We start from the raw sequence: 144,179 nt of genomic DNA, 5'->3' as shown, positions 1-144,179 counted from the left end.
TATTTATCCACTCATCAGTTGTTGAACATTTGGGTTGTTTTCACTTTCTGGCTATTATGAATAAAATTACTATGAATATTTGTGTACAAGTTTTTGTGTAGACATTTGTTTTCATTTCTCTTCAGTGTATACCTAGAAGTAGATTTACTGAGTCATACGGTAACTATGTTTAATCTTTTGAGGAACTACTGGACTATTTTCTTAAGTGGCTACACCATTTCACATTCCCATTAGCAGTGTATGAGGGTTCCAATTCCTCTATATCATCAACATTCTTGTGATTATCTGTCTTTTTTTATTATAGCCATTCCATGAGTGTGAAGTGGTATCTCATTGTTTTTTATTTATAGTTTCCTGATTATTATTGATTTGTTTTTAATTCTTGAAAGCTATCTTTTGTTATAAAGGAAAGACAGAAATAGTTATTTTCTGTGATGCAGATCTTGCTTTACTGCTTTTTTAATTACAAAAAACCCCCCAAATCGTGAGCTCCTTTGAGAATGCTTACAAAATAAGACTCATGCACCAAGATCAAATAAAATGGAATTTGACATTTTTAAAAGTTATACATCTTTAATGCAATTTGACTTACTGCTGACACTCATAACAAGAGAATTTACAATTCAAAATATATGCTAATTATTATGCTAAACTTTCATTTATACATATTAGATCCACATTATTATAGATAAATATATTAGATTTATATTATGCATATTAAGTGCTTATTCTTCTCTGTTGTTTTTATGAGTATACCACTTTCAATCCTGCCATCCAGTTTGTGTTCAGCAGTATATTTGAGGAATGTGAGAAATTAGAAGTTTGTGAAACATAGCCTAGTATTTAGTTTAAGTAACGTATTTGGAATTTAGCAGCTGTGCTGTTGCCTTTATAGGGAAATTATATTAAAATCTGAATACCTGTTTAAGCATTAATAGCATCTTTATTAATGCCATGCGATTTGATACTAATGATGCATATTCACGTGAGTGAATACTGGCAGAAAGCAGTAAAAGGATACTGAAAGACATACAAAGAGCCAGACATAATATATTAGAGAGCAGCCAAGAAAACTCTTCAGTTGGTAATATTGATTTACTTTTTTCCTTTTGTACGATAAGTCATGGACAAATAAAGTAAATGTCCTATCTTTTTGTGTTAAATAGATAGATGGAAACCTTAGTCATTGCTTTTTTAGATTAGTGTTTCATTCTTCCTGCCCATACCTCCTTTCACCATTTTTAATCTTGAAAGAGACTCTTCACTGAACACCAAGGCACTCAAGAAATCATGTTTTCAGAGGGAAAACAGTAAATAACCACTCCCTTACCCCATCCTTCCCTGCACACACCCCCCCCGCCCCCCCGCAACTGGCCCGGTTCCGTTGAGTTTCATGTTAGAGATGTGCTTTTGTAAATTTTTTTGGGTGGGCCTGAATAGATTAGAGTGAGGGTCATCAGCTTGTCAGTTTGAATAATTAATCACTTTACTTCAGGAAACTCTGAACAGTGAAGTTTTAAATGATTTTATTCTTCTAGAAAGAAAATGATTACTCTTTGAAACCAGAAATAAACTCCATCTTTGTCTCTTACTAATATTCCTACAACTTTTCCTTCATTGAATTAAAGGCTAGTTTAAGACTGCTTCTCTTTAAAGTTTCCTCCTATTTATTATTCTTTATAAAAACAGCTAAGTTGGAGGGAATCTTAAAAAAATCTATTTGTCCTATGTTGTATGTTCAATAAAATGCTGCATCATTTATATTGTATACAATTTTGTGTAAATTTGTCTTAGGAGAATGATCTGCTATGTTATGTATGCTTTTTGAGAACCCAGATCATTTTTACTCATTAAAAAAAAAACTCACAGCATTCAGATATATGAGAAATTAGAAACAGCAATTTTTTTAACCCATATGACTCATTAACATTTATTGAAAACAATCAGTTTTCTGCTGTATATACTATAGTACTGCAGTTATATTTTATGTCAAGTAATATATAATATATAATGTGTATGTATGTATAATCAATATACATAAAAATACTAAGAACAGAATCAGCAATTTTTTTTTAAAGTTGAAGGACCTTAGAGATCTTATTTAATTCCCTATTATGTAATTTTCTATGAATTTTTGCAGGTAATAAATGGTGGGTTTTCAGTAAATGTGGCTTGAAGTGAATTTAGTGAAGCCAAATACTATTACCCAATTTTTAATATTAACCCAAATTGTAACGCTTAGTTCCTAAAATTCTTGAAGTTCTCCTAGGACTGCCAGAGGTGCTGCAATTGCTTTCATGGTCCAGGTAACATTATTTAATGATCTCATTTGAGTGTTCTGTACAAGTGCTAATGAGTAACTTAGTTTGGCAGGAAAAAGAAATCAGGAAAGGGAGTTCATAGTTGTTAATAAATAACTTCTTTTCACTGGAAATCAGTAAGAAACCTTAGAGACCTAGAAATGAACTGTTAACTTAGTTGTTTGTTATCAAATTGTCAGGTGTTTCACTAAACAACAGAAACCTGAAAAAGTTACTCTTATTGCTAAAGGAGGAGGTAAGAGAACAGAGAAAAAAACAGCACTTCAACCATCTTAGAAGGATCTGGTAGAACCAGAGAATACATTTGACTTCCCACACTGCTAAGGTGTAGGGAGGAGGGCAATCATTGTACTCTAATGATAGCATGCTATCCATTCAAAGAATATAGACACTGTTGTCCATGTTGCTTAGTTACAGAAGCACTTGCTCAGAAGAACTACTAAAGTTTTCTTTGTGATGAAAGCGAGAATTAAGGCTTTAAGACAAATTTATGCAAATATAATAGTGTATATTCTGACCTAAGTCCCTAAATCTATTCAAGCTTGTGTAATAAGTATTTCCAGCCGTTGTTAATTATGTAGTTTTACAAATGTATTTTAGTAAGATTTGATGTGATTTTTATAGAGCTAAGCTCTGAACGTTTGAAAAGTAACCCTATAAGTTCAGGAACAAGAGTTATTTTAAAAATGTAAACGTCCTTGATGTGAGTCAAATGATAATATAGGGAAGGCCACAACTTATGAAATAAACCTAAATTATTTATTTACCAGTATTTGAGTGCCTGTTAATAGATACGTTTTAATAGGGCCTTTTTGTATGTTGCTAGATTTGATTTACTAAAATTTAAAGATTTTTTGCATTTATATTCATCATGGATATTGATCTGTAATTTCTTCTTTTTCTTCTCTCTTTTTTTGTAATGGTTTGCTATCAGGGCAATGCTGGCTTCATATTGTGGAATGAGTTGGAAAGTGTTCCTCTTTTATGTTCTGGAAGAGTTTGTGAAGAATTAATATTATGTCTTCAAATGTTTAGAAGAATTTATCAGTCTTGTAATCTGGGACTGGGGTTTTCTTGGTAGGAAGGTTTTAAATGACTAATTTAATTAATAGGAAGTTATTTGGGTTTTCTGTTTCTTCTCGGTTGAAGTTTGATTCTTTGAATCTGTCAAAGCATTTGTCTATTTTATTTGATCTGTTGAATTTTTTGGCATGAAGTTCATAATGGTTCTTTATTCTTCTTCTAAAGTTTGTAATATATATATTATCACATCCCTCTTTCATTCATTCCTGATATTGGTTTTATTGGTCTTTTCAAAAAAACTGCTTTTGGTTTTATTATTTTTTAAATTATCTTCCTTTTTTTTTTTGTTTTCTGCTCTTAATTATCTGGTTCCTTATTACTTTAGGTTTAATATGTCCTTTGTCTTCTGTCTTAAGTTGTTAGATTGATTTTGTATCTTTCTTCTTTGCATTATGTAAGGACATTGATAGCTATAAACCTCCCTCCAAGTACTATTTTAGCAGCACATAAATTTTGATATGTTGTATTTTCATTATTATTTAGTTCAAAGTATTTTCCAAATATCTCTTGTTATTCTCTAATCCATGGATTATTTAACAGTACATTGTTCAATTTCCAAGTATTTCAGAGATGCATTCATATTTGTTTTTTCCTTTTTTTACTTTTTGGCTACACCATGCGGCTTGTGGGATCCTAGTTCCCTGACCAGGGATTGAACGTGCACCCTCAGCAATGAAAGTGTGGAGTCCTAACCACTGGGACTGCCAGGGAATTCCCTATTTTTTGTTACTGATTTATAAAATATAGTCTGTCTTGGTAAATGTTCTATATGCAGTTGAAAAGAAGGTGCATTTTGCTGTTATTTTTGGAGCAAGGTCAAATTGGTTGATGATGTTATTAATTTCTTGTATACCCTTATCGATTTTCTGTCTACTTTTTTCTTCAATTAGGAAGAAATGAGTGTTGAAATACCCAACTATAGTAGTAGATTTGTCTTTCTCCCATTAGTGCTATTATTTTTTGCTTCTTATATTTTGAAAGTTTGTTATTAGTTGTATATATACTTAGGATTTTTTTTTTCTGATGAGGCAGTTTATATCATGAAGCATCTGTCTTTATGGTAATATTTCTGGTAGTATCTCTTTTTCTAAATTCTGATTTTATTTGATATTGATATAGCCGTATCTTTTTCCATCTTTTTACTTTTTGTGTCTTTATATGTATTTAAAATTGTTTCTTGTAGACATCATATGGTTAGGTCTTTTGTTTTATCCTGACGGTTTTTGCCTCCATTGAAGGGTTTAGACCATTTACATTTAATATAGTTATCAATATGATTGGTTTAAATCTATCAGCTGGCTGGCTATTTTCTATTTGTGCCATTTGTTTCCTTTGACCCCTCATTTCATGCCTTCTTTTGGATTATTTTTTTATAGATTCCACTCATCTCAATTGCTGCATATTAGTTATACATCTCTGATACCTTTTTTAAGTGTCTGCTGTAATATTTACAGTACATATCATAACTTAATACAGTCTACGTTTATATAATGTTATACCACTTTACATATATCCTAAGAACCTTACAATAGAACACTTCTGTTTCTCCTGTTCTTTGTGCCATTATTGTCATACAATATATGACAGTATACATTAGTCATATATATTATGTTATCCATATATTATAAATCCCGTAATAATATATTGCCATTGTTTTTACTTTAAACTTTATCTTTTTTAAGCTTTCCATTTTGAACAAATTTTAGAGTTAAAGAAAAGTTGCAAAACAAATACTGAGGGTTCCTTGGTGAATCTTCCCCAAAACAATTATTACTATATTCTAATGATGATTTTTAAAAATTTCCCTTGTTCCTTTTGCATTTATTAATTAATTGAAATTCTTCTATAAGGAGGAGCTGTCCTTTCTCTCCCATTTATTTATTTACTCAGTTACGTCAGTCTGGACTAATTTATTCTGTGGGTTCCAATCCAGTATTATTTTTATCAAATTTAAAAAACAGAGCATTAAGACCACCCAGGAAACTCTTCTTTCAATCACTGTTCCCATCAAGGGTAACCTAGTATCTTGACTTCCACCAACATACACTAGTTTTTCTTGTTTTTTATAAGTGAAATTATTGTATATGTATGTTTTGTGTTTGACTCCTTCCACTTCACATTATTCATCATATTGGTGTATGTAGTTAGAGAATGTTCCTTCTCATTACTGCATAATATTTCATAGTGTGAATATACCATGATTTTATTTATTCATTCTATTGTTTTTGGTTGGACAATACCAAATGCTGGTGCAAACTCTCATTCATTACTGTGGGAATGCAAAGTGGTACAGACACTTTGGAAGACAGTGGCAGTTTCTTACAAAGCTAAACATAGTCTCACCGTACAATCTATCAGTCATGCTCCTATTTACTCAAATAAGTTGAAAACTTATGTCTATGCAAAAAACTGTGCACAAAATGTTTTTAGCTGTTCTATTCATAATTGTTAAAAATTGGAAGTAACCAAGATGTCCTTCAGTAAATGAGTGAATAGTAAACTAGTACACCCATACAATGGAATATTTGTTCAGTGGTAAAAAAGAAATGAACTATCAAGCTACAAAAAGACATGCAGGGACCTTAAATGCATATTGCTAAATGAAAGAAGTCAATCTGGAAAAGCTACATATTATATGATTCCAACTATACAACATTCTGGAAAAGGCAAAAGTAAAAGCTCGATAGTTGCCAAGGGCCCTAGGAGAGAGATGGATCAATGAGTAGTGAAGCACAGGGGATTTTTAGAGCAGTGAAACTTCTGTATGATACTGTGATGATGGATACATGATATTATGCACTTATCAAAACCTATAGAACTGGACAACACAAAGAGTGGGTGACGATGTAAAACATGGACTTCTAGTTAATAATGTATAAATGTTGGTTCATCAACTGTAACAAATGCACCACCTAATGCAGGATGTTAATAATAGTGGAAACTGGGGGGAGGTGGGGTATGTGGGAACTCTGTACTTTATGTGCAGTTTTTCTGTAGACCTGAAACTGCTCTAAAAACAAACAAAAAAAACTACTCTTACTACCCTCACCACTACCTCCTTAGTCAAAGCTGAAGTCCTTACCTTAGCCCACAAGACCCTGACTCCGGGCTACTTCATCTCCTATCACTTTCTTCCTTACTCATTATTCCAGCCACATTGGCTTTCTGTTGTGTTTTGAACTACTCTCTTGCCTCAGAGTCTTTGTGTTTGCTGTTCACTCAGCTTCCCCCATATATTTCCATTGTTCCTTTCTTCTCCCATTATTCAGGTGTATACTCTAATGCTGCTCCATTGGGGTTACTTTCCCCTTCTACTTACTATCAATACCTCTAATCTCCCCTTCCCCCCATCACACTCTTTTATCCTGCTTTATTTTCCTTTATAGCTTTTATACGTCCTCACCTTGGTTATATATTATTTGTTTATTTTTTCCATATTAAAATATAAGTTCCATGAAGGCAGGAATTTTATCTCTTTTTTTCCCTGTTGTATCTTCAGTCCCTAGAATAGTGCCTAGTACATGGTAGGTGCTTAATAAGTATTTGTAGTATGGATCAATGAATGAAGTCTGTGTTCTCTCTGTAGGCAAATCTATGTAGGAAGTCAGACTTAAAAGATTGCTTACCAAGTATGGAATATGAGTCATAAGATGCATCGTATTAATGGCTCGTGTCATCAATATGATAACATGATGTGTTCATTTTCACTAAAAGATACATCTGCTCCACAGACAGGAAACTTCTATTTATGGGTCAAAAAATGCTCTTCCATGTACAGTGTAGGAGAGACTGCTAGTATTTACCTCTTGAATCTCCCTTTTTTTTTCTCTTTGTACAAAAACAAAGAAAAATCACAAAATACAAATATATAAAGTAGAAAATAAAAACCACTCTTAAACCCAGCCAGAGACAAGTCACTGTTAAGACCTTGATTATTGTCCTTTAGAACCATCTGAGATGAACTTATATTTTGTTAATAATATTTGGATCATATAGTAAAATAAATGTTTGAAGTACTAACTGGACAGAGTATAGAAATAGTAAATAGTGTGAAAGTAGTTTATGAACTCCTTAAATATTTAATATTCTGTCTTTTGTGATTTGTAACACAAGCTCTTATCCTGGCACAGTATTGTCTAGTGCAGAATTTATAATATATTCAGAATTTTCAAATGTTTCTGATTATTTGAATATGAACAAGAAAAGCTTGGGCAGTTACGAGTGTTGTTCTAAATAAGAGAGATCTTAAGCTCCTTTTTTTTCTCCCCACTCTAAAAATGTTTTGTCAGTTGCATTTAATAGGACATTTTGGATTAGTTTCGAAAATATTTTAGATTTTCCTGGAAACTATCTTTTATTAATTATAAACTTCTCTGAAGTTTTTTAGATCTTTTTCATTGGACTGAAGAAAATTCAAAGTTCCTGAGAGAAAATGTTTTGCATGAGTCCTTTAAAATGTATACGTGGATTTTGGGGAAAATCTAAAATAAGTTTCAAATTTAACTCAATAATATGTATAATTTACTTGTGAGTTTATTGTATTTCATGGACTAAAATAAAATTTAAAAATCATGTTACTTTTGTGTGCTGATGCTGTTAAAAAATTAAATCACATTTCCTGAGTTTTAAGCATTTTCAAAACTTTTCGTAGTTACTAGATTGTGAGAAAGAAGTATTAGTGTTATTAGATGACACTCTTCTTAATGTATCAGTGTTAACATGATTTCCTGACTTTGCAGAGTGTTGTATTGCTGGAGGATAATTTTCTGGAGAGAATATATACTCAAAATAATTCAGTTATTATATGGTGACTGATATAAGTCAAAAAGGATTTAGGATTTAACTTAATTTGAGTCTAGATAATTATATTCTCTGCTTTTTAAAAACACTTATTTTTTAGTTTAATATTAGATAGTCATATGTAAGTTCCTGTCCTAAGATATTGGTAATTCATCTGCTTCTGTGTTCAGAGGTGCCAAACTGGCATCCTGAACACTGAAAAAAGCCCACAGATATGTTCGATAACACAGTGTTTTGTTCTGTTTCAACCTAAAAATTAGTTGTTAGTATTTGAACATTAGAAGGTTTTATATGAAAATATGAATTTCCAGCTTCTTTTGACAGGCATGAGAATTGGACAATATTGAGCTTTCTTGTCCCAACATGGCAGTGATTCTCAACCAGGGGCAGTTTTGGCAGTGTTACAAAAAAGGACATTTGTCAATGTCTAGAGATAGTTTTGATTGTCATGACTTGGTGGGGAGGTGCTATTAGCATCTTATGGGTAAAGGCCAGGGATGCTGCTTATGCACAGGACAGCCTCCTACAGCAAAGAATTATCTGGTCCAAAATATTTCAGTATTGAGGTTGAGAAGTCCTGTAGTGTAGCAATAATTGACCTGAGTTGAATCATATCTGTTCTGAATAGGCTGAAGTTAGCCACAGTCTCCTCCCAACTTGCTTTATTTACTTGCTGGGACTCTATACACTTTTGAATTTGTGCATATTCCTTTAAAGTAGTGGGAGTTACTTTCATGGGAACTGAAACATCTTCAAGTATTATTAGAAATGTTGCGGTGAATACAAAAAACATTTATTCTGGCCTGAAGAGTATTAGAATCCAAGTTTTATTTTCCCCAGTTATCATCATTTATTCTTTCAGTTGAACATGGTTCTATGTACTAAGCACTATACTAGATATGGAGGAGATGAGCAGCTGCTTACACTTTAAGGATTATTATGTCTTGGAGAATTGTTCTGTTTATCATTATGTGATGCTTTCTATATCTCTGATAATTTTCCTTGCTTTGAAGTTGACTTTGTCTGAAATCTATGTAGCTACTTCAGCTTTCTTTTGATTAACATTAGCATTGTATTTCTTTCTCCATCCCTTTATTTTTAATCCACCTGTGTCTGTAAAGTAGGTTTTTCGAAGACAATACTATTCAGTTGGGTCTTGTTTTTTAATCCACTTTGTTAGTCTCTTGTCTTTTATTTTGTGCATTCACATTCACATTTAAAGTATTTATTGATTTAGTTGGATTTTTTAAATTAATTTTTATTGGAGTATAGTTGCTTTGTAATATCAACTGTATTTGGAACTGTTTTCTATTAGTTGAACTTGTTCTTTTTTTTTGTCTTTCACCATTTTTCTGCATTATCTCAGTTTAATTGAGCATTTTGTATTATTTCATTTTCTCTCTCCTTAACATATCATTTATACTTGTTTTAATTTTTTTTGTTTGTTTGTATGTATGTATGTATGTGTGTGATTGCCCTGGAGTTTGCAGTACGGATTTACAGCTAACATAAGTCCACCTTCAAATAACACTGTACCATTCAGGGGTAGTGTGGGTACCTTATAACAGAATATTCCCAATTCCTCCCTCCTGTCCCTTGTAACACTGCTGTCATTCATTTCATTTATCCTTAATCTATAATCACCTGCTATATTGTTGCTGTTAATACTTTGAACAAACTGGTATCTGTTATATCAATTAAGAATAAGAAAATAAAAGATTTTATTTTGTCTTTATTTATTACTTCTCTAAAGTTCTTCCTTTCTTTATGTAGATCTAAGTTTCTGACCTATATCATTTTCCTTCTTTCTGAAGAACTTATTTTAATATTTCTTGCAAGACAGGTCTACTGGCAGCAAATTCCCTCAATATCTGTTTGTCTGAGAAAGTCTTTATTTCTCCTTTGCTTTGAAGGATAATTTCATTGGATATAGACTTATAGGTTGGTGATTTTTTTTTTTCTCTCAACACTTGAAATATTTCATTCCGTTCTCTTCTTGCTTGCATGGTTACTGAAGAGAAGCCCAATGTGTTCTTATCCTTATTCCTATATAGGTAAGGTTTTTTTTTTTTTCCCCCTCTATCTTCTTTCAGAAATTTCTCTTTGTCTTTGATTATCTGTATATTATTTTGAATATGATATGCCTAGGTGAAAATAAGAGGGGACTTTTATCTTCACCCTGAGAACCTGGGGTGGGCCTCCTGGAGGTAAAGCACAAGGATTCCAATTTCTCCACATCCTTGCCAACATTTGTTTTGTTTGTTTGTTTGTTTTGTTTTTTTTGTTTGTTTTTGATTATAGCCATCTTCATGGGTATGAAGTGGTATCTCATCGTATTGATTTGCATTTTTTAATGATTAGTGATGTTGAGCATCTTTTCATGTGTTTATTGGCCATTTGCATATCTTTGGAGAAATGTCTGTTCCATTTCTTTGTCCACTTTTAAATTGGGTGGTTTGTTTTTTTGTTGTTGAATTATGGGAGTTCTTTATACATTCTGGATATTAATCCCTTAGCAGATATGTGATTTGTAAATATTTCCTCCTATTCTGTGGGTTGTCTTTTCATTCTCTTGATAGTGTCCTTTGATACACATAAGTTTTAAATTTTGATGAAATCCAATTTACTTTCTCTTTTGTTGCTTATGTTTGTAATATGTGGCTTAATAATATGCCCTACACCCATTTTTCAGTTTTATGCACTTCATTTGCTTATCTTACTTTTTCAGTATTTCCAACCTCTGCCAAAAAAAAAAGGGAAATCATGAGAGAGCCAATATAACTTTTATAAATAAGTTTATGAAGACAGAAAAACACTAAGAATAATCTGAATTGCCAAATACAGTCCTTTCAACCAGAATGAGGAGAAAAATACCTTATTTTCTATCCTTTTGGAGTACTATTAAATTGAGAAGCAATTTTGATTTATAAATCTCAATTTACGTATTTATATAACATCAGAACATATGCTTATTTGAAAGCATACATATTTTGAGGTAAAGGTGACCCTCAAATTAAACTCAAAATGTATCTGATATTATTGTGTTGAATTTGGTTTAAAAAATTAGTAAACTCTTTTTGAAGTATGGAATATACAAATGTAAATGTGGTTAAATTGGTTACTTAAGTTAAAAAAATATATAATATTGGTTGGTAATGATTTACAACCACATTTTAACATTATCAGATGTCATTTTCCTTTTTTCTTTAGGTATAATTGACATATAACCTTATATTAGCTTCATAATTCAATATTTGTAAAATGTCATGTTCAAATAACAGCTTCAGATTTTGTGTTTGACTTTTACTTTTTCAGAAAAAGTATAGTTATGATATAGAAAATGTTTTTTCTTTCATTATTTAATATATTCTTTAAAAATTCTTATTAAATTTTTATGTTGGTCAATTTACAGGTGAATTATGTAACCTCATTACGCTGGATGTAGCTCACAATCAACTTGAACACCTTCCAAAGGAGATTGGAAACTGCACACAGATAACCAACCTTGACTTGCAGCACAATGAATTGCTAGACCTCCCAGATACTATAGGTATGAGAGGAGAAAGAAGATACTGTTCATCATTTATAGCTACTTGGACATTAAAATCCATTTTGATAATAAAAAATTAAAATTCAACATTGTCAAAGTGGTAAAACTTCTAAAAGACAGTATTTTAAAATCATTTTTTATTTCCATTTCCAAGCAAAGAAAATAACTAAATTTTAGGAAATGATCTCAATTAAATTGTAAAGAAGATAGAATATTGAGTAATATGTATATGTTCTATAACTCTGCTTAAATTGCAGAATGGGTGCATTTTCTGTTTTTGCTTATTTCAGAATGTTGCATGCTCTTGTATAGGGTGTGGTCCCTTCTTTGCTAAAATAGACCACACTGAAAAATAAAATCATTGCTGTTTAGTTTTTAAAACATGGCCAATGTATTTTAAAGTTTGTTCATCTTATTATTGAGGGACTAAAAGATGTCTCAGAGTGCAGAATGTGTTTTGAAAGTGCATAGCCAAAGAACAGAAAGTTGAATTGCACTTACCCTGATGTGTTCCATATTTATATATTCTTGTTTCTTTTTCTAAATGACCCCAAATTTATACAAACAGTAGAGGGAATTTTTACATTAAAGAAAAATTACTCTGTACTAAGTTTATATAATTTTGGTAATGAATATTTACAAGGTTCTCTTACTAAATCATTTGAGGCCTATGATAATGTTATCTTTCTCCAGAAGGATTTTTGTTTGCTTCTCTCAGGTACCTAGGGTGACCACTTTATTCCATCTGTGTTCTAAGGTTTGTGATTTTTCTGGTCCCCCCCAAATGATTCAGAGGCAAGCTGCAGACTAATTGGAGGGTTGTTTTAATTCCGGTTTACCCCTTGTACTAGGGTGCAGCCCTGTAGGGTCCCAGTTGATATTGATTACTAGACTCCCCACCCTTGGCAGGCTCTAGATTTTGACTCTTGGCGGAAACATGCCTTAGCCTTTCAGCTGCATCTTCTAGTTAGGAAAGCACTCTCAGGACAAAATCTTCTCCAGTGTTTTGCTTGTTTCTGGGTTCCCAGCTGGTTTCCAGCCTGGTTACTAGTCATTATCTTGTTAGCTTTCTGATTTTTGTTTTAGAAGTGTTTTTAGTTTTCTTCAATGGGAGGGTTGCTTGAATTATCTAGTCTACCACTACTTGAAACAGAAGCAGTTGTTATGGAATTTTTTAATAAGTTACAATAGACTGTCTTTGGTTACATGACACCTGTTCACAGAAGAGTAATCTGAGACTTCTTCAGGATATAATAGCTAGCCATTAGAACCTATATCTTTCTGATTCTTGTCCCCTAGAGTCTAGAACAGACAGAAAAATACCAAATAAATACAAAATAAATGAAAAAAAAAGTCATGGGAGACAGGACTAGAAGTTCTAGAAAGAGAATAGAGTAAGACAATGAAGAAGCTATAAAATATAATTTAATAATATTTCCCTGAACTTGACAAAAACCCAGATAATAAGATTGAAATTGCTTACCAAGAAGAAATAATGAAAAAACATACATTCTGGTAGAAGTTTTAAAAATTAGATTTACTTAATTATTTTTAATAAACAATATATTCATACATAATGTTGTAAAACCTGTCTTTGTCTAGTTTCAGTTTCAGGGTAATCCTGGCCGTATATAATAAGTTGGGAAGTACTCCCTTCTCTTCAATTTTTGCAACAGTTTGTATAAAATTGACATATTTCTTCCTTTAGTATTTGATAAAATTAATTGGTAAAGCCACCTGGGTCAGGATTTTTCTTTGTTGGAATGTTTTTGAAAACAATTTCAATTTCTTTGATAGACATAGGGCTATTTAGGTTATCACTTTCTTCTTGAGAAAACTTGGTCATTTGTGTCTTTCAAAGAATGTGTCCATTTCGTTTAAGTTGTCACATTTAATGGGCATAAAATTGTTCATAATATTCCCTTATTATTTCAATATCTATAGAATCTGTGGTAATACCATTTCTCTCATTCCTGATATTGGTAATTTATATCTTCTCTCTTTTTTTTTTTCCCTAATCAGTCTGGTTAGAGGTTTATCAATTTTATCAGTTTTATTGATTGTCTCAAAGTATTGATTTTTCTCTATTCTTTCCTTGGTTTTTGTTTAATTGATTTCCACTTTGACCTTTCTACTTCCCTTTCATCTGCTTACTTTGAGTTTTATTTGTTCTTTTTCTAGTTTCTTATGGCGGAAGATTGAGATTATTGATTTGAGACCTTTCTTCTCATATAGGCATTTAGTGCTATAAATTTTGCCTTACATACTGCTTTAACAACATCCCACAAATTCTGATATCTTGTGTTTTCTTTTTTGTTTTGTTCAAAATACTTTCTAATTTACCCTTTTGTTTTCTGTGATCTGTGTGTTATTTATTTATTTTTTTTTTTAAAGCTTTTATTATTTATTTATTTTTTGGCTGTGTTGGGTCTTCGTTTCTGTGCGAGGGCTTTCTCTAGTTGTGGCAAGCGGGGGCCACTCTTAATTGCGGTGCGCGGGCCTCTCACTATCGCGGCCGCTCTTGTTGCGGAGCACAGGCTCCAGTCACGCAGGCTCAGTAGTTGTGGCTCACGGGCTTAGTTGCTCCGCGGCATGTGGGATCTTCCCAGACCAGGGCTCGAACCCGTGTCCCCTGCATTGGCAGGTAGATTCTCAACCACTGCGCCACCAGGGAAGCCCCCACTGTGTGTTATTTAAAAGTATGTTATTTAGTTCCCAACATCTGACAGTTTTCCAAGGGTTTTTCTGTTATTGATTTCTAATTTAATTCCATTGTGGTCAAGAACATAGTTTGTGTGACTTGAATCATTTAAATGTATTGAGACTTATTTTATGGCTCAGTGTATGGTCTATCTTGATAAGTATTCCATGTACAATTGAATGTGTATTCTATTTTTGTTGAGTAGAGTAATGTAGATGAGGCAATCAGTGAATTTATTCTACTACTTGCCCTTTTTGGTCTCTTTTCCTCCCAATTTTTATTAGCTTTATTGTTAGGACATGCAACATTTATGGTATGTCTTGTTATGCCATAATTGCCCAAGTCATTTCTTGGTTGGCTGAAGTCAATCTTGTAGTAGTTTTCTCAGAAATGGTTCATGAACAGTAGTTCCCTAGTTCTTGTATGTTTGTAACCTTTATACTTAAAGAACAGTTTGATGGATATAAAAATCACTGGGTTCAACTACTTTTCCTTGAGCATTTTAGGAGAACTAGGAGGTAGCTCTGTTGTCTTCTGGAATTGAATATAAAAAAGTATGAGGCCAGTCTAATTTTTTTTCCATTATAAGTGACTTAATCTTTGTGCCTGGCCACCCAAAGTGTTCTTTATTTCTAAAGTTCAAGAACTGTATTATATCCAGGGCCCATTTCCCTGGGATACTCTGAGCCAGTTCAACATATAGGTTTAATCTTTATTTCAGTATAGTTTTCTTAAATTACATATTGACATATTTACTTTGTGTTGTATGTTCTTACATTGAAATATGTCTGAATTTGCTTATTTTGAACAACCAACTAATTTTAATAGTAAAGGAGAAAAGAAAGAATAATGCATTTTAACATGATCACTTTTCGGTGGAATGAAACATGAAAGCACTTTAGAAAAGAAACTTCTTTTATAAAATTAAAGGCTTGCTCAGTCTTAGAAAAGTAAAGGTTGTTTACTCTAGCAAATCAGACAGGGGAACTGAAATTAAAGATGCTTGAAATGTTATACAGTTATGTCCTTATCACTCTCATTGAGGGATAATTATTGTATATTTCTTAGGATATTATAGATGCATATACTTTATTGTTCCTTGAGCATATCAGCCAAGTTCTAGCCTCAGAGTCTTTGTACTTCTCAGTTTCTCTGCTTAGAACTCTTTTCTCCTGAATATACACATAATTTCCTCTACTCTTTCAACTGATCATATGGATATATAGAGTTCTATAAAGGGCATGGTCATCAATCAGCCCTGTTCTTACTCTCAAATAATCTAACAATATTTTGTTATTTAATATTTTATGCATGTCTCTGTTTCCCTGTCTTGTTAAATAACAATCAAAGAGGGATGCAATTAAAGTACTAAAATGAATAGTCTTGGCAAACAGAGATAGCATAGGTAGTGGAGGATGATAAAATTATCCAGTTAGTAAGACTAGGGTCCTTTGGATTCACTTCGTCTGACAAAGGGTAACTTCTCCATGTATCCTTCTTTCTCCTGGCTTTCTTAATTTTACATTTCTTTTCTCTCTTCTATCAGAAGTAATTCTTCTGTATTTCAAGTGTGTTTATTAATATGAAAACATTTGACTTCATTATTAATCTCTACTAGTTGACATGTTATCTCAGAATAACACAAGTGCCTCACTTCTAGCACATTCTACATGGTCAGATTACAAATATGTATTGGAAATCAATGAGAACTGAAACATTAACAGTAATAAAAATTTAAATATCTCATTTATTTTCATATGCTTTGATAGTTGTCAGCAAACTAATACAGCTGTCATTCCAAGTAATAGAAAAGTGAATAAGTATTGTTTATTGAAAGTTTTTATAATATTGTAGTCATTTATCATATACCATGTTTATTAAAATAATTCTTTTGCCTTTCTCCATCCCTCTCATCCCCCATATTTTGATTGTATAGCAGAAGGTTGAGATTTGGTGAGAAATCGGAACATTTGGGTCTTGGTCTGTTACAAATCTCAGCAGTCATAATTGACCTTTGAGATTCTCCCTCTCATTTATTGGAGAAGAGCAGTTCACCCCAAACCGTCAGTGGCAAACTTTTAGAATATAGTTCTCCTGATACTTTTCTTCTTTTTTCTGGTCTACTTCTTGAAAAGTATTACTTAAAATGAAAAACAACAACAAAAAATAACACCTATCCTGGAGAGTTGATGCTAGTCCCACAGAAGTTGCCCTGCTCTTTTCCCTGGTCTAAAGAAACTAGCCCAAAACTCACAATTGAAAAATCAAATCTTCTATCGCCTTACAATCACTTTTCCAGAAATCACTTTAATTCTTTGCCTTTTCTTTTTCTTGTAAGTAGACCCAGATATTTTAAACCCTCTCTTTATTTAACACGAATACTCCTAGAGTAGTTATCACTCTTTGGCAGCACGCACTGCCATTTACTTCCAGGCTGAGCAGTGCCAGGATCACTGACAACTCAGGATGTGAAGAAGAGGCAGAAGGAAATGGGGAGAGGGGCAGCTGGTTGCCGTTAAGTGAAAGAGTGCATAAAAACATATTTAGAGTTTCTCTGATTTAACCATTAATCTGCCCTGTTGAAGAGTATAAAGTATATTCTCTTCATGTAAATATTTTCTAATTCAAGAATCAGCTATAAACTAAAGAAAATGTTAAAATTCATTATAGAAGTCGTTTTGTTTCAAGCTATGAACCTGATAGCTTGAAGCCTTCTGAGGTCTCAGGTGGTTTTATGAAATCAGGGAGAGGAGGGTCTGAAGTAGGAAAAAATATTTTATTTTCTATTTCTTTTCAGAATGAGAGAAATAAGCAACAAGTCCTTGCCTTCAAGGCTGGAGCACAGAACAATTCACAGAGGTCTGTTTGTTGCAGTGGTCTCTAAAGAAATGTTACAGTAATTATGGTTATATCAACAAGCAGAGTTTTAGTGATTCAATTTTAGGTAATTACAGTGCTGCTTACATATAACAACTTTACTAGTTTTTTTTTTTTTTAATGGTGGCATTCTTTTGAGTTTTTGACTTTTAAGAATTTTTGTATAACTTTTCAGTTTATTTTCAGTTTCTCAGTTTAATGTTTCTGGAAAAAATTGTACCTTTGACATTATTTCATCATTAGAACTTGTGTGCCTTTTCTACTGATTTTTTGCTACTTTGTTAAAATAAGATAAAGACTATTTGAGGTAGAGTCTTACTCAAAAGTTACACTAAATTAACCTAAAAATGCTGATTATATTTGCTGAAATTGAAAGCACCTAATTTTAACTCATAGCCATTTGATGTTTCCATATTTTAAAAATCTGACAGCATAAGAAAGCAAGCTGTCAGAGCAGAACACAGAGCAACTTACAGTCAAAATTAAGCACTTAGAAAACTGAGTGCCAGTGATTGGCAGTGATCAGCCTACATTTATACACAGAAGCTCGGCAATGTTGATTTTATTTCTTAGTCACAATGGCTCAATATTAAAGCAAGCTATGGCTTGATTTCTAGGTTGTAGTTTAGTTTGTGGTTAAAACCACTTATTGAAAGAGGTTAGAGTTGAAACCACTGCAGGGGGTGAATCACAGTAAATGCCAGACTTCTGATGTCAAGTTTTCTTCTGGCATAAGAAAGCATTGATATTTTATCCTTACTTTTTTTCACCTCTTTTGTTTTGCTGAGAGTAACGGACTTTGACAAAATGTGGATGACTCTTTGAACATGCCATGCTCTCAAGAAAGTGACAAGTGCTTTGCAAATGTTAGTTTCTTCATCAGAATAGCATATTCTCATAGGTTACAATTTTTAAAGTTCATTCTCTTCTACCCCACCTTCCCCCCCCCAAAAAAAAGGAGAAAAGAAAAAAAAAAGTTTAGGAAAGTTGGAGGTATCATTTTTGTTTAAATAACCGCTAGCTTTGGTACTAGATAATTTCATGTGGCATTTTCACTACTTCGTTTTCATTTTGTAATTTTTATTTATTTTTAAATTAAAAATTTTTTTATTTTTTAGTTTTTTTGGCTGTGCCACACGGCATGAGGGATCTTAGTTCCCTGACCAGGGATCAAACCTGTGCCCGCTGCAGTGGAAGCACCGAGTCCTAACCACTGGACCACCAGGGAATTCCCCATTTTGTAATTTTTAACTTCTAGAAACCTGTTCTGACTTTAAAACTGAGAAGCTTATTTTGCTTTTGGAAGAGAAATTTCAGGAATGTGGTTCTATTTACTGGGTTTGTGAGCTGATAAGCATCTAGAATTTGGTTACCATACTAATCTTTGTAACCAGAGAAAGTTTTTGGGTTTCATTGAGAATAAAAATTGGTCAGAATATTGTATTCACCTACTTTTCTACTGTAAACAATTATTGAGGCATGTCGGTGGAGCAAAATTATGGGGACTTTCTGCTATTAATAAGCCCTTTCCTCTTGCAGATTTCATAGACCCCTTGGTAAATGCTTCTGCCATTTTATTACAATGGAACAACTTTCTTTCATAGGGAAAGCAGTGGTATGAAGGAGAGAAAGAGATGAGCTTCTTTACTTCCAGTTCTTTTTTAAGATTGAGCATCTTTTATCTTCAACTTTGTGTAGCAAATTAAAATTTTATCATAAGATTTTGACATTCTTTGTAGTCAGACATTATCACTGCTTGCAGGAAAATTTCCACCTTTACCAGCCTTGTAGCTATAGTGGCCGTGGGCACGGGATAGACAAGGGATAAAATATTGATACCTTCCCTCCCTCCCCATTTTGAAAGGATATGAGTAAATGGCCGCTGTCCTTCAATTTTGGTGGGAATGAAATCGATATAGCCTAGTGGCACTGTCTATCAAGATTTAAAATATCTATATCTTTTGATACATCAGAAATATTTTCACATGTACGCACAGATATGTATTAGAATGTTCATTATAGAATTCCTTTTTAAAAATTAGAAACAAATGCTGTCAATTGGGGAATGATTAGATAATGGTACACATCGTAGAATACAATGGTTAAATAAAATGAAGTATATCTGAATTTACTCACCAGAAAATATTTCTGTGACCTGTTACGTAGGGTGAAAAGTACGTAAAATGATCCCATTTATGTAAAACTAAACACGGAAACATTTAAAAAAAATCCTGTATTTATATATGTGTAAGTAAATGCTTACAGAAAGATCTCAATAGGTACATACTAGACTACAAACCATGGTTCTCTGGGGAAGAGAGTAAGTTGCATTTATATATTTTGTAATTAAAAAATTATTTGGTGGGATGGGAGGAGTGCAAAGAGTTGGAAATGATTAGTTCGTTCTCTGATATCTAAAAATGGGCTGCTTAGACGTTGGGTGTCTCAGAAAAAATTATTGCAAATATTTGCAGAAGAACTAATTTGTACTCAGACCAGACAAATCTGATATGTATTTTAAAACCATGTCCAGTTAACATCTGTGTTTCATAGGCTATTTTATAAGATGAGAATGGGTCAAAGAAAAAATCTTTTTATGAACCTTTCATATAATTTTAAGTTTTTGCATCTTGTTCCTAATGGAAAGGAGGACAAATAGTGAAATATTTTAGCTTCTATAATTATTAAGAAAGTATGAATGAATGCCTGCTGTTTGCTTAGCACTGAAACAAATTCTGTGTGGAGATAGAAGTACATAGCAACCTCCCTTAAAGGATTTTCAGTCTTTTGGGGGAGGTAACTAATCCATGAAACAACTAACAACATAAGACCAAATGTAAGTAAATGCCAATGTATGATGAAAACAATGTGTGGCCATGAGTCCAGTTTATAGGGAGATCAATAAGGTCTTCATAGAATGGCCAGAGGAAGCTTCATGAACAAATATGCTAGACTCAGTATGGAATAAAAATGCATTCCATGAGCACAACAAGGACAGTCAAACAGCGTGGAAGCAAGAATGAACATATCATGCTTCTGTGTCAGGAGGAAACAAGCTCACTGGAGCAGAGTCGATGAAATTCACGAAAAATGATTACTTGATAAGGAGCCAACTGAGTTTGATTCTAGCTCTGCTGTTAAGTCACTTTGCATATCTTATGCTAAAGTCCGTGCTGAGTACTCTCAGATGGCTCTTATTGCTGCTTCTTGGGTATCTTTCTTATCTCTTGTCTTTTTTTATCAGAATGGCTATCTAAAACTTCAAACTACCGTGCTCTGTTTTTCCACAGCTTAGCTCATATCCTCACCGTATGGAGAAAACGAGCCTCACAATGTAAAGTGTCCAAACATCTTGGTCTACATTAGTATAAAACTTCTCCAAAATGTAAAATATTCATTCAATAAAAGGCTGGTATAAAGATATCACAATTTTTAAAAGTAAAATGACTTTAGAATTATAGACTTTTTCTTTATCAAAAGGGTGTTTTAAAATTACAAAATTATAGAAAATTAGGGAAATTATAGACAAGTTGACAGAAAAAAATTTAATCTTCCATAATTCTATCATGCAGAGATAACTGTTAGTTTTGATGTGTTTTTCCCCACTCTTTTTGCATGCATGTGTTTTTTACAATGTTGAGATAATACAAAACACATGATTTTGTTATCTGGCTTTTTTCATTTAATATCATAACTTAGTCTTTCACATCTTAAAGATTTTTGTAACATAATTTTAATAGGTACAGAATGTAACAGAATATAGAAATACCATAGAATAAAATCATGTTTTGAAGATCTGTTAGGTATCAGTCATTGTGCTAAGTATCTTACACACATTGTATTTAATCCTTAGAGTAACCCTGTCGGATAGGTGGCATTTTCCCCACTTTATGAGTGAGGAGATAGACTCTGTTAAATAACTTGCCCAGGATCACATAGATAATATAATATCCTTTGTTTTTTCTATTACACTGTGGTGCCTTCAATTTAAATAATTATTCATCTATTCTTGAACACATAGGTTGTCCCCATTTTTTGCTGTTAGAAACATGACTATAATTAACATACTTCATCATAAAGCAGATTATTTTTTGCCAACCTAACTTCTAAGTAACATTTGTATCATATTCAATGTCACAGTGCAGTGACAACAATAGTAAATATTATTCTTGCCCTTATTTCTGATCTCTAAATTCTCTGGAGCTTTGGAAAGTGACCCAGCCCTCTGCTTGTTTGTTTTTTCTCCCCTTCCAAAATTGACACATCTCACTGGAGTGTCATCAGAAAGATACTAGTGAAGCATCCTTAGTTAATTTAGGAAACACTTTAAAGGCAAAATTAACTTGTCTTTGCTAAGTCATAGTTTTTATTGTTGCTTTTTAATTCAGTTTTCTGCCTGTTGGAATCTTAATAATCATAACTAGCAAACTCTCGGCCCACTTTCCAAGCACTGTTATAAGAAAGTAATATAAATTGAGCATAGCATACCTCTGTAATAGTTCTAATTGCAGGAATTGAAATGGTTGCTAAGGTTTTTTTCGCATTATAGTTGGCTAGACTTATGGTATAGAATTATCATAGTATTTTTTAAAATATTTACTTATTTGGCTGCACCGGGTCTTCGTTGCGGCATGTGGGATCTTTAGTTGCGGCATGTGGGACCTTTAGTTGTGGCATGCAGGATCTAGTTCCCTGACCAGGGATCGAACATGGACCCCCTGCACTGGGAGCACAGAGTCTTAACCACTGGAGCACCACGGAAGTCCCCAGAATATTTTTGATAGCAATACTAACTCTTGAAAATGTAAAGGGTAAAAATTAGCTCCATTTAGTCATTTCTTAGAACCTTGATCACTGTTTTCTTCAGCAAAAGGGAAGGATGAAAATGAGTATAACAGGATAAGGAATATGAGGCATGGTGACTGCCCTCCTAGGTTTTAAGACTTAACTTATTCTATAAGCTAATATATATTTTCTGTAAATATTGGAGTAATGTTAGACATATCTAAGAAAGAAAATTATTCATACAACAACTTTTTGAAAAATGGTCAAAGCAAAAAGAAAGAAATGGACAAACATCAGAAAGTTGCTGAAAATTGAAAGGCATCAAAATATTTATCTCCAAAAAGTTAAGTGTGACACAAGCATCCACTTCTATACAGGCATATATTGGAGACATTACAGATTCCATCCCAGACCAGCACAACAAAGCGAATATCACAATAAAGCATCACACAAATTTTTTGTTTCCCAGTGCATATAAAAGTTATGTTCATACAGTACTGTAGTCTATTAAGTGTGCAATAGCATTATGTCTAAAAAATGTACAAACCTTAATTAAAAATAGTTTATTGATAAAAAGTACTAACCATCATCTGAGCCTTAAGGGTCTTGCCTTGGTCCTCATGGCTGCTGACTGATCAGGGTGGTGGCTGCTGAAGGTTAGGTGGATGTGGCAGTTTCTTAAATCAAACCACATAAAGTTTGCTGCATTGACTGACTTTTCCTTTCCTGCAGCATGTAATGGTATGTAATAACGTTTTACCCACAATAGAGCTTCTTTCAAAATTGGAGTCTGTTCTCTCAAACCCCTGCCGCTGCTTTATCAAAGAAAGCTTATGTAATATTCTAAATCCTTTGTTGTCATTTCAACAATCTTCACAGCATCTTTACCAAGAGTAGGTTCCACCTCCAGAAACCACTTTCTTTGTTCATCTGTAAGAAGCAGTGCCTCATCTGTTAAAAGTTTTATCATAAGATTGCAGCAATTCAGTCACATCTTCAGGCTCCACTTCTAATTCTAGAAGTCTAGAGAGTCAGCCTGTCTGAAGCTTTGAAGCCAAGCATTGAAGCCAAGCATAGACTTCTCTATAGCTGTGAAAGTTCTAAATGGCATCTTCAGTATAAGGCTGTTTTGTCTACATTGAAAACCTTGTTTAGTGTAGCCGCCTTCATTAATTATCTTAGCTGCGTCTTCTGGATGACTTGCTACAGCTTCTACATAAGCACTTGCTGCTTCACCTTGTACTTTTATGTACGGAGAGCCATCTCTTTTCGTAAACCTCATGAACCAACCTCAGTTAGTTTCTAACTTTTCTTCTGCAGCTTTCTCACCTCTCTCAGCCTTCATAGAATTCAACAGAGTTAGGGCCTTGCTCTGAATTAGGCTTTGGCTTAAGGGAATGTAGTGGCTGGTTTGATCTTCTATCTGGACCACTAAAACGTTCTTTACTTCAGCAATAAGGCTGTTTTCCTTTTCTATCATTCACGTGTTCACTACAGTAGCTCTTTTAATTTCCTTCACGAACTTTTCCTTTGCATTCACAACTTGACTGACTGGGGCAAGAGGCCTAGCTTTCAACCTAGCTGTCCACATGCCTTTCTCACTAAGCTTAATCATTTCTAGCTTTTTATTTAAAGTGCAAGACATGCGACTGTAACGTTCACTTGGTTAGAGGTCACTGTAGGGTTATTATTGGCCTAATTTCAATATTGTTGTATCTCAGGGGAGAGGGAGAGAGACAGGGAAGCAGCTGGTCAGTGGAGCAGACAGAATACACACAGCATTTATCAATTAAGTTCACCGTCTTAAATGGGTGCAATTCGTGGCACCCCAAAACAATTACACTAGTAACATCAAAGATCACTGGTCATAGATCACCATAACAAGTATAATAATAATGGAAAAGTTTGAAATATAGCAAAAATTACTAAAATGTGACACAGAGACATTAAGTGAGCAAATGATGTTGGAAAAATGGCACCAGTAGACTTGTTCAATGCACAGTTGCCACAAACCTTCAATACGTAAAGTTGCAGTATCTGTGAAGCACAATAAAGCAAAGTACAGTAAAATGAAGTATGCCTATAATTTCTAATACTGGTAATACTGTTTAATTTAAAACTAGAGGCTACATTTAACATTTTAACCTAGCCCAACTAAAAATGCTATAGCAACAATTGCAATGTGGAATTAGGAAAGAAATTAACCAGTCATGGCAAAGAAATACATTGAACTAAATTCTCATTACTCTTATCTTTTTTGCTATCAAAATGAACTTATTTTCTGATGTATATTGTTTGGGAAATTAAATTTGATTTAAACCTTCTATGATAGCAGATATCATATTCATCCATGTAGCTTACATGTAGCTTGCCGTGGGTCTTGGCAATAAAAGTAGAAAATGTCTATTTTTCTGCTTTGCTTATTTTAGGTATTCAATAGTGGCTAATACGCTCAAGCTGGATATGTTTAGATAATAAGACTATAACTTTCACTTTTGTTTGTAAAAAATTATTTTGAGAAATTTTTTTACCATCAGGTCAACTTTTTAGAGAAATTTTGGAATGTTTATATTTAAATTCATGGAAAATATTGAACCTTTCTGATCTCACAAAATAATTGTGCATCTTATATTTTAAATAATACTGTTTTAGAAATTTGGAAGTTTTTTTTCAAAATTACATGTACATTTTTATATATAGCCACTTGTTCTATATTGGATCACCATCACACAGATACAAATGGGATTAACTATTATAAATTTAAAGTATTTACTGCTTTGATGTTATTCAATTAGGCCTTATCTAAAGGTTAATTTTTTATTAAAGTGTGACAATACTTTCCAATAATTGATTTTAAAGATTGACTTATAGCTGTGCATTTCATTATTTCTCTAAGAGGGCACAAAAGTGGTTTCAATTTCATCCTAATTGACAGAGTGTAGTGTGCAGTTTCTTGGTACAAAAAGTTAAGGATCTTGCTGAAATAGTGCTTCAGAGTAATTCATAAATACTGGTTGATAGCCTGGGACAGTGACAGGCTCATCGGATTAAAAAAAATTCCATTTTTTTGTGTGTTCACAGGAAACCTGTCCAGTTTAAGTCGTCTTGGTCTGAGATACAACAGACTGTCAGCAATACCCAGATCATTGGCAAAATGCAGTGCACTTGAAGAATTAAATTTAGAGAACAATAACATTTCTACTTTACCAGAGGTAAGAGGTGGATTACGGTAAACTCTTGAAACAAGTCTGCAAGATAATGAAGGGAAAACTAGTCAATCTTTACAGCTGGGTAAATAATATGATGATTGAAATTGCTTAAATAATGGGTATGCTATGGACATATAGCCCACCACTAAGATAAAAATTCCAAAAAAGAAAGAATAGATATGATTATAGGAACAGAAAGGAAGGTGGAAAATCAGTGTGCTACTTTCCGCTTTAGCACCATGTAAATCTTTCTCATGTCATTTGGGACTTGACAGTAAAAGCCATTAAGGAGAAGTTGTATGGCTGGTTTTAAAACTCAGCTTCCCCACCCAGTTCAGTTATAAAAGAAAAAAGATATTGTAGAAAGATGATAAAAGAATGACTACATAGAATACACTACTTACTATCCAGATTAATATGAGCTGCAACATGCCTGTGACCCAAATTATTACCCTGCTTATACAATAACATTAAAGCCTGTTTAGCATATACCAGTCACCAGAATCTGCTATTTTTTTAACACATTATTTTTAATTTGGGTTTTGTTGGTTCTGTTAGAAAAATATTTTCACTTCTTTTGCGTAGAGATTAATTGGGCAAGATGCAATATTCTTTTTAAAATTGTCTTTCTCAACTTTATTATTTTTTACTCCTGCCATTTCTTCTTTTGCTACCTGCTGTTGTAGCATACCCAACAATTAGTAAGTTTGCTTGTAGTTATTCAAGCATAATATCTTACTGTAGTATTCTAACAAGCAAAAGAATGGAATTGTGGAGTTATGGATTGATTGAACTTTGCAAAGTCTTTTTTTTCTAATAATTAAAACTATATAAGTAACCCTATTATGTTTAGATTATTACTAATTTTCCCAACTCTGTGTGTGTGTGTGTGTGTGTGTGTGTGTGTATGTGTATTTGAATTAAGAACAAAGGTGCTTTGGATGAATGTTTTTCAGATATATGCTTTGATTTATAATGAACAATTTGAGTAGGTGAGGCTCTAGGTTTGTAGCAATTAGTTTATCAAATAAATTTATTTAATTGATCTGTTTCTTAGGCATACAAAGATAAAGTAGCACCTATTAATTTGGTTCCTACTAATCTAGATGCTTGCGTTTTCAGAAAAAACTTGGTCAGAGTACAAAAATGAGTTTCCCAGGATTGTAGTTTCTAGTCTGGACCAGTTCACTAAAACTACTATGACAGTATATCACCTGTGGCAAAAGAGTACTATTGTTAGTAGTAGTTTAAGTGGGGATAAGGATTAGAATCCACAGATTGTAGATATCGCCCTGACAGCTAGACTGTTTGGATTTTTTAATTTCTGTGATGGTAATTTACAGGGATCAGAATGGGTGAGGTTCTACTGTTTAATGTCATCCTCTTTCTAACAGTGATTCATATCCATAATAAGGGAATAATTAGCATATTAATTAGACCTTGTTGGGATTATTTTAGGATGTGATTTGTGAGCTTAAGTAAGACTGACTGCTTTTACAATGTCAATATGCCTAAATAAAAAGACTGGGTGTATATCAAGTTTCACCAAGTGAGAAATTTTAACATTTATTTACATATCCAGTCTTATTGTCACTGAAGGGAAACATAATTATTGGAAACCTCTTAGGATAAAGACATGTGCTAAGTACTTTCATATATAATATTTTGTTACTGAAATAAGTCAGGATTTATTTTTGATAAGAGAATTATAAAGAAGACAGCTCTGTTCAGTCTGGCTGTGGAAGAAAGGGTGTATGTGTATTTAAACAGGCCCGTTTTCAGATAGAGAAGCTATGGGGGAAATCCTTTCTTGGCCTTGTTCGAATATTGGAAAATATTAAGTTTTATTTAAATAGTCTATGTGCTTTGGAAGTAGTGTATTCTTAATACAAATGTGTAATTATCTGCGTTTATAATCACAATAAGAAAAATAATAAAATCCATTAAACAGCACTTAGACGTTCAAGCTGGCAAGAAAAATCAGGAAAGTGGTTTTCACTGGGGGCTCATTATATTGCTGAAATCAGAGCTGGCAGAATGACTATATACTTTTCCATTTGAAGACTGTCTGAAAATGGACTAGTTTTAATGTAGACATAAACACAAAAGGAGAAAGAACTTAATGAATTTAAGCACATATACTCAAGGCATAAGGCTAGGAGCTCTACATGTATTATTCCATTTAAATCTTCACTATAATCCTACTAGTTATTGGGGTAGTCTCATCAAATAGGGAAATAAGACTTAAGAGAAGTCACTCTTTTGGCCAAATTTGTCACGCTTAAATACTTTTTCTGGAAATATGGTGAGAGATATATTATCTAATTAATTCACCAAAGATCACAAAGCTAGTAAGTAGAAGATGTGAGATGGGACCCCAGATGTGTCTGACTCTAAAGCAATGATTAGCAACCCCAAAGCTTCATAGTATGACCTAAGAATGGAAAGGTTGGAGAGCTGCATTCTTGTTGCCCCTTTTCAAATATCCTCAGGTGTTAACATTTTTTCATAAAAGAATGTCAATTCAATAAAGTAAGTCAGCTCTAAGAATAATAAAAATAACATTTTTGCCATGAGACTCAATAGAACTCCTTTATTTACAGTGAAGTAGGATGTAGACATTTTCCCCGAATTGACTGCCATGAAAGTTTTCTCTTTCTGTATTCTTTCTTTTTTCTGTGTATAGCAATTGACAAATGTTGAGTAGCTTATTCATGTTCATCATAAAGGACAAGTTTCAGTTCACTTCACTAATTATAACTTCAATTATATAGTTATTTTTTTCCTTTAGTGGGCCTTGCAAATCACAGCTGACACTTCAGGTACTAAGTCTTCAGTTTCCTCATGGTAGATAGCCAAAATTTGAACATTATTTAAAACACACACCTCACAATGTTTGTATTCTCCTTGCTTGGGCCTTTACATCAATCCAGAATATTTTCTTCTGCTTCTCTGAGTATTTAAAAATTTTTTTCATCCTTTAAGATCTGGCACACTCTCAGCCTTCTTCCTGCTTTTCTGGTTATTCCAGTATTTCTTCTTTTCTTTGAATTTAAATAAAGAAGTGACTTAAAATTTGAGCACTTATTATAATGCAAGGTATTTTAAAGCTATTTATTTATTTTTATTTCTTTAAAAAAACTCTATGATAGCCTATAAAATAAGGCATCATCAATTTACAAATGAATAAAACTAGTGTTCAGAGAAATAACTTGCCCAGAGTCACAAGCTACTAAAAGATAGGGCCAGGATATAAAACTATTTTATAGCCTATACCAGTGTTTCTCAAACATTAATGAGCATACAAATCACCTGGGAGTCTTAAGACTCATATTATGATTCTCTAGCAGTGGGGCCTAAGAGTCCTCATTTCTAGCACGCTCTCAGGGGATTCTGATGCTGCTCTTCCTTGAGCCAGACTTTGAATAGCAAGAGCCTATTCTGTATACTTTGTTACTGATTATATACAGTTATATATTATTTTCTTTTTCCTATCTGTGTGCTTTATTTCTCTTAGTGGGATTTAGTCTTCTTAATGGCAGAGATTCTTTTATAATACCTAACACTGTGGTTACATGGTGGGAGACTGAAGTAAGAGGGAATATGGGATTATATGCTAAGTAAATACTTGTTTGGTAGATGTATATTCCCTCCGAAATTTACTGTATGGAAAAGCAATATATTATATAATATGAGGAAGTATATTATCTTCTGAATTTAATATTCCTAAAAGGAACATTTAAATTACTGAATGACACCTTACTCTGTGCCAAGCATTATATTAACCTTAATAATAATTTAGAGATAGGTACTTAACTAAGACCTGGATAGGATTGATCACATAGCAGATGGCAGAGTCAGGACTCAGACCCAGGACTGTCTGATACCAACGTTTCCGCTTTTATAGAGGTCTAAAACTAGCCACTCATGAAACACCTCTTACCCACAGACATATTTTCTTTACCCTGTAGAGTGTTTTAAATAAATTAAAGCCAAAGAATAAAAATCGGAGATTTAATATAAGTAAATGAATTTCGTGTTTCTTTGTAAAGTCTGGAAATATGACTACATTGGCTCCACATTCCTGCAAGGCAACAGTTAGCTAGAGCTGAGTAGTGAGTGACTTTCCTCTAGATGAGGCATCACAGAACCGGTCCAACCAGTCTCTGTCACTTGTTACCTGCAAGGCCCTTTGAGGCATTTGTTTGGGACTGCTGCTCTGTACTCTACAGAATAAGTCTTGTTACAGTTCTAATTCTTATGTTTATTTCATTTTTTTTTTTACAGAGTCTTTTATCAAGTCTTGTGAAACTGAATAGTTTGACCTTAGCTAGAAACTGCTTCCAGTTATATCCAGTAGGTGGTCCATCTCAGTTTTCCACCATCTATTCCCTCAACATGGAACACAATCGAATCAACAAAATCCCATTTGGAATTTTCTCCAGAGCAAAAGTATTAAGTAAGCTGAATATGAAGGTAAGCCTCTATTTGTATGAGGGGAAAATAACTACTATGACTAGTACTTCTAATATTTATGGTTTATCTATCAGAATGGGTACTTGTTTCTTGCTGATGGGAATCTAAACTGATAATAAGGGTACTTCAGGACAATTTGTGTTAGACAACAAATAGCTTAGAACCATGCAATATCCTTAGCAATTTGAATAATCATGAATATCCATAACAGCATAGTTGTAGGGATATTTATTGCAGAGCTTTTCATTTAACTGGTAACAACTTATTGAAATTAATAGGGATTTCATTTCTTAAAAGTACTATATCTTCAGTGAAATAATATGAAGCAATTACAAATAATACTCTAGTTTAGAAGAATATTAAATACCAGTTGAAATATTCTCAATTTATTAAGTAGGAAAAAGTTAAGCATGTAAAGATTCTGTTTGTACACATTGTTTTTAAAAGCTGTTTTTAATGTGTTCAATTACATATTAAATATCTATAGATTTATATGCATACATATAGCCAGTGTTTACTAAAATATACTGTTTATCTTTGAATATCAGAATTATTTATGGGTGATCTCTTTTTTTTATCTTTTTCTTTTTATTGAGGTATAATTGACCTCCAACATTATATTAGTTTCAGATGTACAACATAATGATTCAATATTTGTATATATTGTTAAATGATCACCCCAGTAGGTCTAGTTAAAATCCATCACCATACATAGTTACAGAATGTTTTTTTCTTGTGGTGAGAACTTTTAAGATTTACTCTCTCATCAGCTTTCAAATATGCAATACAATATTATTAACTATAATCACCATGCTGTACTTTTGACTCTCTTCATCCATTTCATCTACCCTCTACCCCCTGCCTCTGGCAACCACCAATATGTTCTTTTTCTCTCTGAGCTTGGTTTTTGTTATTGCTGTTGTTTGTTTTTTTTTTTAGATTCCACATATAAGTGAGATGATATGGTATTTTTCTTCCTTTGTCTGACTTACTTCATTTAGCATAATGCCCTCAAAGTCCATCCATGTCCTCACAAATGGCAAGATTTTTATACTTTTTTATGACTGGATAGTATTCCATTGAATATATATACCACATCTTTTTTATCCATTGATTCATTGGTGGACACTTAGGTTGTTTCCATATCTTGGCTGTTGTAAATAATGTTGCAGTGAACATAAAGGTGCATATTTCTTTTTGAGTTAATGTTTCTGTTTTCTTTGGGTAGATACATTGGAGTAGAAATGCTGGATCATATGGTAATTCTCTTTTTAATTTTTTGAGGAACCTCCATACTGTTTTCCATAGGGACTGCACCAATTTACATTCCCACCAACAGTGCAGAAGGATTCCTTTTTCTCCACATTCTCACCAACACTTGTTGTTTCTTGTCTTTTTGATAATAGCCACTCTGACAGCAGTGAAGTGATATCTCATTATGGTTTTGATTTGCATTTCCCTGATAATTAGTGATATTGAGTACATTTTCATGTACCTGTTGGCCATCTGTATGTCTTCTTTGGAAAAATGTCTGTTCAGATCCTGTGCTCATTTTTTAATTGGATTGTTTGGGTTTTTTTTTGCTGTTGAGTTGTATGAGTTCTTTATATATTTTGGATGTTAATCCCTTGTCAGATAGATGATTTGCAAATATTTTCTCCTAACGGGTGATTTTTAGTTTCTTTTTACTTGTCTGTATTCTCTACAGTGAATGAGTTTCACATTTGTAATAAGAAAAAGGAATTTTATTGCAAAAGGAGGAAAGAAATGAAAAATGATTTGTCCAGTGATTTAATTTGTAGTGAACAAACTTTAGGCCCACAGGTAATAATTATTGGCCACATAACTAATTCATGGCTGAGGTAGGAATCCAGGAAGCCTAGATTTCCTGCTTTCAGGTATAGTGTTCTTTATATTGTATCATACTACATCCTTTTGTCTTTGATGAACCATTTCAAAATAATTGTGGTTCTTTAAACTACAGTCTAATTGTATAATTTTTAATTCTATGTATACTTCTTCATAAGTATATGTATCTTTTATAATTGTTTGGAAGTATATAATAAGTGAACCAGTGGAAGTTCAAAATAGTCTTATAATCTTAAACAAGTAAAATATACTGTTAACGAGTCTGGTTATATGAGGTTTACCAGTGGTAATGGCATGAGTTCTGAATGTTCAATTTGTAATACGAGGCTTAGACAGCAGTCCAGGTATTCATTTGGTTAAACATTTTCTTTAAAATAAATTTATTCATTTATTTATTTTTGGCTGCATTGGGTCTTTGTTGCTGCACGCGGGCTTTCTCTAGTTGCGGCGAGCGGGGGCTACTCTTCGATGTGGTGCGCAGGCTTCTCATTGCAGTGGCTTCTCTTGTTGCGGAGCATGGGCTCTAGGTGCACAGGCTTCAGTAGTTGCAGCACGTGAGCTCAGTAGTTGTGGCTCACAGGCTCTAGAGCACAGGCTCAGTAGTTGTGGCACACGGGCTTAGTTGCTCCGCGGCATGTGGGATCTTCCCGGACCAGGGCTCGAACCCTTGTCCACTGCATTGGCAGGCGGATTCTTAACCACTGTGCCACCAGGGAAGTCCCATTTGGTTAAACATTTTTATGGATATTATGTTATTGTAATATGTTAGCTTGGAAAAGCTTGCTGTTTTCAGTGAAATGATAAAAACTTTGCATAGAGCTTTGAAATTAATTTTTCTTCAAAATCGAGACAAATGGTTAACAAAACTTTTTCTTGAAAGAAGTCAAAATGATGCCTGGCATTCTCCTCCTCACATAAGCATCAGTAGTAAATTTTAATGAAAATACTTTATCGTGCTAATAACTATCAGTAGTTTGGGCATAGGTAGATAAGAAGTTTAAATAGATAATAAGTTTAAATATTATAATAAAAGAAAAACTTGGCTTTCAAATGGATGTTCTCTACTTGAGATTTCTCTTACGGATAATTTTGTGTAAAACGAGATCAGTAATTAATGTACATTGCAGAAAAAATTTTAAATACAGATGAACAAAAAAGGACATAAAATTTTTAAATTCCACTGCTGTTAATAAATCGGCATATATCATTGATACCCAACTGGGACAGGGAATACTGATGGTCCCATCTCAGTACCAAAATACCCCGAGCACACAACAGTGTGGTAAGAGTTGTTTTATAAGTGAATATGAGGAAGCGGGGAAAAAAACTAGTGAATCACTGGCATGTATTTCACTATTTTTTCTGTGTATAGCTATATCTAATTTTTAAATAAAATTAGAATCACAGTGTTTCATCATTTGTTTTTATTATTTAATGATAAGTATGTTTTTACCATCTTCTCGTATGGATTTTTAAAGTAAAATCATGGATACTTAGTGTTTTAATGATTTAATTTGCTGTCTTATTACAACTTTTTTCCTCTCCTACTTTATTGTTCAGCATCTCTAGAATTGCTGAGCTTATCTGGATTCCTTGTGGGCTATAGTTAGATATTTCTTCTTCCACTGTGCTCATGAACATTCAGATTTTATTCAGTGATTTCTAAACATTACTGTGAAGTGAGGAAAACATTATATTTATCATTGGGACCTTTGAAATCTCAAGTGTTCATCTGTATAGTGTGTTTTTCCATATCCAACACAGATAATCGCATAGGGAACAAACTTCTAGTTTAGACTTAAAAATAAAAAGCTAATTACTGTTTGAAAAACTTTGGAGGCTTAGAGTTTTTGTTCCTTTTCTTTTCTTTCTACTGGGTGGGCCAAAAGGTTCGTTCGGTTTTTTCCGTAAGATGGCTCTAGTAGCACTTAGTTGTCTTTAACTTCATTCAAAACAATTTTGTTAGATTGTATGTGACAGCTGTCATATCAGCGTGCATTTAAAAAAAGACTTATCAAAATTGGTGAATCTTTGTGTAGCCATTTTAATATTGAAGATGGAAGAAAAAAGCAACATTTTTGGCATATTATGCTTTATTATTTCAAGAAAGGTAAAAACGCAACTGAAATACAAAAAAAAGATTTGTTCAGTGTATGGAGAAGGTGCCGTGACTGATCGAACGTGTCAAAAGTGGTTTGCGAAGTTGCATGCCGGAGGTTTCTCGCTGGACGATGCTCCACGGTCAGGTAGACCAGTTGAAGTTGATAACGATCAAATCGAAACAATAATTGAGAACAATGAACGTTATATTATGCAGGAGATAGCTGACATACTCAGAATATCCAAATCACTCATTGAAAATAATTTGCACCAGCTTGGTTATGTTAATCGCTTTGATGTTTGGGTTCCACATAAGTTAGGCGAAAAAACCTTCTTGACCGTATTTCCACATGCGATTCTCTACTGAAACGTAATGAAAATGTTCCCTTTTTAAAACAAATTGTGACGGGCAATGAAAAGTGGATACTGTACAACAGTGTGGAATGGAAGAGGTCATGGGGCAAGTGAAATGAACCACCACCAACCACACCAAAAGCTGGTCTTCATCCAAAGAAGATGATGTTGTGTATATGGTGGGATTGGAAGGGAGTCCTCTATTATGAGCTCCTTCTGGAAAACCAAATGATTAATTCCAACAAGTACTGCTCCCAATTAGACCCACTGAAGGCGGCACTTGACGAAAAGCGTCTAGAATTAGTCAACAGAAAACGCATAATCTTCCATCAGGATAACGCAAGACTGCGTGTTTCTTTGATGACCAGGCAAAAGCTGTTACAGCTTGGCTGGGAAGTTCTGATTAATCTGCTGTATTCACCAGACATTGCACCTTTGGGTTTCCATTTATTTCGGTCTTTACAGAATTCTCTTAATGGGAAAAATTTCAATTCCCTGGAAGACTGTAAAAGGCACCTGGACCAGTTCTTTGCTCAAAAAGATAAAAAGTTTTGGGAAGATGGAATTATGAAGTTGCCTGAAAAATGGCAGAATGTAGTGGAACAAAAGGGTGAATACGTTGTTCAATAAAGTTCTTGGTGAAAATGAAAAAATGTGTCTTTTATTTTTACTTAGAAAACCAAAGGTGCTTTTTGGCCCATCCAATATATTTAGACATCAAAAAAGGGAATGACTTTTTCTGTTTAAGAATTCTCTTTCTATAGGGAGGTACATATGGAGCTTTGTTTTTGTGGTTTTACCTTGAATGCTTCTTTTTGTCTTTGTCAGGACAATCAGTTGACATCACTTCCCTTGGATTTTGGAACTTGGACCAGTATGGTAGAATTGAATTTAGCTACAAATCAGCTCACAAAGATCCCTGAGGATGTGTCTGGTCTTGTTTCTCTTGAGGTGAGTATAAAAGAGCATCTAGAACTCCTTAGACTCTTCCACAGTTTTCTCACTCGTGAAGTTTCCAATTAAACAATTTCTAAGTGTGTGAAGATCATAATTACTGGGGTTGGCCAAAACATTCGTTCGGGTTTTTCTGTAAGATGATACGGAAAAACCCGAACAAACCTTTTGGCCAACCCAATAGAAATGTTAGTGCTCTCGGGACTTCCCTGGCAGTCCAGTGGTTAAAACCTTGCGCTTCCAATGCAGGGGGCATGGGTTCCATCCCTGGTCTGGGAACTAAGATCCTATATGCCATGCAGCATGGCCATAAATAAATAGATAAAGTCCAGATTTAATCAGTTAAGAAAAAGAAAAGAAAAAAAAAAAATGTTAGTGCTCTCTTAAACATGCAGCCCTATTAGTATGATGAAGTATTGACTTAATCTGGGCTCAATGCTTTTGAATTACTCTTGCCCACTAAAAGTTGGTAGGTTTGAATGCTATAAAGTATCTTTGAAAGAAAGGGCCTCTAAAACTTAGCATCTTTTAGAACATAGTTTTTTTCTTAGCTCTGTTTAAGAATGCTGCACCATTGTCCTCTAAAATAATTAAGGGTTCCTCAGATGGGAATTCAGAACCCTTCATGTAATTCTGACCTACTTTTCCATCCTGAATACCCACCTCCTCTTTTATTTACTAACTAAATTTATTTTCTTTGTTGGCAATGTGTGCATATTTCTAGCTCTGTACCTTTAGTCTTATTGCTCCCAATATCTAGTATGCTCTCTTCTCATCCCCTTAAATTTTTCTTTTAAAATTATTTCTCATAGTTAAAGATCCATCTTCCTGTCACCTCCTCAGTCAAGGATGATTTCTCCTGCCTCTTGAGTTCCTAACATTTTCACCCTTTGATGAAAAAGTTTACTAATAGTAAATAAGTATTTCTAAAAATGTCCTCTGTATTCATGTTTTTAAAAAATCTAATTTCTCTATTCTTTTATTATTGTATTTAGTAAGGTGAAATAGTATGGTGTAGTGGTTAACAGCAGGAGCTTTGAAGCCAAACAGATCTGGGTACAGTTCCACTTTAACTCTCTCTATTTATGGATTTAACATGCCCAAGCTTCAGTTTCCTCAGCTGTGAAATGGGGATGATAGTATTCTCCTCATAAAGTTTTAGTTAGGATTAAATGCAATAATGCACATTTTTCATTTAGTATAGTGCAATGCAAATAGTAGTAAACTCAATAAATGATAGCTCAATAAATGATATCATTTTCTTGGTCTTACTGAATATGTTTACTTCACTATGTGTAGTATAACTTTGGGAGAAATAAGTGGGCATAAAAAATTAGCCAGAACTTTATATGGATCTTTCCATTTAGTGCTCTTTTCACTACCCCTGTACCCAGTATTGTTTCCCCACCTAACCCTCCCCCATTGTAACTTCTCTGGGAATAAGGACTATTATCTTCTTCAACCTTTTTTTTTTTCCTTCTTCAGGATATTGCAGGATGCCTTGCAATGTAATAAATTTTCTACAAATAATAACTGTAGTGGATTGATATGGGCAGTTTAGAAGTCAGTTGTTGTCTCCCTTAAATGATGGTTTATAAGGAGTTTTGAATAAAAATTGATTTCCTATTAGATACATATTTGTAACTATTCAGTATCAAAATACCATTAACTGTATGAATCTTAGTGCAAGTAGTTAATAATTTTGTATTTTTTGTAATTTAGTTAAAATTGAATTCTTTCCTTTTGCTTTTATTAGTTTTGTCTTAAACTATTTTGTTTCCAGTAACTATGGTGATTTTTTTTTAGAATAGTAAGTTTAATGTCTTGTTATATAATTAAACATTACCCTCAATATTCACTGTTTAGGAAATTAGCATTGCTTAATAAATTTTAAGCCACGCAATGATAATATATAATTCTGTTTTGTGAGCTGTCAAACATTATCAAAAATTTCTCTTTAGGTTCTGATATTATCAAACAATCTTCTAAAGAAGCTTCCCCATGGTCTTGGAAACCTTAGGAAGTTAAGAGAGTTGGATCTAGAGGAGAACAAATTAGAATCCTTGCCAAATGAAATTGCTTATCTTAAGGATTTACAGGTAAAACATTATCCTGATGATTTTATAGGTATATAATTAAAGTTTTTGGAATGCATTCCAAATTGCACATTATTCTTGGACCAGATAGATTTTCCTGTTATAGCATTAGGGCTGAATTTTATGTTCATGTAACCTATCTGCTTTTGTCTTCCTAACAAATGATATTTTTTGAAAGAAAAACTTATTTAGTGATTCTTATATTAGCCAAGCTAATTTCCATGTTTATTTTATTGGTTTAGTAGTTTAGATGTAGTTTTTTAAAATTTACATCAGTTATAGGAAATATGTATGTAACCGTCTTTTATTTTGTTAATCTTTTAGAAATTAGTCTTGACAAACAACCAATTAACCACTCTTCCGAGAGGCATTGGTCACCTTACCAATCTTACACATCTAGGCCTTGGAGAGAACCTACTTACTCATCTTCCTGAGGAAATTGGTATGAACCCTTTGGATACTTGACTTTGTGGTAATAATTTGCTTTTGTGTGTTCAAGCAGTATTTCAGATAAATATAACAAATCTACTATTTTTTTCATCTTAATCAGGTTACATCAGGCTCAGGATTTTTTTATAGAACACCAGTAGTGGTTGGTTGGTTGGTTGGTTTTGATTAGGTTTCCTCATGGGGTATTAGGGTTAATATTATATTTGACAATGTTTTAGCATACTTATATTTCAGTAGATTTAACCTCAATTTAGAAGAGTTATTTTTCTTCCAAATTTAAAAATTACACAAGCTTGAATTAAATTAGTAGTGTCTTATGCTGAAAGAACCTTCCCTTGTGAGGTTTTAGGATTGATATTAATATTTGAGAGTACTTTAGAATTTTCTAAGTGTTTTCATATCCATTATTTCATACTATCAATGTAAACACCTTAAATTTTAGGCAGTGTAAATTGCCTCATTTTAGAAAGAGAGTTAATTGATTAAGGTCCCATAGTAATTCTAAAATTAGTAATCCCATGTATTATATTCTCCCATCTATACCATGCTGTTTCAGAGGCACTATAGATTAGTGGTTAAGAATGGTTTTGGAGTAAAATAGACAATTCAAAATCTGGCTCTGCTGCTTATTGGTTTTGTGGCTTGGATAAGGTACAGAAACTCCCTAAGCTTCAAGTTTCCTACCTGTAAAATAAGGATAGTAGTAACTTCTCATAGAGTTGCTCTGAATAATAAATAAAATCTTAAATGTGAACAAATCCATTACCTAGTAACTGTTGTTTTTTATTAGTTTTCTACATACCACTATCAAATAATTATAAATTTTAAAGTTTAAAAATTGGAAACACATAAAGCAGCTATACACTTTTATTTCTAGTATGTTTATCCATCTGGCCTCATGCAATTGCTTGAAACATTTGCCTAGAAAGTATGAGTATCCTAAGACAGTCTAAGAAAAAATTTTAAAAGATTACGTAAATTGATTTTTGGCTTACTGTCAAATATGTAATAACTCTCTTAGCGAAAGATTTATACAAAGTAACAAAAACCTTTCACATGAGAAATTTATTACTAAGAGAGATTATCACATTTTCTCCAAGAGGAAAGTGAATATAGGCACTGACTGTATAATAAACTTATCTCTGGAATTTTGAAAAAATACACATGAATGCCAAGCTATCCCAAACAGAGTCTCTGGAGATGTAGTATATGTTTTTTCAAAAAAACTCCAAGCTTGAAAACCAACCATAAAGGAAGAGATTCTGATTTAATTGGTTTAGAGTGTGACCTGGACATCATGGTTTTTTTAATCTTCCCAGTTTATGTGAATATGCGGGAACGTTTGAGATCCACAGTTGTAGAAAGTTTTAAAACTAAGAGAAGAGAGTAAAAGGAAATGTGTGTTCAGTATGCATAATACCCAGGATAAGGATCATGCCCAGTTGAACTTTTTAAATAGTAATTAATTTTCTTAAAAAATAATAATTTTGTTTTTTAAAACAGGTACACTGGAGAATCTAGAAGAGCTGTATTTGAATGACAACCCCAACCTGCATAGCCTTCCCTTTGAGCTGGCTCTTTGCAGCAAGCTTTCAATCATGAGTATTGAGAACTGTCCACTCAGCCATCTTCCACCTCAGATTGTTGCTGGGGGTCCTTCTTTCATCATTCAGTTCCTAAAGATGCAGGGTCCATATCGTGCCATGGTCTGATACAAATCTGCTGGTCCCACACACTGTTCGAAAATAGACTGCCATTAATGTTTCATATCTATATCTGTATCTATTTATGTAGATATTGATATATTTGGCAGATTTATAAAGACTGCGTTATGTGTTTCTGCTAATAGAGGAATCATAGCCATTTAGATTTTTTTAAATTCTGTACAAAAGGCTTATATAAGTTTTCTTTGCTGAACTTGATGGATGTTTTCTGTTGTGTAATATGATATGCCAGTTTGCTTAAAACATTTGCCAACAAATTATGAAGTTATTAAATTTAAGGGCCAGAGGTAGTATAGTTAGATATACTTTCTCTTAGCAAAAATCCTGGGCAAACAATTTTGTTGCAACTTTTCATATATATTTTCCCCTTACCAATTGTCAGATCTTTATAGTATTATAGGCCCTGAAGGTATAATTTTTCTTTAACTTATTTTGAAATTTGAGATTTGAATTTTATATATTGTTTACAGTCAGAGTAAATCACTGGATTTTTTTTTTTTTTTTTTTTTTGGTTTTGATTTGCTCTGTTTTGATCAGTGAAATCTAGAGTTTATATCCTCTGCTAAAGAATTTGCATCAGCTGATTTAAATATTGAAAGAAAATTGCTTGTTGAAACAACTGGCAAAGTGAAAAGATACAGTCAGAAATTCTAGAATTCCTTTAATTATGTTTCTCTGATCAATTGTGAAGCAAAATATCTGAAGTGAGTCTTTGGGTTGTGGGGGGAGGGTATTGAGACCTCTTCTAGTATAAATATCTTAAGTTTGGGGGAACAGAAACTTGTAGTGTAAAGGAGTTTTCATTCCTGAAAGTTGCAGATCCACAAAAACTAACAGAATAATTTGGCAAAAAAAGACAAAGATACACATAAACACACATTCTATATATGTATATACAATGCTATATAGATATGTATTTATTATATCATAAACTACGATAGGTAACTTTAAGGATTTCTCCCTAGCCTTGTACAATGAAATGAATGTTTTTCTTTGAACACTGCAATATATGTATGTTTCAAGGTTATTTAACAGTGTACTATGGTTTTATATCTTGACTTGCCTTGTACATCTTTCAGTTCTGGAATATCTGCGTCTAAGCACAATATCTTCACACTGTGCTATATTGCTGCTGAACTAAATGCACTTTTCCCCACATGTGGAGTACTGGCTTCAAACAATTCAGTTCAGTACCATTGATTTCAATCTCATCTTTCCTTTTTTGGTAGTTGTTAATACAGTTACGGAAAAGAGCACATTGCATAGAAGCCATTGATAGTTCAGTGGAAGTTCTGTAAGATACGCATGTGCTATTTGGTATATTTTCTTTTGCTTTACTGCTTTTAAGCCTAGCAGTATTGTAAGTGTGTGCCCCTTATTACAGTATGCTTACTTTTGATAGTGTCAGTCTAGTCGATTTAATTATTGAAGAGACTCACAGAGCAAGTGCATTCTAGATATCATCCTAAAAAACACTTCCCATATAATGAATAACTATTATGTATAATTACATATTGCTGCTTGGTTTTCTTTTCTTTTTTTTTCTATTTAGATGGGCATTGTATTTTAAATAAAACCATTTTTGAAGTAAGGTTATAACATTAAGATAGAAATTTGGAGTGTTGTTTTGCTTTTCCTGGCACTCAAAATCAGGACTAAGTTTGAGGTTCAACCTGTAGTCGTAATTGGCAATTTTTTAAGGAGCAACTAAGAAATGGAAGGCAGGTAAAGATATAAAACCGTAGAATGCTTAAATGTGCTGTAAAACTATTGTAGATGTCACTGGATTTTACCAAGTAATATCCTTTCTTCTTTTTTTCCATCTACTGTGGCTTTTCAGTTAAAGTTGTGTTTATAAAAGGAATTTGTTTATTACAGCTCTACCTAGAGCTTGTGTGTATGTGTGGTTTTTAAAAATCTCATATCCAGGTGTGTTTATATCTTAAGATAATGGAACTTGAACTTTAAAGGCAGTAACCTAATGTCTTTTTTCTTTTTGAAAAAAATATGGGTATTGTTTCTTAAAAATGAAAATAGATATGGTTTTTAAAACATTTTGGTTCCCCTACCTTCATTTATGTTAGTTTGTAGCAGAAATGCAAAGTGATCACAGTCCTACATGTAGAAGTGATATAACAGGCAAACCATCTATAGCTGAGGAATTACATATATTTTTTTAAGATGCATAAAACGTGTCACATGTATGGCTGCCGCCTTGCGAGAACTCATGAATTTCATTACTTCTAACACAAAACTAAAATGGACTCTAATTTCTCAATTATCCTGTGCGATCAGGATATTTAATATTTAAGCAGTTTGAATATAGTAAGGGATATTGTTGAATGACTACATATGAGCTAATATTTTCCTAAAACTGCAGTGGGACTAATTGCCATGTCCAACAATTGTCCTTTTTTTTTTTTTTTTTAATTTGGTTTCTCTGTGAGGCTCAGTAAATAAAAATGTCGTAGAATGTTACACTGTAAAAACATTGCTCTAAACTTTGCTTTTTGTTAATATATATAGTAGCAAACTGACAATGTCAAACAATCCTTTTGTGGTAGTTTAATACTTTTAAAATCCCAAATGATTATTTCGTACAGAAAGAATTGGGAGATGCTAAGTAATTTATGGATTTGACGGATACAAATGCAAACAATAGAAGATAGAAACTCTTGCAGGAGAAAATACACATAAAATATTCATTTGTACTTTTAGTAAAAGGTGGATAATGCAATTGAAATGAGCTCGATAAATGTAATTACGTATTTCTAATTTATCTCACTGTAAAGCCTGAATCATTTAAAATAGATAAACTGTTATACATCACAATTTATCTAGTCTTTCTCTGATAACTTTTGTTATAACCTTTGCTTTTCATCTCAGTTATTGCTAAGCCATGCATAAATAGTGAGTCCAAATTTCAGCTTGCAGAATTTGTAATTGTTCATCAGTAAGAAAGGGTCGTGGTTAAAGTGTATAAAGTGGTACACTTTGAAATGGAAAGGGGGCTATCAATTGGTGTGTTGGGCCAGTAGCCATACATCAGAACTGTCTGGAAAACCAGGATATATGGTTATTCTTGCATGATTAAAAATTAAATGAAAGCAAATGACACAACCTAAAATAAGCAAAAGAATACGTTCCTGAAATTTTCAAATTTAACTAAAATAAATAACTTGTGAAGAAAGATTTCCTTCTGCCTATACCAGAAGAAGATGGTATACCACATATCTTTAGCTAGAACTTTTCTCTTGCCTTATTCTTTTGGTTGGTTTAGCCTTTAAGAGCCAATTTGGGGAACTGGAATACACATGACAATCTTTGGTTAATTATCAAATCTCAGAATTTAAATATGCAAGAGTTGTAATACTGATTTGGTATCTAAGGGAGTATCTTGAATGCTGTTATATTACAAAAATATTATGAGAATGTTTTATAAAACATCTCAGTACTCTGTTATTGAATAGAATGCCTTCTTAAACCTGACAACACTAATTCTAAGGAAACATTTGTGGGTTTAATTTTTAACTTTGAAATATAAGTTAAAATATAAATAAGGTTTGAATTTTTTTTTTTTAACTTTTAAAACTGAAGTTGGTCCTTAGTACCTTTTGAAAAAGTTTCTCTTTACACACTTGTTATCCTGTTGATAGCATACATTCTAAATGTAAACTGTTTTGAATGTAAATACCTGTTAGTGATTAAGACTTCAACTGGCAAGTAGTTTATAGCGTTTCAGACTGGGGGCTTTTTAAAGTTTGGTAGGAGGAATAGTGTCCACTATTGAAAGTAGTATGGGCAGGGCTATCACGTACGGGTTTTGCAGGTTGTGCAGCATACAACAACACTACATGTTGGGGGGATTTAGTCACATCATAGATTTGCATATTTATTATGATGGTTTTTCAGCAGATGGCAGTAAAGTGCCTTGTTCTAACAAAATCATGATATTATGTCAAATTTCTGATACATGGAAGTAAAGAGTCTTGAGGAAGGAGCATTTTCCCTCCTCATTTGCACAAATGGCACTAGGTGGGATAGTGGAGAGAATTTGATCTTCATGCAAATTATTAGAGCTCCATCCTAACAATCCTAATAACAAATAATATTTAAATGACATTAAAATCAGTTTATTTGTTATAGGTACTACTAAAAAGGCTCTTACTCTAAAAATCTAATTAGAGCCTATAGGTGCTTTATCAGTGACCATTATTATTTAGATTTCATATGTTATCTAATTTACCTTTTATCATTACTGGTATTATTTATATGGTGAATTTAACCTTCCACTGGTCTGATCAGGCTTAATATACAAATAACATTTGCATTAGTCATCTATACCACTTTTTTCATGATTTTGTAGAAATTATTTTTCAGTAAGTCTAGCTAGCTAGCTAGCACATAAAACCTCATTCCACTACCAAAGGGAATGTTTCATATATGGCTCAAAACATTTATTTTAATATTAGTCTTTAATAGAAAAGTATACTGATGTATATTTTTTCCTCATTTCGCACCTCAAAACTCATTTTTAACAGTTCAGAAAGTTACCTTGTAATTAAGAATGAAACTAAGTATTTTATATGATGATGTCTTTTGATTATATTTTAATCTGCATACCAGAACTTGTTTTTAATTAGATACATGATAATTTGCATAGTACACAGTTTACAGGGAATAGACAGAACACTACAAAAATGATACCTGAGAACAATATTTAACAGTTTTGACTTTTCTCCTAGTAAAAATCAGCCTTCCACTGATGTTTAACATGGTTTGTGCTATTCTGAGTTATGATTCAAGGCTAAAAGGTATAAACAGCCTTCAGAAAATGTACTTCTAACCTGATTTATACTGTTGATTATTTTGACTACATAAAAATTACCTTTTTTTAGTCAGTCATTAGTAGTAAGGTATTCAATATAAATAATGTATTTTTTAATGTTTTGCCATTGAATCTTTTAAGAAAGCTCCAATCCTATGTGTAACTGAAGTTGGACATGAAATCAGTCTTTGCAATGTCATTGAACCACAAGAATGTGGAACTAAGAGAAATGACTCTTCACTACCATTTAATCTTCTGGAAAACTTTAAAAAAGCAAATGGCATGCATAAGGTATACAAAAACAGATGCACAAAAAATGCAGCAAAGTATTTTGTGTGGTGAATAGTGACCTTCAACATTATTATATTGTTCATATTTACTGTTTATAAAATTCCAAACTTATAGGATTTTGGGGGATTTTTAAAAAACAGAGTATATAATGAATATATCCTATAATGAAGACTGTCCTATAATGGAGACATTGAATTATTAGAGGTAATTCCCCATTTTCTGAGCCTTCATTGAAGAAAATGCTTTTTGTTTTGTTTGTAACCTTTCATAAGCAAGTCTGCCATTTAAGATGCCTTGGTAACTAAAGGTGGAAATTGAGTACAGGATTCCTAGAAAAAGAAAGTTTTAATATTGGCTAATAAAGACCATTAAGTTGTGTTTTCAAATGTTCATGAGAACAAAAACTATAAGGGTAAAAGAGACCTAACCCAGTGGGAACTATTTAATTGGCTGAAGAAAACTTATCAGTGCAGGTAACAAATATTAGTCCTGTTCACAATGTGATTAACTGTCATCTTTCCTCTTAACATTCTATGATACGTATTGAATATTTTTAAAACATCACTCTGGCAATCTTGAGAAGAATGGATTGGAGGGAATCAAAACTAGGAGCCAAGTGGCCACATGGGAGGCTGTTGGTGTGATCCAGGTGAGAGATGACAGTGTCTTTGATTGGGATTGTAGCATTGGGGATGGAAAGCAATAAACATTTAAGGGAGTCTTAGGAAGAAAGTTTAGTAAGACCTGATGACTGGTTGGAAAAAGTGAGTTAGAGAATCAAAGGTTACTTCCAGGATTATGGCTTAAGCACCTGCATGTATTGGCTAAACTATGGTACTTTGCAGGAGGACCAGGTTCTTTTAGTTGTTTGGGTGTGAGGGAAAGATGTGTTCTAGTACCTGTGGGACATTAAGTGGAGATGTCAAGTGAGCAATTAGATACTTAAATCTGGTGCTTAGAAGTTAGGCCTGGAAACTGATGATCCAGCATATAGATGGTTATTGAAGCAAGAATTTCCTAGGGAGAACATGTAGAATGGGAAGAGGGTGGAATACTGATGAACTTCAACATTAAGCTTTTGCAGAGAAAGGGAAGAATCTGCAGAAATTGAGAAGTAGCTGTAGTAAAACTGTGAAGGAAACAAGGAATATGGTATTTTGGAAATAGAATAGTCAATTTCATTCAGAGTTTAGTTTTTCTAACCTCTCAATGTATTCTGCTTCAGTATCATTTTACTTTCTATGCCCATTTTTCTAGGACTCTGCACTGTCTGAAATAGTTGCCACTAGCCACATGTGGCTAGTTAGATTAATTAAAATTAAAAATTTAATTTCTCAGTCACACTAGTCACATATGTGTATGTGAGTACATATATATGAATATGAGAAAGAGAAAGCACAATGGTGAAAACATAAGTGAACTTTATGTGTTTTAACTCAGGCAGGTGACTGATTTGTAAAGAAGTTCTCTGGGTTTTCTTGATTTGGAGGGTTGTTATATGTGTTGCTCAGTTTTATTATAGGTTCCATGCCTTTTAACTAGCACTATTACTTGGTGCAAAGCAATGTTTATCATATATCTTGTCAAACACACACTACAGACACAAAATTTTGCTTTTGAGGAGATAACAATCTAATGAATTTCACACCTATTGAGTAATCTGCTTTAAAAAAAAATTAAGAATAGCTGATTTCATTGAGAGTTCAATTTTTCTAACCGCCAGAGCAACTCCTCTTAGTTTAACAAAGGCCATCCCAAGGCAATTGAGAACACTAATTGTTATTAAAGGTACTGATAGACTGGTTTAGAGAGATTAAAATATTAACATAACGAGTTATGAAGGAGCCTGGGTTTGGAGTGATTACCATTTTTCCCCCAAATGTTTGGTGATTTCTTTTTCCTTCCTTGAACATCAGCATAGATGCAAGTAATCTACACATTTTGACCTTTGATGTCAACTTCAAAAGAACCCTGTACAGTCAAGAATTCTTCTAAGTAACTCCTAATATGGATTGCAGAAGCAAAATTTTTCTAGTTTTATGCTTTTGTACAGTAATAACCTATTCTGTTACTTTTCCCAAGACAATTAGTCTTACCACATTCATTAGATGCTATCATAGATGAGAGATCTGAGTATTAAGATTTATTTTTTCATTTTATATGCATACACACACTTACACACACACACACAACACTCACTCTTTGTCGAGATTACATTTCTCCAGCTTGAATACCATGTAGTAAATACCAGCTTTTTAAAATATTCTAAAATATACAAATAATTCTTTCAAGGGAAGTCTTTAAAACAAGTTCTAAGGTCAAAAAGGAAATTGCCTTGGCAGTTATTTTATAACTTTTTTCCACTATATACTATTATTTCTCCAACAGTGAATTTTAAAATAATTTGAATTACTACAATTCCATGGGCTATGAGTTTTATTGAGGATTCAATTTTGTTAAGGATTCAGTTTACTTCTGTATCTTAACATTGATAATCATTTTTCCTACTTTCTTGGTTTTGGTTATGTTTAGCTTTAAGGATCAATTGTGTATTACTCTAAGTAACTAAGCTAGTTTCATTATTCCCTTGCTGTTCTTTTGGTTTTTATGTAAATCTGACTCCATTATCTTTATTTTCAAGATGAGAGAATATCCAGGGTAATTAAATGAGTTATACACTGATGAGTATCATGTCAACATTAAAATTAGAGCCTGCGTCTTCTGACTCCTTAGTCGGTATTCTTCCTACTCGACTCCCAATAAACCACGTCATCTGCACGGCCCCAATAGAAATAGGTTACTCAAGTGAAAGCTGATAAAGTGAGGCCTGATTTAAACAGGTTAACCAGGTGAAAGCCAAATCAAATTTTTCCTCCGTTAAGAATCTGCTAATTTGAAAAATCATACATTGTAACAGCCATAATTTTGAACAATTTAGATTGAGTTCCCCACTTCTTTCCTTCTCATCCTTTTAAACCAAATGCAAGATACAGTGTCAGACTTAAGTCTATAATGTGTAATTTATATACTTAACTGCTACTGTTTTTGTGTGGGTAATCTTTCATCTTGATTATAGGTGAAATATTACTAATGAAATACTTGTTTTGGACAAAGGATCAATGATTTTAGAATTGGGGATACAAAGACATCACATGGACCATTCCCTTTCAGGTAGATAAGACATTACTTATTTTAAAGATAAACCAAACCAAAGAGGTTGTTAAGTCAACTAATAAGTAGTGCAGTGGAACTGGGGACTACCTCTACTAGTGCAGTGTTCTTTTGACTCTATCATGTTGACTTTGTGATGTTGTATGCTTAGCTGTGAACACATTCTCCTTACTAAAGATTCAGCTTTGGGAGAGAGAGGTTTGGAGCTGTGTGAGTAGTAATTAAGAAAGGTGGCTTCCTGGCTAGCCATCCTGATCAGTTTAAATGAATCCAAGGGAACAATGGAGTGACAGGTGTTGCAACTAGATTTCATTTGCTTCCAAGACCATTGAATCCAGGTGGCCTGCAAGGTATAAATCCAAATTAAAGTTATCACAGTTATCTTTTGTGGTATGGCTGATAGAGGATTCTGCATTGAAGTTCATTTGTTTTTCTATATCCTAGACTTGGATATGAAGAAATGGTGGGCATTCATTCAGCAAATATTTGAGCACTCACTAACACGCCAGGCACTGAGCTAGGTGCAGGATATATTAGTGAACAAAACACCACAGTAAATGAAACTTACATTCTAGTGGAGTAAGGCAAGTGATTAACATAATAAAACATCCGGTCTATTACAGGGTGATAAATGCTATAGAAAACAAGAACAAAAACAAAAACAAAATTCTAGTTTCTAGTCCTGCATGTAAGGAGCTTGGGAGTTGTCACTATGTCCTAACAACAAATGGAAAGCTAAACAAACTGAAAACAACTCTTATTAGATTTGTCAGAGAATTGAGGTCACAGGGAAAATTGCTGCCCCCCAGATTGGAGAGGTGAGTGGATACAGATAATCACAATTACCAGAGCAGAAACTGATGAGCATAAGTTTCCATGGAAACCAGTGCTGGGGTAGGAAACCTAAACTGTAATTAATAATTGCTGATGGTTCAGCATGGACAAGTCTTGAGAATTAAAAACTTGCTGTGGCCCAGTCTAAAGGGGTCCCCACACTTATTTTGAGTTTCTACCTCCAGAAGCTCTAACAGGTTCTCACAGTGAAGATTGGAGAAGAATCTCTTCATACTTCTAGCATGGGGAGGTAAAAAGTAGCCATTTTGAAATATACTGAGAGCATTTCTGTTCCTAAAAAGCCCTGCCCTCAAGAGAAACTATTTTACCAGAGCCTAACCTCTGGGGTTTTATCAGGGCCTGACTGTTCTTGGGGAAGAGAAATATCCAACTATAGGTCCCTCCAGCTCTCCACGTGTGGGAATAGAAATATCTAACTCTAGCCTTCCTGTCCCACTGAAGGTGGTGGGGCAGTGGGGAGTAGAACTAAGTATTTATTTCTTGGTCACAGCCTAGGAGCAAAAGCGCAAAGATGTGCCTATGCATAAGGCTATGGAGCACTTCCCTTTCCCCCAACCTCTTAGCACCACATCACTGAAGGCGTATCTACATCAGTTCCTTTTACCCAATATGTCATGTCTAGCTTTCAACAAAATGTTATAAGGCATCCTAAAAGAGATACTTGAAGAGACAGAGTAATCATCAGAACCAGATTCAGATATCACAGGGATGCTGGAATCATCAGACCAGGAATTTAAAATAATGACTAATATGCTAAAGACTCTAATGGAAAAAGTACACAATGTGCAAGAAACAAGGGGTAATATAAGCATAGATGGAAATTTTAAGAATTTTAAAATGCTAGAAATGAAAAACCATAACAGAAATGAAGAATGCCTTTGATGGGTTCAGTAGATGACACTGCTGAGGAAAGAATCAGTGAGCTTGAAGATATGTCAGTAGAAATATTTCAAATGAAAAGCAAAGAGAAATAAGATCAGAAAAAAAAAAAAAAACAACCAAGAACTATGGGACAGGGACATCCCTGGTGGTCCAGTGGTGAAGAATCCACCTTACAATGCAGGGGATGCAGGTTCGATCCCTGGTTGGGGAACTAGGATCCCACATGCCATGGGGCAACTAAGCCCTCATGCCACAGCTACTGAGCTTACGCACCTCAACTAGCACTCACGTGCCACAAACTACAGAGCCCACACACTCTGGAACCCATGTGCCACAACTACAGAGCCCATGCGCCCTGGAGCCTGCGCACCACAGCTAGAGAGAGAAAACCTGCAAGCCACAACTAGAGAGAAGACCTCGTGCCACAATGAAGAGCCCATGCACTGCAATGAAAGATCCCGCATGCCTCAACAAAGATCCCGTGCCATAACTAAGGCCCGACGCAGCCAAAAATAAATAAAATAAATAAATAATAAATAAATCTTAAAAAAAAGAACTATGGGACATCTACAAAAAGTTTGATGTACATGTAATGGGAATACCAGAAGGAGAAGAAAGAGAGGAACAATGTTTGAGCAATAATGACTGAGAATTTCCCAAATTTAATGTCAGATGCCAAAGTACAGATCCAGGGACCTGAAAGAATACCAAACAGGATAAATACCCTCAAATCTATACCTAGGCATAGCACATTCAAATGACAGAAAAATCAAAAGTAAAGAAAATTTGAAAGAAGCCAGAAGGAAAAAAAACCTTACGCATGGAGGAGCAAGGAGAAGAATTTCATCAGACTTGTTTTCAAAACCATGCAAGAAGAGGGTGGAGTAAAATATTTTGCGTGTTGAGAGGAAGAAAAAAAAACCAACCTAGAGTGCTGTACCCTGTGAAATTATCCTTCAGAAATACCTCCTTACACAACTAAAATTTAGGGAATTTGTCACCAATGGACTTGGCTTGCAAGAATTGCTAAAAGAAATTCTTAAGAAAGAAGGAAAGTGATATAGGTGAGAAACTTAATCTACATAAAGGAAGAGCATTAAGGAATAAATGAAGGTAAAATAAAATCTTCCATTTTTCTTAACTGATTTAACATAACTTCAAAATAATAATATATTTGGTGACTATAGATTATGGATAAATGAAATGGCAGCAATGTTATATATAAAGGATGAGAGAGAGGAATTGGAAATACTCTACTATAAAGTGCTTGCCCTACCCATTAAGTGATATAAGTATTATTTGAAAGTGAACTTGGATTAGTGATAAATGTATATTGCAAACTCTAGGTCAACCACTAAAAAAAGTTAAAATATACTTAATATGTTAAGAGGAGAGAAAATGGAATCATAAAATGCTCCATTCAAAGGACAGAAGGCAGAAAAATGGAAGACAAAAAAAGAGAACAAGGGTAATGAAGTTAGATATTAATTCAACTATATCAGTGATCACTTCAAGCACCAATGAAAAGAGATTGACACAGTAGATAAAAAAACAAGACCAAATATATGTTGCCTCCAAGAAGCACACTTTAAATATAAAGATACATATATATTAAAAGCAAAAGAGTGGAGAAAGATATACCATGCTAACACTAAACAAAGTTGGAGTAGCTATATTAATTTCAGACAAAACAAAAGAGCAAAGAAAATTATCAGAGGTAAAGAGGCATTACAAAATGATTAAAAGATCAATTCTCTAAGGAGACATAATTCTTAATGTGTGGATGCCTAACAACAGAGCATCAAAATATGTGAGACAAAAACTGATAGAACTGACTATAAGGAGAAATAGATCAATCCACTATTGCTGTTGGAAACTTCAATACCCTTCTATCTCTAAGGGATAGATCCAGCAGTTAGAAAATCAATCAGGACATAGTTAAACTCAATAGCACCACCAATCAACTGATCTAATTGACATCTATAGATTATTTTATGCAACACTACATGAAGAGAAGGCTTTATGCACTGATATGGAGTCACTTGCAGGAGATAACTTGTTCAGTTAAAAAATGGAAGTGGATATTGCATATATACTACCTTTTGTTTAGAAATAAGGGGAAAGAGGAAAAATAAATAATGTTTATCTTTATAGAAGGAAGACGATTAAGTTTGTTCAAGTGGTGGTGTATTACAGACTGGAAGGGATAAAGGTGGGAGTGACACTTCTCTGAGTATAACTTTTTGGTATAGCTTTGACTTTTGGAAGCATAGTCAGCACATTCACAATATAAAATATGCAAAGACTGGAATGGGAAATTGAAAAACCCGAAAACTGGAAGCAAATGTACAAACTCAATTGTATTTGACTGTATTCCCTCAGTCTTTGGGGTTGCAGGATAGGGGAGAACTGCTTATAATTTCTGAATTCTTTTTAAAAAATTTAGGTGAAATTCACATAACATAAAATTAACCATTTTAAAGTGAATATTTCAAAGTGGTCTTTAGTACATTCATTATGTGTAACCACTACCTCCATCTGGTTCCAACAATTTTTATCACCCCCAAAGAAAACCTCATACCCCAAAGCAGTCATTCCCTATTTCTCCCTTCTCCCAGACTCTGGCGACCAGAAATCTGCTGTCTGCCTCAGTGAATTTACCAATTCTGGATATTGCATATAAATGGAATCATATAATATGTGAATTTTGTGTCTGGCTTCTTTCATTTAGCCTACTGTTATCTCTGAAATCTTTTGAGGAACTTGATTTTTTTTTTTTTTGTAGTGGTGTAGGTGAAGTGATCCTGAAATTATTTTATATGTACTATAAAATTGAGCAAATGGATGGGAGCCAGGATTCTCACTATGAAAGAAGGGTCATACACATTTGGAATGGGGAGAGCAAGAAAGAACCCTGTGGGGAGGGACTGACACTGGAAATAACAATGTAAACTCATGGTTTCCAAAATATGTACATGTGCACATGTATGTGTGTGTGTGTATCTAAGTGTGTGTATGTGTATATACATTTGTATATTTCTTAGCTCTGTCCACTGGAAGGACCTAGAAGCAGACACCCCAGGAGCAAAGAGTACTCCTTGTATCCAGATCTGTGTTTCTATTACCCCACTAACAGAATCCAGGGCTCCTCAGAGAAATGGCTGATTCCAAGGCTGCAGAATCCTTGAAACATCTTGTTAAGTAAGAACAAGAAAGTGCTCCCCAAATTGATGGGAGCATGTCACAATGACAGAGAAGACAGCTTGAAGGACTGGCCAAATCTGGGATTATTTGGACACCAAAATAAGAGCAGTATTTAATTATAAATCATGAAAAAAATAGGAAACCATGAATCCATATTAGTGATAGATACATAAACAGGGAAGAAGTGAGGGTTCTGTGCAATGTGGTAAATGAAGAGGCAGTGCTGAGAAAATAATTTTGCAACCATCACAGTAAAAAATGATTCAAGCAAATATCAATGATGATAATTTTTTATTTTATATTTTGGCCTCGCTGCATGTGGGATCTTAGTTCCTGGACCAGGGATCAAACCTGTGCCCCCTGCAGTGGAAATGCGGAGTCTTAACCACTGGACCACCAGGGAAGTCCCATCAATGGATGTTCAATCTAGGGGAGAAATTTTGATGAGGAGCAGGACATTTGCATGACCAAAAAGTGGGTCCCTACAGATTTCTCATTAGTTGCAAGGGGGAAAATCATAGTTATTTTTTTTTAAAATCCAATATACATCTTAGCTAGGTGATTAAAATTAACATCACCAATGAGGGGCAGATGGATATGAAGTTACTCTGGATGTGATACACTAAGAAGGATACAATGTCACACATATTAGTATTCCTGCTGGGAATGTATAACTGGAATCTAATCAGGAGGACATCAGACAGACCCAAAATGAGGAATCTTCTATTAAAAAACAAAATAAAACTCTGTTCTTCAAAAATGTCAATGTTATAAGAGACAAAGGCTGTAGAAGTAATCCGTTGGCGGCTACTATAAAAACATGACAAGTACAATAAGTCCCCTACATACTAACGAGTTCCATTCTGAGAGCCCGTTTGTTAAGTCCAATTTGTTGGTAAGTCCAACAAAGTTAACCTAGGTACCCAATTAACACAATCGGCTATATAGTACTGTACTGTAATAGGTTTATAATACTTTTCACACAAATACATAACAAACACAAACATTTTTAATCTTACAGTACAGTACAACGGCTGGCATACAGGGGCTGCCATCAAGGGAACAGGCAAGAAGAGTTACTGACTGGAGGAAGGAGAGGAGGTGGGAGATGGTAGAGCTGAAGGATCGTCAGCAATAGGAGATGGAGGGCAAGCTGCAATTTCACTCACGCCTGATGTTGATGGAACACATGTTCTCATCTTTGAAAATTTGCAACTTGAAGGTTCGTATGTAGGGGACCTACTGTAACTGCATCCTAGACTGGCTTCTGTATTGGAGAAAAAATGCTGTTGGGTCAATCAACAAAATTGAAATACAAAGGGAGATTGATAAAATAATGTACCAACGGAAGTTGATAACTGTCCTCTGATTATGTAAAAGAACATTTCTATTCTTAGGAAATAAACACTGAAGTATCTAGAAGTGAAGTTCCATGATACTTGCAACTTACCCTCAGGTAGTTCTGAAAAGTAATATTGTGTAATTGTGTGTGTGTGTGTTTGAGACACACACATACATACGCACATAGAAAGTATATGATAAAGCAATTGGGATAAAATAGGGGAATCTGGGTAAAGGGCATATGAATCTTCTTTACATTATTCTTATAACATTTTTTGTAAGTTTGAAATTATTTTAAACAGTTTTTGTAAAAAATTATTTGGTTATTGCCTGACATATACACAAAAAACTAGTTTAGCTAGATCAAAATATAAATAATTTTCATTTATTTCTTATTAGAAACCAAATATTCAAAGTCTGGGAAGATAAAAGCCTTTTAATACTTGACAAACATCTCTTTAAGGCACAGCCAGGAAATCCTTACCTCTGCTTCCTTTAACCTAATATCACGTTGGGGTGATGTTTCTTTTGCCAGAGAGTTTTAAGAATTTCCATTAGCTTAGAAATATTGTGCTATAATTACTCTGTCTTCACACTTTATTCACCCTCAGTTCAAAATTTGGCTTTCAACATCAATAGACCAAGAAGTGAAGAACGACCATTGAGAGAAAATGAACCTGCCCTGTCTCTTCGCAGCCAACAGGTATCATTATCCTGTGTCGTATCATTGGTCATTTTGGTTAGAGGTTGATCAATTTTATGTATCTGTTCAAATAACCAGCTTTTGGTTTTATAGATATTTTCTCAATAGTTGTCCTGTTTTTAATTGATTTCTGCCCTTCATTTTTCCTTCCTTGTTTGTTTTGGGTTTAATTTACTTCATGCATTCATTCACTTAGTATTGAGGTATAAATTAACATATAACATTTTATTAGCCTCAGGTATACAACATAATGATTCAATATTTGTATATATTGCGAAATGATCACTACAATACATCTAGTTAACATCCATCACCATATATAGTTACAAATTATTTTTTCTTGTGAGAACTTTTAAGATTTAGTCTCTTAGTGACTTTCAAATATGCAATACAGTATTATTAACTATAGTCATCATGCTGTACACTATATCCCCATGACTTATTTATTTTATAACTGGAAGTTTGTACCCTTTGCCCTTTAGCCATTTTGCTCACCCCTTATTCCCCACCTCTGGCAACCACCAATCTGTTCTCTGTATCTATGAACTTGGTTTTTGGTTTTCTTTTTGTTTGTTTGGATGAATTTTCTTTAGATTCCACATGTACAAGTGAGATCATATGGTATTTGTCTTTCTCTGTCTGACGTATTTCACTTAGCATAATGCTCTAAGGGTCCATCCATGCTGTCACAAATGGCAGGATTTCTTTCTTTTTAATGGCCGAGTAATATTCCATTGATATATATATACCACATTTTCTTTATCCATTGATCTACTAATGGACACAGGTTGTTTCCATATCTTGGCTATTGTAAATAATGCTTCCATATCTTGGCTATTGTAAGTAAAGCTGCAATGAACGTGAGGGTGCATGTATCTTTTTGAGTTAGTGTTTTACCCAGAGGTGGCATTGCTGAATCATATGGTAGTTCTATTTTTCATTTTTTGAGGAACCTCCATACTGTTTTCCATAGTGGCTGCACTAATTTATGCTCCCATCAATAGTGCACAAGCGTTCCCTTTCTTGTCTTTTTGATAATAGCCATTCTAACAGGTGTGAGGTGGTACCTCATTGTGGTTTTGATTTGCATTTCCCTGATGATTAGTGATTTTGAGCACCTTTTCTTGTACCTGCTGGCCATCTGTATGTCTTCTTTGGAAAAAATGTCTATTCATATCCTCTGCCCATTTAAAAAAATTAGATTGTTTATTTATTTATATTTTTTGTGATTGAGTTGCGTGGATTCTTTATATATTTTGGATATTAACCCCTTATCAGATACATGATTTGCAAATATATTCTCCCATTCTGTAGGTTGCCTTTTCATTTTGTTGATGGTTTTACTTTGCTGTGCAGAAGCTTTTTAGTTTTATGTAGTCTCAAGGCAAGGGACTTCCACCCCCTCCCTTGCCATTCGCACACACAAAAAGGAATAAATACTTGTTAAAACTCATTAAAGTCACGTTTCCCCAGTTTTATTTTGTTTTTAATTCTTATTTCTCATGCCAATTTTTAAATATTTATTTATTTATTTTTGGCTGCATTGGGTCTTCATTGCTGCGCACGGGCTTTCTCTAGTTGCGGCGAGCGGGGGCTACTCTTCGTTGCGGTGCACAGGCTTCTCACTGCAGTGGCTTCTTTTGTTGTGGAGCATGGGCTCTAGGTGCACAGGCTTCAGTAGTTGTGGCACATGGGCTTAGTAGTTGTGGCACACGGGCTTAGTTGCTCCGCAGCATGTGGGATCTTCCCGGACCAGGGAGCGAACCCATGTCCCCTGCATTGGCAGGTGGATTCTTAACCACTGCGCCACCAGGGAAGTCCCTCTCATGCTAATTTATTAACTAACTATCAAACTTTAAGTGGGCAGATCTTAGGATCTCTTTGCATCTGTCTGAGGAAGAATCAGATTAATAAAGAAGAAAGTTTTGCCAAATAAACAAATGTACTTAATGCATGTCAAGCATTTATTAAATACTGAACACTGTGTTATGTATTTTCCGTGTATTTGTTCATTTAACACTCACTTAAGAGCCTGCATGAGGTGCTTACTACTGTTTTCCCCATTTGCATATGAGAAAACCAAGGTTTTACTTAACCAGAAGGTTAAGTAAGTTAATACTGTTACTAAGTGACAGAAGCAGGACCAGAGCCCAGGTTTATCTTATTCCAAAGCTCAAATTCCTAATGACTCCACTCTAATGCCTCCCAGGAGCTGGCAGGCACCCCTCCCTTTAGAAGGGAGAAGCTTGTGCTTTGCTTGTGTCATTAACTAGGGAGAATGGAAAAAAGAAATCATTTCCAGGGAGCAGAATGACCAGATTACCTTTTATACAGTGTGTGTGTGTGTGTGTGTGTGTGTGTGTGTGTTTCAGGCATGGGGTCTCCATGGTTTCTTTGCGTAAATGTGAAGGGTGATTCACCTTACCTAATTAGGTTAATGAATGTTAGTTTAAAAGTTATTAATGTTGGTGACAGATATCTCCTTTACACCCAAGGGCCAGTGGCTCTAGCTCACCTGTGTGCCACAAATAGCCGTCACTCGCCACAACTGATTCAAGGTGTGCTTTTTCTTATGCTTCTGGACAAAGCAGGCAAGGTAATTCACCTGGATGTGGTGGGAAAGGGCCCTTATTTGTGAGAACTGACCTGGAAAACTCAGGAGGTGATGGTAAGTTTCATGTGTGCACACAGCTCTCAGCAGTCACATTTTAGGGGAAACACACATACGTCCTGCAAGGTCGGCAGCAGCAAAGAGCCAGATGGGAGCCCAACCTTTCCTGGCATCCTTAAGGTAGAGTTGATCCTGGCACAGACTGCTGTCTTTTGGCTCTTGGCTGGAGGCCCTTGCAGGGGCAGAAAACACTTGGCTTCATCTTCCAGGTGGGGGCAGGATGGGCTAGCACCTTGGAAAAAAGATGAAGGTGGCGGTAGGACTTCACACTTGTTTTCATGGGAAAAGCAGGATGGATCTGCCAGTCAGTGACGAGAAACACGGAAGGTGGTAAGTAAGGCAGCTCCTTCCAACAACACTCTTGGAGGTGATGCTTTTCTTTTGGCTTACATTCACCTTCAGGAACAATGTGCTTGCAAAGAGCTCCAGCACTGGTAGCAAGAAAGTGGAGGAATTAAATTATAGCTCAGAGGAAGCAATAGATATTTTTCTGGTGACTGCCACCCCCTCCCTGCCCCCGCCCCTGTGTCAGCAATGCAGTGACTTGACAGATGTTTGTAGTTTACTGCAGCATTTGGTTCCAGCTGTGTGTGGGGCATGGGCGGCAGTGGGAACATTGTGTTCCCCACCTGCTCATCACGTTCAGACGGGTGACCGTGTGTGTTTAAGTACGGTCCATATGCATGGGTGTGTGGCCTGTGTTTGCGTGTGTGTGTGTGTCTGTGTCTGAACTTCTATTTGTGAGAGTTAAATCACAGACCAGGAGTCCAAGCTAATGGGGCACGTAGTTTTTTCTTAGACAGTCAAGTCTTCAAAAAAATAGTAATAAGCTATTAATATCACCTCCAATCCAGTTCTTTGACTCTTTTTAAATGAAGTCAAGGAGCATTTTAGTGTTACCTGACACTTTACTTACAGATGTAATTCCAGGACAAACAGATAATTTAACATAAGCAGCTTAAATTTATTGGTAAATTGCCTGGCTGATAGTTAGAACATCTCCCACTACTTACGTGCTCCTTTTAGGAAAAAAATATAGATAGATAGATAGATAGATAGATAGATAGATAGATAGATAGATAGATAGATAGAGGTAGAACTAGAGATAGAGAGAGAATGAGAGAATCTATACCTATATCCCAGAGCTAGTTAACTAAATCCTAATTTTGGAATTTAGCCACCTTCTTCTCGGCCTCTTACATTTTGGGTAACAATTGTAAGTGGTATCCATTCATTCACTACTTCTTTCCTTCATTCATCACACAAACACTTATCAAGTATCTATCCCAATGTGTCTTACATTTGGTATTTACTGGATTACTCGGGTATTTGTTAAAAATAAAAGTAAATGCCTAGGTCCTTCCCAAGTCCTGTTGAATCTCCAAGGGGTAGGTTCCATAAATTTGATTATTAAAAAGCCTCTTTTAGGTATGCTGTGGGAATGCAAAGATGTACAGGACAGTCCTTTCCCCTTACTAGACCACTGTACAAATGAACAGGTAAGCTAGGGCAATAAAGTTTCACCCAAGCTCTGGAGGAAATATGTATGGCCCCATGAGAAGGAGTAGTTGATTCTACCAAGGGGAGGCTAGTCATTCCAGGGCTGCACAGCCAGGTAGCTCTCCTGGCTGGCTCTCCCTCAGGTGGGTCACTGGGAAATGTTCAGTTTTGTGCAGTGTGCCTGACACTTCCTCCAATAGAGCAGGCATCAGAGGTGGGATAAAGGAACACGTCTTGCCCTGTTCTGTCCTGCTCTAGTAGCCACGGATGGACCGGGAGGACAGGGAAATAGGGACGATGGGCCAGCTCATCGGCACTCTCACTTCTGATGAACCTCTTGCAGATTCTCCTTTGTCAGTGTAGTAGAGGATGAGGTCCACAGAAAGGGATGTAGAAAGCTCGTCAGGCTTATAATCAGAAAACACAAGGTCCAGCTCTGACCATGCACCTTATTAGCTAGGCTGTCTTCTTAGCCTCTCCGAGCCTTGTTTTCCCCATCTGTAAAGGCAGATAATAACATCTACAGTAGAGGGTTGTCTTGGGAATTATATAAAATAATATACAGTATAAAAACTGCTCAGCATTGTGCCTGATATGGGGTCAGTACTAATGAATAGTATTTACTTATTTATCCAGTTTTATTGAGATATAATTGACATACAGCACTGTAAAAGTTTAAGATGTACAGCATAATAATTTGACTTACATACATCATGGAAAGAATAGCACAATAAGTTTGATGAACATCCATCATCTCATACAGGTACAAAATTAAAGAAATAGAAAAAAGCTTTTCCTTATGATGAGAACTCTTAGGATTTACTCTCAACAACTTTTCATATGTAACATACAGCAGTGTTCATTATATTTATCATGTTGCACATTACATCCCTAGTACTTATTTATCTTATAACTGGAAGTTTGTACCTTTTGACCACCTTCATCCAATTCCCCTTCCCTCTATCCCCCCTGCCTCTGGTAACTACAGCTCTGATCTCTTTTTCTATGAGTTTGTTTGTTTTTGAAGTATAATTGACCTACAACGCTATGTTAGTTCCTGTTACACAACATACTGATTGGGTATTTCTATACATTTCAAAATGATCATCATGATAAATCTAGCTACCATATGTCACCATACAAGGATATTACATTATTATTGACTAAATTCCCCACACTGTACATTTCATACAGGTGACTCATTTATTTTAGAGCTGAAAGTTTGTGCTTCTTAATCTCCTTCACCTATTTTTCTTCTTCCCCACCCCCTCCCCTCTGACAAACACCTGTTTGTTCTCTGTATCTATAACTATGTTTCTATTTTGTTTTGTTTATATATTTGTTTCTTAGATTCCACTTATAAGCGAAATCATGCAGTATTTGTTTTTCTCTGTCTGACTTATTTCACTTAGCACAATACCCTCAGGGTCCATCCATGTTGTCACAAATGGCAAGCTTTCATTCTTTTTTATGGCTGAGTAATATTCCATTGTATATATATACCACATCTTCTTTATCCATTCATCTATTGATGGGTACTTAGGTTGCTTCCATATCTTGACTATTATAAATAATGCTGCCATGAACATATATATATATACATACATATATATATTTAAATTTTATTGGAGTATAGTTGATTTACAATGTGGTATTAATTTCAGGTGTACAGCATAGTGATTCAGTTATAAATATACATATATTCATTCTTTTTTCAGATTCTTTTCCTATATAGGTTATTACAGAATATTCAGTAGAGTTCCCTGTGCTATACAGTAGGTCCTTGTTGGTTATCTATTTTGTATATAGTAGTGTGTGTATGTTAATCCTAAGCTCCTAATTTATCCCTCCCCCACCATGTTTCCCCTTTGGTAACCATAAGTTTGTTTTTGAAATCTTTGTCTGTTTCTGTTTTGTAAATAAGTTCATTTATATAATTTTTTAAAAATTAGATTCCACATATGAGTGATATCATATATTTGTCTTCCTCTGTCTGACTTACTTCACTTAATATGATAATCTCTAGGTCTATCCATGTTGCTGCAAATGGCATTATTTTGTTTGTTTTTTTATGGCTGAGTAACATTCCATTGTATATATGTATCACATCTTCTTTACCCATTGCTCTGTCAATGGACATTTAGGTTGCTTCCATGTCTTGGCTATTGTAAATAGTGCTGCAATGAACATTGGGGTGCATGTATCTTTTCGATTTATGGTTTTCTCTGGATATATGCCCAGGAGTGGGATTGCTGGATCATATGGTAGTCCTATTTTTAGTTTTTTAAGGAACCTTCATATTGTTCTCCATAGTGGTAATGTAATTGTACCAATTTACATTCCCACCAACAGTGTAGGAGTGTTCCCTTTTCTCCACACCCTCTCTAGCATTTGTTGATTGTAGACATTTTCTTTTTCCTTTTTCCTTTTTTTGGCCATACCACACAGCATGTGGGATCTTAATTCCCCGACCAGGGATCAAACCTGAGCCCTCTGCAGTGGAAGCACAGAGTCTTAACCACTGGACCACTGGGGAAGTCCATAGACTTTTTGATGATGGTCATTCTGACTGGTGTGAGGTGATACCTCACTGAAGTTTTGATTTGCATTTCTCTGATAATTAGTGATGTTGAGCATTTTTCTTGTGCCTTTTGGCCATCAGTATGTTTTCTTTGGAGAAATGTCTATTTAGATCTTCTGCTCATTTTTTGATTGGGTTGTTTGTTTTTTTGACATAGAGTTTCATGAGCTGTTTATATATTTTGGAGATTAATCCCTTGTTGGTCACTTCGTTTGCAAATATTTTCTCCCATTCTGTGGGTTGTCTTCTCGTTTTGTTTATGGTTTCCTTTGCTGTGCAAAAGCTTGTAAGTTTAATTAGGTCCCATTTGTTTATTTTTGTCTTTATTTTCATTACTCTAGGAGGTGGATCAAAAAAGGTATTGCTGCGATTTATGTCAAAGAGTGTTCTGCCTATGTTTTCTTCTAAGAGTTTTATAGTGCCTGGCCTTATATAGATCTAAGTCTTTGATCCATTTGGAATTTACTTTTGTGTACGGTGTTAGAGAATGTTCTAATTTCATTCTTTTACATATGGCTGTCCAGTTTTCTCAGCACCACTTATTTAAGAGACTGTCTTTTCTCCATTGTATATTCTTGCCTCCTTTGTCATAGATTAATTGACCACAGGTATGTGGGTTTATTTCTGGGCTTTCTATCCTGTTCCATTGATCTATATGTCTGTTTTTGTGCCAGTACCATACTGTTTTGATTACTGTAGCTTTGTAGTATAGTCTGAAGACAGGGAGCCTGATTCTTACAGCTCTGTTTTTCTTTCTCAGAATTGGCTAGTTGGGGTCTTTTGTCATGAACATATATTTTTTTGCATATATCTTTTCTAATTAATGTTTTCATTTTCTTTAGTTATATACTCAGGAGTGGAATTGCTGGATCATATGGTAGTCTGTTTTTAAGTTTTGAGGAATCTCCATGCTGTTTTCCACCATGGCTGCACCAATTTACATTCCCACCAACAGTGCACAAGGGTTCCCTTTTCTCTGCATCCTCACCAACACTTGTTATTTGTGATCTTTTTTGATGATAGCCATTCTGACAGGTGTGAGGTGATATCTCATTGTGGTTTTGACTTGCATTTCTCTGATGATTAGCGATGTTGAGCATCTTTTCATGTGCCTGTTGGCCGTTTGTATGTCTTCTTTGGGAAAATGTCTATTCAGATCCTCTGTAGTATCTACTTTTATTAATAGTAGAAATAATAGTGGACCCCCATTTGTGTGCCCAGGAGTGACTTCTCCTCAGGCCAGGAATGCCAACCTCCATATTTATAGTGGCTCTCAACTGTTTGTTGTGCCTCATGTGCCTGGAGGGTTGTGACACCCTCCTGGCTGTCCCAGAAGAATCAAGACAATTATTCTTAATTTGGAGCCCATTCTTGGTAGCTCAGGCTGGCTTGATAAAAGTTCCCAGGTCATTTGGACACCCCCTTCTTGCCCCCACCAAGGCAATTGCTCATCACTCCTGCCCCCACTGAGATTTATTACTTAGAGCAGTGAGTCTTAACTGAGCACACATATTAGCATCTCCCACAGAGCTTTGTTAAAATGCACACTCTGCATCCCATCGCAGACCTGATGAATCATAATTACCCTGGTGGAGCACCAGTAAGTGTATTTCACCTTCCCAGGCAATGCTGATATACAGGCCTGGTTAAGAATTATTGTCTTTGTCGATATCTCTCTGCTCAATGCTGTCTCACTCAGCAAGCACAACACTAAATCTTCTAGCAGTAAATAAATAAATAAATAATGGCATCCACACAGCTTTTTTTTTTTTTTAATTTTATTTATGGCTGTGTTGGGTCTTCGTTTCTGTGCGAGGGCTTTCTCTAGTTGTGGCGAGCGGAGGCCACTCTTCATCGTGGTGCACAGGCCTCTCACTGTCGCGGCCTCTCTTGTTGCGGAGCACAGGCTCCAGACGCGCAGGCTCAGTAATTGCGGCTCACGGGCCTAGTTGCTCCGCGGCATGTGGGATCTTCTCAGACCAGGGCTCGAACCCGTGTCCCCTGCATTGGCAGGCAGATTCTCAACCACTGCGCCACCAGGGAAGCCCCACACAGCTTTTTAAAGCTCAGAGATACTGACCATGAGTGTCAAACTAAGGAGGCAGAGCCTTTGGTGATAAGATACGTGTATCAAGAGGAAGAACTCTGCATATAAGAGGGCTCTATATATAGCCCTGGACGTGCTGCGTACTAGGAACTTAACAAAAGGCAGCTATTGTTATTATTAATAATTGTGGTGTATTGGCCTCCGAGACCCTAGCTCTTTGAAAAGCCTGTTTCCATTTTAGGAGAAAAGTTTCCAAACCCAGGAATTAAGAAAATGACTGGCTGTTTGGGAAGCATTCAGAAAATGTGACAAGAGGTGTCATACACAGGCTAGCAGCAGAGATTCCAAGAAAGGAAAACACTGTGGCCTCTGTTTTCATTTCCCTTTTTGCTTCTGAAATGAGATAGGAAGGAGAGATGTGTGTCAGCAGCTGGTGTGGAGATGGGAGTTGATGGCCTCTCAAAACTCAGTCCCTAAGGTCTGGGAACAACACAGTGAAGTCCAGATTGCCATGGGCTTTGGTTTTTGGCTCTCTTAGCATTCATACTTGAGGTTTGGGGCTCCTAGTTTCTGTGCAAAGGTGAGTGTAACCACATTTCCAACTGAGCCTAGTGCAATGTCTCTGCCCCCTGACAGAATATACAGAGCTGAGAATTGGTTAGAAGATGGAAAAGAATGGACTCAACAGAGGGAGGAAATTCTGCCTTAACTTTCTTTAGATGCTCCAGAAAAGGGGATTAGAAAGGCTCTTCAGAATTAAGACTGGAAAGGGAGGTCATCCCACTGGAGCAAAAATCGGGAGATAAACGTACTCAAGTCACACGAGACACCTGTGAAGTACTTTGAAAAGTACAGACTTCAGGACTATCTACATCAAGAGCAACAGCATCAATCACTGTATCACTGGCCTGTATCACTGGTGGGGGCTGTAGACATCAGCTGGTGTTGAGAGTGATGCTCAAGGTCCTTAATCTAGTCCTCGGCCCCTGAGCCTGAGCCCTGCCGGGCAGAGAGGCAATCTGCTCAATCCTGGGAACTTCCAGCTTAGTTGACTACATAAGGTATTTTGGTTTAGTAGGTCCTTAAATAAGACAATTTCTCTTTAGGTCGAACCTTCTCCTGCTGACAGTTCCTATCCTCCTGGGCTTCACCCTTAAACTGCCTGCTGTTTATTTGAAAAGTGCAGCTAGCACAATGCAAGCTGGTACTCCAGCAACAGTTAAAATCTATCTCAGGACATCTAGCAGGCAGAGGAAAACTGCACTCACCCCCACTCCATGCTATTCCTATCAGAGAGGACATAGAAAATATTCTCTCTTCTCTTGGCCGGCATCCTCCCCTTACTGAAAGACGCTGCGTGTGTGCATCTGAAATGGAGGTGTGGAGGGGGGTGGAGTCTAGCTTTCCGGCCTCAACAAAGACACAATGGTTCAGAGAAGGCCAGAGCAGAGCAACCAGCCAGGCAGAATCCAGGCCTCTCGGATCTGCGGGAAGGGTGGGCTGCTCTGTGCCGGTCCAGGGGGGGATGCCAGTCCTGGGCTCTGTTGCCTGCAGAGCCCTTCCTGATGTGACTGTATCAGACCAATCCTCACTCTCGCTGGGGGAGAGGGTACACACACAAGAGTGTATGCTTTAGGAAGATTTCTGCAACATGACCAAGTGCAATTAGAAATTTGGGTTCTTTTTTCTTGAGCTTGGACACAAATTTGTCCTGAGATGGGAGAAGGCTCTGTAGGCAAAGGACTGCAGGGGCGGGAGTAGGGTACAGGCGCTGGCCTGTAGCTTCGCAGCGGTGACGGCAAGCGGCCGGCAGGTGTCAGTGCGCCCTCGCTCTGCCGCCGCGCGCGGCCTCCGCTCCAGGACCCCTCATCACCGCGGTCTAGGGGGCGCGGTTCAGATCCGGCCTGCTAGTGTCTCTCAGACAGCTCTGCAGCTGGGAATACAAGTGGCCGTTTCTCCCCAGAGCGGAGCTCTGAACTCTGGCGGGGCCCGCTCCCCGGGGGATGCTTCCCATTTCGCCCCAGGGGTTGGATCCTGACGTGCGCCTTCCTCTCTCACCAGCCCCACTCGCCCCGCCGCCAGGAGCACTTGCGGAAAAGTGTGGCCCGGCCCAGGGCGGGGCTGCTCCGGATGCGACCCGTACCGGTGGTTGCTTCTCCCGATTCGGCCGGGGGTCCCCCACCCTTTCCTCCCGAGTCCCACTCAGCTCGATGTGGGCACTCCCGGGTGCCCGACGCGTTCTGCTCGGCGGTCCCAGAGATGCTTGGCCAATTCCCAGCAGGGACCGCTCCCCACTCCCCGGGCACTCTCTTTAAATCCCTCGCTTAAGGTACCCGCCTCCCCAAAGGGCCAGTTTTGCCAGGGGGCCGGGGCTCCGGTGGGTCCGGCGCCCGGCGCGGGCTCCAGACCCGCGGAGGGGAGGCGCAAGGGGCGGGGGAGGGTCGGCTTCCCACGTGGGGGTGACGCCGGCTGCTCGGCAACGCCGGCTTGATCCTGGGGCTATAAAACGAGTCCACCGTGAGCGCCACGGAGAAGCACCGGCCTCAGCTTCCGTGCAGACGCCCAGCAGCCGGCGCGCCGCCGCCCGGCCACCCCCAGCACCTTCTCCCCCAAGCCCTGCGCTCCTGCCCCAACTCACGCTGCCCTCGGACCCCAGCTGTCCTGTCGCGCTCAGCGCCCGAAGCTCGCCGGGCCGACGCCCAGGAGACCCCCTGCCTCGGCCGCGGCTCCTGGAGGGCCGATCGCCCACCCGCCCGGGCCCGCCTGAGGACGGGGGGCGCCTTCATGCGGCCCGCACACCCCTCACCCCGCCGCCGCCTCCGAGCTCCGCGCGCTGCGCCCCAGCCCCTGCAGGGCACGCAACTTTGGAAGTCCCGCGGCGCTCCGAGAGGCGGCAGAGTCCGCACCCTGGCCCCAGCCCGGGCCTCGCCAGTCCCGCAGCGTCTGGGGGAAGCGAGAGAGTCGGTAATCGCTTCGGGGATGTAAGGAGACAGACATAGGACCCCAAGCCAGCATCAGCACCCCTCGGCTGCCTCTCGGGGTGGGGGCGGGCCCCGCACACGGTAAGACCTCTTGCTTTCGCTCAGGCTCAAGAGTCAAAGATATAGATAGAGATATATTTAATTTCCTGTTATCCTTCCAAGTCATCAGGCCACCGATGATTTTTGTTCTCTCTTCTTGAAGAATAAATCTCTTTCCTCATCGGCTCGACCTACTCTCTCCCGCCGCTTAGAAATAAAACTTGGCTGTGCTTAGGAGCTGGGAGCGAGAAGGCGCCGACCCCGAGCGCTCGAAGCGCGGGCCGGGCGCGGTTCGCGGGAGCCGGGCCCATGGGCCGTTAGCGGTCCCCCTTCTCCATGTGAGGCGCGGCGGGGCGAGCGGGGCGCAGGAGGAAGAGGAGGACCAACGGGCGCCGGCCGGAAGGCAGCTGGCAGCAGGCCCAGGCGAGCGGGAATCCGCGTTCATGTTCCGCCAGGAGCAGCCGCTGGCCGAAGGCAGCTTCGCGCCCATGGGCTCCCTGCAGCCGGACGCGAGCAACGCTAGCTGGAACGGGACCGAGGCCCCGGGGGGTGGCGCCCGGGCCACCCCCTACTCCCTACAGGTGACGCTGACGCTGGTGTGCCTGGCCGGCCTGCTCATGCTGTTCACGGTGTTTGGTAACGTGCTTGTCATCATTGCCGTGTTCACAAGCCGCGCGCTCAAGGCGCCCCAGAACCTCTTCCTGGTGTCTCTGGCCTCGGCCGACATCCTGGTGGCCACGCTTGTCATCCCTTTCTCGCTGGCCAACGAGGTCATGGGCTACTGGTACTTCGGCAAGGCGTGGTGTGAGATCTACCTGGCGCTCGACGTGCTCTTCTGCACGTCGTCCATCGTGCACCTGTGCGCCATCAGCCTGGATCGTTACTGGTCCATCACCCAGGCCATAGAGTACAACCTGAAGCGCACGCCACGCCGCATCAAGGCCATCATCGTCACCGTGTGGGTCATCTCGGCCGTCATCTCCTTCCCGCCGCTCATCTCCATCGAGAAGAAGGGAGGCAGTGGTGGCCAGCAGCCGGCCGAACCGCGCTGCGAGATCAACGACCAGAAGTGGTACGTCATCTCGTCGTGCATCGGCTCCTTCTTCGCGCCCTGCCTCATCATGATCCTGGTCTACATGCGCATTTACCAGATCGCCAAGCGCCGCACCCGCGTGCCGCCCAGTCGCAGGGGTCCTGATGCCGCCGCCAAGCTGCCGGGGGGCGCCAAGCGCAGACCCAACGGCTTGGGCCCGGAGCGCGGCGTGGGCCCCGTGGGCGCCGAGGCGGAGTCGCTGCCGGCCCAGCTCAACGGTGCCCCGGGGGAGCCCACGCCGGCAGGGCCGCGGGACGCCGACGCGCTGGACCTCGAGGAGAGCTCCTCGTCCGAGCACGCCGAGCGGCCCCCGGGGACCCGCAGGTCCGAGCGCGGCCCCCGGGCCAAGGGTAAGGCCCGGGCGATCCAGGTGAAGCCCGGGGACAGCCTGCCGCGGCGCGGGCCAGGGGCGACGGGGCCGGGGGCACCCGCGGCCGGGCACGGGGAGGAGCGCGGCGGAGGCGCCAAGACGTCGCGCTGGCGCGGGCGGCAGAACCGCGAGAAGCGCTTCACCTTCGTGCTGGCGGTGGTCATCGGCGTGTTCGTGGCGTGCTGGTTCCCCTTCTTCTTCACCTACACGCTCACGGCCGTCGGCTGCTCGGTGCCGCGCACGCTCTTCAAGTTCTTTTTCTGGTTCGGCTACTGCAACAGCTCGCTGAACCCGGTCATCTACACCATCTTCAATCACGACTTCCGCCGCGCCTTCAAGAAGATCCTTTGCCGGGTGGACAGGAAGCGGATCGTGTGAGCGCGGAGTCTGCGCCCCGCGAACAGACTCGCGCAGACAGCGGCCGCTGGGATCCAGGGGCGCGTCTACGCAGTCCCAGCTCTCCGAAACCCGGGTCCTGCCTATTCCGAGTTTCTTGGCCCGAGGGTTGCTCTGCGGCGCCCTGCCGGCATCTGCACTCTCCTACCAGAGAAAAGTACTGGCTGGGGGTGGGTGGGGAACCGTGGGGGCACACGCCCCCCCCAATTGTTCTTAGGGCCGCTCCTCACTCGGAGCCATCTTCCTGGGTTCTTGGGCGGGCCCCCAGATCAGTATTGTTTCCTAAAAGTATTTTCACCTCCCCTGGGTCCAGCTCTCACCGTGGTTCAGAGCAAGCACGAGAGCCCAGAGGGGATGACTCACAAAGGGTTAATAGATGGGGGTACCCAGCCCTGGCTCTCCTCCTCCCCCGACTCTGTTTTTAAACAAAAGCTCAGGGCAGCCCTGCCCGCCCTCCCATCCCCCCTTGTAAATATACACTATTTTTGATAGTACACGTTGTCCGCAATGTCGCTTGGCTTTTGATGTTGGCATCCTGGCTGTTGGAGATGCTCTCCAGGCAGACACATTGTGGCTAGCTCAGGGCAAGCCTCTTTGCAATGTGAGCCCTTTTCTGTTGTCATTACCTCCCTCTGTGTCTTTTTCACCAGCAACTGGTGACTGTCCTTTGGGACTGGACCTGCTTTGAGATTTCCTGAGGGGGAAAAGATTTCTGTCCATTTTTTCCCCTGTGCCTAACAGCATAATTGCCTTTTCCTATGTAAATATTACAATGATGGACCAAGACAGAAGTAAATGAACCTTTCTGCCTTGCATCAGCCCTGTGTAGAAAGCCATTATCCTCTGATGCATCCTTCTTCGCCCCAGTACCTCACTTTAAAACCTTCTCTTTCCAGTGTCCCCTCCCTCCTTTCCTCGGGGGCCACTGCTTGAAAAATATGTATGTTTCCATCTTGTATGTATGTGCACCCCTCCCTCCCCCAAAGTGCTGACTGTGGGGAATCTTTTACCTGCTGTTTTTAGACACGGAGAAGTGGAAATTATGTGGAAGAAGCAAACCTGATACAATTTGCCCAAGGTAAACAGTTTGAAGAGACAAATGGGCCTGCCAAACTGTACAGTTCCTGCCCCAAGAGCTCTTAGGTATCAAAGTGTTGTCCATTTTTTCCTCCCTGTTTTTCTGGTTGAGATCAAGTCATTAATGAACTCCCAAAGTCAAGGGAGGAGGGTGGAGACCTTGTTTACATCCAAGTTTCCCCATGTTTTAGAGACTCTTTAAGGCCTGTGCTCTTATTTCACTAAAGAAAAACTAATGTCAGCACATGTTGCTAATGACAGTGGAATTTTTTTTTTAAATAAAAAGTTTACAGATCAAATGTGAAATAAATATGAATTAAATGGTCTGTCTGTTATCTGAGTTTTCAAAAGCATTAAGACTCTGGGAATGTCTGAATTTATGTATATTTGAAATTCAAAGATACTTATGCATTATAAAACGCCTTTAAAAGTACAAGCAATAACAAAGCTGCCATTTACCATGTGTTTCTCCTGTGCTAGACACGATGGTAAGTCTGTTATAAGCTCTGTTTCATTTAATCGTCCCCCAAACCCCATGAGGTAGGTACTATTATGATCCCCATTTAACAGGTGAGGAAACTGAGTCTCAGAGGACAAGTGATTTGCTCAAGGTTAACCACAGTGGTGGGAGTGCACTGCATGCAGCATCATCAGGTTCTAGGGTCTGTACTCTTCACCCTGGAGCCTTGCCGGAGTTACATCACTGACACTTTGCAGAATGCTCCCAGAAGTGAGGTCTCTACACAAGGTGTGCTGTATCCACAGAGCATGGGATATATTCCAAGTGTGGAGATATACACAAAGTGTGTACATGCTGTAAAGTGTCTTTATGCCCTAAAGTGTGTTATACCTCAAAGTGTATATATCCCCCAAGTATGGTACATGCACAAAGTGTGCCATATACTCCAAAATGTGTACCACACCTTACAGTGTGATGATATACGACATGTGGTATATAGCCCATAGTATGGTATATGCACCAAGTGTGGTATAAACACCTAAAGGGAACCACGTATTAGTTGGTGGCTTGCATTGTCTCTGGCAGAAGGCTGGGGTCCTTCCTGTTGTATTCCTGTAATATCAAGTTCTGTCCTGATGTCCAGGAGGGCTTAAGACCCCTGCCCTGTGGTTATGGGTATGGCACTTTGAAGCTGGAAGTGTCCTTAGAGATCCAGGAATCCAGCCCCTCATCTTCCCAGAGGAAGTGACTACTTAGGGTTCCCACAGCTCTGGGTGACATTCAGTTAGAAGCAACTGACCAAGAGCGGAATAGTTCTTGGATGTGTATAATCAGACGCTGCGCTGGTGAAGGAGAGACACTGCCCCAGGAGCTGGGTTTGAGGGGCAGTCAGAAGTGACAGGTCACGGTTTGGGGGAAGATGGGTCTGTAAGGCCAGCCGCCTACAACACAGGTGCAGCCCAGCTCTGGACGACCCTGGAAGCAGGGCTTCAGCTCTCCTCCAGGTGTTCCCTCTGGGCAGCACCTGCAGCATCTCCTTATCTTATTAGGGAGGGTAGAGCCCTGAGAAGTTATCTGGGCTTTGAGGGGCCTGGGAGAAGGAAGACCATGGTTCTGAGGGGTTTTGTTAGAGGTGGGAAGGAGTTTCCACCATCATCAGGGTCCTCTGATCCTGAAGAGAGGACGGTGGGCAGGCCCTTGGCTCCAGCGACCCTCGCCTGGAGCTTCAGAAGCCATGGCCTTTGGCACCAAGGCTGCCTGGTCTCGGGCTGTGCCCTGCTCCCCACCCCCACTGCAGCCTCCTTGTCCCTCCCTGTTCAAGGCACCCATTGCCCCAAAGGCAAACAGTGCCAGACAGTAGGCCACCCTGGCAGGTCCCCAGGAACTGGGCTGTGTGTCCCAGACGCGGGGCAGATACAAACACTGCTTGCTATTAACTCTCTGTTCTGCTCCGTCTTCAGGGAAGTGGCCCTGCTCCCTGGGAAAGGGGGAAGTGTGGGCATTGGTGCCACAGAGGGCAGGCCTCTGGTGTCATATGCCACCCCCCCTCCATTCCAGCTGCAGAGAAGCCTCAGAGATGGATGGGGAAAGTGGGGGAGAGAGGGCTGGAGCCCAGGCTAGGATGCTGGGGGCATCCCTGTTTGTTCACTGCAGAGGGCTCAAGCCACAGTCTAAAAGGTCTGGGGTGGGGAGGGGATTTGAGGAAGATAAACGGCTCACTTGGGCTCTCAGCCTAAAAATCAGGAGATGAGACAGTCACCCTACAGCTTCCTGTCCATACCTGATCCTGATTATCTGGGCCTGTCACTGTGGTGGAGTCTTCTATTTTATGTGACTTTGGTTGAGGCATCAAAAACCACTGGCTTTGGGGTCTGAAGTGTGTCTTGCCGATACACTCCCACAAGGTGCCTGGAGTTGGGGGAGGGGCAGCCTTGTTTGAGCCTGGCCACCAGCGCTACATCCTCCCTGCAAGTCTTTGTTCAATTTCTTCTGTGCTAAAGGGCTGGAGAAGAGAATGACAAGAAAGTGGCTTAGGCTTTCCCCTCTCTATGATTCTATAATAGAATCGCATCAGAGTTTTAGAGCTAGAAGGGTCCACCTACATCCTCAACTCCCATATTGTGTGGTGGGGGGGACTGAGACGCTGAAAAGCAGGCTGGCTCTGTGGCTTCCTGGGGTCCCTCGAGTCTGCTCCTCCCCATGACTCTCTGCCTGATGCCACAGATATCCAACAGGAATTCATCTTGCTGTTGGACATGGTGAGTCGCTACAAACCCCAAACACCCTGCCAGGCACTCTTCCATCCATGTGTGTGCCCTGCAGAGCCCAGCCCTCGTCCCTGGGAAGCTAGCAGAGATTAGGGCCTGCTCTGCACCCAGCAATCCTGAAGGCGCTGTAGGGAGACAGGATGTGTCTGCGTGAGGCATTAAGTAGCCATGTAAGAGCGGTAGTTGGGGGCAGCAGTGGACATTGAGTGTCCACTGAGGGTAACGTGCCTCTTTCTGGACCGTGAGCATGCGGTGGGGTAGAGGTCGCTGTGGCTGCAGGAGCTCAGAGATACCCAGGGAGCAGGGGCAGGAAGGCAGATCTGGTTCTAGCAGCTGAGCCCCATGAAGCAGTGCCAGGCCTAGGCGGTGCCCCGAGGCCTAGGTCAGGCCCCAGATTTCCTTTCTCCAACCCCATCCCTGGGGACAGCCTGGCAAGTGTCTGTTCCCATTTGGGGACACACATCAGGAAGCCTGCCTCCCCAGCTCCAGCAGAGTAGCAGGATCCAGGTACCCAGACCCAGGGCTCAACATCGCCCTCACCTGCAGGCCTCTGCCCTGGGCCCTGCCACCCCGCCATGGTGGGCCTGGAGTCTGGGATGCAGGAAAGAGCGCCTTCCCCAGCAGAGAGCACACTTGAGAGGGAAGCCCTGTGAATTCACTGAGTGCAGTCACAAGCACCAGGGTCTATTTTGGAAATAGCATCCATCTCTTTGATTACCAGAAGTCCTGGGGGTTAGAGTTAAACAGAAAAGGAAACAGGGCCTATTGGAAAGAGCATTAAGAGGTCTGGGTTCTAGTGCCAGCTTTGCCTTTTACCAGCGGTGTGACCTTGGGCAAAGCCCTTTCTGAGCCCCCAAGTCTTCATTATAAAATGAAAATCGTTGGTCTGGATCCATGTTATTTAAAAGTCTGTTCCTTTGAATTTATGTAACTATAAAATCAATCTCAATCTCTCTCTTTCTCTCTCCCATCTATCATCTGCCTCTCTGTCTGTCTGTCTGTCTATCCATCTACATCATCTAGCTGGTGAAATGCTGGGTTAAGTGACCTTTAACAAGTATCTTTTCTTTAGGACCTCTCAGAACCTTGGCTATGCCAGTGTGGATTGTGATTCTCAAAAGGGGATGATATGGTGTGCTATGTTTCCCAAACTCCCTGGACTGCAGAATTTCATTTTTCACAGAGCATCTCAGTGAATTGTGTTTGCTGGAACACTTGTTGGATCTTGCTGGGCCAAGGGATCTCACCGGGCTTTTCTGTTGATGGGTTTTGAGCTTCTATGAAATGCCAGCTCTGCTCTCTCCTGTCCCTGCTTTAGGTGAGGCCCACTGGCTCGAGAACGAATGTTCTTCTTGGGGACAGCCAGCTCTAAGAGTCATTGGCTTTACTGATGCTTAGGGTAAAAGCGAGTTTGGTGTGTTTTTCGAATGTGGGCTGTGCCTCTGTGTGTGTGTGTAAACATGTGAATAAGTGTGTGTGTGTGTAAACATGTGAATAAGTGTGTGTGTGTGTACATGTGTGAAAAGTGGATGTGAATGTGTCTGTGTCTGTGAATGGATGTGTGTGTGTGAACAGGTACAACCTGTTTTAAACGGATATTTCGCTCACCAGGATCTGGGGAGGAAGCAGCAGGGGAGTTGAGGGTAGATGTGTATGTACCGGATGAGGAGGTCACAAGGGGTATGAAGGGCAGAGCAGGGTTGTGTCGTCAATCCTAATTATAAAAGCCCCCTCCAGCTTGTGAGGTGGCTCCCCCTCCCCGCCCCCCGTGCTGCAATCCCACTCCCCTATCAGGCAGTGGAGCTGAGTCAGAAGGAGGAGGCTGGGAGGATGGGGTCGGGCGTTTTGGAGAAGCTGACACTGGTTCTGTAGCAGTTTACTTAGCAGCTGGGCTGTCCTGTTCTCCGTGGAGGGGGGGGGGTCTGACCCCAGGGAGTTCAGGAGGGTGTGGGAGCCCAGGTGGGAGTGGCCTTTAAGGCTCTCTCCAGTCTGCTCAAGGGCAGGAACTTGGGGCCTCTTTGGAATCTGCATCTGAGAAAAACAAGGTGGTGCACTGAGAAGGGGTGAGTGAAGAGAGACTGAGAAGGAACTATTTACAAGGTGCAGCTGGGTTAAATCCGACAAGGGGAGGTGAAGCACTCTGGTGGGAGCTGTCAGGGGTGAGGGGAGGGAGCTGTAACTCAAACCATTAGAACTGCAGTTTGGAGGGAGGATGGCTGGAAGGTGCTGTTGGTCGAGGGTCATTGTAGCCCACTGGCAGGGAGAGAGCCCCAGGGGTCAACACCTCCTCCGCTGCCGCGCCACCCCTGCGCCCGCGCCTGCTGGTGTGTGCCCGCAGCCAGGACCCGAGAGCATGGCAGAGACAAAGAGGAAGGCAGCAGCTCCTGGGGGCCGCCTTCCAGGGCTTGGAGCAGGTGGGCAACGGCAGGGGCAGGTGGGCACTACCCAGCGCAAGACCCACCACCTGAGAAAGGCTGAGCGATGTCGCTGCTTTTCAGGATGAGCTGGAAGGAGGTCAGTGCCTAGTTCCTTCAGTTTGTCCATGGCCAGCTGTGTGGGCCACTGGGCAGGTGTCGAAGAAAAACTCAGGCCCTCTTTCCTCCTGGACTTCGTGGATGGGAGGGCGTGTGTTGGGGTCGTTATGAGCATGGCCAGACTGTGCACCCACACAGATATACAGACATGCACAGACACACAGACACAGACGCACACACCTGCCAGCTGGCGCGTCAGGTGAGAGAGAGCCCCAGACACCCTGTGGCTGGCTCTTGGCCAAAGTTCTCTAGACTGTCTTCACGTCTGTGGCTCAGGCCCAGCTTCGGAGGCCAAGAAGCAGACGCTGAGCTGCCCGGAAGTGATGACCCAGGACGCTGGGGCCTGGGTGAGGAGTGGTGGGACTGCCCAGCTCAGTGACCCCATCTGCCCCTGCGTACACTAGGGATTCGGCTGCTCCTTACTCGGCCCCCGTGGACGCCCCTTATCCTTCCTTCCCAGCATAGACGCACCTTCAGGATTCTTTTTCATGCGTTGGCCCCAGAGGAGGCACTGAGAGTTTTAATGCATGATAGATTCCTTTCTTCATTCATTCATTCATTCCCTCAACAACTATTTTTTGGAGCTGTCCCCAAACTCATATCACTGACAGCGCTCTATTTGTGTTTGGTGAGGGAGGTAGAGTGGTGAACACGATAATTAGGGTCTTTACCCTGCGGAGCTTCTTCTTTAGTGGGGCAGTTAGATATTAAGTGGGAACCGAGGAGTGGCAAGCAGGTTGACGAGGATGAGACAGTGGATGACAGGGACTCACTGTGCGGGTAACTGGCCTGGGCTAAGGTGTCAGGGGAGGGGCTGGAGAAGTGACAGCCGGATGAGAACTGAAGGCTGGGCAGCAATAGGTCTGGTGAAGGGACTGCGGATGAGAGGGGGAGAAGCAGATGTTCAAGCAACTAAACAAAGTCCACTTTGGTTGGAGCATGTGTCGTGAGAGGCCGAAAGGAGGGCAGAGAGGCTGGAGGAGGTTGGGGCCAGATCATGCAGCCACCTGGAAAGATTTATCTTGAGGGCAATGGGGAGCCCCTGGAGGGATTTTAAGCAGAGGATGAACGTGATCAGATTTTTTTTTTTGTTTGGAACAATATTCTGGCTGCTGGGTGGAGACTGATGGGCTGGGGTGTGCCGGGAGCAGGAACCTGGAGATGACAGGGGCCTGGAAAGTCTAGGGCCCCTGCCTCCCCCAAGGTCACTCAAAGGCAGTGCCAGTCTCCGTGCAGACCGAGATATTGGGATTTCAGAGGTGCCCTTGCTTGCAAAGTACTGTACACCACCGCCCCTACCCTCTGTGAATTTCCATCTCTAGAGGGTGGTTCTGGGCTCAGGGCTTCCTGTTCCCGTTGACACGAAAACATCTTGAAGCGTTAATTCCGTCATCTTGGTGGTCTGTAGACCTAACTGGTCGTGCGACCTGGTCTGACTCGCTGCCCTTTTTGAACCTCAGCTGCCTTATCTTTACGACGGTCAGGGAGGATTAGAGGAGACCATGAGAACAACAGGCGGTGTGCTCTACTGAGCCTCCCAAAGGCTCGTTGACAATGCAAGAGCATGAGAGTTGGAGGCCCTCAGCAGCCCATGGATTCCGCTTGGGATCAGAAAATCTGATAACCCACAAATCTGGGACTCGCCCCGCTTACTCCTGCACCCGGCTTAACCAGGACCCTCCAGGAGAAAAGCCCCCCGTTTGCAAGGAGTTCAGGAAACCTGTAACTCGGCACACCTGTCTGTTCTGCCTGCTGCCAGGCGCTCTCAGCTGCAGACCCATGGCTCCTGCGCGCCTCTTCCTCTGACTCTCTACACCTGCTTGTTTGCTTAAAACCCAATCCCTAGGCTTTCAATACGTGCTTATGTGCCAGCGAGCTCTCTCTCCCAGGAGTTCCCAGAGAACGTGTCCAGGTCTTGGAGGGAATGGCTGGCATTTCTGAGAAGGACATTTTAAAGTTAAGACTTGGGAGTCAGAAGACCTGATTGCAATCCTGGTTCTATCACATCGCTTTGATTTTAATCTTGAACAGATGACCAAGCCTCATTTTCCCCACTGGTAACTTGGAGATAATGGTTCCTAGCATTTTAGTGAGTTGCCCAGGCCGGTGCTCGCATAGGGCAGAGACCAGTACTGTTAGTCTTTGCTGCTCCAGTTTGGAAGCTGGAGGCTTCTTTTTGCTCAGGAAGCAGCTCTGGGCTGCGTCAGGCTGGGCTGGCCAGTTTGGGTGGTGCCATCATCATGCCCTTAGAACCGCTGTTTTAGGGAGATTTGTGATGGCGATTTGAACTGTTAAGCTGTTAGCTTTCTCTCTTTCCAGCCGGATGAAAGGAAGACCTTGTGTTCTTTATTAGAGCCAGAGGGTGGGACTGGATGAACTCCAAGACCCATGGTGACCACGATGGTTTCTCTCGAAGCAACCTTGAAACAGAGGCCTCCTGATGGCCAGGTTGGTGCTCTTCCCTGCCTTGCTGCACCCCAGGCTGTTTTTACTGTGTCCTGATGATAACACTCTTGTTCTTGCCTCCATAACTCTGCTTCTCCTACATGGGGAATGCCACACCACTCTTCCCTGGCTGCCTAGAAAAATCATACCCAAACTTTAAAGCCAAGCTGCACCATATCACCCTTGAATGTTAATAGTGGGAAGAACCTGGGATCTGGCATCAATTATTCCAGGACTTAAACTTTGGGTCTGATTCCCTGTCACCTTCCCTCCCTGTCCCTGAAGGTGGCAAATGGGGGTGCATGGGGAGGGGTACCACGCTTCTACTCAGAGGGGCTGCTCCTGGGCTTGCCCCCTGCCCAAGCCCATCCTCCAAGGCTCTGAGGGAACGTCTTTTCACCACTCCTTCTTCTTGCTCAAATGGATTGAGGCTGAGGACTAGTGTCTTCACCAACTCTACTGTACCCACTTCATGGGGGCACTTTTGTCAGAAGAGTTTCAGACATAAACCAAGAGGAAAACATGAGAAATGTGGATATTTTGCTTTTGGAAAGTTCTCTCCCCTTTCAGCTACCCTTAGCCTACAAGCTCTCCCAAGCTCTCCAGCACCTGGGTAAGAGGAGCTTGGATTTTGGTGTTAGAAGCGGGGTCACACCGTGGCTCCATCTCTGGCTGTCTATATGACCTTGGACAAGTTGTTTCATTTTCCAGAACCTCAAAGTCCTTCTCTGAAAAATAGGTAAAGTATTACCTTTTTCCACGGTGTCATGGCTGCATGGTTATCATGTCATATCCACATGTTCATCATGTTTTATCCGTGAGAGTTTAAGTTCCACAAGGGGAGGGACTTTGTTACCTGCTGAATCTCAGGCATCTACAACCCATAGTAGGTACCCAGTAAACATTTGTTAGATAATGAGTGAATGACGCTTAATGTGATGGAGTACACCCAGGGCAGTAGACATGACCATTGAGAACCAGGTTAAAACACAGAATGGTGAGTGCAAAAGTGAAGGCATGGTGTCAAGTGGGAAAAGGAAAGCCTAAAGCAGGTGCACATACTATGTGATGCTCCCCACATGTACCTGCCCACTGGGTAGGACAGAACAGGGGGTGTGCTGTCCAGCAGAGAAGAACCTGTCTCCAGGTGGATGAAGTCCCGTCTCCTAAAGGTATTTAAGCAGGGGTCGATTTCATCAAATGTTTCTTCTCTGGGTTCAGGTTGAATCAACCGAATTCGCAGGTCTTCTGACCTCCAAGAACTGCGGTACTGCTGTGCTTTAGTGCCTGAAATGACTAGAGAATGAAGGCAGGTGTTCCAGGGTATGTGGACAGACTTAAAGGCTGTAGAGGTCCCAAGGGGACCGACATGAGCACAGGCTGGAGGGTCATGGAGGGATCCGCAGAGAGAATACTTCTGTGCAGGGCCTTGAGGGTATAGGGGAGTATGTGTGTACCTATCTATCTACCTACCTACCTATCTATCTATTATCTTCCTACCTACCTATCTATCTATTATCTACCTACCTGCCTATCTATCTATTATCTACCTACCTACCTATCTATCTATTATCTACCTACCTGCCTATCTATTATCTTCCTACCTACCTATCTATCTATTATCTACCTACCTGCCTATCTATTATCTACCTACCTACCTATCTATCTATTATCTACCTACCTGCCTATCTATCTATTATCTTCCTACCTACCTATCTATGTAGATTAATTTTAGAGAATTGGCTCACACAACTGTGGAGGCTGGCAAATTCAACATCTATAGGGTAGGCTGGCAGGCTGGAGGCCCAGCGAAGAGCTGCAGTTTGAGTCCAAAGGTGGTCTGCTGGCAGAATCCCCTCTTGCTTGGGGGGGGCTCAGTCTTTTTCCCGTAAGGCCCCCAGCGGAGAGGATGAGGTGCACCCACATTATGGAGGTCAATCTGCCTTACTTAAAGTCTACCTATTTAAATGTTAATCTCATCTAAATAAAAACCACCTTCTCAGAAACATCTTGAATAACGTTTAGTCAAATATCTGGGTACTGTGGCCTAGCCATTTCATTCTTCAAATACAAATATGTATATACATATGTATAAAATTAACTGTCATAGATAGGTTTAAAACAGAGCCCTGATCTAGGAGTTTGTCTGTACTCAGGACATTGGAGTTGGTTGGGGCAGGTTTTCCTGTCCCAGCTTTTAACCCAAACACAAAAGGTAGTCTCGGCTCATTAAGACTGGCCCTGACTCAGCAGGGAAGGACCAGAAAGGGCTCAGAACTAATCACCTCACGTGACTCAGTGCTTCACAGTCCTGATGATCCTTTGTGGGTGCAGCAAAGACACCAGCCTTTATTTTGCTCCCTGGGTGACTCAACTGCTCCCTGCCACTCTCCATGGAGACTGCGAGAGGAGAGCCTCAAAGTCAAGGTCACGCTGGGACTGCATTAGTCGCCGCTCTGGGTTCTGTGTCGTGTGGCCTGGACCTGGCAGGATCTGGGCCTCCTTATCATCACGCTTGCTCAACCTTCAAGCAGCTCTGGCTGTACTCACTGTTCATAGTATTGGTCCTGAACCACTCACCGCAACTCACTTGCCTACACCATCGTGTCTGACTCCTGGCTGTCCTGGTGGCCAACGTGGTCACTGACTCTCTTGTAATTTGTTGGGTTTTGGTTTTGGCACGTGCTCTTGTCTTCTGGGTCTTGGCTCCTCTTGGTGATAATGATGATGATGGTGATGATGATCCTCGCTCAGTAATAGTGATGTCTTCTCTCTGTCCGAGCAACACATGGAGAATGTCTCGGGCATGCCTCCCTGACCCAGTCCCTGGGGCCTTACTAGGAGGGTGACAGGGATGACTTATACTCTGCTGGGCTCACCTTTGCAGATGAGGCTAGACAGTTCCCCTGGTGGGGGGCAGGGGTGGACCATGGGAGCAAAGTGGAGGGGGGCAGTAGATGTAGGGTGCTTTTTCTAGGCTCCACCTCCAAGATCTTCATGGGATCAGACACTTTGTTTGACCTTCTGCATATCCCAGCTTCACGGCAGCACCCCCAGGACTCTCCCCTGCACCAGGCAGAGGGAACAGAGGTGATGGTTTCTGCCTGTAGCTCATCAAGGTCACATATATGATGGAGTCCATGAGTGAAAGTTGATCCAGTTGCTGTAGGTCCTGTGGTGAGCATTGCGCTTTGCCCCCGCCCCCCTCCCCCAACCTCCATTCCCTCTCCAATTGGAGGGGCCATAACCACCCCTCCAATCTGCCTTTGGATGCTTTCCTCTCAGTCCATGTAGCTGGGGTGGGCCCCAAAGTGACCATCTGAGCTAAACCCAAGCCAGTAACCCGCCAGTGTAACCCCCTCCCTGACCGCAGTGATTGGGTCGTCGTCCTAGTCCCTTCAGTCTGCTGTAACACAGACTATGTATCACAGACCGAGTGGTTTATAAACAACAGAAATTTATTGCTTACAGTTCTGGAGGCTGGAAAGTCCAAGATCAGGGTGCCAGCATGGTTGGGTGAGGACCCTCTTCTCGGTTGAAGAGTTGTATCCTCACGTGGCAGAAGGGGCAAGAGAACTCTTCAGCGTCCTTTTTATAAGAACACTAATCTCATTCATGAGGGCTCAGCCCTCATGCCCTAAGCACCTCCTAAATGCCCCACCCCCTAATACCATCATATTGGGGGTTAGGATTTAAACATACAAATTTTGAGTGGACGTAAACATTCAGACCACAGCAGTCATGGTCCCATCCCTGAATCCATCAGAGCCAGAAGACTTTTGTTGGCTTTGTTGAGAGAGAGGCAGGTGTACTTTCCCACTGGACCTGCTGAGTTTATCTATTGCCTGGGTTCACCATGGTAGATGGCAGAGTCTGAAGGGATAGAGTGTTGGTGACATCAATTTAGCCCCTAATCCAGATGTATGTGAAGTAAGCTCTGCCTCTAGACTTAAAAAAATTTTTTTCATGAGCAAATAAATTCCCTTGCTTTTATTTAAGCCAATCTCAATTGGGTTTTCTGTCATTTGCAACCAAGAAAATCCTAATGGATACAGCCCTGTGACCTTTGGGTCAAAGTCACCTCGTCAATATTCTCAAAGGCTGCGTGATTTTGAAGTGAGTTTAGTTGTTTCGCTTCTTTAGTTGGGTGTCACTTGGTCCTTGTGTTATGATTAGCTGCCTAATCCAAACTGTGTTGACATTGCTTTTGGTTTTCAACAGCCTCAGACTGTTCTTTGAACTTGTCTGAAACCCATAACTCACTTGTACTATGGGAGCCAACAGGTTGAATGTATAGGATTAGTTGGTGCAACTCCTCGGATGAGTGGAGAGGAACTTGCAACTGGAATTCTTTTCTGCTGTGGATAGGAGGTGAAAGATTCCTGGTCATCTGGGCTTCCACTCCCAGGATCCAACTTATCCTTCATGTGTTTCTAAAGAGGACAGAGCAGTTGTTCTCACAACAGTTTCCTGGCTGAGCAAATACTACAACATGGCCATCAGCACCAAAGGCAACCGAGCTCATGACCCGAATCCTGACTGTCCCTGAATAGGAGCTATTGCCACCCAGTGATTTATTTCATGGCTAAGCCTTCCAGGAAATGGATTTAGGGGTTGTTGGAATGCATGTATATTTTTTTGTGTTGAGTTTTGGGGATATTCTTTGATCTAGTTGGCAAAATGAAACCATATGAGCTGAGATCATGCGCCATTTGGGCTTCCAGCTTTCTGCATTTACATTCTGCCTCTTTTCACATTTTTATAGATGTTCAGCCTTCAAAACTGTGCAATGGTGATTGGGCACGAATCCTGTAAGTGCCAATAATATCTGCAAATCAGCTCTGTGTGAATGTGGGTCCAGTGAAAAATGAGGGAGCACTGTGGTCAAGAATATGTACACTGGGTCTGCAGACCTGTGTTCCTTACAAGCTATGTGATTCCAGAAAAAGAGGAATGTCTGGGGACCACATTTCTCTCATCTTTCCAAGATAAGCTGGGGTGTCACCAACTCTCCAAATACCTTCAGGTTTTTTTCTCACTTAGGATCTTTCTTTGTTGCTTCCACCATGTACAGGGATGAATTCTGGATATTTGTCTTGCCATATGATTTGATTTTTTTTTTTGGGGGGGGTTGGTCAATGTGAGCCTTTCCTTTCTCTCAAGCTAGCCTGAAACTGCTGGGTAGGTCAAGACTGTGCTTTACTTCTCTACAAATCCACCTCTCCTTCTCCCCCAGTCCCCAGCGTCTATCGCAGGGCCCTGCATATAGAGGATGTTTGGCATGGCCTTTTGCCCCCAGGCCTTTGCTGTCAGGGGTGTGGGGAGTGGTCAGTGAATGTGAGGGAAGAGTCTGAGGGCAGAAGTTGGGTATAGGAGGGGAGGTACAGGTGGAGTAGACAGAAGAGGGAGGAAGTGGCCAGTGAAAGATGGAGGCTAAAGGCCTGCTCTGTTGTCCAGTCTGTGTTCAGGTGCTTCATAGCTGCACTGAGCCTCAATAGAGTCAGACTGGATTCATGGCTTGAGGCAGAAGCAAAAGTGACCACAGCCACTTACACGAGGTGGATTGACTTGCAGGTCTGGTGTCCTTCCCCTGGGCCAGCCCTTCCCGTGGGCCAGCCCTGTTGGGTGGTCTGTGTCCTGACCCATGACCTGTGACTGACATGGAAGGGCTAGAGGCCAAAGAGCTGTGGGCGAAGGGCTGGCCCTGGCCCTTCTTCCACAGAGAGCGTGGAAGGCATCTGGAGCTGTTTCTGATCCTCTCCTGTCTGCAGTCTTATCCTAAGGATCTCATGGCTGCAGGAATCTTGAAAGTCCCGCCCTGTTCTCAGCGTGGCTGCATTGATAGTAGGGCCTTCATCCCTACTATCTCAGCCCCAGGATGACCGCTGCCCACTCCGTGGAAGCCACCCCTCACCCACTGGCCTTGCACATCGACTCTGTGTTTGATTGTTGACCAGGAAAGAAATTTAAGCTCCCCAGAGGAGCAGCCTTACCCCTCCCCCTCCAACCTGAGATGTCCTGGGGGTCTCTTGGATGCTGGATCCCAGACTCACCTGTGGGCATGTGTGCATGTGTGTTTGTGTCTGTGTGTATGGAGGGAGAGAGAGACAGACAGACAGACTGATTGAGGACTGGACAGGAATAGGGGGCAGAGACAAGTGGAAAGTCACAGAAAGGACTCCTCTCTCTCTCTGCTGCCCTGGCCCCCGGCCCTGTGGATGGTGACTGTCCTGGCACGAGGAAGCTGTGGTGGGAGTGAAGTACAGAGGGCCCAGGCACTTGCGGGACCCCTCGCTTCCCGCAGTAGGCAGTGTGCTTCAGGGAGAGGAAACACATGAACAGCGGCCTCTCCTTGGTTACCCAGTGTGTGGACAAAAATGGGCATCTGGGCCTGGCTTCTGAGCCAAGGCCCTGGGGCCATGTGAAGGCAGATCCTCCCACTTACTGTCTCTGTGGCTTGGATACATCATCTTCCTTTACACTGCCTTGACTTCCCCATCTGTAAAATAGGTATCCTACCACCACCTCCATAGGTAAGTCAAATGAGACCATGGATGAGGCAGCGCTTTGCAAACTGTAATGTTCCTGCTGTAGTGATGATGGGCAGGGCAGTCGCCAGAGCACGGGAACCCCACACTGCTGTGCTGTGGGTCTGCAGAGGGCCAGGAGGGACAGGAGAGGCTGCTCCGAGGAAGGCAGTTTGGTCCCCACAAGAATCTCGGATCTTTGTCCTTTTGCACAGGGGCACGAGAAACCAGGAGCTCAGTGTGGTTTTCGGGTGGTGAGTGTAGGTGGCTGAAGTGGACAGAAAAACAGGCAGAGGGACCACTTCCCTCGTTGCCTCCAATTTATCCGGTCACTTGCCCCTGTTCTCGGAGCTGATGCCTTTGCCGACTGCAGCAGCAACTACGGGGGCCCTTGGACCTTCAAGTGTAATCTTTTAATGGAGGTGGTGTTTGGGGACTCAGGAAGAAAATCAGCCCTCTGGCATTGTCTCAGTCTTGGCTGCCCCTAAAAATACGATGTGATACGGCTAATGAGAAAGCACAGCAGGGCTGGCTCGACATGACCTAATATAGCCTGGCATTTGAGCCCAAACCAGGACAGAAATGGGGACTGGTAATTGAAAGCACAAGATGTCTCTCCGATGGGGCAGCAGGGAGCCTGCTGTGATCTCCGCAGCAGGGCACACTGTGGGGGTCTGAGCAGAGGCCCCCGGGGGCTCTCCTGGATTTCCCAGTGTGGTGGGGTGAGGGCCCAGCTGAGACCACCCTGCAGCCTCTCGACCCCTCTTTGGCAGACGGCTCAGCATCAGGCTGACTGGCCCAATTAGCTCTTGTGGGGAGGATCAGTGTGCCCGTGCCACCAGGGTCGTCATAAATTCCATCCCTCCAACCCTTTGGAGAGCGGCACGGACCAGCCTGCCCTGCCCCCAGCCCTGTGGACATCTGGCTAACCTGGTTTTGGCTCTGCATCGATCTCTGAGAGACTCTGGCCCAACCCTCCCATCTCAAATGATGGATTGATGCCAACCTTCAGTGTGGAAACATGGCAGCAACACCAAAGCCTTGCTCCTTCTCTGTCTCCCTCCTTCTACATAGATGTGGTCCCATGGGTCAGCCACGAAGCCAAAGGGCTCAGATGCTGCTCTGTGTTGACTTGTGACTCAGGTCTGGGAAGAGGAGTTGGCAGAACATGAGAGGGAGAACCAAGACTGTGAGTGACCAACTCATTCCTGTTTGCCTGAGACTTTCCTGGTCTTGGCACTGGAAGTCCTGAATCCCAGGAAATCTCTCAGTCCCGTGAAAGCCAGGACGGTTGGTCACCCTACTGCATTACCCCCGCGCCCCTACCAGCTCATTGTGGGAGTCCAGCACGCTCACTGGCGTCCCAGGAGACCCAGCCAAGGTCACAGGGCTGCCAACCAGGAGAGCAAGGAGTTGAATCCAGGCCCTCTGCCTGCAAGTTCAGGGATGGAAGTGGTGGTGATAGAGCAGAAAGAGGGCGTAGAGGGGGGAATTGGTCACCCTCGGGGGATTAAAGGCTCAGGGCTATGAGACTTAAAGAAGGGAAAAACTTAATCTCTGCTCTTAAGAATCTGACACTCTGGTTAGAAAAATGCAGCAGGCTGGCCTGTTGCTGCCTGGCTGAGGTGCCACTCTGTGCCTCCCACCTACACACACACACACACACAAACACACACACACGTGCACACACGCACGCACATACCAGGGAACAATAGATAAAAGATATGGCTTATGGAGATTGTATTACTCTCACTTCCCTTAAAGAATTTATTAGTCCAACAAATATTTATTGAATATTTGTTCTTTTTTAAAAAATTTTATTTATTATTATTTTTATATATTTTATTTTTGGCTGTGTTGGGTCTTCGTTTCTGTGCGAGGGCTTTCTCTAGTTGCGGCGAGCGGGGGCCACTCTTCATCGCGGTGCGCGGGCCGCTCACTGTCGCGGCCTCTCTCGTTGCAGAGCACAGGCTCCAGACACGCAGGCTCAGTAGTTGTGGCTCACGGGCCTAGTTGCTCCGCGGCATGTGGGATCCTCCCAGACCAGGACTCGAACCCGTGTCCCCTGCATTGGCAGGCAGATTCTCAACCACTGCGCCACCAGGGAAGCCCCCTAATATTTGTTCTTAAACATGTTGTTCCCTCTGTCTGGAACACTCTTCCTCTCCCTCCTCCTTTATCTCTGCCCCATCCCTGCAGCCCAATTCCATCTATTCTTCTGGCCTCAGCTTAATATATCATATTTAGTGAACACTTAGTATGAAGCACTTTGCACTGAATAACTCACTTAATCCCAGTGAATATGGTATGAAGCTATTATACCCAGTTCACAGGTGAGGAAACTGGCCGGTTAACTGGCTTGCCCAAGGACACATGGATATTGGGGTGCAGCCTGGCTTGTGCTTTTCCTGGAAGGAAGGCTTTCCCAATCCCCACTTCCCTGCTCCCGAAGCTCTCTGGTTCTTCCCTGTTGGGACACTGGTCACAGAGCCATGAAACGCCTAGTCTCATCTGTTTCTTCCACGAGACAGTTCCTGGAGGGCTGGGATCCTCCTTGCTTCATCACTAGTTCTAGGCATTTAAAAAGAGCTTAGTAAGTACCTGTTGAATGGATGGATGGATAGATGATTTACTTCGATGGCTGAAGGAGCTCTGAGGCTGAGGTCCTCAGTGAAAGCTTTCGTTTTGTCCCCATGGGGCACCGCACACAATGTTGAGTCACTGGGCTCTTGAGGTCACAGGATGACCACAGCTGTCCTGTCTGGGGTGACACTGTAACTGTGAGATTAGAGAACAAACTGATTTTTAAACACTAAGACAAACTTGGACTATGTTTTTGAAATAGAGTGAGATATTTTTGTGAATTCTTAGGATAAAACTGAGATTTGGAGGGAACTTCATACTTGTGGAGGCCTTGACAGGCAATTCTCAGATATCGCTCCCCTCCCCACTCCAACCTTCCACTGCAATTTCTCCTCTGCTCTTCGGGGTGCTTTGGCGGAAAAAATTTGAGAAGCGCTACTCAGAGGGGTGGCTGGAACTCAGGGCATGGGGCGGTGTGACTCAGTGCTGGGGAGAGGGGAGGCCATTCTGGGGAGAGCACAGCATGAGAAAGATGTGGAGATGGGAGCGAGGTGCAGCTCTGCTGGCCCCCGGGAGCTGGGTGAGCAGTCTGTCACCGTCACCACGACCATCATGGTGAGTGGCCTTGGCTTTGAGCTCGCCCGTAGCTGTTGAAATAAAGGCTTCATAGCCACATCCTGAAGTACCACTATAGCCTCTTGGAAAACCTCACACTATTTTTAGTCCTTTTAGCTCAAGAAAATGCCATCTCTTTTCCTCCCCACAAGCCAATTCATTGTTGATCTTGCCTGGGTCTTAAAACCTCGTTCTCCTTTTTAGCTCAGGGAGACCAATCAGCCGTGGGGTGGAGTTCCTCTGTCCATTTCTATTTTCATATCTTGTGTCACTCATTCACATGGGAAAAATCCAACCATTTCCCCACACTGGGGCCCCATGTAACCTGCTTTCTCAAGTAGGCATGTGATTGTTTTGAATCACGTAGGGGGGCAGACGTGAATGAAGGAACATCAGGATTTAGGGTTCAAGGTGCCTGAAGTTGGTGCAACTAGGGCTTGACACAGAGCTTGTTTATTTCAGAAAGCATTTCCAAGGAGAAGAGGAGGAACCAATGCCTTCTAGGCTGTGAGGAGCAAAGAAGGGTGATTTTCTCCACTGGAGGAGTTCACTCTAATTCATCAGGAACCAGGAGATGCTCAGCAGTCAGTCCTCTGCAGTTTGCAAAATGCTTTTCTTGAGTTGCCTGCTTATATGTGCGCTTCTGCAATAAGGAACTGAACACAAGGCTGTGGGCAAACAGATGATGGAGGGGCTGAGTCTGTCTGGAGGGATCAGGGAAGACTTCACAGAGGAAGTGACATGTTAGCTGGCTCTTAAAGGCTGAGAAGAAGGGGGGACATGTTCCAGGCAGAGGGAACAGCATGTGCAACGCAAGGACGTATGAAAGGGCGCGTGCTGAGGAGACCAGGGAGCCAAGTTGGGTCCAGAATTGGAAGGGCCACAGGTTTTGCTGGAGGCAGCAGGGAGCTGTCAGTGTCTATTTTGTAGGACGCTCACTCTGGAAGCTGAGTAGAGGCTCGACCATTCTGGAGTGTGTAGGGGGCTGTGCTGGGCACAGCATGTTGGACCCCAGTGTGAGACGACTGACCTTTTATTTTAAAGGTCATATGGCTACAGACTGGACAGGCCAGGGTGGGGAGATTTAATTTAATCCCCCAAATAGGGGATAGCACAAGTGCCACCTCTCCTCTCTTCCATGTCCATGTCCATGGCAGGCATTGCTAATCAACCACAGCATCATCCTCATCCTACAATTGAGGAAACAGATAGGGATGGAAATGTGGGCCCAGGACCCTGACAAGTTAAGAAGCAACAGAGCCAGGACTAGGGTCTACAACCAGAGGGAGTAGTGACAGATGTGGCGAGCTTGAGGTTCAGACAAACATGGGTATGTATCCAGGTTTTTCCGTTTACTCGTTGAATGTCTGCTCCATCACTTATCTTCTCTGAGCCTCAGTTTCCTCAGCTGTAATATGGGGATTGTAATATCCTTTCACAGGTTGGCTGGAAAGAGATACAGAAATGTTATGTGTGAGTTCAGAGCCAGGTAGGTATTAAGTGCTCAGTAAATGGTAACTATTAGTAATATGAATAATACTATTATTTCTCACGGCTAATATACCATCTCTATATGTCTTGCCCAATCTTCTCCCCCTCCTCTCACCACAGGGTCCCTATCTTTTCTATATTTCAACAGGCTGCCAAGGAAGCTGGGTGGGAACTACTAATTCTTTAGTCATGTCACAGACAGACATAGACCTGCTTTAGATGTTTCTGGTTTGTTCTAGATGGGCCAAGAGACATCTTTTGTCCTTTCAGCAGTGAAGGGGAATGAGGAAAGGCAGCCGCAATGGTCCGGGGTCTGACCTGGTGTCATCTCGATAATTGTTGTCATTTGTGGATATGTGGTTTCTAAGGGAATCCTCTTGGGACCTTAGCAGTATTAATCTGTGACCAGCCAGGAAGCTGCCTGGAGCCCCATCTGTAGGGGGCATAAAAATCCCACTGGAAATTTAATATGTTGAAGAATATTTAATGGAGTTGCTTTCAGGGCAGGTCCTATGATGTTGGAAGATTTTTGGATAAGTTGTTTGGGATAGCGGATGGCCTCTCACTGGTGTGTGCTGAGAATACAAGATGGTCTCTAGATAGGGTGGAGACACCTCTCTGATGAGATTTCAGTTTGCTGAGTACATTTGGGGCCAGAACTGAATGGTTTGGGGCATTGGAGGAAAGGCTGAGGACCACCATCCCAGGTTTTCTCTGATCGCCTCCGAATTCAGGAGGAATTAGTTTTTAAGGGGTACCTAGTTATTTGCCAGCCTGGGGCAGCAACAGCCTTTGGTCAGCTCTGCTTGGTACCTGCCAGGGCAGCACAGGCCTTGGGCTTCAAGGGACAGCTGTTGTGGGCACCATGGAGGGCCCTCCATGGAAACCTAGGAACCCCCTTTCCATGGAATACAGGGGTCTCTCTGTCATGGGTCTGGGCAGAAGCAGGAAAGCTGGAAAGAGAAGAAAGTGGGAGGTATCAGGCATGCAATTCTCCTGCTTTTATGCCATTCAGGAGCGTGTCCAACCCCAGCCTGTATCAGGCAGATGTCAGTATTAGGCAGATGTTGCGGGAACTTTCCGACTGGATGCCCAGCTGCTGGGTCTGATCCAGTCACATTGAGAGGAGAGAGAGCCCATCAGGAATGCAGGTGGCCCAGGAGGTGGGGTGCTCGGCAGTGAGCGTGTGTCATGAAAGTCATTGACCCAGGGGCCGAGGCTGGAGGAAGACTGACCCAGTTCCTCCCAGTGCCACTTCTACAGGATCTGCTCATCATTTCAGGGGCCTGTGGGGTGACCGTGGGCTGAAGTGTTGGCCCAGCACCGCTCCTCCACGTGACAAAGCATCATACTTTACTTCATAGTGAAAGCTCCCTGCCACCCGGTTAGAGCGAGTGATGGCTCCAAGCGTCTTGCCCTCCCAACGGGCTAGGAGAGCCATCCAGCTGGATGTCAACTCCTCTCGCCTGACACTCCCTGGAGATGGTGAGCTGAGGCCCAGGCAACAGCTAGTGTGCGCTGAGCCCCCGCTGTGTGCCATGTACCCTATTAGGTGGCCCCTATTGCCTATGGTCTTTAATCCTCCCGACCAGCCTGCAAAGTCAGTGTTAGAGCCCCCATTTTACAGAGGAGGAAACTGAGGCCCAGGTTAAGGATGCAGCCCCGAGTTGGCCAGGGACTCTGCCCTGGTCTGGAAGGAGCTGCCCATAGGCATCCTGCAGCTCTAATGGCTACAACAAATGAGGTTTCTATTCTGCAGCCCAGCCCTGCCTGTGGGTCCTGGTGGGGTTTGCAGCGGTCCATTCCTCCGTGGGCCAGGGAATGCAGGACTCAGAGATGCTGGCTGCTTTTAGGTGTGGAGGGCTAGGTTCCTAAGCCCAGCCAGGTGACGGGTTCTCAGCCTGTTAGGGACCAGCCCAGGCTTTGTACATCGAGGTGACGGGGAAGCCAAAAGCTGGTTGTTTGGGTGCCCAGCAAGGCAAGAGGGTGCATGCCCAGAGGGCTGGGGCGAGACGCCTTCTCACAGCACCTTGCAAGCTGTTCTAAAGCTGCGGATTTGGGGGTTTGGGACTCCAGGGGCCAGTATCACTTTCCTTCTGCTTCTTGGGGTGGGGCTGAGGAGGCGTGAGAAGGAGAGGCAGACCCTGGGCAAGGGCCAAGGGCAGAGAAGGGAGGATCAAGCGCGTCCTGTTTGCTTGTCAAAGGCCACAGGAAAGCTGACCGGCAGCTCCCTGCTGCCTCCAGCAAAACCTGTGGCCCTTCCAATTCTGGACCCAACTTGGCTCCCTGGTCTCCTCAGCACGCGCCCTTTCATACGTCCTTGCGTTGCACATGCTGTTCCCTCTGCCTGGAACATGTCCCCCTTTCTTCTCAGCCTTTAAGAGCCAGCTAACATGTCACTTCCTCTGTGAAGTCTTCCCTGATCCCTCCAGACAGACTCAGCCCCTCCATCATCTGTTTGCCCACAGCCTTGTGTTCAGTTCCTTATTGCAGAAGCGCACATATAAGCAGGCAACTCAGGATGCACAGCTGTTTCCTTATTAGCCCATCAGGCTCCACAGGGCGGGGACCGTTCTGAGACGTTGCCACGTGGCACTGTCCCTGGCTCACGGAAAGGTCTGGGTGAAGGTTTATGGAGTGAATTCTGACGTGAGGATGAAGGCACTCCAGGCTGTGCTGTAAAGTGACTTGAATTTCTAGACCCATTTGTTCCAGCCTGCCAAGGACGTGGCTTAAATCACCTTCGACGTAATGAGAGAAGAGAGGAAGAGCGGTGATTAAATGTGCTTGATAAGACTTCTCTATTTCGTGTTTGGAATAAAAGAGGGAAGGCTGAGATAAAAGTGCTTGTTTCCTGTGCTCACGTCTCAGCTGAGCTGGCCTGCCAGGCAGGGCTGTGTCTCTAGTCCTCTCCTGGTGAGCCCGGGGCTGGGAAGGTGGCACCGAGCCGGGTGCTGCGATGGAGGGCAGTAGCAGGTGTGGCCGTGGGATAGAGGTGGGAGGGGCCGATGCCGCTGGCCGGGGGAGGGTGGGGGGTGGCAGGGCTGGCAGCACAGAGGAGGGGCGGCCCGACTGAGGCTTGCGGGAAGAGGGGGGAGGTTTGTCAGGTGGGGATGCCCTTCCAGGTGAGGAACTGCGTGTGCACGGGCGGGGGCCGCATGCGCAAAAGGCCGCCATACCGCGGGCTCCGCGCTGCGTAGGGGAGCGCTCCGCTGCATCCCTCCTCAGCCAGAGCCCAGCTCTGCGAGGCAGAGCCCCATCCTGTGCTCAACACAGGTCTTGGCCACTGTGGAGGAAGCAGCATGGAATGTTCATTGATGCACTGTTTTTCCTTTCTTGGGGGGCCTTTTGACTTAATGTGTGTGTCTGTGCAGCATGTGACATCTTTTGGAGGTGAGTGGGCTGTGGCCCCATGTCATCCTCACACCTGGCTTCTCTGACTTACTAGAAGGGCAGGGAGGGAGGGCGACTCGTCCCAAAGCCGCAGTCTTAGCCCATCTCCCATCCCACCTTAGAACACGGCAGGCAGACTTGGAGGGCTGCAGCCAGGGAGGGTAGGGGGTCCACCGGCATCTTGGAGCTGAGCCCGAGCAGAGAAGAGAAACAGCTCAGGCACTGTGAGTGTTTCTGGGACCTTTCCTTCATCTGCCCGCATACGACTGGGCTGGCTGACGCCTCACAGGTCCTGGTCTGGCCCTCATGGCCCCTCCCCCGAGGAGGTGCAGTGGCTGTTGCACTTATGTCATTGTCATCCTTCTCCACTGACTCCGACGGAAGCCATGCTGGGCACCTGGCGCCACGCTCTGGCTTTTACCCCGAGGGCCTGCCCTCCGAGTGCTCAGGGCTCAGGAAAGAGATGGGACCAACAGGGAGAGTCAACTAATGCACAGTTTGGAAACGATCCGAAGGTCTGGGAAGCAGATACACCCTCAGGAAGTTATGCAAAATGAGTTTCAGTCATAAATTGTGCTAGGCCTGACTCAAATGTTTGCCATGCCCTGTTCCCCCAACTTATGCCTCAAAGCGGCGCTGTCCAATAGAAATACAATGTGAGCCACCTATGTAATTTAAAATTTTCTAGTGGCCACACTAAAAAGTAAACAGAAACAGGTGAAATTAATTTTAATAATATGTTTCTTTTAATTCAACATATCCAAAATATTATCATTTTAATATGTAATCAATACAAAAATTGTTAATGAGATATTTTACATCCTTTTTCTCATACTTTGCAGTGTATTTTGCACTCACAGCGCATCCTGATTCAAACTGGCTGCATTCGAGTGCTCAGTAGCTGTGTGTCATTAGCGGCTTTTGTATTGGATGCCAGAGTCTCAAAGGCTTAAGCAAGTCATTTAGCCTCTGTGTCTCAGTTTCCTCATCTGACAAATGAAGATGATGACAGTACCTGGAGATAATACACACAAAGGGCTTAGAACAGCCCTGGGCTCAGAAAGCTTTCAGTACCTGTTCATTCATTGGATTATTATTGGTTTATCTAAGGTGTGCTCGGGGTGCTGAGCCTGAAAGAGACTCTGACCCTGGACAGGAAAGAGGGGGGTGACATGGTAGACACCAGCCGTGGGGTCCACTCCAGGTGTCCCCTGTTCCCTGTGGGCCCTGTACTCTGAGCACCTCACCTCTGGTTCCACTGCTCTTCCACGTGTCTGTATGGACCACTGCCTCACGCCCTTTGGGTTTGGCTTTGGAAGCAGCTTCCCTTAAACTTGGCTCCTGTGTCTACCTTGATAGTGGCTCCTGCTAACCCTTGTCTCCTGGTCCCTGCCCTCTGGCTCTCTAGGACTCCCAACACCTCCATGGGCAACAAGCCACTGGAGCGAAGATGCCAGGGGCGCCGGGATGCTTCCTGAAGGAAAGCCCAAACCTCCCATGTCCCGGCACCACTCTGTTAGCTAGTTTGGTCCTGGGATCTGGTTCTCTAGTTCCGGATGACTTCTGTTGAGCAGCTACATGCTGGGCTACAAAAAGCCTGAGCTGTAGGAATTATTCCTTATTGACAGGTGAGGAAAGTGAGGCCCAGAGAGTCTGGGCAGCCTGTCCAAGGCACAGTGGTGAGTGCTGGCCTCAGCTCAGAAGCCAATTCTCCTGACCCCTTTGCCATTCTAAGGAGAAAGGCCGACAGTGAGGGGCAGGGCCTCCCGTGGGGCATTTCGCCATTTGGTGGGCTTTTCCACTATAGCACACAATTCTTTTCCTTGTCATTTGTGAAGAGGGCACTCCAAAGTTGACCCTAGATTTTTCTGTTGTTTCTTGTCTGGAGAAAGTTGGGGATCTAGAGGTCATTCTGCATCCACAGCAGCCTCAGTCTCTTTTATTAGAGGCTGGCAGGGCTTTTGCCAATGCATTTCTCTCAGAAACTTTGTGAGTTTTCTGGCTATTGGATTCCAATCAACTCCATGTATCAAAAGCCACACTCACAGTTCTTTTTAAGGCAGACCATGCCTTCTAGACTCAGAGAATTTTTTAATTGGATTTTTTGCATAGGTAAGGTAGTCACGTGGTTAAAAGTAAAGGCTGACAGTGAAAACTCTCCCTCCCACCTCAGTCCCTGTTCCGTGCAGTTCGTGCCCCCTCTTAATAGGCAACCACTTTTATATGTTTCCCTTGTAAGTTTTAGTTTCTTTCGAAAATCCAAGTAAACTGAAAAAAAAAACCCTCTCCCCAGTTTTTTACACCCAAAGTAGCATATTATAAACACTCTTCTTCATTTTTCTCCTTATCATTATATAGCGTGGAGTTCTTTCTGTGTCAGTACATAAAAAGCTTCCTCATTCTTCTTTTTTTCCGAACAGCTGCACTATACTTCATTGGGTGGACATACAGAATGCCGTAATTTACTTAGTGAGTCCCTAGTGATGAACATTTGGCTGTTCCCCATCTTCTTCTGCTATAATAAATTATGCTGCAGTGAATAATCTTATAAATATGTCACTTCACATGTTTGCAAGTCTATGTGTAGGATGAGTTCCTAGACGTGGGGTTACTGGGTTAAGGGGTACATGCATTTGTAATTTTGATAGATATTGCCAAATTGCCCTCCACGGGGGTTCTCCTGCAAGTAGTGTATGAGACAGCTTGTTTCTCCAACAGAGCAGATAGTTAAATTTTGGCTTTTGGCCAACTTCCTAGATCAACAATATTATCTCAGGGTACTTTCCATTTGTATTTTCCTTATTATGAATAAAGTCGAGCATCGTTTCTTATATTTAAGGGCCATTTGTGTTTCCTTTTCTGTGAACTGTCTACTCACATCCATTGTCTTATTGTCCTTTTATTAGCAGTCTGTAAGAGTTTATACATTTTAGAGAGATTAGCCTTCCATCTGTGATACTGGTTATAAATATTTCCTCCCAAATTTTCATTGCTTATCATTTTCCCCTGCAGAAGTTTTAACTTTTTTTTAGTCCAATTGATCAGTCTTTTCTTATATGACTTCTGGAATTTGAGTCTTGGTTAGAAGTGTCTACCCATGGCTGTATAGAAATTCTGCTGTTTTTTTCCAATCATTTTATGGTTTCATATATTTTTAGTTTTCAATCTTTGATCCATTTGGAGTTTCTCCAAGTGTATGGTGTGGGGTATGGATCCAATTTTATTTTTCTCCAGATGGCCACCCAGTTGGCCCCATACCGTTTTATTGATTCATCCATATTTCTCTCACTGATCTGAGATGTCACATTTATCACATACTCAATTCCATACATAGCTGGGTCTATTTCTCACATTTTTATTCTGTTCTATTGGGATATTTGTCTGGGTATATGCTGTGACACACTGATTTAATTATTGGGAATATATGGCATGTTCTTTTTCATAGCTCTTCTTTTTCAGACTTTCTATGGATATTTTGGTTTGTTTATTTTTCTCTTTGAATGTTAGAGTCTGATTGTTTACTTCTGTACCTTCCTCCACAAATTCTGTTGGTGTTTTATAAACCAGTGGTTAGGCTTACAGGTTCTGGAGTGAGATTGCCTGTGTTCAAATCCCTGTTGCCACTTACTCTGTGAATTTGGGCAAGTTTCTTAATTTTTTAAAGCCTCACTTTCCCCATTGTATATTTCATAAGAAACTGTATCATGAGAACCTTCACGTAAAGAACACAGCTAATGCATTTCATTTACTGTGTACCAGGTATGATACAATGATTATTTCTGATGTTATTCTTATAATCATCATCAGAATATCTCCATGACAAAGTGTGTCCACATCAAAGTAGCCATATCTCGATGTCATGTGTCACTGGTGGGTGACAGAGGAAGCGGGCTCTAGCAGCTCCTGTGTGGCTGTGAGATTGGGGTGATGAGGGTGGAGGGCCTTGGGTAGGTTCTTACCAGGGGTTCTTCAAAACCCCTGTGCCCTGATATTTAATATAGTGCAGTTTCTGGGGGCTGGGAGTGTTGTTGGCTGGACTTCTAAGTCTCAGCAAACAACTCCCCTCTTTTCTCCTCCCTCCCTTTCTCAGCTCCTCCCTCCAGCACAGAGAGAGCGGCCTGAATAATAACAAGAACGATGATAACAACAACGTTTGCCAGACGTCTCTTACCCTGAATCCTCCCAACAACCTGGAAGCTGAAGCTGGGAAGGCATCTAAATCCTCTTGGCCGTTCCATATTTGTCAGGGTTTTTTCCCATCAATATGCATCTTCCAACAATTACTGTTGGGCCGGAGTTCTGCATCTTTTTCTTGCTACTTGGAGATGACCAGATTCTGCCACATGAAGAGCTGCAGGCAAGTGTACGAAAGCATCACACCTGTTCCTATGAGCTCGGAGAGCTCCTTGGTCTGTCCTTGGTGCTGGGACAGCTCCATGCATGAAACCACTCCAGGTGGAGGAAACAGTGTTTGGATGGCAGGACCTGCCACCCTTCTAGGCAAATTAGGTGACAGACCCCTCCATTAGCTAAGGAGTGGGGCATACAAGACCAAAGGGAACACTAGTCCTCTGCTAGGTGGCTGGGTTTCTGAATTCTTGAATCCTGTTTATGCAAAGACAGTCTTTCCAGCCAGCCCCGTTCCTTGAACCCCTGTCATTTCACCCATGGCAAGTATATCTGATCTCCTTTAGGTCAGGCTACAGACCCTATGGTGCAAATTTAGAAAAGGATATTTGAAGCCCTCGGTAGCACCTTCTTAGAATGTGGATTCCAGACAGGGAACTGCAATTATTGACTAATTGCCTCAGAGTGAAGATGAAAGTAAATTTATATACACATATACATTTACTTCACATTGTTTATACGTAAGTATTTTAAAGTAAGTAATAGATGACATAATAGGGACTTATTTTAACCCTGACTTCACACATGGGGAAACTAAGCCTCAGGAAGTAGAAGCAACTTGCCCAAGGTCACATAGCCACTGATTGGGGTGCCAGGATTAGAACCCAGGGCTCCACCAGCCCAAAGTCTAGTCCTCTGCCCTATCCAGCTTTTCCTGAACAGGACTCAGAGCCCTTGGGATCCTCCATCTGGAATGGCCTCAATAGAGTCTGGGTGAGGGCTCTGGCTTAGGGTGGCTTTAGACCCTCGGTTCCAGGGCCTAAAGGAACTGGTGGGAAGGGGCCAGGGCCCAGGCCCTGGAATCAGCTCTGCCACTTCCAGCTGCGTGACCTTGGGCAGATTACTGCATTTCCCTGAGCCTCAGGTTTCCCTTCTGTGCGGTGTGAGTGATAATTCCAACATCACACAGTGTGTATGAAGAGCTTAATTCAGGGCCCAGTACTTGCTAGATGTGGAACAACTTTTGCAGTCATTGTAAGGAATAGAACTCCCAGCTTGAACTGGTTTAATCGTGAAAGGTGATGTTTGGTTCATGTAACCAGAAAGCCTAGAGGTGGGTAAGTTGCAGGATTGGTTGATCCAGGGCTTCAGTGATGTCACCAGGGACCCAGCTTCTTTCCATCTCTCTGTCACAGTGACTGCCGCCTGCCTCAGGCTTCATAGCTGGGCTTACAGGCCAAGACAGAGTCTCAGGGATCCTTCTGACTGGATGGGCTTTGGTCACATGTGCTCCCTCAGACCAATGACTCTGACCAGGAGATAGAATGTACTGATTGGCTTAGCCCATTTGGGGCCTTGAGCTGTAGGTTTCAATTCCTGCAAAGCATGTGGTGTGTGTGTGTAAAGGGTGGCTATCCCAGTGTCAACCTGGGTTTGGTTGGGAAGAGGAAAAGAGGGCTGGGAGATGAGTGTTGCCAACAAGCACCCTAAATGGTTTTCTTTTTTTTCCTTTTCCTCCACCCCAGCAAGTATAAAGAGAACTGCCCCCCCCCATGACATCATTGCTGCCCTGTGGTGGACCTGGGCACCAAGATTTCTTCTCTGCCCCACAGATGGCCAGGACTCACTCCTGTCCTGTGTTGTTCTCATTTTGGACACCCCAAGCCTGTCCAAATGGGCCCTCTGTGAGGTTTCTCCAGGAAGCCTTCCAGAGGCTTCCAGCCATCACAAATGGGAGCCTCCCTACACTGTGTCCTCACAAATGGGCATCTAGGAATACTCTGCCTGCCATGCTTTCTAACTGCCTTGTGGTGACTGACTGCCCACTAAGTGAGTGGCTGTGCAGGAGCCCTCACCCTGATCGTGTCCCCTGACTGCGCTCCTGGTCCTTCACCCGGCAGGTGTCATCCCAGCCATGGGCTGAGCCATTCCTAACCAGGGTGGAGTGTGGAGGGAAGCACTGTGGCCTCCACATGGAGAACAGGGCTGGGCATTGATCTTGCAGCCCTAAATCCTCTTGCCTTTTTCCACCTCAAGGCCTTTGCACTTGCTGCATTGTCCACCTGAAAATCTCTTCCCAGAGCTGGCCCTTTCACATCCGCTAGATCCTTGTGAATATGTCACCACTTTGACGAGGGCTTCCTTGTTCACCTTTCTAAAGCTGGACTCTGTAATTCTTTATCTCAGCTCTCATGTTTCCCTCACAGAACTGTCCATGATGTGCAGTTATTTCATGCATTTGTTTGGGTTCAACTCTCCCAGTATAAGAAAGCTCTTCCATGGAGGCAGGGGTCATAGTTGTCATGTTCACCCTTATATCCCCAGTGCTTAGCACAGGGCCCAGGGCAGATGAGATAATTAATTTTGTGGAATGAATGAATGAACATATATGTAAAGAAGCAAGGGAATGAATGTCTGATCTGGAATCTGGCGTGAACTCAGGTATCCAAGGGTCTATCCAGCTGCCCTTTACTTCTTTCATTGTCTCTGCTGTTGGTTTCCTGTGGCTTCTGTTCGGGTCCCATGAACCTCCCTGGCTGGGCCTGGAGCCACGCCCTGAGTCATAGCCTACACTATGCTTGTCAGAACTCTGAGACCATGTGGTTCTGAGGGTGTGATGGGGGACAGAGGGCTTCCCTTCCTCCAACTCATGCTGCCTGCAGGGCATTGTTTCCTCCCTGAGCTCACCCTGGAGGCCAGACCAGCCCCCACTCATCAGTTCATCCCTCCTCCTCCTCAAAACGGCCCAACCCCCAGCTGGTTTCCAGGTTCAGGTCTCACACTAAGTCAGCTTAGCCCTCCCTTTCTTCCTCTTTTCTCTCCTCCCTCAAGAGCCTCATCCTTGCCTAGTCACCCCCACTTCCCCGCCTGGTGGGATGGGGCCAGGGATGGAAGCAGCCACAGCCCATGCTGAGTGCTCTCTGTGTTGGTTGATGGGCTATGGGCTTATCTGTGAACAAGCCTTCTGAGGTAAGGGCTCTTCTTCTCCCCATTTCACAGATGAGAAAATTGAGTCAAGACAGGTTGGCCATGAGCTCTGTTTGTTGGCCAGGGCTCATTTTGACTAGTAACTCCATGGGCCGGGCCTCGGCATCAAAGGGCACTCGTGTGAGTGGCCTGCTGCTGGTGGGGGCAGCGGGGCTCCCTGGAGCTGCTGAAGGGGGCGGGATCAAGCCCCACGGGTGATCCTTCCATGTGGACGCCCACCTGTTAGCCCAATACTCCAGACCTCTCTTCTCCCAAGGGAGTGGGTGGGAGGAAGGCAGACAGGATTTAGCTGATGAGTGAGCTTGGGAGAAGAAACAGGTCATGAGAACCTTCATCATTTCCTCTTGCCTGAGTCTCCATTGTTGTCGTTGTTGTTGTTGTTGTTTTAAAGAAGGATTTTTTAAAAAAATTGAAGTATCGTTGATTTACAAGGTTGTGTTAATTACTGCTGTACAGTAAAGTGATTCAGTTATACATATATATGCATTCTTTTTTAAAAATTCTTTTCCATTATGGTTTATCATAGGATATTGAATATAGCTCTCCGGGCTATACAGTAGGACCTTGCTGTTTATCCATTCTATGCCATTTGCAGCAACTAGAGATTATCATACTAAGTGAAGCAAGTCAGAGGGAGAAAGTCTCCGTTGTTCTTGGTCCTGCTAAGGGTTAGGGAGATGGCAGTTCCCCTCCCCCACCCCGCCCACAGTAGGGCAGGAGGGTCCAGGGCTGCCTGGGGCTGGGTAGGTGATTTGTCTAATTCTGGGGTTCAGTATTAGGAGGCCCAGGTGCTTGCAGCTCTCAGCCACGATTCCCCCAAATCGGCTTTCTCAGCCATCAAGGTGATATTTTGGTCTCCTCTCCTGCCCACTCCTCTCTCTTCGTCATTTGTTAGGCTCTGGTAGGGAAGAGGGACCATGTATTGGGCCCCCTCCAGCCCTAACCCCATAGCACTGAGGGGGGGCAGAAGGTGGTCCGTGGGGCTCTGTGAGCACATCCTAGGCTGCCCCAGGGGGTGTATTGGTGCCACCCCAGAAGCCCCCCAGGGCAGTGGAACCATTTTGGAGCATAGTCCGCTACTAGGTAAGAGAAGATGAGGGATTTGGAGTAGACTTGCAGGGAAAATATAAGATGCCCAGTTAAATTTGAATTTCAGATAAACAAATGAATAATTTTTTAGGATAAATATGTCCCCAATATAGTACAGGACATACTTATCCTAGAAAAATTATTCCTTGTTTACCCGAAGTTTAAATTTAACTGGGTGTCATGTATTTTTATTTGCTAACCTTAGTTTTATTTGGCAACCCTAGTTTGGATAGCTCTGGATGTTTCTCAAGCTGGATGTGGGGACAGGAGGGGAGATGGGATCCCTGAATCTCTTAGAAGGCCTGCAGCTGCCGGTAACGAAACTCTGAGCAGGCGGGCTTGGGCATACGGACATTTATTACTGCTCATAATAGCAAGTCCAGAGGCAGGGAGGCATCCCCCCGCCCCCTGAGCTCCAGCTGCACCTGCTGAGTTTCTCTCAGCTCTGCCTCCAGGATGGCGCCCCTCAGGGTCACTGGATGGATGCAGTATCTCCAGGTGACATATCCATGTTGTTGCCATCTGGTGGCCATCACCCACCTGCAAGGAGACCTTGCCCAGTGGCCCTCCAGCAGGCTTACATCTCATTGGCCAGAATCACATGTCCAAGCCCAAAGGACCACCATGACTGGCTGAAAGCAATCAGACTCACCTCTTAGGGCGTGGTCTCTTCAGGAGCCTCTCACAGAGGAGAGGGTGGGTACCTGTACTAGTACGTGGGGTTCTCCAGGGTCTGAGGTCACCCCCTGCTCCGTGGAAGGGGGACAGCATGTGTGAGAGCAGCTTCCAGGGCTCTCTCCTCTGGCCGCTTCCCCTGATCCCTGCATGTGGGTGTCTTGCTCTCCAAGTCAGTGTTTCTCTGAGCACCCCTGCATCCCAGGCGCATGGACCTGGTGTCCCTGTGCTTCACATGCTCACCCCTGCCTTTCCTGGGACCCCACCTCACCAGGAACGACCCATATGCTCTTGTCGTCTCTATCCTATCCCCTGGGAGCACTTCTCCACTGGTCTGTAAGCACTTCTCTGACAGATGGGGAGCTAGTTCTGCGTCCCCGCTGAAGCATCCCCGGGAACCCTGCAGATCTTTGCTGCATCTGTGAGAGGCCCCTGTGGCCCTTTCCACCGCAGCCTCAGCTATGGGCATTGGTGCAGTCATCCTACGCCCTCCCTCAGACTGAGTGCCCCGTTCTCCCCTGTAAGGGGCACAGAGCCTGGCACACAACAGGCGCCCGACTGTTAACAGAGTTGTCTGAATAGGCCCAGTGCCAGGAGCCCGGGCCGGCTGGGGGTTAGTGCCCAAGACCACAGTCGCCTGTAGGCCTTTCTCAATGGGTTGGTCAAGCAGTCAGTGGAGCCTGCTGGGGCCAATTGTGACAGGTGTGGGTCCAACTCCCTTCTGGACTCACTGCAAGAAGCCCCTGCAGAGGAGGCCCTTTAATTGAGGACAGGGAGGGCATCAGGCAGAGAGACGTTAGAACATTCAGGCTAAAGCTGCTTGGGCCTGATAGACATAGGAGCAAGGTCTACTGGGAGGTCACCCTGCCCCGGCCCGTGGGCTGAAGGAGCTGTGACTTTGAAGCGGCTTCAGCTGCATGAGCCGTGGGCTCCCTGAACTCGGCAGAGCTCTTGTCTTCCCCGGGAGAGCTCGGATGGGGATGTCCCCATCTCCCTGGCCTTGGTTCCTGCTGACACAGGAGAGGGGGTGCCAGGACACAGCTGCCTCCACCCCTGGAATCCACTTTAGGACAGACCTGGGAGCTGGTGACTATTCCTGACAGAACCTAGCTTGATTCAGTTTGATGGGCATTTAGTCAGAGGCCGCTCTGTGCCAGGCTTGGGGGCCAGGGTATCTCCAATGAGGTGTGACTCCCACGTTGATTCAGTATGGAATGCCAAGGATCGGGCTAAGTGTTTTATGTGCTTTAATCTCTTTTTAATCTCATGACATCCCTGGGAGGCAGGTATTATCTTATTCTCATTCCCATTTTACAGATGAAGAAACCGAGGTTCTGAGAGGTTTAGTTACCTCACAAGTACACAGGTAGTGAGCACCAGGGCCAGGATTTGCAGTTAGGACTATCTGCCTGACCCCCAAATCTGTCCTTGGCCTTGAGTGACTCACTGTTCCCGTAGGAAGAATAAATGAGCCTCCATCCCCAAGGGGTAGGAGGACATGGAGGGCTGTTCCTTCCCATCTTGGGGCAAAGAGTCTCCCTAGATGGTCCAATGCCCAACCCAGCAGCTGGGCCCAGGTACCCACCCCTCCCTGCTGTGGTTCTGCCCTTTTCATCCTATTTCTCTCCCAGGCTTTCTTCTCTTGTACCGGGAGGGTGGTGGGGGGCAGGAGATGAGGATATAAGGCTTCATGGAGCCACATGGATTTGGGGAAGCAGTGGTTTCTCTCTCAGGAGGCTTTGCTCAGCATGGAGGGAATTATCAGCCACGTGCATGAGGCGAGCAGCACGTGGCCGGTGAGTCCTGGGGGCACATCCAGAAAGTACAGAATGACGAGCAAAATATTCCACAGCTGGTCACTGGCTATTGGGCAGACCACACCCCCAGTGTGCCAGACATTAACCCTTTGGTTGCTAGACTGTGGGCGTCCGGGGGTCCTAGGGTAGGGGCTGGGGCAGAGGGTACTGAGGGAACTGTCTTGACTGGTATAGACAAGGCGTTCCAACGTCTGACCAAGCAGAGTGGCTGCCGGAGCATCCTGGCAACATGGCAGCCCTGGTCTGGGAGGCCGCAGGAGGACAGGCCCGTGGTTTCATGGGGGGCGGGGGATGGGCTATTTGGACACACTGCTTCTCTGGCCGGCACATGTACTGATTCTTTTTCCTGTTTTCCTCCCAAAGGGCCTGGTAATGGAATTGAAGAAATCTGAATGAATTGTCTGAGGCATCATGACTAAGCTTGCAATGTGCCAAGTGTCCCCCCGGGAGAGGCCCTTGGATAGCAGGGCTGGAGTGCCAGGATTGCGCGTTGGAGACCATTCTCAGGGAGAGCCACTGATGTCAGCTGCTCCAAGTTCGAGAAGTGCTTGGAGAGTTTGAGGAATTGTCCCATGGATTTGTGACAGCAGCCTCGTGGCCTGGGACTAAGGGGTGGTGGTGCGGTTTTCCGGCCCGGCTCTGGGGGCGGATGGATCCCTCAGTCCACCCAGCATGCTTCACTTCTGGGCAGCTTCGCTTACTCTCAAGTCCTGTTATTGATCCCATCTTGACTTCCCAGGAAGCTCCATCTCTTGGTCTTTGTTTAACCTTCTGGAGCCTTGCAGGATAATTCTCACTTCATTTCCACGAACACTCTATTTCAAGTGTGTTCAGGGAACCCTTAATCATTTCTTTTTCTGCCTTCACTCCCCCTCTGCCTCCTTCCTACATCTATTTTTCTCCAGGGAGAATGTTCTCAATTTTATTAATGGTTCTTCCTGTGGTTTTATGTCTAGGTCCCTTTACCATGCACATCAATGGATATGGGATTTATTTATATCTTACTTGACATGGACTCTTTAAAAATCTGGTGCGCATAGTATATTAATGGTAGTAGCCAACAGCTTTTACTGGGCTTGAACTCTGTGCCACTATACTTCGTGTTCATTTTCCCTTTAATTTCACAATGACCTTTTAAAGTTGATACTATTATTAGCCACCACTTTATAGATGAGGATACTGAGATTCATGCAGGGTAAGTACCACAGTTACTCAGAGTTACACAGCAAGTAAGGGGGTAGAGCTGGGCCTGGACCTGGGAATCTAATCCCAGGGCCTGTGCTCTTAACCCCTCCACCCTGTTCCTCAAAGTGTGGCCTTCAGACCGGCAGCAGGCAGTCCCTGGGGCCTTGTGAAAAATGCTGAATCTCAGGCCCCCACCCGGGATCCCCGGTGATTCACATGCACATTCGAATCAGGACAGCTCTGGTCTCGCCTCCTTGAAAGCAAACAGGTCCCTTGACTTCTACTGATGCTGCCTGAGACCACATTGAAGTTGGTCGTTGGTCGTCACAGGCCCTCTACCCTAGTTGACCTTGCCCTCAGGCTCACCTTTGTCCTGCTTAGGCCCTTCCCTCAGGAAGCACGATTTGTTAGAATGAAGATATGACGGTTAATTTTATGTGTCAAATTTGCTAGGCCTTGGGACCCAGATATTTGATCTAACATTATTCTAGATGTTTCTATGATTTTTTTTTTTTAGATGAGACTATCATTTAAATCAACAGACTTTGAGTAAAGCAGATTGGCCTCAATAAGATGGGTGAGCCTCTTCCTGCCCCCTCTGCTCCAGAAGATGGAGTGTCTCTACTCTTCAGAAGTTCATCCATCCAGATAGGGGGCAGATGTGAACAGGTAACTAACAGCTCAAGACCGAAATGCCAGTATGGAGCAGAGAAGATTGGTCACTGGTCTGGGTGTGCATCTGCCCCAGGAAAGCTGGTGGAGTTCTCTGGGAGCTGCCCCACTAGGTAGAGCTTGTTGCTCTCTGCACTTTGGGGAGAGAAATAGGATTCTCTCAACTCAGTTGAATTAAACAAGCATTTGTTGAGTGCATATTGTCCATCAGGTGTTGGGTCCCTAAAGACGAGCAGACTTGTCTCTGCCTTTGAAGGTTTCTGAGCCTGATGAGTGAGGCGGATGGGTGACCAGCACATGGGTGCTGCACGGGTTGGGGGGGAAGGCAGACATGTCTTGGTTCATCAGCTGATGAGGTGAGACTTCCATGGTGGTCCTGAATTGTGCCTGGGCTGGCTTGGCTTTGGGATAGGAATGTTTGAGAGCTCTGCCTTCTGTCGTGCCACCTCTCTCACTTCCTATTCAAAAGGGGTGTTCTGCCATGTGGCCGTTACGTGAGCAACCGGGGACTGGCAACCTGACAGTGTAGAGACTTTCCAGTCTGTTCTGTATATGTTGTACAGCAGAAGCTCACAGGGCTCGGACACCTTTGTCTCTGAGAGTGTGAGGAGTGGGCATGGGGGAGTGTCTTAGGGACATGCATTGTGGGAATGTGGCTCTTTTCCTTTGGGGAGGTGTGAGTGGACGTCGGGGTCCTAGCTTCCAGCCCTCCAAATGGATACTTTTCAAACCCTAAACCTGTGCCTTGATGGTATAATAATGAAAATAGCTAAAATTGATTGAGCTCTTCCACGTGCCAGGCACTATGCTAAGTGCTCTCCAAGCATTCTCTGGATGCATTTGTACCTTATTCAACCTTATGAAGTAGGTCCAGGAGGAAACTGAAGCTTTACAGGACTAAGGGACTTGCCCAAGATCACACAGTTCCTACGCGGCAGAGCCAGAATGTCCCTCAGCCCTGTCTGCCGGGGGAATGTTACCTGGGCATGTAGGTGCTGAAAGGTGCTGGCTTCCAGGTCTGCATCATTCACTGCCCTGTAGGATCTAAACCTCTTGTCTGCACATATGATGGACTCGTTGACCTTTATCATTGCCACTCAGGCTCTCCTCTGATGTACAGAATGTGCAGGAAGCCAGAGCAGATCTCTGCAGAGCAACCCAACTCAAATAAGCCCCATGAACTGTAAACAAGATGGAAGGAGGCTGGGGACCGAGAACAGCATGAGACCTGACTGCCCAAGCTTCCCTCCCCTCTCCCCACAAGGGCAAGAAAAAGAATCAGAGGGCAAGCAGTGTTGATATCAGACATGGTGGGTGAGAAGGCACTCATCCTTCAAAGCACAGACACTCTTCTCTGAAACACAACACTGTTATTATTTGCTTTTGGTTTGACCTGTTCTGGTAGGAAGCAGGATGTACTTCAGTTGACTCTCTGGTTCACATCCTACTCAGCTGGGTGTGGTGTCCACTGGGGAATGACAAGGGATCCATTCAGCCATTCATAATATGTGAGAACTCCACAGTTACCAAAATCCTTTCATGTTTTATATGATCTTCAGAATAACCTTATGTGGGAGGAACTCATCATCTCTGGTTTAGAGATAAGGAAATTGAGGCTCAGAGATGTCAAGTCACTTATCCCAAATCACCAACCTAAGATGAGTCTGGAGGTTTATTTCACAAACATTCATGGAGTCCTGGCCAGCTCCAGGCCCTGTGTTAGGGGACTGGGGATACAGAGATGAGCCCAACCCTGTCATCCAGGGGGACCTGGGCACAGATGGCAATGTTGATACATTTCCCAGTTTGCTGCCTCTGTCTTAACAAGTCAAACCATTTTCTGAGTACCAACTCTGTGCTAGGCACTCTGGTGGGTACCCAAGGGGCACTTGCTCATCTTCATCACTCCTGCCCTCCAGGAGCTTACCATTTCCTCACAGAGATAAGAAGTGCGTGTGAAACAGTAACCAATGCCATTAGGCCAAGTCAGTGCTGCCGGGGAAGATGTAAAATTTCAAGAAGAGGTCAGCTGGCTCCAGCTTCGGTTGGCAGGGGGCGGATCCCTAGAGTTGTCAGAAAGGAGGTGGGATTTAAGCTGTTTTCTGCAGGAAGAATAGTCCATGTTCAGTTAGGGAGGACATGGAACAGAATTTTAAGGAGGAACACCTTGGTGTAAGAAAGCAGAAAACTTGTTCTGGAGACACAGAGGCCAGTCCGGTGCAGCCAAGGGGAGAAGAGGAAGGCACTATGGGTCTTCATACAAGAGAAAAGAGAGATGTGTTGAGTTATAGAAGGAAGCCCTCAAGTGGGTCCTGTAGAGGGGAGAGAGGAGACTGGGAAAGCAGATGTTAATGGAGGATCTTCTTCTCAAGGCTACTGGGCTTAGCACTAGTGTCATCTGCCCTCACAGTCTTGGCTTCTGCTTTGGGCTGTGTTGTCCTAAGATTACAGTTGATTCTTTACCACGGTCTTCAGGATATCTCTGACTCCCCTTGCAGTGGGGAAGGACACCCAGGATCTGGGTCAGGTAGCATGAACACACACCCAGAGCCTGCACAATCAGGCCCATGCTGACTTCTCTGAATCCACCTCCCATCACACCTCCTGCCACTGCACACTTGACTCAGTAAGCCTTCACCACACTGGCCTTCTGTCCATCCATCCAGCACACTGATCTCTTCCTGCCACATGGCCTTTGCACTTGCTGTTCCCTCTGCCTGGAATGTTCTTCTTTTAGCTTGGCACAGATCTGGCTCCTTCTGACCCTTCACTTCTGATTTCAGGTGTCTCCTCTCAGAGTGGCCTTCCCTGAGCGCTCCGTCTAAAGTAGGTCTCTCTCCACCTCCCAGTTACTCTGTGACATCACACTGTTGTTCATTACCTTGACAGTACTTATTACCTGCTGTAACTTCCTCACTTATTATCTGTTTATCCCCTCTATAAGATCTGTGAGGGCATGGACCTCCCACCCAGAATATGCCTGACATAGTAGATACTCAATTGACATTTATCGAATTGATGAATGAGCACTACTTCTCCCCAATCTGCTTTGACCATGATAAGAAAGTGTAAAGGGTGGACCACGCTTTGGAGGCGGGGGGAGCTGTGGACCTCCTGGAATTATGGGCAAGCTTCTATATTGCATTCTTTTTCCTGGGAAGTAGGTGGGTGGTAATCCTTAGTGTTCTTTACCAAATACTTCTGACTCTCTCTCTTCTGGGTACAGGGTAGGACTGCACTTCTTTGGCTTCTTTGAAATGAGGCATCACCCTGGGACTTGTTTTGGCCTTTGAAATGTGAATGGAAGTGACATAAGTCACTTCTGAGCAGATGCTGTAAGTGCCAATGTGTGAGTCACTGTGTGCCTTTCCTCCACCAGTATGGTCATGGACTTTTACTTGTATGTTGAGATGGAGCCTCCTTCAGGCTGAGTCTCTGAATGACCATAATAAGAAAAGCCCTGCTGACCCATGCTGGACATGTAGCAGGAACAGGAAGTAAACTTTGGTTGTGTTAAGCCACGAAGGTTCTGGACTTGGTTGTTACCACAGCACAGCCTTGCCCATCCTGACTGCTAAAGAGCCTTTAGTTTTCATTGGGTTCTCTGAGGGGTCTCTTAGCCAAACAAGGTCAAGAATCGCTGGCTCGGGGGTCAGCTAGAAAGGTGTGGAAGGGCAGGGAAGCTCATATTTATTACATGCCCCATTATGTGCCAGACACTTTGCTGAGTGCTTCGCATGTGTCATGGTGTTTAATCTCCAACAACCTTGTGAGGTAGCTAGTGTGAGCCCCATTTTATAGACGAAACTGAGGCTCAGAGAGTTTAGGGCATTGCTACTCAAATGGTCTGCAGACCAGTAGCATCTACATTTCTAACCAGTAGTAGAGCTTGTTAGAAATGCAGAATTTCAGGTCCCTCCCCAGTCCTACTATATCAAAATCTATGTTTTAACAATAGCTCACCAGGTGATTTGTGTGCACATTAAAATTTGAGACACACTGATTTGGGGGACTTGCTTAACGTTGTCTAGCTAGCTCATGGCAGATCTAGATAAGGGATCCAGGCAGCCATCATTCAAGAGATGGGGATGGCTCTACCCTCCACACCCACGTTAGGAGAGTGGGGACCAGGATGTGAAAAACTTGGGTCAGGCACCTGGATCTCGCTCCCAGCCGGTGTTCATTGGCTCCCTGGCAGGCACATCTTCAAATAGTTTGAGTGGTTTATGCTAAACAAAGTTATTTATTGATTTACAAAGCCACCCAGACTGTGTCCAGGGCGTATGTTCCTTCCAGATGTGGATTACTGAGTGAACGCGGATGGTGGGCTGGGAGTGGGGTCAGACACATTGTCCATGGTGGGGAAGTCTCACTCCCAGCACACGGAATGTGACTGGAGACCCAGGATAACTCCTTGATAATGGCAGCCACGTGTCTTGGGCCTCTGCATGTGGCCGAGTTGGGCCCCCTTGGCTTTGAGCTTGGTGCCTGTCTGGACCATGAAGTGCCCTGACTCCCTGGCACTGAACCCTCCAGAAGATCTCACATGGTGCCTGGGTCCGGGCTCTGCCTACAGGGGCTGAGCCTTGCTGCTCTGTTTTCACGTTATAGATGAGGAAGCGACCAGGGAACTGTGCCAGGAGAAAGATTGCTGCTCCCTGGGTCCATGGCCAGGGCTGGGCATCTGGGAAAGGCAGATTTCTGTGGCCCATGGCCTCTGGCACCCTTATCAGTTGGTGGCATTCATCTCTTTGGAGCCACGATGGAGTTGCTGAGGAAATCGCAGCTCTTGGGTAGAGGAGCATACTTTGGCTTCTCTTTACTGGAATTATGAGATTGTCATCAGCTCTCCTCCAGATATTTAGATTTTCCGTGAAAAAGGCACAGTTCCCTGTCCCTTGGTTATGATCTGGTTATCCATTCAGCTAAGTGAGAAATTTCATATTACAGAGAGATCAATTAATTCAACAAATATACATTGAGCTACCTGTTGAGTGTCAAGTACTGGGAATACAAAAAAGCACTTTTGCATTTGGTTAGGCTCTGGACTAGTTCAGATATAAAGAAGAAAGCAATAGGGCGGAGACAGGACTTCACTTTGCTGTGTTGTAGATGACTGAGGAGCCTGTAGAGCATTCCCTGGACCCACAGGGGAGGAGATGACAGTGCAGGGCAGGGGCTTAGAGTACTGGCTGAGGACTTAGATGTGGGTCCCTGTTCTGGCTCCACCATGGGCTCCCTCAGGACCACATCTGTTAGACACAGAGAGCAATATACCTGGCGGTGGGGAGGGAAGGAGACCATTGCCATTGATTGAGCTCTTCTTATAAGCCAAATGTTGGACTTAGGCACAAGGATTATTGGAAGTTTGAATCAGTCGGTGCTTAGGGGATGTTGGCGGGGAGGGCATGACCATTTGAGAATCTCATGTATGAGCCGGGAATGAGTCGCCCAGGGCCCCAGAGCCAGTTGGTGGCAGAGTTGCCTCCACCTCCCAGGCCTCTGGTCTCTTTCCGCATTGACTGGGCACTTGTCCCATTTTCCCAAGCTGGGCTCGTTTTTTCATTCTGGTATGGAAATGTGGCTGCAGGGGGGCTGAATGTAGCAGAGAGGCGCACGCAGGACCATCGCCAACTCCCTTCCCATAGATAAATGGAGCCTGGACCTCCATTTGGCAATCAGCAGAAAAACAAATTAAAACAGAGTAGCTCTCATCTCCTTTCCCCCCTCATCCCACTCTGACAGATTTATTTTGGAAAGCGACAGGAGGCTAATGGAATCACTTAATTTTCCTGATTATAAATTACCCCCAAGTGTGACAATTAAACGTTTCACAACAGTTTCCTTCTGCATAAGCTTCCTCACAGGCTCCTCCCACTCTGACAGCCCTAGCCCCACCCCTGCCCCATCCTGGCCCCCGCTCTGCCCTGAGCTGGCCTGGCCTCTCTGGTGAGTCATTTTTATTTCCGGGCTTTGGGATCCTGACCAGGTAATAGCAATAGCAGGAGGACCTGATAAGATTGTGGGAAAGAAAAGAAAGTGTGATGAGAGAATCAAGCAGATCCTGTGATGCATGATTAACGTACAATTGACTGTGGAATGCACAGCTGTTGGATATTTTCAAGGCAACTGACTCCATAAGACCGAGAAAATACCCAGGGCTCCTACACTACAAGGTCTGGCCTCGGTGTTAGTTACAGACAGTAGGCAAGAGTCAGCCCTGCTCTCCCCCAGGCCTGGAGGATGGGAACAGGGTGTCTGGTGGTCCTTTCAATGTCTGCAGCCCTGGGAAGGAACCCCTGGCAAAACATCCCATGTTCTGATGGTTTCCTCTTGTGTTACCCACGTGGCCTTGTGGGCTCCAGCCCTGGGCTCAGCTCACTTGGGATCCAAGATGGACAAGACACATAAGCCTGGCACCCAAGTGCAGTCCAGAGGGGCCTCAAATGCGTGCCCATCTCTTCTAAGGACAGAGGCAGGGGAAAGCACTGTCCTAGGTTGGGGGACTTTAGAGAGGCACCCACCTCTAATTAGGAAAATGAGGAAGGCTTCGTGGATGGTGGGTGAAAGGCACGCCATGAATTGAGCCTTTAAAAAATGTCATTTATGAGGGTAGCTGAGAGGAGCTACAAATTTGCTTTCTTGCATGGTCAGCCTACATCTTTGTGTCTCAGTCCCATCACTTACAAAGAAGAGATAATAGTTCCTGTTTCACTTGAAAATTAAATGAGATAATGTCTGCCCAGCGTACAGCACATGCTGGACCTGGGGCAAGTGCTTGAGGGCAGGCAGCTGCTCTGATGCTCTTAGACGGGGTTATTCAGTCAGCTGAGTGGTTGGTGGGCAACTTGCCCTGAGCCCAAGATTTCCCTTCAGTCCTATCTTTACCCGTTTGTGCTAGAATTGCTTGTCGGGGAGGGCGTGGCCTGAGCTGCCCAGGAGGGCTGGGAGAGGGGGGACAGCTCACCATGGCTCCTCCTCCTTGTGGAATCCATGCACCCCCGTCTCCCCCCACCCCCCTTCTTTCCTGCCTCCTTCAAGGATCCACCCCTTACCTGGGGTGCTCATCCTGCCTGCTTTTGGCCAGCAAAATCAAGGTGCCTCTAGGGCTCTGCCCCAGCTCATTTGGGAATAAATTTCAGTCTGTTTCAAAAGTCCAGCTTTCAGTTAATGGAATTTAGCTGGAACCTGGGGGGTAATCCAATAACCACAAACACGGAGGATGAAAGCTGCACTGGCCTTGCGCTTGTTCAGGAAACCTATGGAATTAACTGGGCGGGAAGACAGTGTTACTTACTCACCAAGCCCTCTGTTTGGCATGTGGCTCAGGTGAGAAACTTGAGAGGCTTGTATGGCTGGAGCTGAGCTGTCGAATATCATAGCAGAACATAATCAGTGCAGTTTAGGTCTGAAAAGGCCCCAGAGAGAAAGCAGTCCAAGAGTCTCCTTCACAAGTGAGGGGACCCATGCTTAGAGGCTTAGAGAGGGTAGTGTTAAGCCTTCCCAGTTGGTTTTTCTTTCTGTAAGTTGAGTGCCTGATTTAAGCTTGGATTGTTCAGGCATCCACTTCAAAGATGGCTATCTGGAATAAACATGTTGAATAAACACACTGCCAGCCACAGGACTAGACCCAGGCCACATTCCCCCACCCCTGACAAGTTCCTTTGTTTCAGAGATCTTTGGTTGGTTTAGATAACTGACCGGTTGCCCACTTCTTTTTTTCTTTTCTTTCTGAGCTTTAATTCCCACTCTTATGTTTTAAATTCACCAATAAAGAGTGAACCCCACCCTCAACCCCAGTAAAAGCAGAACCCCAGGCTCCCTGACCTCACCCTCCACGAGACCTGGCTGTGTGGCCCCCGGTGTGCTGCGTACCTTCTAGGACTTGTGAGTAATGAACCCCCTCTTTCAAAGTTTCCTGATGGTTATTGCTGAGGGCATCTTGCAGTCATAATAAGCACCACAGGGGTGGTCCAGCCAACACATGGGTTCTAAAAGGGGAACCCGGGCCCAGGAGAGTGCCCCCTGGCATTTCTAGCATCACTATCCATAGGCTGAGACTGGCACAAAACAGAAAGGTGCCCTTGGTTCTCTGCAATGTCCAGCGTTCTGTTCTTTCCTTTGGGGCCAGTGAACTCACGCCTTAACTGCAGCTACCTGCAGCATGTGACCTGCGCACCCTTGAAAGGAAAAGTGTTCTGTTGCTGTGTTACTGTGTGTCCCATAGCAACAAATATTTGTTGAGAGAGCAGATTTGTATTTGCTCTTTCAATTTAAACTATTGTCTCCAGAAAACCCAATGAAAATGTAAATATGATTTCTGGGAAAGGTAGCCTGTTAAGCTATTAAGTCTATATCACCTGTTTGTTGAATTAGTTCTGGCTACCTAACTGGATTCTGAGGAGCCCCAGCTGGTCATTTGGTGACCGGATATAGAAGCTCAGAATAGGATGATAGGGTGGGTTTGTTTTTGGTTAAGGACCTGCCAGGAAGTGTCAGGCTCCAGAAGGAATGGGCTCCTTCAACATTTTGCCAACCCTGTTGGCAGGGTTTTGGACATTCACGAGGAGGAATTGAAAAGACTATCCCTTCAGAATCCTTCCAAATGCAGGTCTCCAGAAAGGCACTGATGTTGGGACGTTTCCCCCATTGCCAGTTTGCCAGCTATTGTACTGAAACAATTAAGGAGAAATTGAGAACCATCCCAATCACTGCGCCACAGAAATGTATTCCATATATATTTTAAAGTTTTAAAAAATTGTGATAAAATAGACACAGCATAAAATTTACTGTTTTAACCACATTTAAGTGTAGAATTCAGTGGTATCAAGTCCTTTCACAAGGTTGTACAGCCATCATCACTGTCTAGCTCCAGAACTTTTCATCATCCCAAACAGAAATTCTGCACCCATTAAACAAAAATCCCCCATTGCCTCTTCCTCCTTACCCCTCATAACCACCATTCTACTTTCTGTCTGTATGAATTTGGCTATTCTAGTTGCCTCATATAAGTAGAACCATACAAAATTTGTCCTTTTATGTCTGGCTTATTTCACTTAGCATAACGTCTTCAAGGTTCATCCGTGTTGTAGCACTGTATCAGAATTTCCTTCCTTTTTAAGGCTGAGTAATATTCCATTGTATGCATATACCACATATTGTTTAACCATTCATCTTTTGGTGGACATTTGGGTTGTATCCACCTTTTGGCTACTGTGAATGATGCTGCTATGAACATTGGTGTATAAGTATCTAAGTTCCTGGTTTTAATCCTTTTGGGTATATTATATCCAGAAGTGGAGTTGCTGGATTATACGGTACTTCTATGTTTAACTTTTTGTGGAACTGTCATGGTGTTTTCCACAGTGGCTGTACCATTCTAAAGTCCCACTAGCAATGTACAAGGATTCCAATTTTTCCATATACTCACCAACACTTGTTATTTTACAATTTTTTGTTGATTAATTGCCATATGAGTGGGTGCATCCAAATATTTTTTAAGTTGCTCTTTCTTTGGTCACAAATATGAACAAGAGCCAACATACCCTTTGATTTTTAAAAATAGTAACTGTTTGACTCCAACAAATAAGCAACACACTATGAGATGCAGCATGCATACTGACATATAGCCAAGTGAAGCCAACATATAATTTAATCATGTGCACGGCATAAAACTGTGCACAAATGGTAAGCGCTTTCCATAAGGGGAGTACTTTGTCAGATTTTATAGAGCCAAAATAAACTGGGTGTTTCTCTGAATTTGTCCCCAGTATCACACTCAGTGTCTGGGGTGTGTGTGTATGTGATGGTTTTCCCTGATGCTTTCTCTTAGTCCCACCACTAGTCCAATTGGATAAAGTACCTTTTCTTCCAAGGACTCAGTCTTTCTGTTCTGTTTGCTACTCTTCCTTCATCCTCTTGTATTGGATGCTGGTAGATGGATAGGAATACAATTCTGGGTCCTGAACTTGAGGGTCATGAAAGAAGTTGAGCAAAGACACAGAGCCAAGTTCATACCCTACAGATGTCCATGGACCACCCCATCAGGCCTATGCTTGATACCTTCTGATGTATTGATTTTGTGGCATCCCCACAACAAGGCAAGGGAAATCATCCCTATTTTACAGATGAGGACACTGTTCCCCAGAGAGGCAAGTGATTTGTCCAAAGTCACCCACCTGCTAAGCAGCAGAGCTAAAACTTAAACCCGGGTCTTCTGACTGAATGCTTTTCTTCCTTGCAACACCACCTCTTCCTTCATAACTGAGGTGGTTGAACCAGAGGTGTGTGGACAGTTGACTTCCAAGCTGGCACTATGGGAGAGCTGCTTTACACCATAAATACTCATCATAATGCATGTATTTACCACGGTGCCTACTGCATATGCTGCCCCTGTGAACACAGGCTTCCATGTGCCTGCAAGAGCAATAAATCAACCTTTGAATGGTCCTTGTGCTTTTGCCATCTCATAGCAGATTGGCTGTATGAGGAAGGTAGTTATATCTGAGACCTCTAAGAAAGCTTTTTGATTGACACTAGTTATTTATGAGAACAATGCAAGAAAATCCTCCATCGAGGGTCCTAAGTTTTCTCAGTTACACAGGCTGTGTTGCTGGGATCTTAATGAGCTTGAGGATGATGATGACGAGGATGAGGGAGCTACTATTTATTAAGACCAAACAAAATTCTGGTTTGCTGGAGTGATTTTTTTCACTAACATTGAAAGTTATTTATTGATTTATTTACTCGGTACTTGACATGTGCAGGTACTAAGGATACAAAGATGGAAGATTACCAGGACATGAACCCAACCTTGAGCAGTTCACTATCCATGACTAACAGTGGAGACAGGCACATAAACCTTTAATTAACACACGATGTAAGAAGTGCTGCAGTAGAGAGGTATTCAAAAGGACCGTGGTTACAGGGCTGGAGTAACAATGACCTCTCTCCACAGAAATCATTGAAGGCTCTACTAAGCAGGGGACATTAGAGTTGGGTATGAGTAGAAGCTTGCAATACGCAGGAATGGAAGGTTAGTGTGTGAGGTGATAAGACTGGTAATTTGGCCTGAGGCAACTTGATAGGATTCATGCAGGGCACGCTCAGGTATTGGACTTTTACCTATTGGCATTAAGGACTTATTGAAGGAAGGATTTTAAATGAGCTACTAAAAGCACAGGGCTCCCTTCTGCCTCTCATGCTCTAACAAATCTTTCCCAGGTTGCCAGGACAACTGGTAAACCCAATGTCTCTGAACATGTGTGCATCGTAAGCATTCTATAAACCACAAAATGATTTCCAAATTACCTACAAGCTACTTTTGGATTTTTAAAAAAAATTTCTGAGGGATCTTTCAAGTTTGGCGGTTTCAAAACTCTTTCCAGACCTTCACCTCAAAAGTCTCCCTGCCAAGTGGATTATGCCTTTCTCGTTGGGCTGTTTTTAGGGATTAATGAGCTCATTGCCATAATGTGCTTGGCACACAGGACTGCAATAGCTGGGATTTCATTGAGCTAACTTGCAATTTCACAGATGAGGAAACTCAGCCATGAGGACGATGAATGCCCTGAACAAGGTCTCACAGCTTGTCATCTGGAGCCAGGATTTAAACCCAGTATGCCAGACTGCAAGATCCTGTTCTTAACCATGACACCATTCTCCCCGCCAAAAAAATCCCTAAGTACAGCTCAGTAATTTACAATCTGCAGGAAGAGTCTTAAAGTTTACCAGAAAACACTGAATGGTGGAGAGAAAAGGAATATGGAGTTAGATCACAGGTTTAAATCCTGACGTCACAAATTTTGAGTAATTAGACCAGGCAAGTCACTATACCTCTCTTTGCCTTAATTTTCCCATTTCTAACATGAAGTTAGGACTTACCTTGAGGTATTATTGTAATTATTAGAGACAGTATATATAGAACACACAGAATGGACCTCGTTCATAGCAGATGCATAGTACATGAAGGCGATTACTACTACTAATGATGACAATAATGTAATTATAATGAGTTATAATGAGTTTCTTTCATAGAGATCTTTTCCTAACCTTAGACTTCAGAATATTAGGTAGGTAAGTGTTTAATAATTGTTGTTGGAAATGATGGTAAAACCATGCTTTTTCACAGGGAATCAGAGCACAGGAAACCCAAGCCAAGGCACACTAAGGCCATGTACTTGGTTTTATGCTGTATGCAAAGCATAAAGGAGCAGGAGGTGGTGGTCTTTCCTCTCTGTATGAGCTGATAATCTCCCTCACAACAGCTGTCCACCCACCCACCCGTCTACTACCCTTACATGCTTGTTTCAGAAGTGTGGGAGAGAAAGAAAAGAAAGTGCTCTGTGGTAGGAATGTGGATTGGTTCAGCCACAGTGCAAAACAGTATGGAGATTTCTCAGAAAACTAAAAATAGAACTACCATGTGACCCAGCAATTCCAGTCCTGGGTATATAACTGAAAAACACCAAAACACTAATTTGAAAAGATACATGCACCCCAAAATTCATAGCAGCATTATTTACAATTGCCAAGATATGGAAGCAGCCTAAGTGTCCATCAACAGATGAATGGCTAAAGAAGATGTGATATACATACACAGTGGATTACTAATCAGCCATAACAAAGAATGATATCTTGCCATTTGCAGCAACATGGATGGACTTGGAGGGTCTTATGCTAGGTGAAATAAGTCACACAGAGAAAGACAAATACTGTATGTTATCACTTATATGTGGGATCTAAAAAATACAACAAACTAGTAAATATAATAAAAAAGATGCAGACTAACAGATATAGAGAACAGATCAGTGGTTACCGGTGGGGAGGGACAACATAGAGGTGGGGGAGTGAGAGGTACAAACTATTAGGTATAAAATAAGCTACAAGGATATATTGTACAACACAGGGAATATAGTCAATATTTTATAATAACTATAACCTTTAAAAATTGTGAATCACTCTATTGTACAACTGTAACTTGTATAATATTGTACATCAACTATAATTCAATAAAAGAAAAAGAAAGTGCTGGGTAAGCACTTGAGAGTGGGCATATTTTCCACTAATGAAAGCTGGGGAGACATCAAGAGGAGGGGCTTTAGCCAGACCCGGAAGGACAGGAAGGGCAGGTGGAGATGCTGGGGAGCAGAGACCGGCTGGGCAGGCAGGGGCCGTGGGAGGGTCGGGGGAGGACAGCAAGTGGGCGCCCTTTGCATCTTCACTGGAGACTGTGGCACCTAGGGAGAGGGAAGCAAGTGGTCCCGAAGGGTCCTGGAGGGCCATGAAGAGAGACAAGGGGCTGTGCTGAGGCCACATGGCTGTGTGTCATGGAGATGAGTAATGAGGGCATCAGTGTGGAGCCAGATCAGGGGTTTTCAGGATAAACACACAGAGGTGCTTCACGGAGGCTGACAGAACCTGCCCCTAATGCATCCAGGGGGTCCTAAGTGCTTTAGCATATTCTCTGATGAATAATTTCTCCAACTCTAACCACGTTAGGGACACACGCGGCCACGGCTCGGTGTTCTGTCTGTCAGATGTCGTTGCCATTTAAGTGAGTGATGCAGAATGGGTCGCCCGCAGTGCCTGGGTCTGTGGAGGAAGCAGGCAGCCAGGAGAGCTGGCCCCAGAGGTTTTATTTCTTTGGCTCTGTAATCAGATTTGAGGCAGAATGTTTTTCTGTGGCTCCTCCATATAATCTCTCTGTTTTGATTCCATCTCCCCTCCTCTGCCATTCTGCTCCCTGTCGGTCTTGAGGGTTGACATGGTAAATTGCTGTGTCTCTCATCCTTCCAGACCCACTGCCCAGGCAGGATTAGAGAGGGGAAATGACCCCACAGTGGCCCGTCCTCAATTCTGTGTCCGTGGGGAGGGGAGGAGGGAAGAGAAAGCATGCTTATCAAATTTCCCAAAGGTACAGAGCCAGAAAGCTAAGGTGTCCATGGCAGCATGGGGTCGAAAGGACCCTAAAAGGCTGGAAGTCAGAAATGAATGAAATTCTGCTGGGATAAATGCAAAAGATGGCATTTAGTTCCCAAAAGTCAACTATACAAGATCAGGGGAAAATTCCCCGGACTTTATTTTTTGTGAAAGACTTAACATGGACTAATTGTGTGATAGAGCTTCTTAAAACACTGAATGTAATCTTAGGTTAAATACAAAATTTTACGATTAGAAAAGAAACTCGTATTCGTTCCCCCCCAAAATTAGAAAATTACAGAGGGCAGAGAGAGAGATGGTAGTGGTGCATAATTACCCTTAATTCTAGCTCTCACAATTATCTGTTAACCCATTGGGTTATAACCTATTTTTTTCCCCCTAGGCAAATACATACACACACACGTGTGTATATAAATATATAGTTTTTGAAAGAACATAGTTTGAAAACTGGCTTAATAGCTCACTATTATAAACAACTTTCACAGTTATATATTTTTCTGCAACACCATTTTCATTTTCTTTTTTTAAAAAAATTTATTTTAAAGTATAGTTGATTTATAATGTGTTAATTTCTGCTGTACAGCAAAGTGATTCAGTTATACATATGTATACATTCTTTTTCATTTTCTTTTCCATTATGGTTTATCAGAGGATATTGAATATAGTCCCCTGTGCTATACAGTAGGACCTTGTTGTTTATCCATCCTATCTATAATAGTTGCAACACCATTTTCAGGTATTGCAGGCATTCTAAGGATTTACCAAAATTTATTTACAAAATTTTATTTTGTACATTTTTCCTATCAATTTTTCTCTAATACATTGAATGCTGGAATGAACAGCCTTGGACATAAATTTTTGTGCACACTCTTGAGTATTTCTTTAATATAAAGTCCTAGAAGTGGAAGTTCTAGGATTTAAAGGATTATGAACATTTTAAAGGGTTTTATTTTGTTGCTTTTGATGCATATGACCAAACTGTTCCCTAGCTGAGCCACTAATGTACCTGTGTTTCCCCACATTCTCCCTGGTACTGGGTATTATGAGTTTAAAATAACTTGCCAGATTGATAAGTGAAATGTGGTATCTTATTTTAATTTTTTTGTTTTGGATTATTAGTGAGGTTAAATATTTTTTCTTTCATATTTGGCATTTTTAATCTCTTTTTACAAATGCCTATTTGTGTCTTTTGCTCATTTTTTTTCTGTCGGTATTATCTTTTGTTTACTGACTTTAAATGTTTTTAATGTTAAGGCTATTAGCTCTTTATCTGCCATCCAGGTTGCAAATATTTCTTTTCAGTTTGCTTCTTGCCTTTGAGTTAGTGTATGCATATTTCAAATTTTTATATTGCCAAATCCATAAAATTTCTATTTTTTAATCCATCAAAAATTTTATTCAATTTTTCCTTTTGTGTCATATCTAGAAAAATCTCTCCTGACCTAAGATTATATGTTCACCTATATATTTTTCCCAATACCTTTTAGGTTTTGTTTTTACACTTAAATCCTCATAATTTAATTACAATGCAGTTTAAACTAATATCCAAATCAAAGGATTTAAGTTATCAGGAGGAAGATTTTGATTCACTATGTGAGTGAAATTTCTAATGATTTAAAAGTGGACAAAAAGATAAGAGATTGACAACTGCAGAAATAAGCTAATCTCATAGCTTTACCTTCTACTGGGTTTTAAGAATTGCCTGGCATTCTCTAAGTGCTCAATTAACATTTGCTGAAAGAATGATGGTACGAGAGACCTTCGTGGCGCCTTTCAACGCTGCTTCTCTGACTTGGTTTGGTTTCCAGCTCACGCCATCTCCACAGATCCTTCCAGAACTGGAGATTGTGCCTCTCAGGGGTGAAGCAGACAAGAGGACGGGATGACACGGAGAGAGCTAATTCCAGGGGGTCTCCTTTTCAAATTTCAACCTCCACATGTTGAGTAAAGATTTGAGGGTTCATCTCTGTTTGTTGGTCACTAGGATGGGAGTGAAATAAGTAGGCGAGCCAGTCCTTAGTCAAAGGGGTTTACAAGCAGATTGGGCAGGTGAAGCAGGTACCCGTGAGGACTGAAGGAAAAGCACGTGTGCCATCAAGGAAGAGGGCTGTAGGAATGAAGAGGGTGGGGGGATGCTGCTACAGGGTCTTGAAAACAGCCAAGATGCATTTTATGAGTTGTGTCCAGAGGTTGCTCCAAGTGGTTCTCTCCTGAATGACTCTTCTAAGAAGCTCTCTGTTCAGAAAACTGAAGAAATCACAAGAGGTAAGAGTTTCTTTTTTACTTTTTCAAATGACTCAGTGACTCAAGGGAGAAGAAAATGTACCTACTTTTTAAAATGATAAGTGAAACATGAGTACACATAATGTCTATACACACACCTGCATACAAAACCCGTGTGTGTGTACATGTGCATATATACCTGTCTGATGCTTGATTTATTGTTATAGTTTTTCTCAGTAAAGATACTGTATGTTCTAGATTATACCAGCCCAGGGTAAAAGTAGGGTCTTGATGATAGTGACAAATAAGAATTTCTGTCTCTACCTCATGTGTTCTATGGAGACGCCAGCATCCCTTAAAGGACTCATGAACACGTCTGCTCTCCTCCTGGTAACCCAAGGCATCTGCCGCCTCTGCCACTCTGGTTTTCCCATCTCAGGGTTGCCAAGAGTGGCGGCTCTGCCTCCTGTCTTCTGGCTGCCCCTGCTGAGCCGTCTGTGCCCGGCTGACCAACACCAGGAGGCAGAGGATGATGTCTGCATCCGGGGGCTGCCTTCGGTAGCACCTGAGTCTGCCCAGGGTTCCAGCAGTTTTCATTTTAATAGCTCTGTAATTTTACCTTCCGTGGCCAAGATTCACATGATTCTTTGGGGATTGGGCAGGGGGATGATTTGATGGGCGGCTGTATGGGAAGCCCCTTCCCATCCTGACACTGGTTTATTCTGTTTGGAGAGGATGTGGGCAACTCTGCAGCTCTTCTCCTTTCCTGGACTCCTTGTTTCTTCAGGCAAAGTCTTCTTGCCCTGATGTGCCTGAAGTCTAGGATGAACATAGTTTATTGGACACACTTACCCACTGAGGACTCACATGATGGATTTCCAAATGGGCTCCAAAGCCAGCTGCTTTGGTTTGTACCATTTATTAGCTGGGTGATCCCAGTCACATGGCTTCACCTCTTTGGGCCTTGTTACTCATCTGTAAAGTGGAGATTATAGTACCTACATCATAATATTGCTATGGAGATTCTCTGAGTTAATATAAATGAAATGGTTAAAAAAAGTGCTAGGTAGATGGTAAGCACCTAGGTCAAAAAACAACAACTGTTATTTTAACTTCAGGCTCATTCTCCTGTTTTTTAGATTATGCTTGATTGGAAAGTTCTAATCGACATATACTCCTCATGGACTTCAAAGGGTTGAAAGATGAAAACAGAGGAAAGCCATTCAAATAGTGCTGATCATCACATCTACCCAGGTTTGGGGCTACTTTTGAGGACCAATGGCTTGGCTAGACCAACTTTCCTTCTTGCTTTCCTGTGTCCTTCCTTAAATATTTTTTGGACAGAACAGACTTGTTTCATGTTCTCACTGAGCTCCAGTTCTTATAGAGAAGGAATAAAAGGAGAGAAAATAATTGGGAGAATGGGAGAGAAAAGAGATTCATAGGGTGGGCAGTGGTGTTGGGCATACAAGTTTTGGAGTCTGACAAAGACTGTCCTTGTCATCTCTAGTGTGACCTTAATTTTAGCTATTTAGAACTCAAGATCTTTACAAGGGGGTTACTATCTACCTATCTTATGGGGTGGGGGTGAGGATTAAAGGAGAGAACTTATATGGTAGCTACTCAATAAATATTAATTTCTTACCTCCCTCCTGTCCTTACCCTAACAAGATAAAGCCAAGGTCATAAGTTGCCTGCCCATGACATAGACCTTGGAAGAATTCAGAAGCCTTCAAAAGATTATTTTAAAAGAGTTTATCTAGCAACACTCATTCCGTAATGTTTTCCCTTAACAGATTTTTTTTTTTTTTTTTTTTTGTCTTTTAAAGCAGGGGGCTCGTCTGAAGCAGGTACAGGTGAAATCTGCCAATGGTAGCTGGATCCAAAGATGGCAGTTCCATCACTTGGAAACTGACTTCTTCTGACTGCTGGTGTTGTGAAATGATGTGGGCAATTGACACATTTTGTCACTTTCCATCTGCTCCTCCCTCTCCCCCCCTTTGTTGGTATTTTTGGAAGAATGGTTAAGTACATCAACCTTCCAAAACAAAAGTAATTATTAAATCTTTCTTGTCATCAAGATGTAATGGGGTTGTGTGTCATGCATAACTCTTGGCAGTGTCTAAATCTGGATTTTAGAAACAAGATGAATTTTTTCCTTGGCCCTTTTTTCCTTTTAAAAAAGTTCAGCTTCTGCAGGAGCCTCATGGTTAGTTTTCAGACCTTGTCTTGATTTAATCGGTAACAAAATGACTTTCCCATTTTGAACAGCTCTGCCGAGGTCCACCAAACCACACAGAGCTGGCTGGTGACTACAATGAGCTTTGCCACTTACAAAAAATAGTTTTTTGGTTTATTAACTTTTTATGTCTGGAGCCTAAAATATGGAGCTTAAGCAATATGCTCACGTGAGCCTGCTGGCTGGTTGGGCGGCTGGATGAATGAAATGGTGCTTAAGGGGGTTACTATGCAGAAGTAACTACCTCCATTATTGAATAAGCTCACCCTGTGTGAGCAACTGGAGAAGTACTTTAGGTGCCTTATTTCCACTGAGACGCTCCAAAACCACAGCTAGTATTTATCGAGTGTTTACTGTGCATCAAGTTGTGCTCAGTGATTTTATAGCATCTCATTTGATCTTCATATCTTCCTAGGAAGTGTAATTACCTAGTGAGGATGCAAGTGAGAGTGACTTGACTCAGCTCTCTTCAATTTCCAAGCTAGTTTTATTGGATGATGAAACTGAAAAAAAAAAAAAAAAAAAGTCTTTGGGATAAATCTGGGATAGCTTTAGGCCTGGCTGTATCCAGGTGCTCAAATGATATGATCAGACCTCTCTCTCCTCATACTGCTTTGCCTTCCTTTATATTGACTTTGTTCTCAGCAGAAACTCTCTATGAGGTAGATGGCCACCAGTGGCTCTGGCTTATATCCTCCCAGCGTAGAGACCCAAGTAGGAAGAAAGTGCTTTTGCTCAGTGGCTCCAGCAGTCACTCTGAGTGTACTACATTTGGTTGCATGCTCCAAGGTTAGTCTTCAAACCTGAACCAGGGAGACTAGATTGAGTGGCCAGAGCTGGGTCATGTGCTTATACCGGGTCCTTTGAGGGGAGGAGTAAGGTCCACCCCATCCATAGCATATGGACTGATACTGGGAAGGGATGGTATTCCCAAAGAAAATTGGGGCCCTTTAATCCAAAGAAGACAAAATATCAGGCATCCACCACGGTTCTATTATTGGGTCCATTTCATAGATGAAGAGACTGAGGGTCAGAGAATTTGTGTAATTTAAGATCTCCCCACTGGGAAGTGCCGGAACTGGAATTTGAACCCTCAGTCTGTCTTCCTTCCATTATTTGGCCTATTTTGGGCCTGACCAAATATATTACAGTCCCTGACTCAGGAGCACCTCTTGCGTCTTTCCGCGGGCTTGGCTTCCTACAGGTTACTGGTGAGCAACTAGAGCCAGTTGTCAAACAAGAAGCAATCCAGTTACACAGGTGGAAGATTAGAAAAAAGCTCTGCTGTGTGCTGTGAATCTGATTACTGTACATGATGAATCTGCCCCCAAACAACCTTGGCAGAGCGGACAGGCACAGAGCGAGTTCCTTGGGAAGCAGGGAAGGTGCATGAACTTGCCACCCTAATATGTCACTAGGGAGCCTTCTGCTGGGCTCTGTTCTCGGGTGCATAGGAAACATGAGGCAGGTGGGCTGATTCTGCTGTCCTCGTGGTTGGGGTTGGCAACTCCCTGCAGTTGAACCAGGACCACTTGCTCCGGACACTGAGCGATCACCAGGAAGGAGATCTGTGGGCTCCCAGACCACCCTTCCACAACCTGCAGTGTTGTATCTGCAAGTGTTGGATGGGAACTTCTGGTTGCACAGGAGAGGATTCAGATGGGATATACACAGCTGTAGCATTAAACTCCAGACAGCACATGGTGAGAAGTGTATTCCGTCCCCTGTTCTCTATCAGTCCTTCTGATCAGCATCTCCCCAAGACTTTGTCCTTGATGTAGGCACATCCCAGCACCAAATCACCACTCTCTCATTTTCTTTCTAACACTAAGAGGATGGGCCTCATGCTCAGAGCCTTTGGCAGGCAATAGCATCCAGCTGGAATTCCATGGCATTGCTTTTGTTTTTATTGTATTTGTCTTTATGGTTTCCTTCCATTATGGCAGGTGGCACTGGTTTTCTACTTATGATAGGCACACACATTTTGTGCACAAAATACATTTCTTTTAGTAAAAGAAGGTGAGTGGGTTGAAAGAAAACGTTCTTAATTAGATGTGACATATGTATCAGTCAGGGTTCAACCAAATAAACAGAGGCAGTAGGAGATACATATGGAGATTTATTGCAAGGGGCTCACATAGGTGTGGGTCTGGCTAGGTGAGTTTGAAATCCATAGGTGGGTGGTCAGGGAGGGCAGGCTGGGCTGAACCTGCTTCCACAGGGGGAATTCCTTCTGCTTCTGGGAAACCTCAGCTCTCAAGGTGCCTGAACTAATTGAATCGATCCATCCAGATCATCTGGGATAATCTCCCTTACTTAAAGTCAACTGATTATGGACTTTAATCATATCTACAGATGCTTTCACCTAGATTAGTGTTTGATTGAGTAACTGGGGCTGTTGCTTTGCCAGGTTCACACACAGGATTTCCCACTCGATAGCAGCACAGGTGACACAGCCTAGTGGAGGTTGTGAAGGGGTAAGTCAATGATGCGCAGTTAGTACCTGAACTAAGCAGGTGGGGCAAATGGCTAGGATATTTAAGTCCTGATGAGGGAGCTGGGCGTTCAAGCCGGAAGTGAGACTTTCTGGGCTTGGTATTTTAGCCATGTGGGTGTTGGCAGGAGCGGTGGGAGGTGGCGCAGGGAGAGCAGGGCACAGCAGCCTGCCTTTTGGAGCACCTTCTCTTAGGCACATTTTCTATGGGACGAGCTTCTGTTTGCCTCTCTTTTCCTAATTTCGTCTGTTCAGCTTAAGAGAGGTAAGTTTGGTCTTTTTTTTAACATCTTTATTGGAGTATAATTGCTTTACAGTGGTATGTTAGTTTCTGCTTCATAACAAAGCGAATCAGCTCTACATATACATATATCCCCATATCCCCTCCCTCTTGCTTCTCCCTCCCTCCCACCCTCCCTATCCCACCCCTCTAGGTGGTCACAAAGCACCAAGCTCATCTCCCTGTGCTATGCGGCTGCTTCCCACTAGCTATCTATTTGACACTTGGTAGTGTATATATGTCCATGCCACTCTCTCGCGTGGGTTTCTTCTCAGAAAAAGTCTGCAGGCCCGGTGTGGGGCTGCTGCGGACCTGAGGGCCACCTGAGAGGCAGCGTCGGCTGGAGAGCTGCGCCAGAGCCTCCGTCTCTCTCCGGGGACCAGGCTGCGTCCCCAGGCCGGGCAGCGCCGAGGGAGCCACCAGACCGCGGCTCCCAAGGGGACTAGCACCGCGACTCCCAGGCACCGAGGGCAGAGTCAGGGGGAACAGCGCTCTGAGGTAGTCGGTCCTCTCTGGGCAGCTGTAGGCGTCCGATGGCCGGCCAGGCGGAGTCCACGTGACGCCGGGGGCCACGGGGCAGGAGCGTGGCTGCCGCCAGGCCGCCGTCCCGCTCCTGAGGGTGGGGGGTGAGCATCGTGTGCGCGGGCGGGAGCCGCGCGGCCCCTGTCGGGGAGATGCAGAGCGCCCTGCAGGGAGGGCCAGCCGGAGCTCTTCCCTGGAGCCTCCACCGCCTGCGCCCCCCGCTCCTCGTGCCCACCTACGCGTACAGCCTGCACGGGGAGCTCGAGCCGGGGGTGGTGATGCGCAAGCGCTTCTGCGCCGGCCAGGAGGCCGCGGCCATGGACTGCGTGGCCGGCTACGCTCTGTGCTTGGACGTGACCGCCAGGGACATGCAGGAAGAGTGCAAGAAAAAGGGGCTGCCTGGGACTCAGGCCAAGAGCTCCACGGCCTCCTGCCCCGTCAGAGTGTTGGTGCCCAAAGAGAAGACTCCTGACCCTCAAAACCTGAAGCTCTGGCTCAAGGTCAATGGCTAATTCAGGCAGGCGGGTGAAATATCCTTCATGATTTTTTTCCATCCCCCTACATCATCAGCTACGTCTCGAAGATAATGACCTTGGAAGAAGGAGATGTTATCTTGACCGGGACGCCAAAGGGAGTGGGACCCGTTAAAGAAAACAATGAGATCCAGGCTGGTATACAGAGGGTCGTCAGTGTGAGATTTAAGGTGGAAAGGCCAGAATATTGAGTCTATACAAAACACCCTAACTTCTTAACAGAAGTTTCAGGGGAAAAGGGAACAAGAAAAAAGCAAGAAAAGGTTATTTAATTAAATGTGATAATCCTTTAATAAGAAACCAATCTTTAAAAATGACTGGATTGCTATGCCTCAACTCAAGGAAAAACCTGATCTAGAAAAGCTGGGCCGGAAATGGAAATGAGAAACAGTGTCTTCTAGGAGTCAACATACCAAATGTTCAGAAGACTTACTTTCCTTTCCTAGAGCTGGACTGGATAAGACTTTTCACTGGGTCATTCTGGGACCAGGTGTTCAAGACTTAAAATCTGCAAAGAAAGCAGAAAAGCACGTTTCATCAGTGTTTCCCAAATTTCCTTGATCATTAAAATCATCTGGAAGTATTTGTAAAATTAAAATTTCCAAATTACTGGCCCATCCCAGGCCCCATGTATTAGTTAATGGAATTAATCTCTAGCACTCCAAGTGATTCTTAAATTGGAAATGTGGGAAAACACTACATAGTTAATTAAAGTTTTATTTAATAAGTGAGCAATTAATGACCTCACTCATTTGCTTAGGGGGTGTATTCTGGCCCATAGATTCTGGTTTCGGGATAATTTTGAAACTATTGTTTCCCAAATAAATACTCTGTCTTTTGTTTGCTCTGCACCCCCCCTAAAAAAAAGAAAAAAAGAGAAAGTCTGCAAAAGGGTAGGACTCCAATCATATAACCAGATGGTGACTGTGATTCTCATAAAGCCTCCCCTCATCACCAGTGACACCCCTTTTACTAAACTCTTCACTGTCAGATGGACTTGATCTTTGAAGCTCCGAGGTGGCCCCATCCAGTGATAATGGTCATTGAATTGGAAATGTAATTACATGATTATTAATCAAATTTTTTTCCTCCAGATTGAAGAAACAACTGAATAAGTCCACGGGGAACTTCTTCTTGTTGTGGCAATTGGAAAAGGATGTGGAACTTGCACTTAGATGAGAAGATTGATTCCAGGTGAGTTTCCTGGGGATGCGAGGGGAGGGGAGGGCAGGGCAGTTGGTTTCATTTTTTAAAGACTGGAATTTTCTGTTTCCTTTGGAGGCCTTAATTAACTTTCTGGACCATGAGCCATGCCTTCATAGAACACAGAACTGATCAGATTTCCCGTGCTTGACCCACGGAGCAGTGATGGTAAGTGAACGTCTTTGCTAACATTCTGAGATTGACATTGTGACAAGTGAAGTGTGGCCTGGAAATCTCTCTTCCATCACTGCGAATGTACAGCATTTGTCACGGTAATTGCCCTGGTCTAGTCCTCCTCCCAGAGCTTCAGAAGCAGGAGTTCCCCCTCTGGTGACCAGAGGAAAGACTGGATCACTTGGATCACTTTCTAACATTAGCCACAAAGTGATGGGTGGGTTTGGGTGCCTGTTTCATGTTCACTGGTATCTGAAAGGCAGATCATATTCTGGGGATCCCTAGGGGAAAATTGTCTTATTTAAGTCTGTTGAGATAAGAGGAAAAAGCATATTGCAACTTTCTTTTCCGTGGCCTAAAATCTTCAAGTTTGCAGATGACATCCAGCCAGGTCAATAGGTCTCATTTCAAGGGCCAACCTCACCTGAGTGGTAGGGGCTGCCTGAGGGCAGGGAGGATGCCAGGCCTTCCCTAGGCCTGAAGGGGAAAGTCCTGAGACTGTTACGGATGTCTGTCATGGGTGGTGGGCATGGGGGTAAGAGTGGCCTGGGGATGAAACCACAGAATGTAAAGATTAATATTTAGATTAAGGTAGAATTTCTGTGCCTTTTCCCCCTCACTTAGATTGTAAACTACTTGAGGGCAGGGTTTGGGAGTCGTTCATTTATAGTGCAGGTGTCTGCTTCTTTTGGACAGCCGCTTCTCTTGCCCTATGCACGCTTTAAACACGGAGCAACTCTATCATGCCCACCTCCCTCCAGAAGCCCCTCTCTGACCCTGCCAAGGCTGTCCACAGGCATCGGGGAGGGGATTTTGCTGAATGTCTTGTCCAAAGACAAGGAGTTCCATTGCTCACTCTCTGTCTGAATCTCCTCCGGATTATTTTAGGACTTGGGCTTGGCTGCACGGAGTGCTAGCTTGACTCGCAGGGCTTAATCCCATGGGAGTTTATTTTTCTCGTATAACAAGGATTCTGGAGGTGGGCTTCCCGCGGGCAGCAGCTCCACCTTGGTGGAGGTTTTCCTGGCTTCCTCTGTCTTTGTGCTCTGCCATCTCTAGCACATGGCTTTCATCCTCAGGCTTATCATCTCATGGTAGCGAGAGGACTGCTTCCCCTGCAGGCCTCAGGTCCCTATTCCGGAGGAAGGAGGAGAAGAGAGGAGAGCATCAGTCACATTGCCAGTTGAGCCGGTCCCTTTTTATCAACATCCAGCAGGTTTCTGCTTCCATGCTTCCATCTCAGCAGCCAGAATTGGGTCCCATGGCCGCTTCCGGCTGCACGGGAGTCTAGGGTGTTTCTGGGTTTCAGCAGGAAGGGCAGAGCACACACTGGTAGGCAACCAGCCAGGATAGGCACAGCCTCCCAGCCACCTCCTCATCTTGCCTTTGTGGCCTGAAGACATTCCCCACACCTCCAGCCATGTTGGTTCCAGACTCCCCACCCCAAATATTCCCCCACTCTGGGGGGTCATGGAGGTGCCCTGCTCAGATCTCCTTGCTAGGGTGTGGGGAGCACAGCTGCCGCACAGCCTCAGCTGCCTGCCTTTGGATTCCCCGCCTTATTCATGGTGAGACCACATTTCCCCTGGGTCCACCCAGCCCCTGACTGAGTGCAGCAGGGTCACTAGAGTTGGCCGTTCCTCCTCAGCGTGGGACTCTTCTAACAGACAACCTTTTCTCAGAGCCTTTCCATCGGCCTGGCCAAGGCTTTCCCGGAGCTGCGCTGAAGTCTAATTTTCCCTCCCCCCTCCCCCCTCCCCCCCACACCGCCTCCTCTCCTGGGGGTTAGGCCTGCATCATGGTCTGAAGGCTCTTCTCTCCCCTCCTGCTTCCTGCCCTTTTATCCTTTACAGGCATTTTCCCTAAATAAACCTCTGCTCATCTAACGCGGTCTTGTTGTCTGTTTCTCGGAAGGCTGACACTGACTTGCCTCCCTTCCCACATATTCAGAGCCTTTCCCTTATCTGGAGAAATTTCACTCTCTGTGATCTCCAGTTTGCAGTGAGAGGCACATAGTTTTCCTTGTAACCTCTTCATTACCCCTTGGCTTCTAAAGAAGGTAGTGCCCGAGGTGGATTCTTCATTTGAATTCTTTTACAAATATTTCCCTTGCCACAAAGTGAATCAGTCACACTTATTGAGAGTTTGTTATGCACCAGGTCTCTGGCATTCGCAGGCTAGTGGATTTAGGGAAGAGCCTTGCTTTTTCATTGGAAGGGGGGTGTGCCCTGTCCACCTGCAGTCTCTCTAAACCCTGGGGTCCTATCCAGCATTTCTACCTCGAGCCTCTCTGCCACTTTCCTGGCAAATTACAGAAGAAGCAGAGCAGCTGTTGGCCCTGCGACCAGCGCATCAAAAGTCCAGGTAACACGGGCTTGGTGTAACCATGGCAACCTTAATGGGGCACAATGACCCAGCATAAATCCAGCCCCGAGCTCACTGTAAAATGTGAGGGAGCTCTGTCTCTGCTCCAGACCGTTTGGAGGGAAAGGTGCCTTGCTCTCCGTGCGTGCCCAATAGGTTTCCCTAATAAAGCAGCAGGAGAAGCAGGTGATGGTACCCTCAGAGTGAAGAAGAGCAGGAAGGCCTGTTGTTAGTGCAGGATGGTTTTCCGTGGCCTGTGAACTGGGTTGATATATTTATTCATCTGGCCATTTATTTACATGCTCTGGATCTGCCTTGGGCTTGCTAAATAAAGCCAGATGGGCGCTCCAGCCATGGAAGGAACATGGGACATCTTATACGCAAATGTGCATGTACATGTGCGCACAGTGCCATGCATGTGGATGAGGCAGAACTGCCTTGTGCATAATTCCTTACATCTGTCTGTTGTCTGTTTTCACCTTGCATGGCTGGGAATGGCTCCATTGCTATGCCTACTGATGCCAGTGATAAATTTTCTGCTCCCTTTGCTGAAACCTGCCTTCTTCGTAGCCTCCAGGTTTTGCCCCAGGTGTCATGTGCTCAGAGTGGCCCTCCCTGGCTATTGTAGTAAGCCCCCAGCCCCCAGTGACCCTCTCTTCCATCACTCTGTCTCCCCCATAGTCCTTAACCTTTTCTCCATCTAACCTTGCTCATTTGTTTGCTGGTTTTTTTTTTTAATAGATCTTTATTGGAGTATAATTGCTTCACAATACTGTATTAGTTTCTGTTGTACAACAAAGTGCATCAGCCATATGCATACATATATCCCCATATCCCCTCCCTCTCGAGCCTCCCTCCCACCCTCCCTATCCCACGTCTCTAGGTCATTGCAAAGCACCGAGCTGATCTCCCTGTGCTATGCTGCTGCTTCCCACTAGCTAACTATTTTATATTCGGTAGTGTATATATGTCGATGCTACTATCACTTCGCCCCAGTTTCCCCCTCCCCCGCCTTGTCCTCAAGTCCATTCTCTATGTCTACATCTTTATTCATGCCCTGCCACTAGGTCCATCAGTACCTTTTTTTTTTTTTTTTAGATTCAATATATATGTGCTAGCATACGGTATTTGTTTTTCTCTTTGAAAAAGGAACCCTCCTGCACTGTTGGTGGGAATGTAAATTGATACAACCACTATGGAGAACAGTACGGAGGTTCCCTAAAAAACTAAAAATAGAGCTGGTTTGTTTTTGTTCTCTATCCCCACTTGCATGTCACTTGCGTATCTATCGTGTTTTATCTCCTGAGCATCTAGCAAAGGGCCTGGCACAAAGTAGGTGCTCAATAAATACCCATTGAATGACCAATTGAATGCTTTTTCCAGGCCCTTGGTGTCCAATAGTGGCAGCAGTATTGGGAATCCATAACCAGGGCAGTACAGGGAAGACCCCAATCTTGAAGGACCTTTTCCCTCCTTTTTCTGGACGCTCCCCCTCTTGCCCCTCCAGGTGCCATGACCTTTAGATGTAGTCTGGCTGTAGACAGGCTGGCAGTTGTCACCTGTTGGAGAGAGAGCAGGGCCTCTACTCTTGGGAGGCAGGGAATCAGAGATTGAGGGGAGGTGGGGGGGAGAGCAATGGAAAGGAGGTGGCTCCACTCTCCATCTTTTGGTGTTTATGCATATTTCCGAATCTTTATCCTATTGTATTATTAAAAGGGACTCTGGGCTAAGTACAGCAAGCTGGGAGGTCTCAAGTAGAACCAGACAAATGTCTCTATTTAACTCATAAGCTGATTACATCCTGCTGTGTCTCAAAAATTAAAATGAAAAATAAAAACTGCTCAACCCCTGCCTCTTCAGACTTCATTTGACAAGACACGAGTCACGCTCCTTTGGTAATAGCCATACCAAAGGAAAGGCTGGAAAGGCTTATTTCTACTGTTACTTTGCTGGGTGTTGACTTTCTTCCACAGTTGCAGTCCTGAGAGGGGATAATCAAGGTTATCGAATGTTTGAATGGCTTAGGGCTGGAAGAAAATTTGTAAATGGGATTGACACCCTTCTGGTTAGCATGATGCTGGTGATACAACCCTGTGACCAGGGCCTGGGTTAAATGCCCTATGGCAGAAGTTCTGGGGAGAAGACAATGGGATTGTCTCACATTCCTTTGACCAGCGACTACAGCTGTAGAATGACATTTGTACCAGTCCCAGTGATGCTGAATGTTTGTTGAGCCTGACCATTGCCTTCTCCCTGATTAGAGAGGCCAGCATGCAGGCAATCTACCTGGAGAGCTGGGAAGTCCACTCCATCAGGATGGACGGGGAGGGGCTTGCAGCCTCTTTAGCAGCACCTCTGCCAGCCTGCTCTTGCCCTTTGCCACCTCTCCACCTGCATCCAGTTGTTATGGCTGGATGGTAATGGCTTGGTCCCTTGGTGAGGACTGCTCCCTCCTTTGGGTTGAGCTCTCCGGCTCTTGAGAGTTCCAAAGACTTTACTCTGCCACTCACTCCCCTGTGCTTGTGGCCCTGGCACAGACAGGCTTGATTGGTCCTTGCTGAGGCTGATGTGATGAACTCTCAGCCTCTGTCCCCAATCATGTCATTTTCTAGGTGCTTTGGAGTTATTGAATGGTTTCTTTATCTGGCTTTACTTGTCCCTTCAGCTACGATCTTCACTTTCCTCCTCTTCTGGCAGCCAAAGGCTTTTGATGTCAAGCTACTTTCCCGAAATCTGATGAAAGGCACAGAAGCTGAACTGTCACCCAGTGTCAGGGATCAGGTGATATTTCGCTTGCTCCCCCAGTGACTCTTCCTGTTCTTCCAGCAAACAATTTTGGAATCGCTTAATTGCTCAGAGCCCATCTGAATTCTCCTGGTGTGAACAGGGCTGCATTCTTGATCACATTAAGGCATTTAAAATGGACTTCAGGGATTTCCCAGTGAGCACCTACTTCGTCTCATTGCCAGGGGCAAGGGTCTCCTTTGCTCCCCATTGAAGGGTGAGATTAATTTTCTCTGCAACGTCTTTAAGTCTCAGGGGTGGGGAAATTGTGATGGTTGGCTCTGTACTGGGAAACCTTGAGAAGACTCGTGGGCTTGAAGTATAGAGGTGAGACCAAAGAGGGGGGAGAAGCCATTGGCATGTGAGATTGACAGTTGATGAGCTGCATCCACACACACGTCCTTGGGAACATAATTCTTAAGGTTCTGATGTTCCTGCCAACAAAGTAGACCAAAGTGAATCAAGTGTGTGGTGTCAGGTATTGGACATTGGAGTTAGGTGAAGGCAGAGAAAACCTCTGTGCGAGATCTCTGAGGTTGGATTTGTGTGGCGGGCATTATTCAGTTTAGCTTCAAGATAATGGTGTTTTTAGGAAGAAAAAAGGAAGAAATATAGCCTAAACGTGTCCAGTGTACCAACAAATATTCTGATGCTTAATTAAAAAAAATAAAATATTTTTTATTAATTGAGCTCCTACTGTTTCTTAAAGAACTTTGCATGTATTATCTCCAATCATTACAAAAGCTATTCCGGCTGGTGGAATTATCTCCACCTTACAGGTAGGACCCAACACATTGAACAGGTCCAAGGGGACGTCTTGATGCCCAGCCTTGCCCATCTGAGCAAAAGGCACCGCTCTCCCCTTGTAGAAGCTGCAAAATTGGCTGTTGTCCCAAATTTCCTCCCCCTTACCCTGACCTTCAGTCCATGAGTGTGTGTCAATTCCACCTCATACCTGGGACTTGTACATTTCTCTATTTCCACTTTTACTAGCCTCCTCCAGATCTGCATGGTCTTCTGAGTTTGTCTCTTGCCCCTCCAAATGTCTTCTCCACTCAGCGTCAGAGCAGTCTTTACAAAACACAAACCACCCATGGTACTCGACTGCTTAAGATTCTTCAACGACTCGCCATTCCCAGCCCACCCCTTCTGCCCCATCCTGTCTGGTTTCCTTCTCACCCACCTCCCATTACACCCCCCTTCCAGTCTCTGAAGCACGCCCCCATGTAGAGTCTTCCTGCGTTGGTTTCCCCTGCCTCAAGCACTCTGCATCCTCCTTCTCCCACGTCAGTGCCTCTTATTCTTTAGGTCCCGTCAGAAGCCTTGTTGGGCTCCCTTGTTATTCTCCATCAGTGGATTCATTTTAATTTCCTCAGATTCAGAATGGGGCTGTGAAATCTGCATTTTCACAAGCTCCCTCGACCCCATGATTCTAATGCAGGTGGTCCATACTTCCATGGAAAACGTAAGGGCAGTTTTCTTACATGCTGCTACAGCTCAAGACAATTTTTTTGAGAAATGCATGCAGAAAAGGAGTCCTCTTTGGGCAGTGCCTGTAGAAAAGTCAAGTGAGATAAGAGACTTTCTATGTCCTCGATAATATGTAGGAGGTATTGTGAAAAACAAAACATTATGTTACTCTGCTTGACCTTCCAGTTAGACACCAGGCTTGACCCCAAATGTTTTTTAGACACTTCCCCAAGGCCTCATTCTTTAAACCTCAACAGGTAAAAGTAGCCATGTACTACTTTTAGGGTATGTACGTAAAGATAGTTGCAAAAGTAGTTTGGATAGCAGCTGTATATTAGGAGTGTTTGATCTCTCAGGGTGACAGCTGTGGCGGGGTTGCTGGTTGTGGAATGGATGTGTTTGGATGTTTGTCATGTGGTCTCATTACCCTCAGCAGCCCTGAGCCCAGGTAACATTGGACTGGTGTGAACCCTGCTGCACAGACTTTCCAATCTGGCAGCTGTTTGGACATTTCTCATTTTCAGTTGACAGATTCGATGCTGTCCCACGGCAATGAATTCTAGAACTACACTGATGCCACCAAAGGTTTGGAAAATTTTTAGTGTCCCCAAAGGACCTGTGCAATTTTTGGAAGAGGGGAAAAAAAGGTTATTAAAAGAAGATTATCACACAAAAAGTGAAATAGACACCAGGGATTTCTTCAGTTCTTTGCTTATTCCTGTTATTTGGAATCCAGGAAAATGGTGGTTTGCCATAGGGAGTTGAGTTTTCTGAACATGGTCTTGATTTTTAATTGATGCCTTTCCTTCAAATGGTTCCATTTTTGTCAAGTTTTATGTGTAAGCCTAAGCTTGGATTTTTTGGATTTCCTTATTAAAGTAATGAGGAAGAAAGAAAATATATTGATATTTATACGTACACAAATGCACATACTTCTTCAAAAACAACAAATGCACATACTTCTTCAAAAACAACTTTCCTTCAAGTCATCTAGGAAACTATTTTTCCTGTATTCCAAACATAAAGGAGAAATTTGTTCAAAAAAGAACCAAGTGTCCTTCCCACTGATTCTCCCTCTTTATTTCCCATCTGTCCTCCCAAGGACCTTTACTGAGTGTTTTTCTTTGCATCTCTCTTGTTCACAGTTGCATACATAGAAAGTAGGATATCATCTGGTATAGTCTCTGCCCTCACTGAGCTTACAGTTTGGGAATTGGGGTGAGGGAGGGGGAGATAGGCATTTAATAAATTATTTTAAAAATGATTACGTTTTCATAAATACTATGAAAAAATACAAGATGCTGTGAGAGCTCTTTATAGAGGGTCAGGAAAGCTTCCTTGAGAAGGTGGCATTTAAGCTGAGACCTGAGGGATGATGAGGAGTTGGCTGAGTGACACTGAATAGGGGCCGAGCATTCCATGCAGATATCAACAAGCAGCATGTGCAAAGGCTCTGGGGCAGGAGACACAGTGCATTTGAGCAAACAAAAGAAGGCCAATATGTTATGGGAGAGATTTGCAGGGGTCAGACCTATGCAGGCCTCTGTAAGCCAAAGCCAAATCTGTGTACTTAATTCTAAAAGCAGTAGGAAGCCATGGGAGTGTTTATTGCAATGGTTTGTGTTTTTAAAAGCGCGTTCTAATGTTGAAGCTAATTGAAGAGAGTCAAGAGTGAGGAGTGGGAAGACCGACCGGGAGGCCATTATAGCTGAGTCATGAGATCATGGTGGTTTGAAAGGGTAGTGAGGTTGGAGAGTAAAGAATATATTGGAGAAATATCCAGCAGGTAAAATTCATGATTGAGGGAGAAGGAGGTGTCAGAATGACTCCAGCATTTCTTCTCTGAACATACAGAAATGCCGTGTTCTGAGATGGGGAACCTGGAGACGGTTGGAGGTGGGGAAGAAGGCCAGTTTGGTTCTGCACCTGTGGAGCTGAAGCTGCTTTGTCACCCAGGTGGAGCTGTCGAGAAGGCAGGTGATGTGTGAGACTGTGCTTGGAACACAGATCTGTCCCAGAAAGATACATTTTGGAAATTTCACTATTTGCTAGAACAAGTTTTTCTTGACTCTGAATGTCCCTTGCCTAGAGAACATTACCACTTCAGCTGCAATGCGGGATTCACAAAAGTGCCAAACACTTGTTCCACCAGCTTGGACTTTGAATAACACGTGTCTGAAACCCCTTCAAAGTGGACGAGAGAGAGAGAGAGGGTGAGAGAGACCCTGACACATACAATTAACCATCACCATCGGATACTAGAGTCTACAGGGCTGGGGCAGCAGGCAGTGGTCACAAGGCACCGTGGTACCAGGGCTTGTCATCAGCTAGGGAGCGGATGAAGACAACCCATCTGAAGTCTCATCTAGACAGTGATCCACAGGTTCCAAAAGTCAATGGAGAGTCAGGTAAGCAAGCTCCAAGGAAAGAGAAGAATGATACCAGAGATGAGCAGGGAAAAGCCCTGAGTCAAGTATTCAGAGAGGCTGGTAGGGGAAATTAATAGAAACCAGCCTGTGAAATGCCCAGGATACGGGTCATAAATACATGATGCTGGGAGGGTGGCAGGTCCATGCCTCCTAAAAACTCTCCCGGGAGGAAAAAATTTTAACTGTTTGCAACTTTAATAGATTTTCAAAATGATATGAAACCGCTACATAAATGGTGAAATGTGGCTCCTAGTTGTTATTTCTATTGCCTCAGTGTAAAAAACCCATTCCTCCCGCTGCATCAAAATAGCAAAGCAGAGAAGAAAAGGAAGGGCTTTTGTTTGGACACTGGAAAGGATCTTTCACTGGCTGACTCTATCCAACAGTCACAAGTCACATTTTCTTTTACTCTCTCTCTCCCCTCCCCACCCCCCATCCTTCTCCCTACATAACCCCCTCCCCCAACCTCCCTCTTCACTCCTTCTGCCATGTGAATTAACATTTCTGGAAGATTCTGGAATAATTAGGTGGAGTCATAAGCTACAGAGAAATAGCTGTGTTATGGTGCAAAGTGAGAAATCACGGTTAAAAACAGCGACGTGTGTGATGGTGGGGGGCACTGTTAGTCTTGGTACAGACTGAGGCAGCCTTCTGCCTCCCCTGCCTCTCCCCCAAGAGCTTCTTATTTGTTTATTTAGAGAAGGTGGGTGCCCGGGTGAGAGAAGGTGAGTGTACTTAACTGTAAAGCGTGTTCATATTGACTCGGTGCATCAGTTTATTTTTCTTTTTTTTTTTTTTTTTTTTCAGTTACAAAATTATGAGACCCCGGTTAGATTCTCAAAGCTGTGTTTTCCTGGCCACGTTGTCTTGGGTGAGTCACTTAATCTTCCTGATCCTCAGTTTACTGAAAATCTGAGATGACAGTGATAATCCCTGTCCTACCTTCATGACGACTTTTACAAATTAAGGATTAAATGAAATGACACATGTAAGTTCTTTATAAAGTAATTAGTTATTGTTATTACCCTTGATATGAATTTGAATTCAGTTGCATATACAATAGAACTATAGAAATATGGGTTAAAAAAATGTAAGAAAGCAATGCAATGAAAACTAAGGAGGGCAACTGCATATAGCAGAAATCTGAGGCCAAAGAGAGTTCTTATCAGCACTGAGTGTTGAACTTCCTAGCAAACGAGGCATAAAGGGAAATTAGCTAGTAAACGATGCTTAGTATTTCAGCAGGAGTCATCAAATTTTTACCAGAAATTACAGCTGGTAATTCTATCCCCTGCTTCTAGCTTAGGGTAGGCTCAAAATATTTGCTGAATTGAACAAATTCAAATAAGACCTTGCCTTTAGCCTAGTGGGGAGGAGTTTGTCATGTGTATCCTTGTATATTAAGGGACCACATACAACACAAGGGGCCAGTTTCCAAAAGCTGCTTTAGCAGTGGAACAGAAATTGTATTCTTAGGACCATTTCTTTTATTGACTCCCATTGTTTGGTCAGTCAACAATCATTTCTGGGGCACTGTTTGCTACGGACACTGCACCAGTTCTCTGCAGAGGAAAAGGAAAGCTGTAAGGACCCAACCTTTCAACTTCTAGAATGTAACCCAGAAAAATACTCCCTTGTGGGCACAAAGAGATATGCACAAAAATGTTTACAGTGGTATTGTTTGTATAACAAGGAAAATGGATATAATGCAGAAGTCCTTCCGTAGAGGAGTAGGTAAGTAAACTATAGGACCTCCCAAAGATGGAGTACTGTGCAGCTGTTAAAATGAATAAGGCAGAGCCACGTGCTTCTTGAGGGAAGTGTGCTCCTGTCTTATGCTACTTAGTGGTAAAAGCAATTTGCAAAACAGCATGTAGGCAATGGTTTCATCTTCAGGAAAAACTATAATTATTAATAATTTATATTTTTTGATACACAAATTGTTGACAAAATACGCACCAAACTGGCAGTGGTTATCTTGTGACAGAAAGATTCTGGGGGAAGTTTCATTGCCTACACTCTCTATTTCTCTGAGATGTGAATTTTATATTGCCTTGTATTACATGTGTTATCAGAAAGAGCAATAAGGATACTAAGTACTGTGCAGGGAGCTGTGGATAACATGAAGTATAAGTTATTGTCTCCACCCTTGTAAAGGTCAAAGTCCAGTAGGGGAGAAAACCACTGAAGGAATTATGCCATCATGTGAGCCCTGCAGTGATAGAACTGTGTCTAGGGGGCACAGGTGCCATGGGGAGGGGCAGGGTGGGGGAAAGGGTGATTGGAAGGGCATTGTAGGGAAGTTGATCCTGAGCATGGTCTGGAAAAATACCCAGAGTGACCATGACCAGGAAGCTACATCAACAAGTGCCAAGTGAGGATTCAAAATGGTCACCAGCATATTGGTAGCTCAGGAAGTATCTCCGTTCCTGGGACATTCTGACTCGTGAAATGCCACAGGAGGCCAGACAATGGAGGGGACACTTTAAAGACAGATGTTCTAAGGGAGTCACAGAGGGTCAACTCAAGTTTTCTACAGGCCAGTCACATGGTTCTGCGCATTCCCCCATTTGAAAGAACTTGGCATTAAATCAGAGCTTAGTTGGTGATCTAAGGATGAAATTAGATAATCCTAATTAATCCCCTAATTAATCCCCAATTCCTGCATCACATTGTTCTTAAATCTTGACTTTATAGTCCAGAGGCAAGACCCAAGTGTCATCAGAGCGAATATTTATTCTGAGATGAAATCACCAAGATACTTTGATTGATAGCAGGGTGAAGGACAGGGCCTCAGGTTTCTTACTGACAGAAAGAACATGTTTTCCCAATGTCTTCACATTTGTTTATCCCATGAAGGGCTTTGGTGGACACATTGGTGACCTGCCTCTGTTTTCTCTGGTCTTTAGAGTTGGTCTTCCTGGCACTGCATTCCCCCAGAAAGCTGCTTGTTAGACTTTGGCATCCTGACTTGGTGAGGTGGTTAGGAAACATAGTTCAGGTTCCCAATGTGAGCTGTCTCTCTCCAACCCTATTCTCGTGCAGAAGAACTAGAGATGGAAAAGGAGAGAGAGAAATGGGAAAGGTGGGACGACTGAGGCAAGGACTGCTGGCCAAAAGGAGCTGTACTAACCAGAGACTTACATCCCGGCTGATTGGGGATCTTTATTTCCTCCCAGTTTTGTTTCCACTGGCTGACCCCATACACAGCCTCTTGGACGCCATTTGATCAGTAAAGTGTGTGTTGGACGGTGCTCATATCTCTCTTGTTAACCTATATACATGCCTTTTAGGGGCGTGTATATAACTTTTTGTCCCCCAGTAAACTTATTAATGCGTATAACCTACATTTAGAAAGGTACACAAATCATAAATGTATCACGTGATGAATATTCACAAACTGAACATACCTGTCGAATCAGCTCCAGATCAAAACACAGAAGAATATTATCAGCACCTTGGATGCCACCCGCCCTCCTGACACAGGTTACCCACAGTCCTGACTTATAATGCCTTAGATCAGTTTTACCTGTTTTTGAACTTCAAATTATACTTTTGTGTGCTTCTGATTTATTTGGTTCAACATCATGCAATTGTATTTTTATGAATACTCATCGTACTCTTGATGGACATCCTGGTTATTTGAATTTTCGGGTATTATTATGGTACGATGAACTTTCTTGTACATGTGTTTAGGTGAACATATGTACCCATATCTGCTGGGTATGTTCTTGGGAGTAAAGTTGCTGGGTTGTAGGAATGCATATGTTCAATTTTAGCAGATACTGCTAAATGGTTTTTCAACATAGTTGTACTAATTTGTACTCTTACCAGCAACAGTGTATAAGAGTCTCAGTTGATTTACATCCTTTCCCACACTTGGCATGCTTTGCCTTTTTCATTGTAACCATTCTGGTGGGGGCATGGCGGTATCTGTAGCTTTTTAATCTTGCTTTTCCCTGATGACTAACTGAAACCAATCACCTTTTCATCTATGTTAGCTAACTTGGATATTCTCTTTTATGAAGCACCTGTTCAAGTCTTTGGCCTATTGTTTTATTGGACTGTCTTTTACTTAATGATTACAGGATTTCTTTATATATTTTGGATGAGTCTTTTGTTAGATAAGTGTATTGCAAATACATATATCTATGGCTTTAAAAAAAATCTCTTAATGATGTCTTTTGATGAATGAAAGTTCTCAATTGCAATGTAGCGTAATTTATCAATCTTTTCCTTTCTGGCTAGTGCCTTTTTTTAAAAAAATATTTTAAAATATTTATTTATTTATTTTTTGGCTGCATCTGGTCTTAGTTGTGGCACGCGGGATCTTTCGTTGTGGCATGTGGGCTCTTCGTTGCAGTGCACAGGCTTCTCTCTAGCTGTGGCCTGCAGGCTCATTAGTTGTGGCACGTGGGCCTAGTTGCCCCACGGCATGTGGGATCTTAGTTCCCTGACCAGGGATCAAACCGACGTCCCCTGCATTGCAAGACAGATTCTTAACCACTGGACCACCAGGGAAGTCCCCTGGCTAGTGCTTTTTGTGATACTGGTTAAGATATCTTTGTCTAGTCTAATGTAATAAAAATATTCTCTGTGTTTTCTTATAAAAATATTATGTTTTTACCTTCAGCATTTAGGCCAACTGTTCATCTGAAACTGATGTTTGTGAGTGGTGTGTGGTAGGGGTCATGTTTCCCCATATGGATATCCAATTGAATTAGCGCCCGTAATTTAAAAGAATGGCCTTTCCTACTGCGCTGCGTATTCACTTTTGTTATAGCCCAGATGACTGCATCTTTGTGTGTTTATGTCCCTAGACTCTCTTCTGTGTCTTTGGTCAGTTTGTCTGTCCGTATGCCAATACCACCACACTGTCTTAATTACCGAAGGTTTGACTTCCGGTAATATAAGTCCTTGGTTGTTATTCTTCAAGATTTTTTCGTTGCACATTTCCATGTAGATTTAGAATTACTTGTCAGTTTCCAAAGGAAAACCTGCTGGAATTTTGAGTGAGATTACTCACAACTGGTAGATCAATTTGGAATTTGACATCTTTTCGACATTGGCTCTTCCGGTTCACAAACATGATATAGCCCTCCATTTATTTGAGTTTTCTTTAACTATTTCATAATGTGTTGTACTGTTCAATGTAGAGATATTCTTTTAATTTGCTTCATTTTTCATTGCATTTTCTCTTTTATTGGTCAGTTGTCCTAGGAGTTCATCCATTTTATTAATCTTTCAAAGTTGAACTTTTGGATTTGCTGATTGAAGCCATATTTTTTCCCCCTTTTTCCTTTTGCAGTAATTCTAGATTTACAAGAAGAATTGTGAAGATAATACAGAGAGATCTCACATATTTCCCCCTCAGTTTCCTCTAATGTTAACATGTTATATAACCATGATACGTTTTTTACAACTAAAAAATTATTGTTGGCACAATACTGTTAACTATATTGTAGACATTTTTTCATATCCCCCAAGTTTTTCCACAAGTATCCTTTTTTTTCCCCCCTGTTCCTGGATCCAATCCAAGATACCACCTTACATTCATTTGTCATGTCTTTCTAGTCTCCTCCAGCCTTTGACAGTTTTTTTGGGTTTTCCTTGTCTTTCGTGACCTTGATACTTTTGATGAATGCTGGTGAGGTATTTTGTAGAGTGTTTCTCAATTTGGTTTTGTCTGCTATTTTCTCATAATTAGACTAAGGTTATAGATATTGGGGAAGGATACCTCAGAAATGATAACTCATTACATCAGATTGTGGGTTACATGATGTCAGTATGACAAGACGCTGGTGTTATTAACTTTGATCACTTCGTAAGGGTAGTGTCTGCAAGGTTTCTACACTGTAAAATTGCTATTTTTCCCTTTCCATACTTTGTCCGTTAGAAGTGAGCCACTAAGTCCAGCTGTCACTCAAGGTGAGGGAAAGTAAACTCCACCTTCTAAAGGGAGAAGTATCAAAGAATTTGTGGATGTATTAAGATTTCCACAGTACTTAACAAATATTTTAGGAGACATACTTTGAGGCTATGCAAATATCCTGTTTCTCCTTAAAATTTCACCCATTAATTTTAACACTCATTAAAGGATATTGTCTGCAGCAACTATGACTGTAGTGTTCTAATAGTGTTTTTCTATTTCTCTCATTCCTTATGTTTTTTTACATTGGAATTTTTCTGTAGTACACGATTGTTAACTATAGGTACAATGTTGTCCAGCAGTTCTCTAGAACTGATTCATCTTGCTTGACTGAAACATTTTGCCCAATGACTAGTACCTCCCCGTTTCCTCCTCCCCCAGCTCCTGGCAACTACCATTTCACTTTCTGATTCTATGAAATTTGAGTATTTTACATACCTCATGTAAGTGGAATTGTGCAGTATTTGTCTTTCTGTAACTGGCTTATCTCTCTCTCTCTTTTTTTTTAAAGCAGTTTCTTACTTTATAAAACTGTGAGATGCTTCAGGCCCTTTATTGGGAAATGGTATTTAGAAACCAAGATCTGGGTATTGGCTGTGCTCATTGCCACTGGGATGTCATTGATTCTAGGCTTTCTGAGTGGACAAAGCTAGGAAATGATATATACAGCATACACATACACACAGACACACACTTACTCTTCCATATCTACATTTATTTCTGTGTTCATTTGTATATGTGTTTGAATAAATCATGAGTTTCTGCTGATATCTCTGACTCAAATCCAGCAGGGCTCATTTTAGACACCCCCCCTTGTGGTTTATCTTCTTTCTCTCGTAGTGAAAATCATGGTTCTCATTATGTTCAATGTATTTATTTATTGTTCAATCCTAGTATATAAGTAGTTTTAGACTTGTTAACCTATGCCCCTGTGAGAAACAAATTTACCAACTGTAATACTCTGCCTTTATGTCTTTAGCATTACAGTATCTAGATAAAACCCTGTTTTCCTGGAGGTTGTGTCATAGATTAGCTTCATTTGTCACACATGTAAAGTTTAATCAGGAAAAACTTATGTGATCTTGGTGGAGCAGATTATGAATCCAATAATATATTGGAAAGGAGGT

General features: G+C 42.2%; 3 protein-coding genes across 5 annotated transcripts in view; all 3 read left to right on the top strand.

The window, feature by feature from the left end:
• SHOC2 (SHOC2 leucine rich repeat scaffold protein) overlaps positions 1 to 39,543 on the top strand; it is a 99,566-nt gene extending 60,023 nt beyond the window's left edge. For all 3 annotated transcript variants that reach the window (XM_061193390.1, XM_061193399.1, XM_061193409.1), the window contains 7 exons: positions 11,617 to 11,754; positions 25,199 to 25,329; positions 29,614 to 29,802; positions 34,954 to 35,076; positions 37,041 to 37,178; positions 37,500 to 37,617; positions 39,129 to 39,543. In XM_061193390.1, the coding sequence (XP_061049373.1) occupies positions 11,617 to 11,754; positions 25,199 to 25,329; positions 29,614 to 29,802; positions 34,954 to 35,076; positions 37,041 to 37,178; positions 37,500 to 37,617; positions 39,129 to 39,337 (1,046 nt within the window). In that variant the 3' untranslated portion in view covers positions 39,338 to 39,543. The remainder of the gene's footprint in view (positions 1 to 11,616; positions 11,755 to 25,198; positions 25,330 to 29,613; positions 29,803 to 34,953; positions 35,077 to 37,040; positions 37,179 to 37,499; positions 37,618 to 39,128) is intronic.
• Positions 39,544 to 66,886: 27,343 nt separating this feature from the next.
• Positions 66,887 to 69,666, top strand: ADRA2A (adrenoceptor alpha 2A). The gene has a single exon (XM_061193376.1). It carries the CDS (start codon positions 66,887 to 66,889, stop codon positions 68,282 to 68,284), a length of 1,398 nt encoding a protein of 465 aa, XP_061049359.1. The 3' UTR covers positions 68,285 to 69,666.
• A 17,069-nt stretch (positions 69,667 to 86,735) lies between these two features.
• Positions 86,736 to 126,678, top strand: LOC133090984 (acylpyruvase FAHD1, mitochondrial-like). The gene is made up of 5 exons (XM_061189712.1): positions 86,736 to 86,810; positions 91,676 to 91,694; positions 121,071 to 121,189; positions 125,620 to 125,629; positions 126,263 to 126,678. The coding sequence occupies exons 1-5, from the start codon at positions 86,736 to 86,738 to the stop codon at positions 126,676 to 126,678; spliced, it is 639 nt and encodes a 212-aa protein (XP_061045695.1).
• The last annotated feature ends 17,501 nt before the right edge of the window (positions 126,679 to 144,179 follow it).

The sequence above is a fragment of the Eubalaena glacialis genome, chromosome 1 (assembly GCF_028564815.1).
Source record: "Eubalaena glacialis isolate mEubGla1 chromosome 1, mEubGla1.1.hap2.+ XY, whole genome shotgun sequence".
In the NCBI taxonomy this organism is placed as follows: domain Eukaryota; kingdom Metazoa; phylum Chordata; class Mammalia; order Artiodactyla; family Balaenidae; genus Eubalaena; species Eubalaena glacialis.
The sequence above is the reverse complement of the archived record's forward strand: the minus strand, read 5'-3'. Positions and strand labels throughout refer to the sequence as shown.

Excerpts from the sequence above, each read along its gene's own strand:
- LOC133090984 (XM_061189712.1), top strand. The coding sequence starts at position 86,736 with ATGGGAGCGAGGTGCAGCTCTGCTGGCCCCCGGGAGCTGGGTGAGCAG.
- ADRA2A (XM_061193376.1), top strand. The coding sequence starts at position 66,887 with ATGTTCCGCCAGGAGCAGCCGCTGGCCGAAGGCAGCTTCGCGCCCATG.